This window comes from Phacochoerus africanus, chromosome 6 (assembly GCF_016906955.1).
Source record: "Phacochoerus africanus isolate WHEZ1 chromosome 6, ROS_Pafr_v1, whole genome shotgun sequence".
NCBI classification, from domain to species: domain Eukaryota; kingdom Metazoa; phylum Chordata; class Mammalia; order Artiodactyla; family Suidae; genus Phacochoerus; species Phacochoerus africanus.
This window is the reverse complement of record NC_062549.1, coordinates 100,058,836-100,169,762: the sequence shown is the minus strand read 5'-3', so window position 1 is coordinate 100,169,762 and position 110,927 is coordinate 100,058,836. Positions and strand designations below refer to the sequence as shown.

General features: G+C 41.4%; 3 protein-coding genes and 1 non-coding gene across 5 annotated transcripts; 2 read left to right on the top strand and 2 right to left on the bottom strand.

The window, feature by feature from the left end:
- Window positions 1–8,331: 8,331 nt before the first annotated feature.
- GJA8 (gap junction protein alpha 8) lies at window positions 8,332–9,873 on the top strand. The gene has a single exon (XM_047784835.1). It carries the CDS (start codon window positions 8,355–8,357, stop codon window positions 9,684–9,686), a length of 1,332 nt encoding a protein of 443 aa, XP_047640791.1. The 5' UTR covers window positions 8,332–8,354; the 3' UTR covers window positions 9,687–9,873.
- Window positions 9,874–20,763: 10,890 nt separating this feature from the next.
- On the top strand, window positions 20,764–75,851 carry LOC125129754 (Golgi pH regulator). 2 transcript variants are annotated; one of them, XM_047784833.1, is made up of 14 exons: window positions 20,764–20,970; window positions 34,250–34,309; window positions 35,947–36,050; window positions 42,722–42,828; window positions 43,405–43,506; window positions 48,885–49,005; window positions 50,129–50,209; window positions 54,830–54,939; window positions 57,130–57,218; window positions 58,161–58,253; window positions 71,885–71,980; window positions 73,722–73,811; window positions 74,997–75,062; window positions 75,209–75,851. In XM_047784833.1, the coding sequence occupies exons 1-14, from the start codon at window positions 20,929–20,931 to the stop codon at window positions 75,413–75,415; spliced, it is 1,368 nt and encodes a 455-aa protein (XP_047640789.1). In that variant the 5' UTR covers window positions 20,764–20,928; the 3' UTR covers window positions 75,416–75,851. The 2 variants fall into 2 exon arrangements, with proteins under 2 accessions (XP_047640789.1, XP_047640790.1); XM_047784834.1 differs by lacking the exons at window positions 20,764–20,970; window positions 35,947–36,050.
- LOC125130189 (U6 spliceosomal RNA) lies at window positions 27,513–27,619 on the bottom strand. Its single transcript, XR_007135685.1, has one exon. It is a non-coding gene; the product is annotated as a U6 spliceosomal RNA (small nuclear RNA).
- A 516-nt stretch (window positions 75,852–76,367) lies between the features above and the next one.
- Window positions 76,368–107,410, bottom strand: PDZK1 (PDZ domain containing 1). Its single transcript, XM_047784832.1, has 9 exons — window positions 106,900–107,410; window positions 90,923–91,139; window positions 89,905–90,151; window positions 87,622–87,758; window positions 86,606–86,801; window positions 83,787–83,983; window positions 79,599–79,817; window positions 78,684–78,974; window positions 76,368–76,851 (listed from the first exon to the last, which is right to left on the bottom strand). The coding sequence occupies exons 2-9, from the start codon at window positions 91,130–91,132 to the stop codon at window positions 76,798–76,800; spliced, it is 1,551 nt and encodes a 516-aa protein (XP_047640788.1). The 5' UTR covers window positions 91,133–91,139; window positions 106,900–107,410; the 3' UTR covers window positions 76,368–76,797.
- Window positions 107,411–110,927: the final 3,517 nt, after the last annotated feature.

The following is a 110,927-nucleotide window of genomic DNA, read 5'->3' as shown; positions in this document are numbered from 1 at the left end:
CCATGTAAGTGCCTGCCCTTCTACTCATGCCAGGGCTACCTGCTTCTCCCTAAACAACCCTGCTCCGCACATGAGTCTATGCCCTGCACATGAAGACCCTGGAGCCTGGGAAATGCCTGGGCCTCAGAGCCACACCACACCATCAGAGTGCCGTTTCCACCCCAAGCCTTGGCGTCCTCATCTGTAAAATGAGGGGATTGGAGCCAATGATCTCTTCTGGTCTTTCTCAGTTCTAACACCCCCTAGGAAGAGGGGAGTGTATGACCTGGGCCAGGGCACACTTAGAAACAAGCCAATCCATGACCCTGGGGCACAAGACACAGCCACACTCAGAGCAAGAGGAGACACAGCAAACATGACCAGCATGTGAGCAGGGATTTACTGCATGGGTTAGATCAGTAGCCACCTCCACTATAAAAACTCCTGCTTTACAAGAAAGAAAGGCAGCTGTTGTCATCTCTACTTCACAGATGAGAACCTTGAGACTCAAGAGGCTAAGCAAACTGCCCACAAACAGGAAGAAAAGGAGCCACATCCAAAGTCAGGCCTACAGCCAACTACAAATTTTTGTACACACATAACTGCTTCACTGTTTCCAAAATGCACCTTGGTAAAAGTACACCACCATTAAAGTATGCAAAATGTCAATAATCTAGTCTATATGATTACAGAATATAAAATTGGAATTTGCATTTGAATGTGCTTATGTCTCATGTTTTAGGGATTTCTTTACATCCAATAAAACAATCAGGCCATCATGAGAAGACCTCCCTCTGAAAGACCCGAGAAACTAACTCTGGTTCCTGGCAGGGCCCACAACCCATCTCTAAGCAACAGCTCCAATGAGTCTCTCTCCCCATCTCTTCCAAAATACTCCTCAAGAGGTACAGGATGAAGTATTTATATTTTCAGGGACTTTGCAGCTGACAACAAAAATAATTCAATCAATTGGGCACTCTTAGTAGAAAGTCTTCTAAGACAACAGAATAAATAAGCAAAGAAAGTGCTAAATTAGAAAGCTAGGTACATCCAACCTGAGAGACTACTTGGTTCAGAGCCATTTGGTTTTTCCTGACACAAGCACATGCTCCACTCTTGTCTCTCACACAATGAGGTCAGGAGATGGGGCCGCTTCACCCCATCAGCCAAGTTAGGCTGGGAAGCCCTAGATGAGAGAAGTTCATTTGGAAGGTTCTGGAATGTCTCAGAGAAAGTGCAAGCTTCAGGAGTCAACATTTACTGAATATTCTCAAAAGAAAGAATGACTGGGTTTCTATCCCTCTCTCTCTGACTTCTTGCCTTATTGATTTTTGGGAACAACCCTGACCTGCTGTTTTTAACGGAGGGCTTCCCTAGAGGGCATTGTCTCAGTCAGGACAGACTCTCAAACTTGGAAGCTGGAAAGAAATCAGAATTCCAGAGTTAATAAGGCTGTGGGTTATTAATAAGGCTGTGGGTTTTGTTTGGTTTTGTTTTGTTTTGGTTGTCTTTTTGTCCTTTTTAGGGCCTCACCCACGGCACATGGAGGTTCCCAGGCTAGGGGTCAAATCAGAGCTGTAGCCCCCGGCCTACACCACAGCCACAGCAACGCGGGATCTGAGCCGCGTCTGTGACCTACACCACAGCTCACGGCAACGTCAGATCCTTAGCCCACTGAGCAAGGCCAGGGATCAAACCTGCAACCTCATGGTACTTAGTCGGATTCGTTAACCACGACGGGAACTCCTAGTGCATGTTTTAATAAAAATGGGATTCGAGACTCACAACATTGGTACCATCCTCCTTCAAACTGTCACCATCAAAATGCAATCTGCCCAGGACACAGAAAGGGCAGGAACTAAGGGGTGTGGCTGAGGCAAGAGCCCTTTTTGTCCTGGTTTACTCTTAAAGCTGCCTTCAATTTAGTAATTGTACACTGTAGATCTCCTAAAACAATCCCATTTTCAACTATTTGGGTTCCATTGTTTCCATGAATAAGCTTGTAGAAAAAAAAAAAAATGCTCCAATTTTTGGTTCAGAACATGTGGTTAAAACACCATATTCTGTATGAGGGCAATAGACAGTCCTGGACAGTGGAAAAGAACAGGCTCAGAGAGGCAGAGAAGAGGCCCTGAGGCCCACCCCCCTACCTTCCCAAGCAGCATGCCCCTTGAGGCCATACTGGGGTTTCATCCAAGAGCCTCCTGTTGAGCAAAAGCATCCCACCCCCATTTCACAGGTGGAGACACTAAGGTCTAAAACTGTCATTGATGTTGAATAATCCCTTGATTCTGCATCTTCTCCAAAGCCTCTGTACTTACAAGTAAAACAAAGTGGGAACTATCATTACCTTGACAAATGGTGCCAGAACTCTTTGGAGTAATAAGACTTTTTCTCAAAGAGGGAGATAGCCCTGTTGAAAGATATGAGACACAAGAACAACCACCAATGGAAGAAATATCTTCCCTTAAAGGGGCCAACTAACCTCTTTCTGGGGTGACTTTGGCCCAGGCTGAAATGCACACAGGAGACCTCTGACTGTCCCTACATCCCTAAGATTCTCTCAGCTGATGAGGAGGCAGAGGGAACAGACCCCAGGGCTCCCGTCCTCTGGACAGAGGCCAAGAATTTCCTGTTGGAAAAGGCCGGTCTGCTGCTAAAAGAAACTTTTGGAGGCCTCAGAAGCCCCATCTAAGCTTTCCCACATCAGCTTTTCCCCACCCTCCTCCCCTCCATGCCCAAAGCTCTCCCATTCTCTCTCCCCTATTGTTTTCCAAACATCCCTCCCTTCATAAAAGCTGTCTGGCTGGGAGCTTAAAATATTGCCGGACAGTAAAACCTACCCATCAGGGCCAATCCAGTCATATCTGCTCAGTCGTGCAGCACAGTAGGGGCGGGGTAGAGAAGTGGGAGGTGGGCTTTTAGGTGCCAAAGGAAAGAGGCTAAAGTTGCCATTTACTGCTGAGCACCAGGAGAGGAAGAGAGCACATATTTCTCCGGGGGACCCTACTCCTATTGGCAAGTTTTCCCTGGGTGATATCAGTATGCGGTCTTCCCCACCCCCTCCCACCCCCACCCCTCTTTTCTTTCCCAGCCTAAACTAAGGGCCGCATCTGGGCTTCTCCCAAAGGAAAAGGGTTGCCACGAAGGTTTGACCTTGGGTTGGGATGGCTGGACTCAGAGTCCAACTCGGAAAACCTTCTTGGAATTGGCCTGAGGTGGCAGAGGTTAGGAAGGGAAAGAAATGTCAGAACAGGGGTGACAGGGATGGGGTGATGGCAGAGACATCCACATTCTAACTACAACTTGACTTTTTAAGGCCTTTCATTTTTTTAGAATGAATTAATATGCCCCCCAGGACTCCTGAGGGACCTAAACCATGTAGGTGAGGTTTCTGCAAAATTTCTGTCCTTTTTACCCAAACTCTGCAATAGGAGTAAAAGCAATCATTGTCGGCGCTGTGGGTGTAGGAGAGGCCTCGCGCTCTGCATTTTCGATGTTGGAGCATTTCGTGGAGCACAGGAACGGGTCTGGTTCAGGACTGTTAAACTCTTGCTGGGAGCAAGTTCTGCTGTCCCTATGAGAGCTGGTGGTTAAAGAGGGTTTAATGGAGGCACATTTACACCCCCTTACCAACCGGGGTGGTAAGTGGCCGCTAATCTTTTTTGCGGATGTGTTGGTCTGCGTCTTCAAAGCCAGGAGAAGGCTGTGCTATTCCGGAATCACCCTGGGCTTGAAGCCGAAGACCAGGGCTCACATCCTGGCTCTGCCCTCCCTCTTGAGTCCCCTTGGGAGACTTATCCTCCAAGACCGTCTCCCATTCTGGTAATGGGGGCTGATAGCGCTTCACTCCCCGGTTCTCAAATATCCATCTGATAGACCTGTCAGGTCTGGTCCGAGATAGCAGCCTGTGACAAAAAAAAAATGACCATGATGTAGGAAACACTGTAATAAATTTTCACCAAGTTAAATGTGTTTAATTTACAGCCTTGTCTTTTATTCTGAAACTACATCAGTCTAGTTTTGTGCTATTAAAAAGAGGAATCCCTTTTGTAAAATGATAGTGAAAACACAATGTAGTCCGTAGTGATTTAATAAGTTTCTTAGGTTTATGTCCTTGCTTGGCAAAATAAGGAGTTGGTGGCCCTATGTTGGATACTTTATTTATTTATTTATTTATTTATTTATTTAGTCTCTTGCCTTTTTAGGGCCACACCTTCGGCATATGGAGGTTCCCAGGCTAGGGGTCTAATCAGAGCTGTAGCTACCTGCCTACGCCAGGGCCACAGCAACGCCAGATGCGAGCCATGTCTGTGACCTACACTACAGCTCACAGCAACACTGGATCCTTAACCCACGGAGCGAGGCCAGGGATCGAACCGGCAACCTCATGGTTACTAGTCAGGTTCATTAACCACTGAGCCACGACGGGAACTCCTTTTTTATTTATTTATTTTTTTATTTTTTTTAATTTTGTTGTTGTTATTAGTCTCTGAAATCCAAGTCTGAGAGCCACTGGCCTAGTTCACAAGTTGTTATGAGGACTGAAATAAGATATGCTAAAATGTATTTCTTATGAATATATAAGGGCTACCCAGAGAGAAGGTATTATTTTAATCATCCCCTAAAAGCATAATCCTCCAGTGGGTGTTCTGGTGGATGCCCTGGGGTATAGACTTGAGATTCATCGGTTGATTTTCCACCTGTAACAGATTTTCACAAGCAAATTAAAAGAGATGCTTCTTTGAAGAGAAGAGAAAACCTTTGGTTTAGATTTCTCCCTGCTCCAGTGGAACAGTTTATCCAGATATACTCTGCTCTGACTTCCTTTAATTATAATTTTCATTTTTAAAGCAACTCAAGCCAGTTTTCCTTAGCGCTTCTAAAGCTTTTCTCCTTAACAGCATAGTTGGCCTGTTTCAGTAGAATGGAATTGGAAAGAGTTTGTCCTAAGTTATAGTTGCTCTTCTTCCATTATTACAAGAAACTTTGTAATTAGAAATTTTTAAAAAAGAAACGAAAGAAAACCATTCACACAATCCTAGCATTGCGGGGGTGGGGGGTCAGGAGTCTTCGTGTGTCATGAACACGTCACGTCACTCATATGTCAAGAGTCATTAGCCTTCTAGTTTATTTATATATATATCTATATGTATATAATATATATGTTATATATAGTACATATGTGTGTGTATATATATATATTTTTTTTTTCTTTTTAGGGCTGTACCCATGGCATATGGAAGTTTCCAGGCTAAGGGTCGAATCAGAGCTACAGCTGCTGGCCCACACCACAGCCACAGCAACTCGGGATCCAAGCTGTGTCTGCGACCTACACCACAGCTCTCGGCAACAACAGATCAGGGATCCAACCTGCATCCTCATGGATCCTAGTCAGGTTCGTTAACCGCTGAGCCATGAAGAGAACTCCCTAGTTTATATTTTTGATTTGATACCAAACAAGACCTCAGAAGAGCTACTTTGGGATCAACTTGCTATCCTCTTTTGGTATTTACCCTTTCTTGGCAAGTTTTCAGTCTCCAGCACTAGCTGCAGTAAAGAGGACTGGCATTCCCTATGCCATACATTGTACTGGTATTACACACCTGGAAACTGAGAATTTCAGATTGCAGGTGATTCTCATTGGTCCCATCCATAGGTGTCTATGGAGCTCCCACTCTGTGAAGAGCTTTGTTCTGGGTCATGATGGCTCTTAGAGGATGAAGGCAAAATGGTCCCTGTCCTCCAAGAGCTTCTGAGAGAGCTTGTGCTCACCACACACATTCACACCCTACGTGAGTGAAACACACACAAAATTCCAAAGGAACTAACATGGTACAAGTAATACCCTAAACTGAGTCGCTATATCAGTGGGGGTAAGACATGGGCAGCACTCAATTCAGAGCACCTTAAAGCCAGACTTGATCTCCTAGGAGTAACTTAACACAAATTTTTGTTTCGACATGAATTTTAGATTAAACAATTTGATTAAAAAACCTTGGATTTTCCCAGCTCTGCCTCCAATGGGATTTATCCTTGGGCTGCTTTCCAGATTGTGATGTTTCCCACCATTTTCCAGAAGGTGATGGGAATGGTTGCCAGTCTAGGGCAAATGCTAGGTTTAACTGCAGTTTGAGGAGTATTAAAGGCAGAAGAATAACTAGATACATGTGACTGGGATTCTGAACTGCTGGGTTTGAGCAGAGGACTCTCTCGCCCTCTCAGTTCCCCATTCCTAACGGGAGCTCTTCCCAATGCTGGAGCCATGACCGGAGACATCAGAGTTGTTCGCACCTTCCCAGGAGAGAAGCTGCTGTAAGAAGCCCTACCTCACTGGGAGTTTCTGGGGCTCAGGCTCTGCTCTTCAATAAGAAACAGCTGAAAGCATAGGTTGGGCATTGCTCATGCCTGCCATCAGTATCTACCACCAAGTACTATCTGGCCAAGCTCCAAACCACAAGTTGGAAAGGAGCCTCCTGATGTCATTGTGTTTATCCTCTCCTGAAAATGAAAATCCCACCTAATTTAAGATACCACTTTTTGTCACTCATTCAAGTGTTTAGCAAATATCATTGTCATTTAATGTAGTGGGCATATTCCTCTGGCCCCATGGATTTCTTTTTTTTTTTTTTTTTTGGTCTTTTTGCTATTTCTTTGGGCCGCTTCTGCGGCATATGGAGGTTCCCAGGCTAGGGGTCTTTCGGAGCTGTAGCCACCGGCCTATGCCAGAGCCACAGCAACACGGGATCCGAGCCGCATCTGCAACCTACACCACAGCTCACGGCAACGCCGGATCGTTAACCCACTGAGCAAGGGCAGGGACCGAACCCGCAACCTCATGGTTCCTAATCGGATTCGTTAACCACTGCACCACGACGGGAACTCCCCCATGGATTTCTAATCCTATCAGGTGGGGCATGGCTGGAAGAGGCCCTGACCGGCATCACTAAAATAGGCCCTTGCCCTGGTCTGAGGGCACTGATGAGCACAACTGGAGAGATGTTTAAGCTTGGGGAACATCTGTGGAGCAGAGGTTTTGGTCGTAGTCTTTCAGAGATTACCAGCTTGCACCACAGGTTTGCACTGGACAAATGACCCAGTTTGCACATATCACCCCTGTCAGTTCAATCCTATGTCCATTAGTCATTGCTGTTGCTAGAGGCATGATATACTATCATATTTAATGGTATTTTTTTTTCCCACGAACCAAACTTTAGCTCTATTAAAATAGCCACATGTTATAGACCCTAAAACCTTTTCATTCTGTGGGACACTAAAACTGTCTTAGTGGACTTTCCTCACCCTGTAACGTGATTTCTTCCCAAAGCACTCCCCCCGCCCCCATTCTTGGATTTAAAAGACATATAGGCTTTAATTTGTAAAGCTTTAAGAAAGGTTTCCAGATTTCAACCTCGAGAAGAGAAAACATAAATTCAGAGTACAGGAGTCACAGAATTGTATAGGTCCAATCGCAGGCAATGTATCTCAATGACGTAGTGGAAAGAATCCAGGCTTTGGGACCAGGCAGACAGAACTGCTGCTCTTTAGCTGTCTGATCTTAGACAGCTTATTTAACCTCTCTGAGCCTCTGTTTCCTCATGAGGTGGAATCAAATTAATTAAACATTTATCAAGCGCTCATTATGTGCTGAGCTCTATGACAAGCATTGACTCTATAAACAGTAAATAAAACAGGTGTGGTCCAGACTCTCATGAAGAGTACAGTCTAGCAGGTTCACACTGAATGAGGAAATAATGTAATGTCAAAAGCCTGTCACAAAATAAATATTCAAAAAATATGTTTCCTTCCACTTCCCTTCCAACATGCAATCATTATATATCCCAACACAGTCAAAAGTAAGGTGGCTACAGACAATTTCGTACGCCTAAGAATTGGGGCGGGGGGGGGGGGCTGCAGACACCAAAGGGTTAGATTATTTCTTCAGCATTATGCCTCCTGAACCTCAGTTCAGCTTGTGGTCTTGATTTAAATCCATGTAACCACGGGTTTCTATTTATGATCAACAATGAATCCTTACTTGGGCTGGGGTTCAAGGCTTATACAGATACTGCCTCATTTATCCTTTCACACTGTTTATAAAATGATCATAAATTTATTTATGCTTTGAATAAATGATTCCTAAATTCAATGAATAAACCCAGATGAGGAGGTCAGTGGACACAAATTCTCTTCTGCCTCTTTCGTGCCCTAGAATTCGTCTGCACAGAGGAAGCACTCGATAGATCTGTTGACACCACGACTGTGGCAGCCACTCAGTTAGGAGAGGTATCCCGAGAGTTTGCGAAGAGAGGCTGACTCAGGATCGCACTGTGGCCGCTCACTTTTGCCTTCTCCTTCCCCCAGCTGGGTGAGAGATGGGCGACTGGAGTTTCCTGGGGAACATCTTGGAGGAAGTGAACGAGCACTCCACGGTCATCGGCCGAGTGTGGCTCACAGTGCTCTTCATCTTCCGCATCCTCATTCTTGGCACGGCCGCGGAGTTCGTGTGGGGGGACGAGCAGTCCGACTTCGTGTGCAACACCCAGCAGCCCGGTTGCGAGAACGTCTGCTACGACGAGGCCTTCCCCATCTCCCACATCCGCCTCTGGGTCCTGCAGATCATCTTCGTCTCCACTCCGTCGCTGGTGTACGTGGGGCACGCGGTGCACCACGTCCGCATGGAGGAGAAGCGCAAGGAGCGCGAGGCAGAGGAGCTGGGCCAACAGGGCGACGGCGGCGAGAGGGCGCCCCTCGCGGCCGACCAGGGCAGCAACAAGAAGAGCGGCGGCAGCGGCAAAGGCGCCAAGAAGTTCCGGCTGGAGGGGACCCTGCTGAGGACCTACATCTGCCACATCATCTTCAAGACCCTCTTTGAGGTGGGCTTCGTCGTGGGCCACTACTTCCTGTACGGTTTCCGGATCCTGCCTCTCTATCGCTGCAGCCGCTGGCCCTGCCCCAACGTGGTGGACTGCTTCGTGTCACGGCCCACGGAGAAAACCATCTTCATCCTGTTCATGCTGTCTGTGGCCTCGGTGTCCCTCTTCCTCAACATTCTGGAGATGAGTCACCTGGGCCTGAAGAGAATCCGGTCGGCCTTGAAGAAGCCCGCGGAGCAGCCACTGGGGGAGGTTCCCGAGAAATCCCTCCACTCCATCGCGGTCTCCTCCATCCAGAAGGCCAAGGGCTACCAGCTCCTGGAAGAAGAGAAAATCGTGTCCCACTATTTCCCTTTGACTGAGGTCGGGATAGTGGAGACCAGCCCACTTTCTGCCAAGCCCTTCAGTCAGTTCGAGGAGAAGATGGGCACAGGGCCCCTCGGGGACCTGTCCAGGGCCTACCAAGAGACCCTGCCTTCCTACGCTCAGGTGGGAGCTCAGGAGGGAGCTCAGGAGGGGGAGGGGGAGGAGCAGCCGGTGGAGGAGGGGGCAGAGCCAGAGGTGGGAGAGAAAAGGCAGGAGGAGGAAAGAGTGAGCACGGAAGGGCAGGAGGTGGTGGCTGTGCTGGAGGCAGAGAAAGCGGAGACCCCCGAGGTGGGGGAGGAGGAGGCTGAGCCAGAAGAGCTGCAGCCCGAGGAGATACCAAAGCAAGAGGTGCCGGCTGAGAAGGCGCCTTCACTGTGTCCTGAGCTGCCGGGGGATGACTCCAGACCCCTGAGCAGGCTGAGCAAAGCCAGCAGCCGGGCCAGGTCAGATGATCTAACCGTATGAAGCGGTGCCCGAGAAAGAAAGAGAAGAAAACACCCGAGCTAACAAAGGGCAAGATGAAACCTAAAGATGCCAACATGATTCGAATCATCTATCCCCACCCCCCTCACTCCCACTCCGGTTGGACGGGCACTGCAGTAGAAAGCACATGCTGTACAGCCAGGAAACTGCCTTTCTCCTGCATAAAGGCTACCCAGATAAACCCATTGTCCCATCAAAGCCTCCAGTCTCATGACTGCCCTGACCCTCTACACCAACAGCTGTGGGGAATTCTGCTTTCATGCCCATTTCTCTATAGAAATCTTCCAATCAGAATTGTGGTTGCCTCATAGCTTTTTAACCAGTCTTGTCTCAGACTCACAAACTCAGCCAAAACATTAACACCCCAGCCCTGCCCTTGCAGATACCATGTGACCCTGTATCCAGGGTCCCAAACTTAACTGGCTGCAGGATGCAGGCAGGTGGTTGAAATTGGTGAAGTGGGCCTGTTCTAATGCCTTGGGAGAGCTAGGGCTGTGAAATTGGGGGGAAAGAGGGCAGCTGCTAATCACTTCCAGGCAACGGTGACCAGACAGTGTTACCTGGCCATCCGATTTTGAAACAAAAGCCAGAAACCTAAACGTTTAAGTGAAATTTCCCCCATTGTTAATGATGCCAACTAAATTTTAAATATGTCGGGGGTGGGGGACAAAGAAAATGTGTGCAAGCCAAATTTAACCTATGGGGTACCAATTTGTGAGGTCAGCTTACACTCTTGAGCCCAGCTTTCCTATAGAATTGGTCCCATTATGTATGGTCTCAACTCGTTCCTGTGACTTCCAAACCTCATTTCACCATTTTGGAGTGTTTGGTTTAAATCGTCAGTCCAGAAGATGTTCAGAGTTCTCACCGCCCTTTCTTTGGGGTCACTGTAGCTCCTGGGTTCTGATGTAATTACATTCCTTGTATGGTGGAAATTCTGCTCTAGGTACCATCAGAAAAAGAGAGTAAGACCCCATACCCTCTCCCTGACTGAAAAGGCTTTGAGGCCTGATTGCAATTTTCTTCCCTGAAGAAAGAAGGCCCTTTTTTTCCTCTCCTCGCTCAACGTCAGCCCTCAGCCTGAAACCCACACCTCCTTTCATCAGACACTGGGAGCAGCTCTGTTGAGCAGGAGGATACCTGCCTTCTGGCCTGTTTTGAGGAGAATAAGCTCTCAGGCCTTGCTCAGGCTCAAGACATGCACAAAAAGGACCATCAGAGTGGTACTAGGACGGGCCTCTTACAAACTGTGAATCCAGACAGCCAGGGTCCCACCGAGTCCCAGATCAGATTTCATCCCTGGAAGGGATGTAGAGGCTGAAGGGAACAAGAGGGATCTCAAAGATCTACCTTTTATTCTCCCAACCAACACTCTTCAGACTTGGAGTCCAGTCAGGGGAAATCCTCAGGTATAAGTACACATTTCACACAGGGAGCAGTTTTACCTAGAGCAAATCAATTTCCAAAGCAGAAAGAGAAACTGATAACCAAGACGGTTCATCTAAACCAAAGCTATGCATCATGGGCTGCAGTGGCAAGGCTGAGGTCGGAGGAATAGAAACCAAGTTGACATGACAGGGATCCGGACAGCAGACCACCAGGGTACCCAGGAAACCTGCCTTCACTCTGTCTTCCCCTAAACCAGCGTTATCCCAAAGGACATCAATTCCTTGTGCCACCCTCTGGGTCCCACCCTCCCTTTAAGGTGTTCGTTCTAGATATGCTTTTCCAGAGCAAAGACCCTCCTCCAAAGCTATTCCTCCCTGGTGGCAGCATTCTCATTCCTGTTCTCCATTCTAAAGCAAAATGGTCTAACAATTAAGGTATGATTTTGCTAATAATTACTCTGGGGGAAATTTCATTTTAAAAGAGAAAGCCTAAAATGTATCTTACCTAGATTAATCCAAAGTGACAAATTACCGTTGAAGGGTTGTATCAGCCAATGGACAGCTGAAGAGGTAAATTGATCTCGCAGACATGTGACTTTCTGGCTGCTGCTTGCCTCTTCCTTTCCCTTGCAATCAGTGCTATTCCAGACAGACTTTCTTCTGCGTGGTGAGAAAAGTACCAAAGTCCCAGCCTGAGAACCCGACATCATTGCACTCACTCCAATGGCAGCACTAGTACTCCTGCAGTTTTGCTCTTGAAGACTCATTTTCAGGACATTAACTCAAGAGCCTGAGAATAGCTCCATCATTGCCAGAATAAAGTGTCTGTCTCAAGGAGGACCTAATTCGAAAGAGAAAAGAAGAAAACTGCATCCTGCTCTAAGTGAAACCTGCTGGTGCTCCTGGGCACCGGTGGCAGAGGTGTAGGTGAAGGCTGCCGGTCTCCTTGTCTCGGCTGGGCCTACGTGTGTGTGTGTGTTTCCTTGAATGAAGCAGCATCCTGCTTCACTGTCTGTACCTACCCCACCACCATGGAAGTTGCCATTTTCCCTGTCGGTCTTCCCAACTAACGAAGAAGCCTATTTTGGAAGAAACCGACACAGGCATCAAGGGACCAGGATTTTTGTTCTTTTCTATTTTTGCCATTTAGTAGCTGTGTTATTGTCCTCTCTTAACCTCTCTGTGCCTCAGTTTTCTGTCTACAAACTAGAGATGGCATCTGCCACCAACCTACCTCCAGGGCTATCAGAAGGATTTGTGAGTTGGCTGCCAAGTCTAGAGCTGCCAAGCGCTGCCTGAGAGAGTCCTCGGACAGCAGGGAGACTGGGGAGGAGGGCAGGTGGGTGGTTTCCATGTGGCCCTCCCACCCTGCCTTTCAGTTATCTGGTGAGAGTTTTTCAGTGTGGAATAGACACTCTGGAGATGAGTTTTCTCAAAGAAGACTCCAAACAGAATCTTGACCTCATATGTTTTGTAGGAACCTATTTGACCTTGAGAAATGGCTGGGGACAGATTGGCAATTAGTTTCATCCTATGGAAAATGTCCCCTCCTGCCCTATGTGTGTGTCTGTGGAGGACCCTACTCTGTTCAGCTGGATCCCTCAATATCTGTCCGAGGCAAATAATTATGATTGACTCAAATTATATAACTGTCTCTGGGCTCCATTAAGGCCAAGAGTGTTTTGGTTTTGTTTTGGGTTTTTTTTTTTTTTTGTCTTTTTAGGGCTGCACCCTCGGCACATGGAGGTTCCCAGGCCAGGGGTCAAATATGAGCTACAGTTGCAGGTCTAGGCAACAACCACAGCCACATGTGATCTGAGAGCCATGTCTGTGACCTACACCACAGCTCACAGCAACGCTGGATCCTTGACCCACTGAGCGAGGCCAGGGATCGAACCCAAGTCCTCATGGATGCTAGTCAGCTTCATTACCACTAAGCCACAACGGGAACTCCCAGGCCAAGCTTTAAATCCTGATCCTTCCCTTGTTAGACTAAACCTTTAGTTCCAGTATGTGGAACTACCAATTAAGCTTTGGAAAGCAGGACATTAAAAGTGCAAGCCTTTCCGGAGGAAAAGGGATAATTGCCAAATAGCAGTTAAAACACCTCCATCAGGGGAGATCTGTGACCAGGAGGACTAGGGTTACTCAAAGTTCAGTAGGAAAGTGTCAAGCCCAGCTCTGTAATCCCTAGGTCTAGTAGCCGGAGTATCATAAAAAGGCCTGTCTGCTTTGCACCATGGTTTTGTTACTTAGCACCCAGGTGAAGCATGCAATACAGAATTGGACAAATATTCCTGAAAGTCAGTGTGACCTGATCAGATTTTCCCACAAAGAACACTGAGATTCAAATCAGAAGTGTTGGCTACACCTCTCTGACTCTGGGAAACCCAGCATGTCATTTACCTGCTCCTTATGACAATTTCCTTAGATTAATTGTGGTTAGTAAGTTCTGCCCCTCCTCCACAAGACAGATCAGGTGAATTGATATGCAAGAAACACTAGGAGCATACTAGAAAAAAATAAGTGGGTTTTTAACCTACTAATTGGAAATAAAAGGAAAGGGAAGGAGGTCTTATTTAACTCTGTCCTAAGTCCTCAGCCTAAAATGTTAACTGAAGAAATAACAGTCACCACTTTCAAATTCTGCACAGATTGTTAAGTAAGATACTGGTTAAAAGTAAGCCAATGAGTAAAGGAAGAACACGGGTGTGGGAGGGTGGTCACTTTTTCTGTAATTCTGAATTCCTGAGAATAACATTGCAAAAAAAGAACATTTTTAATCAAGCAAGAAAGTCATTGCCGAAAGTGGTGCTACAGGGACTCTGCTTACTAGGGCTCATGTACAGAGATGCACCAGCCCCCCAGACAGTCTCTGACTTGTGGCAGAGGGAGTTCATGGCTGCTGAAAGGGCTGCATCCAGGAACCCTCCAGTCCAAGCCATGTGGAAGGACTGGGGCGAGACTGGTGCAGACAGCTGCTCTTCTGAGTTCCTGAGGAGGTTCACTGGGGCATGCCAGGGGAAGAATGAGCATACCTCCTGAACAGGACCTCCCATCCCACTCCCCCCACCTCCTCCCCTCTCCTTTCCCCATCCCACTCCCTCCACCTCCTCCCCTCTCCCTCCCCTAACCCAGGGTTACATCTCTATGCATATTGTATGCAGATGATCACACAACCCACATGAGAAAAGTTTAGATGAAAAAAACCTTTGCCCAGTTGGATGGAAACTCCTCTAAGCATAAGTACAATCTGTAAAATGAAATAAGCGTGTGCCTAGAAGTGATAGTGAAATAGGTAGGGAGACTTTCCCTTTTTGTAATTTTTGTATGATAACTAAATATGTAATTGGGGGAGGAAGGAGAAGAAGGAAATAAAATTCTAGGTTCAGCCATTAAATAAGAGGAAAGAAAGATATTTGTGAGAGACAAATCATGTCCAGTGCCCTAGACATTGCTGCTCCCAAAGTCAGGAGAGGGTGGGTATTCCTCTGGGGCAGTAGCCAACAAGGTAGCAGTGGGATAAACTGCAGGCTTCAGCCTCACAAATTCTGGAAGTTCTCCAGTGCAAACAAAGGGTATTCTGGAAGAATGCATAAAGTCTCCTGGAGGGAAAAGTAGACTACTTCATTGCAAATTTCTGCAAATTTCCCATCTATGAAGCAGGATCAGTAAAGACTCAGCTAAGAAATATATTTGTAACAAACTTCCTGGAGAAATCTCCGGCAAAGGCATCATAGGGATTGTGTCCTGAATTCTCCAACCTTCCACATCTTTATGTCAGAGCTAATAGTCAAATGTTAGACTGTTACAAAACAATAAAACTAACTTGACTTTTCACTGTCTTTGTTTTTGCTTTTGACCTGGCAGCCATGCTACCCAGTGAAGAGACTTCTCCAATTTCTGGTGCTCTTCCTTTGAAATGAAGGGGTTTGGGGACACAAGGACTGGGGAAGGGAGGGTGAAGGGGCAGGGATATGCTGGTAAACAGGTAACAACCACCTCTTTCCAAAGTACAGAAGCCCTGATTTGTAGTGTTTGCCAATTTGCTTGGTGTAAATTCTCCCACCATTACCAATTCAACCCACCAACATGATGTCACTAAACACAGAGATGAGAAGAGCCCAATATAAAATATTTCTACCATATGATAGATATAAATAACCTCAACAGCATAGATAATAGTAAGCTAATTGAGAAGTGATCAGCTTTGAGTATTACTTTTGTGTTTCATGTTTACGTTTATATAATTTAATTGTTAATAATGACTGTAATTAGAAATGGCTCACAAAATTCCAAGAAATTTAGCAAATGGCTCTTACAAGCCAATCCAGGCCAGCTCCAGCACACCACTAGGTGGAATGGAGGAGATTCTGATTCAGAAAAGACATGAGGAGTTCCCGTCGTGGTACAGTGGTTAATGAATCCAACTAGGAACCATGAGGTTGCGGCCCTGTCCTTGCTCAGTGGGTTAAGGATCCCGCATTGCCGTGAGCTGTGGTGTAGGTTGCAGACATGGCTCAGATCCCACATTGCTGTGGTTCTGGTGCAGGCCAGTGGCTACAGCTCCGATTCAACCCCTAGCCTAGGAACCTCCATATGCCGTGGGAGTGGCCCTAGAAAAAGCAAAAAGACAAAAAAAAAGAAAAAAAAAGAAAGAAAGAAAAGACATGAAAACTCTCCTTATCAATTGAGGTTTGGCCACTTTGATTCCTCACTTTCTCTACACAAATCTCAGGAAAAACCAAAGTATACTTCTTTAGGGAAGAGACAAAAGGATAGGATTGGTTCTCTTCCATGTCACTGAGGACTGCAGAAAGAGTTAAAGTTATTCATTACTGATAAAAATAGATAAAATAAGAATAGCCAAAAGGAGTTCCCATCGTGGCTAAGTGGTTAACGAATCTGACTAGGAACCATGAGGTTGCAGGTTTGATCCCTGGCCTTGATCAGTGGGTTAAGGATCCAGCGTTGCCATGAGCTGTAGGGTAGGTCACAGACAGGGCTCAGATCTGATGTTGCTGTGGCTATGGTGTAGGCCGGCAGCTGTAGGTCCGATTAGACCTCTAGCCTGGGACCCTCTATATGCCACGGGAGCAGCTCTAGAAAAAGCAAAAAGACAAAAAAAAAAAAATCCAACTGCAGCATCTCAGGTCACTGCAGAGATGCAGATTTGATCCCTGGCCCAAGAACTTCCATATACTGCGGGTGCAGCCATAAAATAAAAATAAATAAATAAATAAAAGTAGCCAAAAGATTCTGCCTGAGATTTATGTCACTTCTCTTCTTAAAATCCTTCAATGACTCAATTGTTTACCCAATAAATTCTAAATTCCTTAGCATGGTTTACAAAACCCTTATAAGTGACTTCAACCCACCTAAGAAGATGTTTGTTTTACCTGCCCAGAACCTATTCTTCCTTCTTCCATAATAACATCTCAATTTACCTATTGAGAAATACTCTTCCTCAATTAGATATAGTTTTGATGGGACTCTTAGTAATGTTTACCCGTCTTCTCTTGCTCAAGGGTCAGCCTTTTTTTTTTTTAAACTCAAATGGGCCAACCATACACTCTCTTTCTGGGGTGTGAATTTTTTTTTCTTTTTCTTTTTAGGGCTGTACCTACGGCATATGGAGGGTCCCAGGCTAGGGATCCAATCGGAGCTACAGCTGCTGGCCTACACCACAGCCACAGCAACATCAGATCGAGCCGTGTCTGTGACCTACACCACAGCTCACGACAACACTGGATCCTTAACCCACTGAGCAAGGCCAGGGATTGAACCCACAACTTCATGGTTCCTAATCGGATTCGTTTCAGCTGCGCCGCAAGCCATGACGGGAACTCCTGGAGTGTGAATCTTGAGTGGAGTAACCGAGAGACTGAAACTTGATTGGAATTCATTCATCTTGACAGAAGCCTTTGAAGAGACTCACAATTAGTTCCTACTTATCTAGATTTCTGGGAAATGCTGGGCTTTTTTTTTTTTTTTTTTTTTCAGATCTTGGTTCATTAGCTTTCCTTCAATTTGCTAAAGTACTCCAGAATTCCTTTTTTTTTTTTTTGTAATTTAACATACCCAAAATATCTCCAAGCCCCTGACTGGTAGGAACACCACCTTTCTAGTCTCACCTCTCACACCCATCCACACACACATATGCCCCAGTGTTATGGAACCACTGACTGGTCCCCCATATGGACAGCACTGGCACTTAGTGATAAATGAATTCCATGTTATTTTAGGACTCCGCCCTGCCCTGCCTTTCCTCCTGTGGTCAGCTTCTTCTCAACCTTCAAGATTCAGGTAAACTGTTTCCTTGATGAAATTTCACACACTTCCCAAGACAAAGGTAGTTGCTCTGTGATCCCTCAGTACTTGTATGCACTTCTATCACAGAACTGGTCAAAAGTGATTTCAAAAAGAGATATCATACTATGCATCTCTGAATATTCAGTACTTAGCACAGTGCCTAGAACATAGTAATGTTTGATGAATGAATGTATGAATACTGCTGAGACATCTCCCAGGGCAGGAAGGAGATAATTCGCTAAGCACACCCCAGCACCAGGGCAGGCTGATACTATGTAGGAATATAATCCAAGATAGAGGTGCCCTGAAGGTCCCAGGATTTCCAGGCTAAATGCAGGCAGGCTTGCTTTATGCTAAATAAAGGAAGGAAGAGAAATTTTCATATGAATTCCTGGGTGCCATCACCAAGAGCAGCCTTGGGAGCCATATGTTGAATGTGGCACTCAGAGTCTGAATGACTAGACTAGAGGACCACCCCCACCTCCACTGACATCCCTACCAATTCCCACTCATTGGACTTTTGGACTTTACATGAAACAAAAAAAATATAAACTTTTATTGTGTTAATCCTCTGAGATCTCAAGATTTATCTGTTATAAGATCTAGCATTTTCTCAATTATTTACAGAAATTGAGTTTAGGTGTGGCACCTATACACTTTCTGGGTACCAAATATAGCAGCCGTCCATGGGACCATTGGGAAGTAAGTGACTCTTCTCTGAATATTTGGAGTTTCCTGGCCAGCTTACCTTGGTGGATTACTGGGGTATAAAGTGGGGTTCAAGGTCTCGGGGAACCTGGAATAGCAAGGAAAGCTACATGGTAGGATGACTATGTGTGGAAGTAGGCAGCCGGATGGAGTAGGATGCTGTGGAATTGGTAATGTCATAGATCTCAAACAACCTCAAACTTACAACTGCATGTGAATTTACTACTATATCACAGTAAAAGTTTAAAAAGAACATTCCTAACAGAAGTCATCTAGTCTCTGGGCATGGGCAGAAGAAGAGGTGTTAGGGTGTTCCCCAATGATCCAGTGTTCATATCAAATCTTGGCTTAGTCTTTTTTTTTTATTTCTTTCTTTCTTCCTTCTTTCCCCTCTTTCTTTCTTCTCTTTCTCCTTCCTTTTTAGGCCACAGCATGCAGTGGCTTGATGTGGGATCCCAGTTCTCAGGGATTGAATCTGGACCACAGCAGTAAAAGCATCGAATCCTAACCACTAGACCACCAGGGAACTCCCTTTGGCTCAGTCCTTTATATGAATTTGGAAGAGGAGGAAAGTACAGATGGCTGTCAGGATATGGCTGGTTCTGGAAGGTGTGAGAAGATGGGGGGAATTAACACTATAGTTATTATGAAAAAGATTACAGAAAATTGATGTGAACAAACACTCGCCCTAGGGACAGAGATTGGTCATATTGTTAGTAGACTCTTTAAGAGCAGAGCTGTCTGGCTATCTGGCTGTCAGTCTCTAGATGAGTGGTAAACAATGGCCAGTAGTTATGCATGAAATGTTTGGGAAAGTATCCTTGGAATATGGGATACAAAGTGGGGACTGAGTCAGAGCCCTGGTGGCTTGACAGTTCATGGAGGCAGAAGCAGATCTCACTGCTGAACAGGATTTCAGCAGCTAGAGTGAACTGGGAGAACAGAACTGGGGCAGGGGTAGGAGGACAAGCCATCTTGGTGACAGAGTCCAGGAAAGAGACTTGCTTTGAAAGAAGAGTCGATTGGACGTTAATCTGCTATGAAGGTTTCTAGAGACAGTCCATAATAAGAAGCAGGGGGAGCAGTCCCTGCGGTCAGCCAGGCCAGTCCTTGACATGGACACAGGTGTTAACAGTAGGGAGAATCCTGAATGATGCCTCTCAAAGCTTTACACAGGCCCGAGGCCAGTGGGATTGCCTACGTTTCTCGGCTATGCCAGGCTCATTGAGACCCTGATCCCCACCATGCACTTTAGTAAACCACCAAAGTAAACTGTTTGCCTGGATTGGCTCACCCAGCATTCTTCACAGCCTTGAATCTCAGGTGAGATTCTAACTTACTATATGCCTATACAGATGCTGGTGCTTCCCTGATAGATCTCAGCAGCACAAAGTTCTCTGGTTTTAGACTCTCCCTTAGGAAAGTTGCCTCCACGGCTCCCTGGCCTATGCATTGGGGGTTGGACATCTGACAGGTAGTTTTTGCCTGCTTAGTATGAGTAGAGTTCAAATCTGAGAAAGAGAGACACATTCCCTTGTGTGTAATAAATGTCTCAGTTACTCAAATTGCAGTAGCCTAAGTACTCAGGTCCTAGGTGCAGGTCAGCTCAAGACTGTGCTTTGAGGTATTATCTGCAGCCTTGAATGCAGCTGCTCCCACACTGGGTGATTGCCTTCAGCTGGGGCCAGCATCAGGCCAATAACATGCAAGGACTTCAAAGACTAGCTAGAGCTCTGGCGGGAAAGGATAAGCCCCACAGCAGTTCTTTAAGCATTCATGAAATGAGTATTGAATAGATGAAGTACTGATTCTGTCTACATTTGAGTAATTCCAACATGGGTTTATTTCCTAAAATAGCTCATCTTCAGACTCAAAGAATCACTTCTTGTTTTGAATTAAGTCTATCTTTCATTTAACTTCCATCCCCTTGTCCTACAAATATCTCTTGGGGCCATATTAATTCTATCCATTCTTTCAAATGAAGACAGCTGTTAACACTCCTGAGTCATCTTCCTTTCCTCCTCCTCATCTGGTGACTGACCTCTGAGTACGCCCCAATACATCTATTTGCCTTTTAAAAGCATGGCATAAGAATTCAACTCTGGGTATTGTAAGATGGGTATCAAGTACAATGAGATTGTCACTCTTTACAGATGGTGTGCTTTTTCATCATCCTTATCACATCAGAAATTTAATTGGTTAGCTACGTTTGCTAAAATCTCACCTGGTTTTCCACTCTTCTCTCGTCTGTAATTATGCAGTTGTTTGTGGAGCTAAGTATAAATTGTAACGTCTAAAACACAATGCCTCATTTATAGTCCAACCCATTATAATAATTGTTACTAATAACTTCATCTTATTAGCTACAGCCATTATAAAATAGAATTGCCACTTTAAAAAGATGTTAGTTCAGGCCCTGCCTCCTTTAGCCTCAGAAATGGAAATGCTACCTTACATTACATCTTTTTTGGGTTTTGTTTTTGGTTTTGTTTTTAATTTTCAGACTACGTTATTGTGTCCCGCCCCTTATAGGCAGGCCAAGTCTAATTAAGCCCCGCCCCCAGAACGGCCCTTCCCTGGCCCCGCCCCCAGGCGCTCAGCTCCTAGACGCCCGCCCAATCCTAGCCGAGGCGGGAAGCGCTGGAGGTAGCTGCTGATTGGCTGGCTGCGGCGCAGCTTGATGGCGTCGGGCTGGCGAGCCAAGGGTCTGGTGGTGGCCCCCGGGCGACTGCCGCCTGTGTGAGGGGCTAGCGGCCCGAGCGAGCTGGGTCCTCGGGGAGTGGAAGCGGAAGCACTAGCCCTCCTTACACTTCGCCATGAGTTTCCTTATTGACTCCAGCATCATGATTACCTCCCAGGTGAGCTACTGCGTCCCGCCCCGGGACTCCTCAGTCTCCCTGTCTCTCGGCGTCTTCTTTAGGCCTCAGAGATGCAGGCTGGCCCGGCATCTCGCTCTCCTCGCTCGCAGCCTGTGTCCGCTTCTCTGGTGCCTGGAGCTCGGGGAGGGTGTGGGATTTGCTGCGGCCGGTTCCCTGCGCCCTCCCTGTCAGGAGGCATCTGGCGGCCGCCCGCGCCCCAACCCAGTCTCTATTACTCCCCCCACCCCCACCCCAGCTTTCCTGGCCACTATTGGGAGGGATCAGGTGGCCTTAGCGCTCAGAGTTGGTGCCGCAGGAAGGGAGCGGTCCCCAAAGTGCCCTGAAACTCTGGATTGCGCAGCTGACCAGTGTATCAGGGAAGAGTGTATTTCCGTGTGCGTCTCGCCAATCGGGGCTGGCTCCTGGGGACACGTGGAGGCGTTGCTGGTTAGTTGTCAAATACTGAATCCGGGTGCGGAGGAATTTACCGCTCTCACGTCAGAGATTTTTTAAGTATCAAGTTTTGTTTGTACTTATCTTCTGTTTGCTGCCCAAGCTTTTAGGGCAGCACCCCTAAAGGAGGGTCTTTTTCTGAGCCTCTTTCCTTCTCGATTGTCCACCTTCATTCAGAGGTACAGTCAGCAAACTTTTATTGATCATTATATAAAGTTCTGAGGATACGAACAAATAAGACATTTGACTGTCTCTGCTTTATAAAAGACTCTTGGTTTTACTGTGTCATTAGTTGAGTTACTCTTTTTTTTTTAAACAGCACTTATCACAACACTGATATCATTTATGTATTTACTTATGAGCTTATTTTTTGAGATCTTGGCTTGTTCATAGCGCCATCTTCACCTCCAAATGCAAGCATTATTTTTTGGCCAACTGTTAAAATTTGTAGAAGCTCATACTACTTAGTGATTTTCCCACCCCACCCCCTCGTTTTTCTAGTAATTTAAAGTATTTTTAAACTTTTAAAAATTTTCCTGTCACCATTGCACCTTGCGGCAAATGGAAACTCTCAGGCTAAGTAAGGGTCTAACTGGAGCTGCAGCTGCTGGCCCATTCCATAGCCTCAGTAAGGCAGAATGAGCCGCATATGCGACCTCCGCAGAGCTTGCTGGAACACTGGTTAACTCACTGAAGAGGCCAGGGATGGAACCCTTCTCACCGACAGCATGTCAGGTTTTTAACCCCTGCTGACCACAGTGTGAACTCCTAAAGCAATTTTTCTTAATTGTTCTTTTTTTTTTTTTTTTTCTTCCAAGTGGCACATAACAGAAACTTCTTTTGGGGGATTTAAAAGTAAATTAATTCCTTGGGGGTTTTATTCTGTTTATGTATTGCTTTATTCTAATGCTCTGTCTTCGGAGTGGAGCATTTTCCTTGTTTCTTGAAAAACTTATTAAAAGATTTTCGAGGAGTTCCCGTGATGGCACAGCGGAAACGAATCCGACTAGGAACCATGAGGTTGTGGGGTCGATCCCTGGCCTTGCTTAATGGGTTAAGGATCCGGCGTTCCTGTGAGCTGTGGTGTAGGTCACAGCTGCGGCTCGGATCTGGCGTGGCTGTGGCGTAGGCCAGAGGCTACAGCTCTGACTGGACCCCCAGCCTGGGAACCTCCACATGCCGCGGGTGTGGCCCTGAAAAGACAAAAAAAAAATTTTTTTTCGGAGAGTGTGAAACAGGGAACAGCCTGATACAATACTTGTTTGTTTTTGAATTTACCGTTCTTTATAAGTTTTCATAATTATTGTTTTTATTGGCTGCATAATATTAAAACATATTGATGTTCAAAAATCTGGACATGTAAGTCCTTTGCTTTCCTAACTTTTCCAAGGCTTTCTGTTATCCTTTTGTGATAACTCAGGGTTATTTTTACTAACTCAAGAAAAATGACAATATTTAAGTAGCATTTTTTCACTTGGAGTAAAAAAAAGAAATTGGCATTCCATTGTAACCTCTAAGATTTTTACAATGAATATAATTGATTGATAAGTTGAACCAAGAAAGCAGCTTTCCGATCTTGTTTGCCTTATGATACTTTAACTTTGACACATGCTTTCACGTGCAATATTAAATTTAATTCTCAAACCTGCTCTTTACAAATGAGGAACTAAGACCCAAAGGATCCTTTGCGTGGAATGTTCTCTATCCAGATATTTATGTAGCTACTTCATCATCATTTAGGTATCAGTAAAAATACCACTTCGGGGAGGCTTTACCTGACTCCTTATCCCCAGACACCTTCCATCTCATTTCCCTCTTTTAATTTCTTCATATCCATCTCTATTGTTTATTTGTGTTTGATAGAAACTCCATGAGATCTGGGGTACTCTCTGTCTCCTGTGCTGTATTCCCCAGGATCTAGATCAGTTTCAGGCACATAGAGGCCTAATAAATATTTATTTAATAAAAAGCACCTTTCTAGAGAGGTGCGATTACCTGAAACACCTCCCCCTCAATTTTTCTGTTTTATATGAACTGAAAGATTTATTTGGAATGAAATCTGAAATCAGAGGTCATATATTGAAGCCGATCCACTTCAGGCAACATCTTGGCATAGAGGTTGTTCACTGTGCCACAGGATAAAGTTCACATCCCTGGTATAGCTTATGGAATCTCTTATGGTGAGACCCCCGCCCCCCAGCTCTTACCTCTTCAGCCTTGACCCTCACCACTTCTCACTTCATTTTATACACTAGCTTTGCTAAACTTCTTTAGTAAAGGTAAACTTTACTTCTTAACCTGGCCATGCTATCATGCCTCTAAATTTCCCCTAGTCTGTTCTCTTTCTGGACCTTTTCCCCATGCCTCTCCACTACTTTCTCCTGGCTAACTCCTGTTCAGCCTTCAGATCTCATCGTAGATATCCGAAGCACATCTCCCAGAATGGATTAGATATCCCTATACATGCTTTCATAGTATCATTTGCCCACTTCACTTGTAACAGCACTATCACATTGTTTCACAATTACTTGTTTATCTCCTCCATAGAGTATACACTCCTTGAGAGCAGTGTCCATGCTCTCTTGTTCACCTTTCTACCCCTAGGACCTGGCACATATTATACACTAGCGAATATTTGTTAAATAAATAAAAGGGCAAATAAATGATCCAAGGAAGGGGTCTTGTCTGTTCTTTAATGAATGTCCTGCCAATGGTCATCTTATTTTTTTATATGAAGCTAATTTTCAATGTAGCAGTTATTTTTTGTAAAAGCAGCTGTTATCTAACCCATGTTTTCAGCCTCTCTCCACAGTCATAAGACTTGTCAGTTCCAAAGTACACTCTAAGTCCCAAGGTCAAGACTTCACAATTTCAAAACTATTAATTCTCTTTTTTGAATAAGAATCTGTGCACTTTCTATTTTATTTGCAAAAATGTTTGAAATTGCTTTTTCCTTTTGCATGCTTTTTAGATCCTCTTTAATCTTGCCAGAATTCATATTAATCTTGGACTTACTGAATTTTCCTGGTATTTTTTTCATATTAGTTGTGTAAAAGTCTTTTTAAGCTTTTTTTGTCAATGTGAAAGGAGTTAAGGTATATAACTCTCTTTCATTTCCCGTCCCCTCATATAGACTTATCAATTTCACTTGTTTTCTTTTCCTAAAGTCCCATTTCAGAGTGATCTTGGTGAAATATTTGATTTTTTATCATCTCTACCGTTCACCACTCTCAGTCCTAAATACCTAAGTTCTCCAACTTCAGTCATGACTTCAGAAGTCATTTAAATATGGCCACTAAACTATGAATCTAAATGTCTCCTTTATAATACCCAAAGGATCTCATGCCCTCTTGTGTCTTTTCCTACATACAAAAGTCCACACTTGGATCACTGCTAGTTAGTCTGCTACTAAGGGTCCTGAGGCTTCTGTAGAAAATCACACAACTGTGCAGATTGCTGATGCCATGAGTTTATGGACACCTTCAGATCAGTGAATCATTTTTTTTTCCTTGTCTTTAATCAGCTGCTTGTTCCCTTGCCCTCATAATTTCTCTGAACCTTTATCTCTCTTTTCAAAGTCTACTTTTTCATTTTTACATCTCCTACTCTTAGCAGATGACCTTGCCAACAACTTTTTCAACAAAAGTGAGGCCAAAAAGGGTGAGCTCCTTCTACTTCTTAATCTATGTAGTTATTTATATCCACAGCCATTCCCAACTCCTTTCCTCCCATATCAGAAAATAAGGTGCCCCCTTCAGCTCTTTAAGTTCATCCTTTCCACCTGTGCCTTTAATCATGGAGCAGCTTATTGTGAAGTGGTTTAAAAACACAAGCTTTGGAGTCAGCCACACCAGCTTCAGCTTGAATCCTGATTCTGAAACTTGCTATAAATGGATTAAGGTCCTTTAAGCCTCAGCTTTCTCTGTAATGAGGACAATCAGCCCTACTTTATCAGGTTTTTATGATTTAATGAGATTGCAGGGCTAAGCACTTTGAGTTCCTGGAATATACTAAATGGTCAATAAAAGGTAGTTGCTCCTAGTAATAATAAATTAATAACATTATCAGCTCATATCCTGTGATCTCTCAGTTCCTTCTCATATTTGTTCATCTCTTTTCTCTACTGCTTTCTTCCCCTTACCCTGTGAATTTTTCTCTTTACCCCACATTCTTGCTCAGGCTACTATCTAATGTTTGCCCTCGTTCTCATTCTCAGCTGTCCCTTGAGTAATTTGTGCTTATTGTCTCCAGCTACCCTCCATGCACTGCCAACCTACTAAAGTCTGGCCCTTGCCTCCATCTCACTACTCAAACTATTTTCCTCAAGGTCAGCATTGACCTCCAAGTTACCAAATCCTTTACACATTTTTCAGTCCTGGTTTAACTGCCTGCCTCGGCTTCATTTAACACTCCTTTAATTTCTGTTCCCTTGGTTTCAAGATACCACACTCTTGGCGCTGTTATTTCTCTGACCGTTCCTTCTCTGTCTCCTTCCTGGACTCTTCCCATTCCTTCCCTCACTATTTTCTTCTTGGCATATTACTCTCTGTACTCTACATATTATTCCGAAGTGATCTCATATTATTTGGTGGTTTCAACTCTTAGGTGTATCTTGGCCTTTCTTCATAATCTGTTGTTTATGTCAACCTGGATGGCCCTCAAGCACTAAGCTGTGTCTAAAAGTGAACCCATCATCCCCTTATCTCCCATCCCCATGCCTTTTTTTCTCCTCCAGTATCTTTATATAAAGTGAGTTGGCCTCACTCTTCATCCTGTATTCCAAACTAGTCTTCCTTGATTCCTCCTTGTTGATTTTACCTTCCAAATAGTCAAGTCTGTTGCCTCCTCTCTTTTTTTCTGAAGTATAGTTGACTTACAATGTTGTTTTAATTTCTTCTATGCTGCAGAGTGACTCAGTTATACATGTATACATTCTTTTTTCTTTTCCATTATGGTTTATCTCATATAAATATATTAAATATAGGACCTTGTTGTTTATCCATTCTATATGTTATAGTTTACATCTGCTAACCTCAAACTCCAAGTTCTTCCCTCTCCCACCTCCTCCCCCTTGGCAACTACAAGTCTGTTCTCTATGTCTGTGAGTCTGTTTCTGTTTCATAGGTAGGTTCATTTGTGTCATATTTTAGATTCCACATCTAAGTGATATCATATGGCATTTATCTCTCTTTCTGAGTTACCTCACTTAGTATGATAATCTCTAGTTCCATTCATGTTGCTGCAAATGGCATTATTTTGTTCTTTTTTAAGACTGAGTAGTATTCCACTATATATGTACCACATCTTCTTTATCTACTCATCTGTCAATGGACATTTAAGTTGTTCCATGTCTTAGCTATTGTGAATACTGCTGCTGTGAACACAGGGGTGCATTATCTTTTTGAATTATATTGTCCAGATATATGCCCAGGAATGGGATTGCAGGATCATATATAACTGTGTTTTTACTTTAAATAATCTCTTGTTATTTGTATATTAGCATATATTTATGTGTGTGTGTGCGTATATACATTCACCTATATTTAAAAAGTGTAAGCAGAAGGAAGATGTTATAAAGAGGAGTCTAGGGCTTGTAACAATTAATTCTATTTTTAGTTTTTTGAGTAGCCTCCCTAATATGAATTCACCATACTGGCTGCAGCAACTTACATTCCCACTGACAGTGTAGGAGGGTTCCCTTTTCTCTACACCCTCTCCAGCATTTGCTATTTGTACACTTATTTATTTATTTTTTAACAGCTGCACCTACATCATATGGAATTTCCTGGGCCAGGGATGAAATCAGAGCCACAGTCATGACCACTGCCACAGCTGCAGCAATGCCGGATCCTTAACCCACTGTGCCAGGCCAAGGATCAAACCTACATCCCAGTGATGCAGAGAGGCCACCTATTCTGTTGTACCACAGCAGGAACTCCTATTTTTAGACTTTTTAATGATGGCCATGTTGACTGCTGTGAGGTGGTACCTCATCATAGTTTTGTTTTGCATTTCTCTAATAGTGGGTGTTGAGTATCTTTTTATGTGCCCATTTTCTGTCTGTATGACTTCTTTTTTTTTTTTTTTTTAAAAACATGGAACGCTTCGTGAATTTGCGTGGCATCCTTGCGCAGGGGCCATGCTAATCTTCTCTGTATCGTTCCAATTTTAGTATGTGTGCTGCCGAAGCGAGCACTGTCTGTATGACTTCTTTGGAGAAATATTTACTCAGGTCTTCTGCCCCCAACAAACCCCGCTTTTTTTCTTTTTTGGCTGCCCCAAGGCATATGGAGTTACCAGACCAGGGATCAGATCTGAGCTGCAGTTGTGACCTGTGCTGCAGCTGAGGCAATGCCAGATCCTTAATCCACTGAGTGGGGCCAGGGATCAAACCCGCATCCCGGCACTCCCAAGATGCTGCCGATCCTGTTGCACCACAGTGGAACTCCCTTCTGCCCATTTTTTGACTCTTTTTTTTTTTTTTTTTGTCTTTTGTTGTTGCTATTTCTTGGGCCGCTCCCGCGGCATATGGAGGTTCCCAGGCTAGGGGTTGAATCGGAGCTGTAGCCACCGGCCTACGCCAGAGCCACAGCAACGCGGGATCCGAGCCGCTTCTGCAATCTACACCACAGCTCATAGCAACGCCGGATCGTTAACCCTCTGAGCAAGGGCAGGGACCGAACCCGCAACCTCATGGTTCCTAGTCGGATTCGTTAACCACTGCGCCACGACGGGAACTCCTCTTTTTTTTTTTTTTTAATTGAACTGTTTATATATTTTGGAAAGGAAGTCCTTGTGAGTTGCATCATTTGTAAATATGACTTCCTTTGCTGTACAAAAGTTTTAAGTTCGATTAGGTCCCATTTGTTTATTTTTGTTTTTATTTTTATTGCCTTGGGAGAATGACCTAAGAAAACATTGGAGGAGTTCCCGTCGTGGCGCAGTGGTTAACGAATCCGACTGGGAACCATTAGGTTGCGGGTTCGGTCCCTGCCCTTGCTCAGTGGGTTAACGATCCAGCGTTGCCGTGAGCTGTGGTGTAGGTTGCAGACTCGGCTCGGATCCTGCGTTGCTGTGGCTCTGGCGTAGGCTGGCAGCTACAGCTCCGATTAGACCCCTAGCCTGGGAACCTCCATATGCCGTGGGAGCGGCCCAAGAAATGGCAAAAAGACAAAAAAAAAAAGAAAAGAAAACATTGGAACAATTTATTTCAGAGAATGTTTTGCCTATGTTCTCTTCAAGGAGTTTTATGGTGTCCTGTCTTATGTTTAAGTCTTTAAGCCATTTTGAGGGCTTTTGTGTGTGTGTGTAGTGAGGATATATTCTAATTTCATTGATTTACGTGCAGCTGTCCAGCTGCATTTGCAACAGAATCAGTTCCATTCCATTAATTCATGTGTCTGTTTTTTGTTCCAGTATTACACTGTCTTAATTACTGTAGCTTTGTAGTATTGTCTGAAGTCTGGGAGGGTTACACCTCTTGCTTTGTTCTTTTTCCTCAGGATTGCTTTGGCAATTCTGGTTTTTTTATGTTTCCATATAAATTTTAGGATTATTTGTTCTAGTTATGTGAAAAATGTCATTGGTAATTTGATCACATTAAATCTGTAGATTGCTTTAGGTAGTATGGCCATTTTAACAATATTAATTCTTCTAACCCAAGAGCATGGGATATCTTTCCATTTCCTTGAATCATCTTTAATTTCCTTGATTAATTTTTTATAGTTTTTAGCATATAAATCTTTGCTTCCTTGGTCAGGTTTAATCCTAAGTATTTTAATTCTTTTGGTATGATTTTAAAAGGTTTTTTCTTTTACATTCCCTTTCTGATATTTCACTGTTAGTGTAAAGAAATGCAACCCATTTCTATATGTTATCTTGTATCCTGCTACCTTGCTGAATTCATTTATCAGTTTTGGTAGTTTTTGTGTGGAGTCCCTAGGCTTTTCTATACATAGTATCATGTCACTCGAATATAGTGACAATTTTACCTCTTCCCTTCCAATTTGGATATGTTTTATTTGTTTTTCTTGTCTGATTGCTGCTGTTGTTAGGACTTCCAATTCTATGTTGAATAGAAGGAATGAGAGTGGGCATCTTTGAACTAAAATTTTGGTCTAGATTTTAGCAGAAAGTCTTTCAGCTTTTCACCTTTGAGTATTATATTGGCTGTGGGTTTGTCATCAGTTGGTTTTATTATGCTGACATATGTTCACCCCAGACCCACTTTATCATGAATGGATGTGGATTTTTGTCAAATGCTTTTTCTGCATCTATTGAGATGATCATGTGGTTTTTCTCTTTTCTTTTGTTGATGTGGTGTATCACATTGATTGATTTGTGTGTTTTGAACCATCCTTGTGAACTTGGGATGAATCCCACTTGGTCATGGTTTATGATTTTTTTTAATGTATGATTGGATTTAGTTTGCTAATATTTTGTTGAGATTCTTTGCATCTGTATTCATCAGAGATTGGCCTATAATTTTCTTTTTTGGCAATATCTTTGTTTTTGATATCAGGGTGATGGTGGCTTCATAGAGTATCTTTGATAGTATTCCCTCTTCTTCAGTCTTTTGGAAGAGTTTGAGAAGGAATGGTAAAAGTTCTTTGTATGTTTGGTAGAATTTATCCTTGAAGCCATCTGGTCCTGGACTTTGATTGGTAGGGAGTTGTTTTTTTTTTTAATTTTTTATTACAGATTCTATTTCACTTCTAGTATTTGATCTGTTAAAGATATCTATTTCTTCTGGATTCAGTTTTGGCAGGTATATGTTTCTAGAAACTTTTCTATTTCTGCCAGATTTTCGAATTTGTTGGCATATAATTGTTCATAGAATTATAGGTTTTTTTGTGTGTGTTTCTGCTGTATTCGTTGATATTTCTCCTTTTTCATTTCTTATTTTGTTTATTTGGGTTCTCTCTTCTTATTGGTGAGCCTGGCTAGAGGTTTGTCAATTTTGCATATCCTTTCAAAGAACCAGCTCTTGGTTTTGTTGATTTTTTTTTCTATTGTCTTTTAAATATCTATTATATTTATTTCATCTCTGACCTTTATTTTTTCCTTCCTTCTGATGATTTTAGGTTTGGTTTACTTTTTCTAATTCTTTTTCAATTTTAAGTTAAGTGGTTTACTTGAGATTTTTCTTCTTTTTCAAGGAAGGCCTGTATCACTATGAACTTCCCTCTAAGAACTGCTTTTGCAGCATATAGGTTTTTTTTAATGATTTTTATTTTTTCCATCATAGCTGGTTTACAGTAGCATCCCATAGATTTTGTATGGTTGTGTTTTCATTGCCATTTGTCTCAAGGTATATTTTAATTTCCTTTTTGATTTTGTTGACCCATTGGTTTTTTAGTTGCATGTTTGGTCTCCATGTAATCTTTTTTTTCCTCATTTCTTTTTCTGTGGTTGTGCTCAGAAAAGATGCTTGAAATAATTTCTATATGATTAAATTTGTTGAAGCTTCTTTTGTGCCCTAGTATGCCAACCACCAATGTCTTTTTGTTGTTGTTGTTTTTGAGGGTTTGGGGTTTTTTTTCCCCTGCTTTTTTGCTTTTTAGGGTCACACCAGTGGCATATGGAGGTTCCCAGGCTAGGGGTCGAATCAGAGCTACAGCTGCTGGCCTATGCCACAGCTACAGCAACATTGGTCCCAGCCGCATCTGCAACCTACACCATAGCTCAGAGGAATGCCCACTGGGCAGGCCAGGGATCAAACCCACAACTTCATGGTTCCTAGTCAGATTCATTTCTGCTGTGCCACGATGGGAACTCCTCACCAATGTCTTTATTCTGGTCTTTATCATCTCTCATCTGGACTGCTGCAACAATGTCCAGTAAAGTTTCTTTCTCTACAGTGTTGTTTCCTTCAAATAGCTACAATAGTGCTCTGTATAAAATAAACATGTCCATGTCTTTTCCCTACTTATATGACTCCTTATCACCTACAGACTATGATCTAAGCTCTTTGCAGTGGCCTCCAAGGCTTTCAGTCATTGGTCCTCTGCTCTTCTTCTCTTAGCCTCATTTAACTACTTCCTTCTTTGAATTTTATCTTCCTTCAGCACCAAACTGTTTGTAGTTACCAGTATATACAATACTATTTGTTACCTCTGTGCCTTTATTCATGCTCTTTGCTGTCTGGAAAGAAAGCCCTGTCCTCGTACCCCCATTACCAGTCTTTTACCTATATAATTCTTTTTCATCCTTTAAGAGAGTATTGGGTTTTTTTTTTAATGTTTTAGGGATGGTGGAAACCTTAGAGTGTGTGGTAAATAACTTGGAACCTTTCTCTAGGAAAACGCATATAATCCCCAAATTTGCACATGATATCAGGTTTTAACTAAATTAAAATCCCCTTCATCTAAGGTATTATCTTCCCCAGAAAAAATTTGTCCTAACCCCCTACTAGATTGATTTGGTCTCCCTCTTTTATATTCTTTTACATATCCTGTGCATATCTCTATCATTGCATGTCCCATGTTACAATTATAACTATTTAGCATCTTCACCACTATACTATACCTCCTTGAGGGTATAACTGTCTTGCTTGTCTTTGTATCCCCAGTACCTAGCACAACACATAGAGGTTATTGTCAAAAAAAATGAGGTTAATATTCCTGAAAAACAAACTATCTTTTACTATGGACCATTTATTCATTCAGCAAATATTTACAGAGAGCCTGCTACGTGCCAGGCATTGTGCTGGGTGCTGAGGATACAAAGACTAACAAGACAAACATGATCCCTATCTTCATAGAACTTACAGTCTAATGTCTTTAAAAAAAAAAAGGTGTGTATTTAAATTAGACATTTTTAAAACTGTGTGATTAGTGCTTTGATAAGGGAAATATAAAAAGAGCAAGCTACCTGTATTTAGGAGGCCAAAAAAGGCCTTCCAGAGCTAGTAATAATTAAGATCTGTAGGACAAGTAGGGAGGGGAGTGGAGAGAAGTGTCTGTCAGAGAATAACATCAGAGGTCTTGTTATGAAAGAATGCTGTGTCTAAAGAAGCAAAGTGGCTGAAATTATGATTGGTGGGGAGGAGGGCATAGCAAGAGGAGGAATCTCTGCTAAACTGTGCTCACAAGTTCATACTAGCTCCTAAAGTCAGTGGGAAGACATAAAAGAATTTTATTCTGAAACAATGCCATGCAGCAACATGAATGAACTTAGAGATTATCATACTAAGTGAAATAATTCAGACAAAAACCACATGACATCACTTATATGTGGAATCTAAAATATGACAGAAATGAACCTACATACGAAACAGAAACAGACTCACAGACATAGAGAACAGAGGGATGGGAGGACTGGGAGTTTGGGGTTAGCAGATGCAAACGATTAGAATGGATAAACAACAAGGTCCTACTGTATAGTACAGGGAACTATATTTAGTATCCTGTAATAAACCATAATGGAAAAGAATATGAAAAGGAATATATATATATACATATATATGTGTGTGTGTATAACTGAGTCACTTTGCTGTACAGCAGAAATTAACACAACATTGTAGACCAACTATACTTTAAAAATAATAATTTTATTCTCAAGTCTGTTCTCCAAGTCCATGATTTTCTTTTCTGTAGAATGGTTCATTTGTGCAATATTTTAGATTCCAGATATAAGTGATATCATATGGTATTTGTCTTTCTGGGAGTGGCATGGATTGGGAACTTGGGGTTAATAGATGCAGACTTTTGCCTTTGGAATGGATGAGCAATGAGATCCTGCTGTGTAGCACTGAGAACTATATCTAGTCACTTACGTTGGAGCATGACAATGTGAGAAAAAAGAATCGATGCATGTATGTGTAACTGGGTCACTATGCTGTACAGTAGAAAATTGACAGAATACTGTACAGCAGCTATAATGAAAAAAATAAAAATCATTATATAAAAAGAATAATTTTATTCTTTGATAAAGCTCCTAGCTGGTATAAGAAGAAAAGAGTTGTGTCAGAATATGTATATGTAGAGAAGGTTCTACTTAACAATGAAAAACAAATGAGCTTTATAACACTGAACAGAGCTGCCATGTGGCTACTGTCTCTCATGCCAGCTTGAACCAAAACTGACAAAATGGGATCCTGCAATCTCTTGGATTTACAGTGAGGTGAAATGTACTTTATGTGGATTAGGAAAGATAGTGGAGAAGCTGAGAAATGTCCATGAAGAAAAATATATTTTAAAAATACATGTAGAATGGATAAGCAATAATGTCTTGCTGTATAGCACAGGGAACTATGACCAATCACTTGTGATAGAACATGATGGAAGATGCTATGAGAAAAAGAACGTATGTGTAAGTATGACTGGATCACTTCGCTACGTAGCAGAAGTTGACAGAACACTGTAAATCAACTATACTTTAAAAAATTTAAAAATCAGTCTTTCTACTTCTTTCCTTTTTTGAAAAAACTTAACCCCTTTTCCCTGCAGTTGTCTTGTTTTATTTTTTAAAATACTTGCAAACAAGGATCATCTGTAAGAAGCAAGTTTCACTGACTCCTTTTTTATTTGTTAATTTCTCTGGCTCATAAAATGATTATCATAAGGTTACAGGAAAATGCATACTTTAATTTTTGTCTAACCTAAAACATGTTATAAAACAAGGATTATTTCGAATACTGAAAAGCATTTCAACATCTGCCAGTGTTGAGGACATTAATAAGTAGATCTTTAAATTGAGGGGATGTCACCTTTAATTTCTGAAATAAGCTATTTATAGTTAGTTGACCTTTTATTATAAAATAGTCTACATGAGGCTTTTCTCAAAAGATTGTGTATATTGACCTTCTATCTTCTTTCCCCTCCAGATACTTTTCTTTGGATTTGGGTGGCTTTTTTTCATGAGACAACTGTTTAAGGACTATGAGGTGAGAAAAGTTCATTTTGATTATGCTAATACCATATGAATTTACATTGTTTTAAATGGGTCAAGAAAAATACCTCCATTAAATAAAAATCATGTTCAAGAGACAATATCATATGATAGCATTTATATATGGAATCTAACAAAAATGATACAAGTGATCTTACTGATAAAATAGAAATAGACTGACAGACATAGAAACAAACTCATGTCTACCCAGAGGAAAAGGGGAGAGGGATAAATTAGGAATTTGAGTTTAACAAATACACACTACTAACATTGCTATATATAAAATAGATACATAACTGTAAAATACAAGGAACTATATTCAATATCTTATAGTAACGTATAATGGAAAAGAATATATATACACATATACTATATATATGTATCTATATATGTATATATTTGAATCATTTTGCTGTACACCTGAAACATTGTTAAATCAAGTATACTTCAATTTTAAAAAATCAATTGTATTTGACCTTGCATGACCTGCGATGGTCAAAAGAAAAAAAAATCGTGTTCACTTCCAAGTTTTTGCCACTATGTAATTCTTAAATTGGAGAATATAATTAAGCTTTGTTGATTTTTTTTTTTTTTAAACCAAGTCATGAATAGCCCAGAAGCCGGGAGCAAGAAATATCATGCTTTAGTCATAGCAGTATACATACCAATAGCAAATAGTTATTCTCTGGGAGAGAATTTAACTTAAAATGTCTCATAAATGTGCTCATTCATTTGAGTGTCTGGCCTTCAGTGTTAATTACCAATCTTACATCCTAAGTTAATACCAAAAATTCTAAGGCTAGTCTGATTCTTATCTTAAGCCTTGAATTAAAAAACAAAAACAAAAACAGCCTACGTTGGATATTTCCTAGTTAATTTTCCTCATTTAGTAATAAGCTCAATAGTTATGGACTATTTTGGGGTCATTTCTAGGAAGTTCTTCATTAAACTTCCCCAAGGAGTTTGGGTTGTTGTCTGAAAGAACCCAGAATTCTAGAGATTCTGTTCTGCTCAATACTTTAACTCCTCCTAGGGGAGGTTCTAAAACTGGTCCAAGATCTGCAGGGTGTTAAAGAAACCCTTTTAACACTAACTTCTATATATATAAGGTTTTGTTTCTCAGTGTACATCAGGAATTCTAAGTGCTACTTCTGAATCTGTCACTTCATCTTCTTATGCTTATAATTCTTCATCCACAAGAGGATGGCAGTAATAGTGACCTACAATTCAGAAGCACTCCCTACTTTCACCTATTTCTTTAGCTCCAGACAAGCTACTGTCATGACCGTGTTTCTTCCTTTCTTTTCCTTTTTTTTTTTTTGTCTTTCCAGGGCCATACCCACGGCATGTGGATGTTCCCAAGCTATGGGTCAAATCAGAGCTGCAGCTGCCAGCCTACACCATAGCCTTAGCAATGCTGGATCCCAGCCACATCTGCAACCTACACCACAGTTCACAGCAACGCCAGATCCTTAATCTACTGAGTGAGGCCAGGGATCGAACCTGTGTGACGCTTTTCTTATAACTTGAGAATTTCTTCAAAATAAGTTTTCTGAGTGGCAACTGTAAGACTATCAAACTCAATATTTCACACAAGGAAATGACTTTTAGTCTCTATTTGGCTTTTAACAGGTGCGTCAGTATGTGGTACAGGTGATCTTCTCTGTGACTTTTGCATTTTCTTGCACCATGTTTGAGCTCATCATCTTTGAAATCTTAGGAGTATTAAATAGCAGGTGAGTAAGAGTACTAATTAGCTCTCCTCTAAAAGAGACCTATATTACTTTCTTTATGGTGGAAGATTTACTGGGATCCCACAGCTGAAAAAAATCCAGCATGTGGTTAGTTTAGTTTCAGCAACTGTAATAATCATAGCAAATATGGGTCCCAGGCACCTGGGAACTAGCTTAACAAAGATTGTGAAATAGTGGGAAAACAAATCTAAACATTAGTTCTGAAATACTAATTGAGGCTGAGGCTATGAGAGCGAAGGTCCCAGGCTTTACTTCTAGAAGTTTTATTTTTCTCAGTCTGCTTTCTGACCGAATCCAAGAAATGGCCCTTTATATTGTTCTGCTGACTGAGAAATCTCTACCTGAAAAGATCGCAATTCCTCAGAACTAGCTGAGTAAGGGTTTCTGTGAAGACTGAACTCTAGTGCCTACCAGTCTAGTTACTTTTGCTGATTTTATTGGCATAGTCAAGTCTGATTGAACTTAGAGTGTTCTTTAAAGCATTTTTTAAAAGCAACTCCTGTCCTCCTACAAATAACAGCATGTTAGTTTATTGAATGGTCTATCCAAAGCATTTCTTGCTTGTTAAACTGCAAGTTTGAGTTTGGGGGGCAATGTTTGTGTGTGAGTACATCAGCTAACTATGTAAGGTTTCGTTGTACTTTATCACTACATGGAAAAGTCTTTTAAGAATTAAGTGACATTGGCTCTGCAGTCAGAAATCAATGCTGAGGAGTTCCCGTTGGGGCTCAGTGGTTAACGAATCCGACTAGGAACCATGGGTGGGTTAAGGATCTGGCGTTGCAGTGAGCTGTGGTGTAGGTTGTAGACATGGCTTGGAACCTGCATTGCTGTGGCTCTGGTGTAGGCCGGCAGCTAAAGCTCTGATTAGACCCCTATCCTGGGAACCTCCATATGCCACGGTAGCCCCCAGGAAAGGCAAAAAGACCAAAAAAAAAAAAAAGACAATGCTGAGCTAAGCTATATAAGTCATTATAAACCCCTGACATTTGAGGCTTAGAGATTGTATTCACAAATTCGTTTTTTGAGAATCAGAGTTGATAATTATGGTCTCTCAATAGATAAATTCAGAGCTTGTAGAATAGTAAAACAGGAATATGTTCTGACTCTCCTGATTTTAAATTTGTTCTTTAATAATCCAAACCTTGCTTGGATGAGCTGGATATAGATCCTGTGACTGTCCAGACTAGGCAAGTGTTATTTTACATGCTGGTTATTAGCTTTTATTCAAGAGCCCAGAAATAAAACAAAGCATATATGGTCAACTAATATTTGACAAGGGAGCCAAGAATGCTCAATGGAGAAAAGACAGATTGGTCAATAAATGATGATGAGGAAATTGGTTATTCATACACAGAAGAATGAAACTTGACCCCTATCTTACATTACTCACAAAAGTTAACTCGAAATGGATTAAAGATTTAAATGTAAGACCTGAAATCTTGAAACTGCTAGAAGAAAACATAGCAAAAAAGAACTCCTTGATATAGATCTTGGTGATGATTTTTTGGAAATTACACCTAAAGCACAAACAATAATATCAAAAATAAACAGATGGGACTATATAAAACTAGAAAAGGCCTCTGTACAGCAAAAGAAACCATCAACAAAGTGAAAGACAACCTATGAAATGAGAAAAAACTGCAAGTCATGTATCTGATATGGGGTTAATATTCAAAACATATAAAGACCTCGTACAACTCAATAGCAAAAACCAAATAATCCAATTTAAAAATGGGGAAAAGACCTGAATAGACATTTTTCCAGAGATTTACAAGTAGCCTGTAGGCACATGAAAAAGTACTCAACATTATTTGTCAGTAGAGAGATACCAATTAAAATCACAATGAGATATCACCTCACATCTGTTAGAGTGGCCATCATCAAAAGGACAAAAAATAACACCTGGAAGTGTGGATGTGGAAAAAAGGGAACCCTTGTGCACTGTTGCCGGGATTGTAAATTGGTACAGCTGCTATGGAAAAGTGTGGAGACTCCTCAAAAAACTACCTTATGATCCAGCAATTCCATTTCTGGGAATATACCCAGAGGAAATGAAAACACTAACTCAAAAAGGTATCTGTACCCCCCGTGTTGATAGCAGTATTATTTACAATAGCCAAGATGTGGAAACAACCTAAGCGTCCACTGATGGAGGAATGAATAAAGTGTAGAATATATATACAATGGAATATTATTCAATCATAAAAATGAGGAAATCCTCAACATTTATGGCAACATAGATGACCTTGACGGTATTATGCTAAGTGAATAAGTTAGAGAAAGACAAGTAACTGGACGATCTCAATTATAAGTGAAATCTTAAAAGCAAAAGTAGGAGTTCCTGCTATGGCACAGTGGGTTAACACTCAGGTCATTGCAGAGGCGCGGGTTCAATCCCCATCCCAGCACAGTGGGTAAAAGTATCCAGCGTTGCCGCACCTGTGTCTCAGATTCAGTCCCTGGCATTTCCACATGCCAAGGGTATGGCCATTAAAAAAGGGAGGGAAAAAAAAAAGTAAAAACACCAAACTCATAGAAAAAAATCGTATTGGTAGTTAGTAGGGCAGGAGTTTGGAGGAGGGGGAATTGGATGAAAGTGATCAAAAGATACAACATTCCAGTAATAAAAAGTACTAGTGGAGTTCCCCTCATGGCTCAGTGATTAACAAATCCGACTAGGAACCATGAGGTTGTAGGTTCAATCTCTGGCCTTGCTCAGTGGGTTAAGAATCTGGTGTTGCCGTGAGCTGTGGTGTAGGTCACAGCCGCGCCTCAGATCTGGCGTTGCTGTGGCTCTGGTGTAGGCCAGTGGCTACAGCTCCAATTAGACCCCTAGCCTGGGAACCTCCCTCCATATGCCGCTGGTGCGGCCCCAGAAAAGACAAAAAAGAAAAAGACAAAGACAAAAAAAGAAAAAAGTACTAGTACCCTGCTGTGTTATATACAAGAAAGTTTTTGAGAGCAAATCCTAAGAATTCTCATCACAAGGAGATTCTTTTTTCTTTCCATTGTATCCATATGAAATGATTACATTAACTAAACCTATTGTAATCATTTCACAACATATGTAAATCAGACCATCACACTGAATGCCTTAAGCTTATGCAGTGATGTATGTCAATTCTTTCTCCATAAAACTAGGAAAAAATTTATTATCACAACCTGAAATTTCACTGCTATCTGAGCAAAGGTCAGCAACTTTTCTTTAAAGAGCCAGATAGTAAATATTTTAGGCTTTGTGGGCCACACCATTTCTAAGGAGCTACTCAACTCTGCTGTTGTAGAGTGAAAGCAGCCATAAGCAGTATGGAATCAAGTGGATGTGACTGTGTTCCTATAAAACTTCACTTATAAAAACAGGTCATTGTTGGAGTTCCCATCGTGGCGCAGTGGTTAACGAATCCGACTAGGAACCACGAGGTTGCAGGTTCAATCCCTGGCCTTGCTCAGTGGGTTAAGGACCCGGCATTGCCATGAGCTGTGGTGTAGGTTGCAGACGCAGCTCGGATCCTGCGTTGCTGTGGCTCTGGCCTAGGCCAGCGGCTATGGCTCTGATTTGACCCCTAGCCTGGGAACCTCCATATGCCATGGGAGTGGCCCCAAAAATGGCAAAAAGACAGGGAAAAAAAAAAAAAAAAAAAAACAGGTCATTGTTTGCTGACCACTGATCTAAGTAGTATAGATAGAACTGTAACTAATAGTCTAAAACCAAAATTATTGTTTTTGTAGCTGATGTCTCCCAACTTTTGATTCATTTATAGTTAATAATTCCATATAGTAAGACATATCACTCAGTTACTTGGAAGTACATTTCTTAAATAGTTAAAGAGTATGGAAGTAGCATTGCTAAAATCTGGTTCTTCTTTGGGTGCTTTTTTGGGGATCAAGTAGACTGAGACATGTCTTCAGTTACACCTATTTTCTCAGACTAACATTTGGTCCTACTATGTAACAGAATTGTAGACCTTTATCATATATTACTATCTGCACATTGATTGTATTCAAAATAGTTTTCAAAGGAAAATCTTGAATTTGACCAAGAATTTTCTTTTGACTCACCTCTAAACAGAAGTGGTATAGCCTCCTATTCAAATATGTAATCTCATTGGTACCCTTCGTTTTTTCCAGAGAACATCTCTTTACCTTCAGCTCAAATGACAGTTAAAGTATGTGGTTTTCTTTTAGTTAGCATATGGATTACACTTGTCATTTCAAACCCACTGCCTCCCAATATCTTTCAGAAGCTTAGTGAAATACTAAGTATGATTGCCAGGAGGATGTGCATCTTGTTCATAAACTCTAAATTCTCTAAAGTAGGTAATCTAGACAAGCAAAAGCTGTCAGTTTATCTAAATTAAATGGTATCGGGTCTCTCTAGGGTAATCTTTTACTAAATAGCTCTTCGTTTTATGATTATTGCCATCTGCACTAAGGAGGAAACAGTAAGAGCGAGCCCTCTGAAACTCATTAATGTTTCTTTGGAAAGGCTGTTGTGGAAAATGTTGGGGGTTTTGTTTGTTTTTTGCTTTTTAAGGCCACACCCGAGGCACATGGAGGTTCCCAGGCTAGGGGGTCAAATCGTAGCTGCAGCCACCGGCCTATGCCACAGCAACATAGGATCCAAGCCATGTCTACACCACAGCTCACAGCAATGCCAGATCCTTAACCCACTGAGCAAGACCAGGGATTGAACAGGAGTCCTCACTGATACTAGTCGAATTCATTTCTGCTGCACCACGATGGGAACTCCCCCTGGGAAACATTGTTAATTGACCTCATATTTTCTTCTTTATCAAGTCTTTGGAGAAATTGCAATATGATCTTGGTAATAATTCAGTAATTATAAACCAGTGGTAATTATGCTTCCTTTAAGTAATTTTTTATTTTTCTTACACTATGATTTGTCTAACTGATCAAAGTTTCTATTTCACATTGACCATTACAAAACATAAAGCTAAATTTTTGAACTACCTGTAGCAACTTTCTAGAACTCTATGGTGTGCATTTTCATAATTGGACCTGATCCGTTATTTTACCTATCTTTTGTCATTGTTTTTCCTTCCTTTCATATTTCTTTATAATTTATTTCATTATCCCGTATTTTACATATCCTATAAGCCACTAACCACTTACTCTTTTTTGAAATAAAGCTTAATTATAAGTTTAAAATCAGTAAATACAAAGGACACCATCAAGAAAGTGAACAGATATCCCACAAATGGGAGAAAATTTTTGTAAATCATGAATCTGACATGAGAATTCTATCTAACATATATAAAGAACTCTTAAAACTCAATAAAAAGACAAACAAAACTTAAACATGAACTAAAGATTTAAATAGGCATTTTTCCAAATAAGATATACAGATGGGCCATTAACACATAAAAGATGCTCAACGTCTTTATTATTTTTTTCAACATCTTTAGCTATCAGTAAAATGCAAATCAAAACCACAATGTGATACCACTTGATACCCACTAGGATAGCAATAATCACAAAGACAATTATAAGTGTTAGCGAGCCCCTTTGAGAAATTGAAACCTTCATGTGCTGTGGGGAAAAGGTAAAATGGTGTAGCCACTTTGGAAAATAATGGCAGTCTTCAAAAAATTAAATATAGAATTAGCATATGACCCAACAGTTCCACTCCCTGGTAGATGCCTAAAGAGAAATGAAAACATATGTCCACATACATATTTACAGCATTACTATTTTTAATAGCTAAAAAGTGGAACAGCCCAAATGCTCATCAATTAATGAATGGATAAGCAAAATGTGGTATATCCATATGATGGTATGAATGTAATTCAGCCATAAAAAGGAACTAAATATTGATAGATGCTACACATGGATAAATCTTGAAAACATTGTGCTAAGTGAAAGAAGGCAGTCACGAAAGATCACATATTATGTGATTCTATGTGTATGAAATGTCCAGAATATGCAAGTCCATAGAGACAGAAAGCGTATTGGTGGTTTCCTAGGCTTTAGGAAGTTGAAAGGAAAGGGGAGTGACCGCTAATGGGTACTGGGTTTCATCATGGGGTGATAAAAATGTTCTAAAATTGATTGTGGTGATGGTCGCACAGCTCTGAATATACTAAAAAGCATTCTACTGTACACTTTAAATGAGTGAGTTGTGTCTCAGTAAATTGTTATAACAATAAAAAGTCCTAAAAATATTTTAATCAGTAAGTAAAATATATTTTATAAACAGCAAAAGTAGTCATGCAAATCAGATGTTTATATTGAGGGTATAAAAGAAGTTATTTATGGGTCTTTGTAACATATTATTATTAACATTTATTTTCTTTTATGTTGAAATAAGACTCCCAGTCGTAAGTGAAACAGTCATTCTATCAGTAATAATACATATTGATATATGTTATTATATGAATATAGCTAGAGCATTAACATTCTCAATTCAATAAGTAAAATTCTCAGGAGGTTAATATGTCCATATGTATCATTCAGAACTTTATAAGACATTTTTTAATTTCTATAAATGAACAGATAGTAAAGCCTAGTTTACTGATTAGATGGGATATATTCAGTATTGAGTTAAAGAGCAAAAGATCCTTTGGAAAACTAGAGAGTGAAAGTTGCTGCCCTCTTCCTCTCCTAGTGATGTTCTTTGACATGTGTTTCAGCTCCCGTTATTTTCACTGGAAAATGAACCTGTGTGTAATTCTGTTGATCCTGGTTTTCATGGTGCCTTTTTATATTGGCTACTTTATCGTGAGCAACATCCGACTATGTGAGTATTTTACCCTTGTGTTAGCACATAGGTTAAGATGAATATTCTTAGGGGCTGAGGCTGTAGAGAGCTTCGTTTCTGTATTATTTTCAGTAGCTACTATTGTTTCGGGGCACCTCATACATAGCATTTTTAAAAGGTTGGCACAAAATAAATACTGAATGAGGGGTTAGGTCATTTGTCCTACCACAGCCTTATTTCTCTGTCTCCTATAATGTCTTTCCTTTCATTTGTCCAATGCAGGGTACTATTTGTGCTTTTTGACTTGTATTGATAATTGTTACTAGTACTATATCAGAAAATGTCCCTATTTCCCCCTTTAACTGTCATTATTAAAAATTTCTTGCATTCTTTAAAAAAAAAAGTCTCCCCTAACTTACAACCTACATCTTAATTTCAGCCAGATTTCTCTTATGATGGTAAGAGATTTAGAAAACAGTTTCTCAAAACTGTATTGTTCCTTCACTCACTTGCAGGTGAACAAGCCAGCCAAATATTAGTTAGCAAATTCCCATATCTTTAAGTAGAGAAAGCACCTTAACATGTATCTATTTCACTTTGTCTCCTCTTTCTTAGTGCATAAACAGCGACTACTTTTTTCCTGTCTCTTATGGTTGACCTTCATGTATTTCTTTTGGAAACTAGGAGATCCATTTCCTATTCTCAGCCCAAAACATGGTGAGTGTATATGTGGTGAAGAGGGGAAAAGGGTTGTTTATAATTTTCTAATTTTGAAAAAAAGTCAGTTTTTTAAAACTATGGATGTGGGAAATTTAGCAAGTTATTTCTCTAAAAAACATCTAGTTTTGAACTGTATCTCTTTCACCCTAGGAATGCTAGTTGTGTAATAGTCTTTCAAATACTGGTTGTGGGATAGTCTTCCTTAATTTTAGATCAGGAATTTTGGCTCTAGGTTAGTGAATGAACTTTTTAAGGCAATAAGGGGTAAAGAAAGATGTCCTTAATTTAAACCTCCTGATACTGGATGCAGAATTATGGGAATATATTTGTGTACGTGTTTGGAGGTGAGGTATCCATAAGCTTTTATGAGATTCCCAAAGGGGTCTGTGACTCAGAAGGTAAACGGCCAGTGCTCAAGTTGTAATAAAGATTGTCTTTAGGAAGTGTTTGTGTTTTGGCAAAGAGCAATGACATAAACACTCAAAATTAGTAGACAAGGAGTTCCCGTCATGGCGCAGGAGTTAACAAATCCGACTAGGAACCATGAGGTTGTGGGTTCAATCCCTGGCCCTTGCTCAGTGGGTTAAGGACCCGGCATTGTCGTGAGCTGTGGTGAAGGTTGCAGATGCAGCTCGGATTCCGTGTTGCTGTGGCTCTGGCATAGGCTCTTGGCTACAGCTCTGATTAGACCCCTAGCCTGGGAACCTCCATATGCCGCAGGAGCGGCCCAAGAAATGGCAAAAATACAAAAAAAAAAAAAAATTAGTAGACAAATAGCTTTTTAGGAGTTAGTGTCTCTCCTCACGCAAAAAAAAAAAAAAAAAAAATGTTCATTTTAAATACAAGAACTGGTCATGGACAGAGCCCTAATTTCTATGCTAAAAACAATGAACAGGAGTTCCTATCATGCCTCAGTGGTTAACAAATCCGACTAGGAACCATGAGGTTGCGGGTTCGATCCCTGGCCTTGCTCAGTGGGTTAAGGACCCGGCGTTGCCGTGAGCTGTGGTGAAGGTTGCAGATGCGGCTCAGATCCCGTGTTGCTGTGGCTCTGGCGTAGGCTGGTGGCTACAGCTCTGATTAGACCCCTAGCCTGGGAACCTCCATATGCCGCAAGACAAAAAAAAAAAAAAATGAACAAAAGTCCTCAGCTAACAAGTTCTTCTAGAACTACTCCAGAAATATATAAATAAGTAAATATACACATATACATACATATGTGTGTGTGTGTGTGTGTATATATATATATATTTTTTTTTTTTTTTTTTTTCTGATTAGAGAGCCCACTTGTAATGAATACACTGAAACTGTCGTACTGGAGCTTTTTTTAAAAAAATACACATCTTTTCATTTCACTATTCTGCTATATCTATCAAGGTTCTTACAGTAAAAAACAGAATCTGCCCTAACTGGTTTGAAGCAGAAAGTGATTTATTACAGCATACTAGGGAATTTTAGAATTTCTAGTAGAACAAGACACAAAGTTAATATGTGTTTTAGACAGATTTTTTTTGTGTGATACTAGAAATGAGGGACAATAGTTATAAAAGGACTCCAAGGCTGCTTACAACTATAGCACAAGCTCACATGCAGTCCAGAGATGTAGCTCTAATACCTTTCTCCAGCTTTCTCCTCGTCAGCAGTCAGCTCACATGACCAGTACAGCCAGACCATGCCCGAGAGGAAATGAAGACTGGGACATCTATTGCACCTCCATCCATCCCTCTTAAAGGTTTTATGGGAATATCCTGAAGAATACTCCAGGAAGAAGAGCTAGGGAGACAGCTTCAGTTTCAATCTTTCCTTTGTGCTCCAATAAATAAGCATTTTGGTTTTGTTTCTGAATGTTCAAGTATCCAATTATTTTGACCCTGTAGAAGAAATAAGTAGGAATAAAAGTTATGGCAATGACTGAAAAGCAGCCAGGCTTACACTGCCTTTTTAGAGCTTTCACAGGACTGTCCCAACAACCAGTATGGTTTGTTGCCATGGAGACCACCACCAACAACAAAAAAAACCCTCTAAGACATAATTCTTACCTATAATTTAAAAATGCCTATAAAAATATATCTAATGCAGTACCCAAACCTAGGAAGATTGGAAGACATTCCACACTGGGAAAGATTAGACTAAGAAAGCATATGAAGCTAGAAAGAATCTGTATGAGCAAATAGCAACACTGAGTTACTTTATCTATCTGAATTTCCATTTATTAGCTGGAAAGCAAGAATTATAGTGATTGACCTTTACTTCATAGAAATGCTGAGATAAGTAGATAGTATCTAAAGGTACTTTAAACTAGAAAAAGATATTTAATTAAAGGATACCACCTTAAAGAGTATAGAAGTAGAAGGGACATTTTCCCAGTTTTTTATATTTAGCAACATGTATTAATCCCTTGGATTTTTTTTTTTTTTAATGTTACTGGGTGATAATTATGTACTCACAATCAATCATTTGTTGAACACCTTCCATGTGCCAGGCAATAAGGTAAGCAAAGGTCAATAAGACATAATTTCTTCCTGTAAAAAGGATGCAAATTCAAGAAGTATGTGGAAAGTAGTATCAGCAGAATTTGGGTGAGGATTTATTCATCCATTTAACATTCCAAAAGTATTTATTGAGCATCTAGTTTAGATTAAATGCTAAAGATACAGTGGTGAGCAAAATAAACTTGGTTTCTGCCCTCCTGAAACTTACAGTCTAGAAGGAGGGACTAAATAGTGAGGAGGTAAATAAATAATTGCCAGTTGTGATCATTGTCATGGAACACTTTGCTATAATAAAGAATAATTCAGATTATGATAGCAAATTTACTGCAAGTGCATCAGTCATTCTGAGGAAGTGATAGTCAAGCTGAGATTTAAAGGACAAGACCAAAGGTAGACCCAACCAGAAGGCACAAGAGACATCATGTAAAGCACTTAGGTTAAAAAAAAAAGACTGGTATATTCAAGGAAGAGTAAGGACAGAATGGAGACCAGAAAAAATAAGATTTTTTTATTTGGGTGACTGGATAGTTGATGATGTCATTTGCTAAGATAGGCGATACAGAAGAAGGAATAAAATTTGAGCTTGAGATATATTCAGTTTGAGTTGTCTGTGCACATCCAAGTAATACTCAGTAGGTAATTGTATACACAAGTCAGGAACTTAGGAGAAAGTTATGGATTTATCTGTCTTCCTAGAGATAATTCCAGGAATCCAAAATAGACATCAGTAGTTAAATGCCATTAGATGAAGCTCAGGAACAGAAACATCACCCAAGGAAAACGCATAGACTAAAGTGAAAGAATTCTGACCCAAAAGATCAAGAAAAATTAAATAGAAAAGGAAAAGGGAAAACTGAGGAAAATGGTATGAAAGCAAAAAAGGGACATAATTTTAAGTAGGAATGATTTGATGTCAAAAAAAAGTTTTTTAAAGAAATAAACAAGAATTGGAAAATGTTGAATTTTGCATCCAGAAGAATATTTATGACCATATTATAATAATGGCTAAGAGCCTATGCTATGGTGCTAGACTGGGTTGGATTCCTGATGCTGCCACATATTAGCTGTGTGGCCTTGACTAAGTTACTTTACCTCTCAGTGCCTCCATTTCCTCATCTGTAAAATGAGATTTTCTAATAATATCTACTTCATAGGGTTATGAAGATTAAATGAATTAATTTTAAAGCAGTCACCTGGTACTTAATAAGTGTTCAGTGAATGTTTCCTACTATATTGCCGTTATGATTATTAGTGAAAGCACTGTAATTGTGTAAAAGAAGGGGATGAAAGCTGAATTGTTACTGGTTGAGAAATAAATGGAAGTGAAAGAAGCATGGCTATTAAGGGGTAAATAAAGAGGATTGGCAACTATAAGTAAACTCAGTGCCAGGGATAGACTTTTTCTTAGGAAAGAGACTTAAAGCGAAGGAAATGAATAACAAAGAAAGACACAAATAACAAAGGAAGATACAAGAGAGAAGACAGGCAATGGAACAAGATTTTAGAGGAAATGAAGGGGAAATTAGATCAGAAGCCCAAATAGAGAAGTCTTAGCCTTGCAAACGCCCTGATGTTCTAAGAGGGGGCAAGTTGGAGGGATGATTGCAGATGTAGTTTATGTCTATTAACTTTTCTTATATAATAAGGACACTAGTTAAGAACCAAGATTGGAAAGAGAAATTAAAGAGTATCTGCTAAGAGGACGAGGGAGAGATTGCAGATCAAGGGCAAGAAAAGGTTTCCTTAGGAGCGTTTGTTGTGAGCTCTGTTAAGACTGGAGACTGTACACCTGTAATGGCATCAGTATCAGTATGCATCCTAGCAGTTTGGGGCAGCTCAGTTACGGGCACAGGGAAAGCAGTTAGATTGATCCAGGCTTGGAAGTTTGCAAGATCAGTGCTTCAGGAGGAAAGTAGGGGACTGAGAGCCCTGACAACAGAACTTAAAGCATACAAGCTTGGAGTCCAAGCTCAGTGAAGAAGGAAATGAAAGGTTGGGGGAAGCACAAGGCTAGAGACCAGAGGTTACAATGAGCTCTGAAATGGTTTAGTGGAAATAAAGGAGCAAAAGGACTCAAATGTTAGAAGTTCGGCTTCAAAAGGAATAGAATTCCTGAATGGCAGTTCCAGTGTTAGGCCATAGGAGTAGATGGCTGTAGTGCATTCTGTCCTAGAAATAGGAAATGAAAACAAATTTAAACTAGTTTGTTCCTGTGATGCCAAACTTCCTGAGGTATCCTTAGCATTTCTCTCTCTCACTTTTCCCAAATACATCAACAACAGTATTTATCTTAGCTAGGGTTGATTTTCAGCATTCTCAAATAAAAGGAAACAATTGATAATTAGAATACAACTGAGTATTTAAAACTCACATATTTACCTTTGAGTTAGTCATTCATATATGAATTCATCCCATTTATTAAATGTATACCTGTTTATTGGTAGCAAAAATGAATAAGACATAGCTAAATAGCTTATGCCCTGAGAAATGTATACACTGAATATAACTACAGTGAAAAGTGTTACCTGTTGTTTATACTTTTCCAGCAGATTTACTTTCTAATTTTTTTTTGCCAAAGCTTTTACTAAAAAGTACTACTTTGCTTTGTTAGGGTGCACACTTAGCTTGAATAAACGGTCAATAAGTTATTATTTTTTTATTATTTTACTATTACCATCACTCAATAAGAGATGATTCTAGAAGCATATGGGATACAAAGAAAATCAGTAGGCTTTTATGTATTTGTTGTAGAAAATCTACATATTAATAAGTAAATTTAGCTTTTATAAATTAGTTACTATTTTAATGATGTTTCGTTTTGCAGTGCAGATGAAAACCATTTAATCTACATCACCTGGCATTAATGTGCTTTGCTATTTTTAGGGATCTTGTCCATAGAACAGCTCATCAGCCGAGTAGGTGTGATTGGGGTGACTCTCATGGCTCTTCTTTCCGGATTTGGTGCTGTCAACTGCCCATACACTTACATGTCCTACTTCCTCAGGTAATGAGAACTTTGTCTCTTTTTTTTTTCCCCCAGTTACTTCTTAAATCCATGTATCACATCATGCCACCATCATTAATTTTTAAATATTGAATCCATGACACTGCCTTTTAATTCTCCTCTGTCTTTATGGGCATTGACCTAGGAATCTTTGTTTTTGTTTTTGTCTTTGTCTTTTTGTCTTTTTGTCTTTTCTAGGGCCGCACCTGTGGCATATGGAGGTTCCCAGGCTAGGGATCTAATTGGAGCTGTAGCCCGCCGACCTACACCACAGCTCACGGCAACACCGGATCCTTAACCCACTGAGCAAAGCCAGGGATCAAACCCGCAACCTCATGGTTCAACCTAGGAATCTTTCTAAATAAGTCTTATCACTTACATTGCTTGCCCTTGTTATTTGTCCTACAGTTATTTATTTTTAAAATGACGATTTCAATATAACTTTCTCCAGCCCCTCCTCACTCCCACTTTTTAATGGCACTTTTCTAGAGGACAGTAATGTGAGCTAATCCCAACTTCAGCCAATCAGTTCCTCACCAAAGTAATAGAGCAGACAACAATGCCAAGTTAAAAGTGTGCATACACACGGAGTTCCTGTCGTGGCGTAGTGGTTAACGAATCCGACTAGGAACCATGAGGTTGCGGGTTCGGTCCCTGCCCTTGCTCAGTGGGTTAACAATCCGGCGTTGCCGTGAGCTGTGGTGTAGGTTGCAGACGCGGCTCGGATCCCGCGTTGCTGTGTCTCTGGCGTAGGCCGGTGGCTACAGCTCCCAATTAGACCCCTAGCCTGGGAACCTCCATATGCTGCGGGAGCGGCCCAAGAAATAGCAAAAAGACAAAAAAAAAAGTGTGCATACACATATATCCTAAATGTCACTGGATCAAAGCCAAGACAGTCTGTAAGAGAGCCAGTTACCTTCCACTTCACTGAGATCCCAGAAGTATTAGCTATAAAAAATGACAAAAGCATTTTTGCTTATTATAGCCATTTTAAATTTCTCCAGAAAAGTACAGGCCCTTGTACTACTGGGTAACAGTTGAAGTTTATGTGTTTCTCCAGCTGCTTTGTGTTATGCCCAAGGATGGAACCCAAAACATTGCTGACAGATTGTGCTTATTATAGGAATGTGACTGACACAGATATTCTAGCCCTGGAACGGCGACTGCTGCAAACCATGGATATGATCATAAGCAAAAAGAAAAGGTAAGTCATTAACACATTTAAAAACTTGTGCTATTAGGGAGTTCCCATCTTGGCGCAGCAGAAACAAATCCGACTAGGAACCAAAAATTTGTGCTATTAGAATTTCTCAACAAGGAAATTTGACTATGATTTCATGCTAACAGGGAATTTCATCTTCATTTTTAAGTTAGTGTGCCATGACAGGCTGAATGTCTAATCTAACGTGAAAGAAAATTTTCAACCGTACTTCCTAACTTTAGATGAATTCTCTTAAGATAAAAAATAATAACTCTTATATTTGAGGGTATTCTACATTGGATGTTTTAATAGTTTATTGTCCTATACTTTTATTAACTTTTTCATGCCTCATTTCAATCTTTTCAACTTTCTTTTCTCCAACTACATTTAAAAAAAAAGTCTTCCAGTCATTGTTGTTTTTATTATTTAAAAGTAATAAATAATAAAATAATAAAATTTTTATAAAAAAAATTTTTTTCTTTGGCTGCACCACATTATATGGAGTTCTCTTGGGCCAGGGATTAGATCCAAGCCATAGTTGCAACCTAAGCTGCAGCTGTGGCAACACCAGATCCTTAACCCACTATGGCAGGCCAGGTATCAGAACCTGTGTCCCAGCACTCCCAAGACCCTGCTGATTCTGTTGCATCACAGCGGGAACTCCTAAAAGTACTTTTAAAATGTATGTTTTCAAAATGACATTTCTAGAAATCCGTATTACAATGGGTAAAGGCATAAGCTCTAGATTCAGACTGTCTGAATCTGAATCTTTGGCCTACAATTCACAGTGTGACTTTGAGCTAGTTTCCTTATTGCCTTATGTCTTGGTTTCCTCATCTGTAAAATGAAAAAATATTAATGAGTTGACTGACATGTAGAGCTCTTAGAACAATGAACTAGCATAGCTTAAAAATTCTGAAGAAGAGTGAAATGGAAAGTATCAGTCTATCTGATTTCAAAACTTAGTATACAGCTGTAATAATCAAGAATGTGTGGTATTGGCAGAGGTATATGGACACATAGATCAATGAAACAGAATAGAGAACTCAGACCAAACAATTATGCCCAACTAATTTTTTTACACAGTTGCAAAAGAAATTCAATGGAGAAAAGATAACCTTTTCTTTCTTTTTTTTTTTTTTGGCTTTTTGCCATTTCCAGGGCCGCTCCCGTGCTAGGGGAGGTTCCCAGGCTAGGGGTCAGATCCGAGCTGTAGCTTCTGGCCTACAACAGAGCCACAGCAACACGGGATCTGAGCCGCATCTGCAACCTACATCACAGCTCATGGCAATGCCAGGTCCTTAACCCACTGAGCAAGGCCAGGGATCGAACCCAAAACCTCATGGTTCCTAATCGGATTTATTAACCACTGAGCCACGACGGGAACTTCCGAAAGATAGCCTTTTCAACAGATGGTGCTTGAATCATTGAACATCCTTAGATTTTTTTTTTTCCCCAAATGAATCTCAATCTAAGTCTCACGCCTTATGCAAAAATTAATTCAGAATGTAAAACTGTAAAACTTAGGGGGCAGGAGTTCCCATTGTGGCTCTGCAGTTAACAAACTGGACTAGGATCCATGAGGATGAGGGTTCAATCCCTGGCCTCACTCAGTGGATCAAGGATCCAGCATTGCCATCAGCTGTGGGGTAGGTTGCAGACGTGGCTCAGATCTGGTGTTGCTGTGGCTGTGGCATAGGCTGGCAGCTATAGCTCTGATTTGACCCTTAGCCTGGGAACTTTCATATGCCTCAGGTGGAGCAGCAAAAAAGAAAAAGAAAAAAAATAAAACTTAGGGGGCAGAATAGAAATATTTGAAATCTAGGGCTACGCAAAGAGTTCTTAGTAACCTTGACACCAAAAGCACACCTTATAAAATGAAAAATTGATAAATTGGACTTTATCAAAACTAAAAACTTTTGGGAGTTCCCATCGTGGCTCTGCAGTTGATGAACCCGACTAGTATCTATGCAGATGCAAGTTTGATCCCTAGCCTTGCTCAGTGGGTTAAGGATCTGGCATTGCCATGAGCCGTGGTATAGGTCACAGACACAGCTCAGATCCCAAGTTGAGGCGTATGCTGGCTCTGATTCGACCTCTAGCCTGGGAACTTACATATGCCACAAGTGTGGCCCTAAAAAAAAAGACACACACAAAAAAAACCCTAAAAACTTTTGCTCCATGAAAGACTCTGCTAAGAGGATGAAAAGACAAGTTATAAACTGGGAGAAAATATTTGCAAACCACGTTTTGAAAGAACTAACTTTCACAACTTAAGAGTAAAAAAAAAAAAAATCTAACAGAAAATGGGCAAAAGACATGCACAGATATTGTACTGTACAGGGTATATAAGTGGCAATTAAGCACATGAAAAAGTTTTTAATATCATTAGCTGTTAGATAAATGCAATCAAGACCATGAGATATTATGACACACACCTATTAGAATGGCTGAAATAAAAATTAGTGACGATAACAAATGCTAGTAAGGAAGCAGAGAAACTGGATCACTCATTCACTGGTGAATGTAGAACAGTATAGTAATTCTGGAACACAGTTTAGCAGTTTCTTAAAAAAACTATGCAACTATTACACAACCGAGCAATTGCATTCCTAGGTGCTTTTCCAAGAGAAATGAAGACTTATTTTCACACAAAAATTTGTACCTTAATGTGTATAAGCGCTTTTATTCATACTAGCCAAAAATGGAAATAATCCAGCTATCCTTTAATGGATGAATGGTGAAGCAAACTGTGGTATATGCATACCACAGAATCCTACTGAGTAATAAAAAGTAATGCGCTACAATTAGATGCAACAACCTGGATGAATTTTTAGAAAATTATGCTGAGTAAGAAAAGCCAATCTGCAAGAGGTTATATGCTGTATTCTTCTATTTACATGACATTTTTGAAAGGACAGAATGGAAATGGAAATCAGATTCATGGTTGCCAGGGGGTAGAGAGGGGCTAGAGGTGGAAGTATGGAAGTGGGCTATATAAGGGCAGGAAGAAGGATCCTCGTAGTGATGGAAATGTTCTACATTTTGACTGTATCATTGTATTACCCTGGTTGTGATACTGTACTATCAACTTGTAAGAAGTTTCCATTGGAGTTCTGGGTATGGCCCGAAAAAGACCAAAAAAAAATTTTTTTTAATTAAAGAGGCAATAGTGATGGTTAATGACCACGATGGTGGTAGTGATGATAGTGAAGAAAAGTTCAAGGTAAAAAGCATCTGCTTCTGTAGTACCTCACATTGTTTCTCCACCACATCTCAGAAAGTTTAATATTGTTACCTTTAATATTATTCCTTTAATCCAGCATGGTATGCTGATGCAAACTTCTAAATGAGAGGGAAAGGATCTCTTCCTTCTTGCTCCAGCTTTCCCAACTATGAATATAGGAAAACTAAGGCTTATGAGTCTTGCCAAGTCAAAATCTCCCTCAGTCTGAGCTTCTCCTTGGTTGTTAATTACATCTTCCAATAGTTTCAGTAAACATGTGTAATTAAGGAAAAGCCAGAAAGAGCCAGAACTTGGAAGTTATATTCCATTCACTACATATCCAGATAAAAGTCTTTTTAAGGAGGAAACAGTTAAGTCAATATAGCCGACGCACTTAATATTCTTTGTTGTTAATATCATTTTAGCCCATGACTTAAAGAATTGAGCCCACAGAAATACCATTTCGTATTTGGTACCATTGGTACCATTTGCGTTGGTCCTGACCGTGAATACTAATGCTGCTTCTTCATCCTTACCACTTCTATCTCTTGTCACACTTTTGAGGTTAACCTTGGGTTAAATTTTTCTTTACTTCTACAACTCTATTTTTATTAGACTCATCCTGGTTTATTTTAAGCCTTTAGGCCTTGGCCCAGTGTACCCTGCAAGTAACCATTTATCCACAAATGACCTTATTTTTCCTCATAAGGACCCTATTCCTTGTGGTGGGCTGGAACATGCCAACAGCTACCACTGAATGGGTAGGTCCTCCACAGACTGACAGAACAAGAGAAAGGACAAGTTGCCTGCCAATTTATTCATTGGTAGGAGGAGATTGGCATTAGAGGGAAAATACTCTTTTAGAAGAGGCCAAGTTTATGTAATTTTTCTGGGTTTTTTTTCTTTTGTCTGCTTTTGAAAAGGGAGGAAAGAAACATTTATTGTGTTTCTAACCTGTACCTGATCCTTTAGCTAAACATGTTAGCCATTATTTTATTTTGTCCTTAAATGACAATGGTAATAATTATTAATATATGTACAGTACTTTGTAGTTGACTGCATGAGTTCTTATGTATTGTTTCATTGATCTTCGCTATCACCTGGAAATGAGGAAATGAAAACTCTAAGGCTGCATAGCTTCCAAGTGGCAGAGTCAGTCCTCACATTTATTGCCTTCTCCAATTCTGTGCTCCTTCTGCTAGGCCACTTTGCTTCTGAGAGGGTAGTTTTCTCTCAGTTGTAAGCAGTAGAAAAGCGAGAGTCCAGAATTTGATTCCTTCCTTCAACAGCTCAGGAAATGAAAGGGGCACATATGAGACTGAGAAGTGGGTGAGATGAGAGTGGACTGTGAGGATCCCTGCTTCCTTGCTGAGGTATTATATTTTCTTTCATTTCAGGATGGCAATGACACGGAGAACTATGTTCCAGAAGGGGGAAGTGCATAACAAACCATCAGGATTCTGGGGAATGATAAAGAGTGTTACCACTTCGGCACCAGGAAGTGAAAGTATCCTTTGTCCCTCTGCTTGATTCTTTCTCTCAATTCTGGTCCAAGGGCAAAAAAAAGTACCATTAGGATAGTCTCTTTAAGATACCTGACTGCATCAGAGTCCAGCTGGCCAGGGCTAGGCTTAGGAAATAGTGTGTACAGAGTCATCTTTCCAACAGCCATAGATTATAAAATCATAAAACCATTGTCTTTGAGCTGAAGGTGTCCTAACAAGTCATTCTTTCCATTTTACAGATGAGAAAATAGTCTCATAGAAATTATCACACAGTGGTTTGTTGCAAAGATAAGACCAGAACTGTGTAGTTCTTTCCACTACGCTGTTATATTTCCTAATTCTGAAAAACCACCACAAAACCATGGCTCCCCGATACTGATAGTTTGAATATGGGATTGTAAGTGCCTGTTTCAGAAGCAGTCAGTATTCCTAAACAAATTTAAGCAGCTCTGTATCTCCAGTGGCTTTTTGGTTTAAAGAATCAAGGAGACTGGGTAAATGAATTCATCTCGACCTGGCTGGTTACAGTGTTAAACTGATTTCCATATTGAATAACAAATCTCTTTGTGGCTCCTGGGCTATTAAGCCAAAATTTAAGGGTACTAGGGGTGAGATAGCATATTCCTGCTTCCTTCTCTGGCCTGAGGAAGTACAAATTTCCTTTTGCTAACTTGGAGGAAAAGAATGTAACCTGTTCTTGCTATAAATTATGACATATCTTTCTGGTATCAAATGCAGGTAGGAATTAGACCAAAAAACAGTAGGATAATTACAGGAGAGGGAAAAAAAAGGACTCCTTTAAATCCACTTAATCAGGAAACATTTATTTCCCATCTTCTTTTCCAGGCAGAGTGCTAAGAGTTAAAATGATGCGCAGAGGATAGCCTCTCCTCAAGGAGCTTACTGCCCAATCATGGGAGAGGCGGACATGTAACTAGTTAGACCCTGTTGTTCAGTGGCCTGCACCATGCCAGCAGCAGCCACTACTGGGGAAGGAACTGAAGGGCATTTGCTGAGTTGGGTAATAGTGGGGAAAATCACAGAGAGGACGGAGGATTTGGATTAAAGTCGAGGCTTCTGTTTTAAAAGTGGCTTTTTTTTTTTTGTCTTTGTAGGGCCACATGTGCAGCATATGGCAATTCCCAAGGCTAGGGGTCAAATCGGAGCAGCTGCCGGTCTATACCACAGCCACAGCAAAGCCAGATCCAAGCTGCACCACAGTTCACGGCAATGCCATATCCTTAACCCACTGAGCAAGGCCAGGGATCGAACCTGTGTTCTCATGGATACTAGTTGGATTTTTTTTTACCGCTGAGCCACAATGGGAACTCTGTAAAAGTGGCTATCTTTACTTTTTTTATTACTTAAAAATCCATAGAAGCCAAAGTTTAGATTTAAGCTATCTTAGCAATAAGAAGTCAAGTCAACAGAAGTATCAGGATTATTTAACCTCTGAGCCTTTTCCCAAATGGAGAGAATGGCACAAATTTACTGAGTTATTAGAGAGTGGCATAGCGTAATGGAAAGAGCGGGCCTTGGAGTAAGGCAGATCTGACTTTGCTTTCATGTCTGCTAGCTGTGTGACTTTAAGCAAGTCATTTGATTCTCTGAGCTTTACTTCCCTTATCTGCAAAATGGGTAACACCTATCTCATGGGATTGTTTTGAGAATAATAGAAGATAATATTTGTAAAGAACTGAAGAAGGTAATGTCTCTACATCCCAGCCTGCATTAGAACTCAGTAAACATTATCCTTTTTTTTTAACTTTTAATTATTTTTTCATTTTTTTTAATAGTTGTCTCATTATCCTTTTTTAACATGGTACTTATTCGGATAATTCAGGAGAAAACTTTTCTGTATTATAAGTGTTTTTCTTATTATGTAACCTTTTGAGATTCCAAAGATTACATTTGACTTAATCTAACTAAATAGAGCAAAAGTAAACAGAACCATCTATCTGAGTCACTTGAGCTAGTGAGAAACTGAGTGGTAGGTGTTTGGTGGAGATGCTCTTGATGGAAAAGTTTTTGTACAGCTGTTTCTGAGGTTGGGAAAATTGTTCTGACTGCTAGCTATGAAGCAAGAAATTGAAAATATAAGCACTATAGAAGAAACCGAAAGCATACGCTTTCTTCATTGCTATTCCTTGAAACTTCTGTATGGTTTGAACCTTGATGCCCATTTCTGCCAGATCTTACTCTTATTCAACAGGAAGTGGATGCTTTGGAAGAACTAAGCAGGCAGCTTTTTCTGGAAACAGCTGATCTATATGCTACCAAGGTACAGAGCAAGGAAACTGAAGTGTGGTTTTTACCAATATGATTGAAGAGAAAACGAGATTGAGTAGCATTTTAGCATCCTCTATGGCCAGGCAGTGTAAGAGGCGCCTCATAAGCTTCAATATCAGCCATGAAGCATTAGATGTCTGCACTCTTCATGATGTTGCTCCTACTAGTAGCAAAATCCTTAGTGGAACACTCAAAAATAGAAATTAGTGAGATAGAAGATGGTTTTCAGCATCTAGGAAGGTGATACACACCCCTTCCTACTGATGATCCAGGATCTAGAGGGTAGCTCCTATGGTAGCCCCTCTGATTGTTGTTTATATTCTCCTAAAAGTTAGTAATACTATTTTAAGAGCAGGAAGACACCTATTTGCCATGGTCTAGCCCTATTTTATAGGATCCAGATCAAGAAGGAACCTAACTATAAGAAGTAACTTTCCAATTTACACCTTAAATGCAATATAATTAAATATGCAAAATCTGTTGAAGTTGTTCAAACTATTTTAATCCTTTTTGAAGATCACTTCAGAGAACTAGCCATATAGAAGAGAGGTTAACATAGGCTTTGGAGAGAGACCTGAGCCGAACTTCCCCTATTCATTAGCTGGGTGACCTTAGGCAAGTTATTTAACCTCTCTAAGCCTCAGTTGTCTCATCTGTAAAATTAAAAAAACATATCTCATAAGAGTTGTTATGAAATTTAAAATAGATAATGCATGTAAGGTGTTTGTCCTAATTTCTGACTTAAAGTAATAGTTCAATAAATATTGCCCATACTGTTACTATTATCTTTTTAACTATTATTTCAATATTAATCATGTGTGGCTTTAATTGTTGATTCGGCCTGAATGGTGATTCACAGAGGCAGGAATATTTTTGTGGTACATAATGTATATTTTGCTGAGACTAACCATGTTTTGTGTTTGCTTTCCCTCAGGAGAGAATAGAATACTCCAAAACTTTCAAAGGGAAATATTTTAATTTTCTGGGTTACTTTTTCTCTATTTACTGTGTTTGGAAAATTTTTATGGTAAGTATATTATTTTTAACTGTCAAGGTTTAGGTGACTTTCCCTGGTAAAGGCAGAGAGAGAAAATTGGGTTTGGTTGAAACATTGAACTAAATTCCAAATCCAGTTGAGTCAACAGAAAATGTGATCTTTTACATCTCTGAGCCTCATTTTCCCCCCTCCTTTTTAGTTTACCTAGAAAAGAGAGGTTGCATTTTTCTTCTGTCAAAAACCATAAATATGTTCTCAGATTATGAAATATATGAAGTGAATGTAGAAGTTTCTTATTTTACACCCTGCTTTCCATATTACCCATTTATACATTGCACAACTCCTACTTTCAGCTCAGAATAGAAACCACCTGTCCTTTTAAATAATCTGTATATACCTTAAAAAGTAAATTCTGAAACATATTTCTACAGATAAATTAATCATCTATGCTTATAGCTCTTATTCTTTTGTGGCTCTTTTTCTTTATGTGCATTTTATGTATTGCATTATTCATCTTTACTTGTGACTCATCTGCAGGTATTAATGGATTTCAGTGTGATTAAAGAAAAGGCTGATTTGACTTTCTGGTTTGGTGGCTTTCCTACTGGAGCTGTGTTTGCACAAAGAGGAGCTTTGTCAGCTTGTTAGTTAATTTTCATCATTGTAGATGAATGGAGGATTCTGGACTGAACAGATCTAATTGATGCTAATACCCATTCAGATGACATTTTAAAATCTTGATTGATTCAGTGGGAAAGGATAAATGATGATAGTGTATTCAGTTAGCTAAGCTGCTAAAGATTTTTCCTGAGATGCAGGCTTTAGGAGAGCATAGCATTTTTTAACAGCTTTATTAAGGTATAATTGATATTCAGTAAGCTGTACATATTTAAAGTGTACGATTTGGAAAGTTCTATATTTGGATATATCCATGCAACAGCTATCACCACATCAAGATAGAGAGTATATCAATCCGTTATTTCCAAAAGTTTCCTTGACCCCTTTTGTAATGTCTATTTCTTTTTATTGCTGAGTAGTATTCCATTGTATGGATAATGCCACAATTTGTTTATCTGGGCCCTTGCTGATCAATATTTGTTTTTTTGTCCAATTTGGAGATATGACAAAGCTGCTATGAACATGTGTATACTAGTCTATATATGGATATATGTTCTCTTTTCTCTTTGGAGAAAACATGTGTAGAATGTCCGGGTCATATGGCAGATGTATGTTTAACTTTTGAAGAAATGGCAAGACTTTTCCAAAGAGGTTGTACCATTTTACATTCCCACCTACAGAATTTGAGAGTTTCAGTTATTCCATATCCTTGCCAATACTTCGTAGTCAGTCTTTTTTTTTTTATTATAGTTGATTTATAGTATTGTGCCAATTTCTGCTATACAGCATAGTGACCCAATCATACATATATATACATTCTTTTTCTCATACTATCTTCCATCATGTTCTATCCCAAGAGATTGAATATAGTTCCCTGTGTTATACAGTAAGACCTCATTGCTTATCCATTCTAAATGTAATAGTTTACATCTACCAAGCCCAAACTCCCCATCCATCCCACTCCCTCCCCACTCCCCCTTGGCAACCACAAGTCTGTTCTCTATGTCTATGAGTCTGTTGATGAATGGATTAAGAAGAAGTGGTACATATATACAATGTAATACTACTCAGCTGTAAGAAAAGAACAAATTAATGCAACTAGAGATTGTAATACCAAGTGAAGTAAGTCAGAAAGAGGAAATCAAATACCATATGATATCATTTATGTGGAATCAAAACTATGGCACAGATGAACCTATCTACAAAATAGAAACAGACTCAGACATGAAGTCAGTCAATTTTAAATGTTTTAATAGATATGAAGTGGTATTAAATCATTTTAATTTGCATTTTCATAATGGCTAATGATGTTGAGCAATTTTTCATGTGCTTTTTTGTCACCGGTATATCCTCTTTGGTGATGTATCTATTCAGATTTTGGGCTTTTTTTTTTTTTTTCAGGCCACATTCCTGGCACATGGAGGTTCCCAGGCTAGGGGTCCAATCAAAGCTGTAGCTGCTGTCTACACCACAGCCGTAGCAATGCAGGATCCAAGCCGTGTTTGCGACATACACCACAGCTCACTACAATGCCAGATTTTTAACCCACTGAGCAAAGCCAAGGTTCAAACTTGTGTCCTCATGGATACTAATCAGATTTGTTTCTGCTGAGCCATGATAGGAACTACTGGCCAATTTTTTAATTAAGTTGTTTTTTGTTTTAATCTAAGGGTATATTCTGGAAACCTTTTATCAAATGCATGGTTTTCAAATATTTTCTCCCGGTCAGTGGCTTGACTTTGCATTCTCTTGGCAGTATCTTTCAAACACCAGAAGTTACTAATTTTGAGGGGTCCAATATATCTTTTTTTCCCCATTACGAGTATACTTTTGGTGTTATAGCTAAGAAAGCTTTGTCTAACCTAGGGTCACAAAGATTTTATTCATATGTTTTCTTCTAGAATTTTAGCTTTATGTTTTACATTTCGGTCTATGATCCATCTTGAGTTAATTTTTTAATTTTTTCATATAGATATCCAAGTATTCTAGCACCATTTGTTGAAAAGAGTGTCCTTTCTCCATTGAGGTGATTTTACAATTTTATCGAAAATTAATTAACCATATATGTGTGGGTCTATTTCTGTACTCTCCATTCTTCTATACACACACACATAGACGCGCCTTTATTTATGCCAATACCACATCATCTTGATCATTCTAGCTTTATACTAAGTCTTGGAATCAGATAGTATAAGTTCTGCAACTTTGTTCTTTTTTCGAACTTATTTTGGCTAGTCTCTGTTCTTTGCATTTCCATGTAAATTTTAGAATCAGCTTAGTAATGTCTAAACAAACACCTGTTGGAATTTGTATTAGAATGTCACTGAATCTTCAGATCAGTTTAAAGAGAAATGACATCTTAACAATGATCCTTCCAATCCATGAGCATGGCATATCTCTTAATTTACTTAGATCTTCTTTAGTTTCAATAATGTTTTATACTTTTTTTTTGTCTTTTTGCCTTTTTCTAGGGCCGCTCCCGCGGCATATGGAAGTTCCCAGGCTAGGGGTCCAATCGGAGATGCAGCTGCCAGCCTACACCACAGCCACAGCAATGCCAGATCCGAGCCGCGGCTGTGGCCCACACCACAGCTCACGGCAATGCCGGACCCTTTAACCCACTGAGCAAGGCCAGGGATCGAACCTGCAACCTCACGGTTCCTAGTCAGATTCGTTAACCACTGAGCCACGACAGGAACTCCAGTGTTTTATAATTTTTAATGTACAGGTTTTTCCACATCTTTTGTCAGATTTATCTCTGAAGTATTTAATATATTTCGATTCTATTACAAATGAAGATGTTTTATAATTTCAATTTCTGAGTGTTGCTAGTATATGGATATATAATAGATGCATATATATTGATCTTACATTCTACAACTTTGCTAAACACCTTTTAATAAATGTTCTAGGAACTTCTTATAAATTCTATAGGATTTTTCTATGTAGACAATCTGATGTCTGCAAATACTGTTTTGCTTCTTCCAATCCAGATGCCTTTTATTTCTTCTCCTCCTTTCTTTTCTTTTCCTTTTTCCTTTCCTTACCTTCCTTTCCCTTACCCTTCCCATTCTATTCCATTCCACCTTTGTTCTTCTCCTTCTCTAGCCTTACTGTGCTGACCAAAACCTTCAGTACAGAGTTAAATAGAGCCATCATCCTGATCTTGTTCCTGATCTTAGGGGGAAAGCATCCAGTCTTACACATTTAAATATGGCGTTAGCTGTTGTTTTTTCCTGAATGCCTTTATCAGGTTGAGGAATTTCCTTTTGTTCATAGTTTGTTGAGTGTTTTTAATCATGAAAGCCTGTTAGATTTTGTCAAATGCTTTTTCTGCCCCTATTGAGATGATCATATGGTTTTTCTTTTTTAGTCTGCTAAGTAGTTAATTACATTAATTTTTAAATATTAAACTGACTTTACATTCCTGCAGTAAACATTATTGGTTATCCATTCTAAATATAATAGTTTACATCTACCAAGCCCAAACTCCCCATCCATCCCACTGCCCCTTGGCAACCACAAGTCTGGTTGTTTTCATATCTTGGCTATTGTGAATAGTGCTATAATGAACATACTGGTGCATGTATCTTTTTCTATGAAAGTTTTGTCTGGATATAGCCCAGGAGTGGGATTGCTGGGTCATATGGTAGTTCAATATTTAGTTTCCTGAGGTATTTCCATACTGTTTTCCAGAGCATTTGTATCAGTTTACATTCCTACCAACAATGTAGAAGAGTTCCCTTTTCTCCACATCCTCTCCAGCATTTGTTATTTGCTGACTTGTTAATGATGGCCACTCTAACTGGTGTGAGGTAGTACCTCATTGTAGTTTTGATTTGCATTTCTCTAAAAATTAGTGATGTTGAGCATTTTGTCATGTGCCCGCTGGCCATCTGTATGTCTTCTTTGGGGAAATTTCTGTTTAGGGCTTCTGCCCATTTTTCAGTTGGGTTGTTTGCTTTGCTGTTGTTGAGTTGAATGAACTATTTGCATATTTTGGAGATTAAACATTTGTCAGTTGAGTCATTTGCAAAAATTTTCTCCCATTCTATGGGTTATCTTTTCAGTTTTTTAATAGTTTCCTTTGCTGTGCAGAAGCTCTTGAATTTAATTAGGTCCCACTAGTTTATTTGTGTCTTTATTGTCTTTTTTCTAGGAGGTACATTGTTTTCATTTATTTTCAATACTTTTTTTAATCGATTAAATTTTATTTTTCATGTCTTCTGGGAATGACTCCTTATCAGATTAAGTAAGACTTTGTGTCTTGATTACCTATTACGGTTTTTGTTTTTGTTTTTTTATTACTCAAATGAATTTATCACATCTGTAGTTGTATATAATGATCATAACAATCTGATTTCACAGGATTTCCATCCCACAGCCAGGCACATCCCCCCACCCCCCAAACTGTCTCTTCTGGAGACCATAGTTTTTCAATGTTTGTGAGTCAGCATCTGTTCTGCAAAGAAGTTCAGTCTGTCCTTTTTTCAGATTCCACATGTCAGTGAAAGCATTTGATGTTAGTGTTTCGTTGTCTGGCTAACTTCACGTAGCATGATAGTTTCTAGGTCCGTCCATGTTGCTAAGAATGCTGGTATTTCGTTCTTTTTAATGGCTGAGTAATACTCCATTGTGTATATGTACCACATCTTCTGGATCCACTCCTCTGTCGATGGACATTTAGGTTGTTTCCACGTCTTGGCTATTGTAAATAGTGCTACAATGAGCATTGGAGTACATGTGTCTTTGCAAGTCATGGTTTTCTCTGGGTAGATGCCCAGGAGTGGGATTGCTGGATCAAATGGTAGTTCTATGTTTAGTTTTCTGAGGAATCTCCATACTGCTTTCCACAGTGGTTGCACCAATTTACAATCCCACCAACAGTGTACTAGGGTTCCTTTTTCTCCACACCCTCTCCAGCACTTATTGTTTGTAGACTTTTGGATGATGGCCCTTCTGGCTGGTGTAAGGTGGCACTTCATCGTGGTTTTGATTTGCATCTCTCTAATACTGAGTGATGTTGAACATCTTTTCATGTGTTTCTCGGCCATCTGTATGTCTTCTTTGGAGAACTGTCTGTTTAGATCTTCTGCCCATTTTTGGATGGGGTTGTTTGTTTTTTTTGGTATGGAGCTGCAGAAGGTGTTGATAAATTTTGGAGATCAATCCCTTCTCAGTTGATTCACTTGCAGAGATTTTCTCCCATTCTGTGGGTTGTCTTTTTGTGTTGTTTAGGGTTTCCTTTGCTGTGCAGAAACTTTGAAGTTTGATTAGGTCCCATTTGTTTGTTTTTGTTTTTGTTGTCAATATTCTAAGAGGGGGATCTGAGAAGATGTTGCTGTCATTTATGTCAGAGAGAGTTTGGCCTATGTTTTCCTCTAAGAGTTTGATAGTGTCTGGTCTTATATCTAGGTCTTTCGTCCATTTGGAGTTGATTTTTGTGTATGGTGTTAGGGAGTGTTCTAATTTCCTTCTTTTCCATGTGGCTGTCCAGTTTTCCCAGCACCACTTATTGAACAAGCTTTCCTTTCTCCATCGTATATCCTTGCCTCCTTTGTCATAGATGAGGTGGCTGCAGGTGCGTGGGTTTAATTCTGGGCTTTCTATCCTGTTCCACTGATCTATATTTCTGTCTTTGTGCCAGTACCATGCAGTTTTGACAACTGTTGCTTTGTAGTATAGTCTGATTCCTCCAGTTCCATTTTTCTTTTTCAGGATGTCTTTGGCTATTCTGGGTCTATTGTGCTTCCAAACAAACTTGAAAATATTTTGTTCGAGTTCTGTGAAAAATGTCCTTGGTAATTTGGTAGGGATTGCATTGAATCTGTAGATTGCCTTGTGTAGTATAGTCATTTTGATAATATTAACTCTTCCAATCCACGAGCGTGGAATATCTTTCCATCTATTTGTGTCATCTTTGATTTCTTTCCTCAGGGTCTTATAGTTTTCAGAGTACAGGTCTTTTGTCTCTTTAGGTAGGTTTACTCCTAGGTATTTTATTCTTTTGGATGCGGTGGTAAACGAGATTGCTTCCCTAATTTCCTTTTCTGCTCTTTCATTGTTAGTGTATAGAAATGCCATCAATTTCTGTATATTGATTTTGTATCCTGCAACTTTGCCACATTCGTGGATGAGCTCTAGCAGTTTTCTGGTAGCGTCTTTACGATTCTTTAGGTATAGTATCATGTCATCTGCAAATAGTGATAGTTTTACTTCTTCCTTTCCAATTTGGATTCCTTTTATGTCTTTTACTTCTCTGATTGCTGTGGCTAGGACTTCCAGAACTATGTTGAAGAGTAGTGGTGAAAGCAGACATCCTTGTCTTGTTCCTGATCTCAGCAGGAATTCTTTCAGCTTTTCACCATTGAGAATGATGTTCACTGTGGATTTGTCATATATGGCCTTTATCATGTTGAGGTAGGTTTCTGTTATGCCCACTTTCTGAAGGGTTTTTATCAGAAATGGGTGTTGGATTTTGTCCAAGGCTTTTTCTGCATCTATTGAGAGGATCATGTGGTTTTTATTCTTCATTTTGTTAATGTGGTGTATCACACTGATGGATTTGCGGATATTGAAGAACCCTTGCATCCCTGGGATAAATCCCACTTGATCATGATGTACAATCCTTTTAATGTATTGTTGGATGCGGTTTGCTAGTATTTTGTTGAGGATTTTTGCATCGATGTTCATCAGTGAAATTGGCCTGTAGTTTTCTTTTTTTGTGGTATCTTTCTCTGGTTTTGGTACCAGGGTGATGATGGCCTCATAGAATGAATTTGGGAGTATCCCTTCCTCTGCAATTTTTTGAAATAGTTTCAGAAGGAGAGGTGTTAGCTCTTCTCTAAATGTTTGATAGAATTCGCCTGTGAAGCCCATCTGGTTCTGGACTTTTGTTTGTTGGAAGTTTTTTAATCACAGTTTCAGTTTCAGTTCTTGTGATTGGTCCATTCATCTTTTCTAATTCATCTTGGTTTAGTCTTGGAAGATTGTACTTTTCTAAGAATTTGTCCACTTCTTCTAGGTTTTCCATTTTATTGGCGTATAGTTGCATATCATAGTCATTTATGATCCTTTGTATTTCTGTGATGTCCATTGTTACTTCTCCTTTTTCATTTCTAATTTTATTGATTTGAGTCCTCTCTTTTTGTTGCTTGCTAAGTCTGGCTAGGGGTTTATCAATTTTGTTGATCTTTTCAAAGCACCAGCTTTTCATTTCATTGATCTTTTCTGTGGTTTTCTTTGTTTCTATTTCATTGATTTCTGCTCTGATCTTTAGGATTTCTTTCCTTCTACTAACTTTAGGTCCTGTCTGTTCTTCTCTCTCGAGCTGCTTTAGATATAAAGTTAGCTTGTTGATTTGAGCTTGTTCTTGTTTCCTGAGGTGGGCTTGTATTGCTATAAACTTTCCTCTTAGAACAGCCTTTGCTGCATCCCATAGGTTTTGGAGTGTCGTATCTTCGTTGTCATTTGCTGCCAGGTATTTTTTAATTTCCTCTTTGATTTCTTCAGTGATCCATTGGTTGTTTAGTAGCATGTTGTTTAGTCTCCACGTGTTTGTGTTTTTTGCAGTTTTCTTCTTGTTGATTTCCAGTCGTATGGCATTGTGGTTGGAAAAGATGCTTGATAAGATTTCACTTTTCTTAAAGTTACCGAGGTTGGATTTGTAGCCCAGGATGTGATCACTCTTAGAAAATGTTCCATGTGCACTTGAGAAGAATGTGTATTCTGTTGCTTTTGGATAGAATGTGCTATAAATATCTATTAAGTCCATCGGGTTTAGTGCGTCATTCGGGGCCTGTGTTTCCTTATTGATTTTCTGTCTGGTTAATCTGTCCATTGCTGTAAGTGAGGTGTTAAAGTCCCCCACTATTATTGTGTTATTGTCAAATTGTCCTTTTAAGGTCGTTAGCAGTTGCCTTATATATTGTGGTGAACCTGTGTTGGGTGTGTAGATATTTAAAATTGTTATATCATCTTCTTGGATTGGTCCTTTGATCATTATGTAATGTCCTTCTTTGTCCCTTAAAATATTCTTCATTTTAAAGTCTATTTTGTCTGATATGAGTATTGCCACTCCAGCTTTCTTTTCATCCCCGTTTGCGTGAAATATTTTTTTCCATCCTCGCACTTTCAATTTTTGTGGGTCTCTTGGAGACAGCATATATATGGGTCTTGTTTTCGTATCCTTTCAGCCAGTCTATGTCTTTTGATTGGGGCGTTTAGTCCATTAACATTTAAGGTAATTATTGATATGTATGTTGTTATTGCCATTTTATTCATTGCTTTGGATATGTTTTTGCTGCTCTTTTTCCTTTCCTTTTTCTCTTGTTCTTTTCTGCCTAGAGAAGTTCCTTTCGTATTTGTTGTAAGGCTAGTTTAGTGTTGCTGAATTCTCTCAGCTTTTGCTTATCTGTGAAGGTTTTGATTTCTCCTTCAAATCTGAATGAGAGCCCTGGTGGGTAGAGTAATCTTGGTTGGAGGTTTTTTCCTTTCATCACATGAAGTATATCATGCCACTCCCTTCTGGCCTGCAGAGTTTCTGTTGAAAAATCTGCTGATAGCCTTATCAGGGTTCCCTTGTATGTGATTTGTTTCTTTTCCCTAGCTGCATTCAAGATTTTCTCTTTGGGGAGTTCCCATTGTGGCGCAGTGGTTAACGAATCCGACTAGGAACCATGAGGTTGTGGGTTCGGTCCCTGCCCTTGCTCAGTGGGTTAACGATCCAGCATTGCCGTGAGCTGTGGTGTAGGTTGCAGACGCAGCTCGGATCCCGCGTTGCTGTGGCTCTGGTGTAGGCCGGTGGCTACAGCTCCGATTCAACCCCTAGCCTGGGAACCTCCATATGCTGCGGGTGCGGCCCAAGAAATAGCAACAACAACAACAACAACGACAAAAAAGAAATGGCAAAAAGACAAAAAAAAAAAAGATTTTCTCTTTGTCTTTAATGTTGGTCAGTTTGATTAATATGTGTCTCAGGGTGTTCCTCCTTGGGTTTATTTTATATGGTACTCGTTGTGCTTCCTGGATTTGAGTGAGTGATTCCTTCCCCATGATAGGGAAGTTTTCAGCTAGTATCTCTTGGAATATTTTTTTCTGTCTCCTTCTCTCTCTCTCTCTTCTCCTTCTGGCACCCCTATTGTGCGGATGTTGGTGTGTTTAACGTTGTCCCAGAGTTCTCTGAGACTCTCTTCATTTGTTTTCAGTTTTTTTTCTCTTTTCTGTTCTGCATCCGTAATTTCCATTAATCTGTCCTCCACCTTGCTTATTCGTTCTTCTGCCTCCTGTATTCTGCTGTTGGCTGCTTCTAGTGAATTTTTTATTTCAGGTATTGTATTTTGCATCTCTTCTTGTTGAAGTTTTATACCTCGTATCTCTTTGCTCAGTGTTTCCTGGAAGTTATCCGTCTTTGCCTCCAGATATTTATTTCCAATGTCTTGCATCATCTTCAGCACCAATAGTCTAAAGTCTTTTTCCTGGAGGTTAAGAATCTCCTCCTCACTAAGCTGTTTTTCTGGGGTTTTTCCTTTCTCCCTGATCTGAGTTATAGTTCTCTGTCTTTTCATTTTTATAGGTTTTTGGTGTGGTGACCTTCTTACAGATAATAGAGTTGTGGCCTCTCTTACTTCTGATATCTGCCCCCCTGTGGCTGAAGTCAGTATTGGGGCTTGGTATAGGCTTCCTCATGGGAGGGGCTGATGCCTGCCCACTGGTAGGTGGAGCTGATTCCTATCCCTCTGGTAGGTGGGGCTTAGTCTCTGGATGGGATTAGAGGCAGCTGTATGCCTGAGGGGTCTTTAGGTAGCCAGTTTACTGAGGGGCGGGACTGTGACCCCACCTCAGTAAACAGGCTTGTTGTTGTTTGCCCTGGGGCTTCTCAGCAGCTGGCTGTTGGGGGGGCCAGGTTTTCCCAAAATGGCCACCTCCAGAGAAAGGCACTGCTGCTGAATATTCCCCAGAGCTTTGCTTTCAATGTCCTTCCCTCACAACAAGCCATGTTCACCCCTGTTTTCCCAGGATGTCCTCCAAGAACTGCAGTCAGGTTTGACTCAGATTCCCATGGAGGCTTTGCTTTGCGCTGGGACCTAGTGCACATGAAAGTCTGTGTGCACCTTTTAAAAATGGGGTCTCCGTTTCTCCCAGTCCCGTGGAGCTCCTGCGCACAAGCCCCACTGGCCTTCAATGCCAGATGCTCCAGGGGCTCTTTCTCCCTGTGCCAGATCCCCACACGTGAGAGTTTGATGTGTGGCTCAGAATTCTCACTCCTGTAGGTGAGTCTCTGTGAACCAGTTAGTTTCCAGTCTGTGGGGCTTCCCACCCAGGAAGTATGGGGTTGTTCATATCGCAAAATCGCCCCTCCTGCCTCTTGATGTGGCCTCCTCTTTTTCTTCTGGAGTAGGATATCTTTTTTAAGGTTTCTGGTCCATTCGGTTGATGATTGCTCAGTCTTTAGTTGTGAATTTTGTTGTTTTTAGGAGAGAAGTTGAGCTCCAGTCCTTCTATTCCGCCATCTTAATCCCGTCTCCAAGGTGCTTTTATGCTGTGCGAGGATTAAATAAATTCCGGTAGAGTGTGGTTCGGTGCTTGGAACATAGTAGGCACTCAAATGCTTCGGCAGTGTTGCAGGTTTCTCATTTTCTAGTACATTCCCTTAGTATCTTATCCAAGACTGTGCTAAGCCCCAGAACCTCCAGGCTAAAACGTAGCTCCCGCCTTCAGCTGGACACTGCCTGCTGGTGGGGATGCTGGCGACAGCATTGAATGACTGCTTAAATAGTGTCACACTGATTGTAGCAGAAGGGATTAATGCCTATTAACCTAGATTTTTCCTAAAAATATTTCTACTGTCCCCAAATCCTGAGTTTTTACTGAAACCCAGCGAGTTAGCATCTTCAGCTGCCTAGCAACTTTCTGAACTTGCAAATGAGCCTCAATACTTTCTAATTTACTTTTTTATTCTTTGAGTTGTGGATTATTTAGAAGTATGTTATAAAATACTTGGGGATCTTCTGAATATCTTACTCTAATTGCTTTCTAATTTAATTCCATATGATCTGAAAACATACTTTGTGTGATTTGAATTTTTTTTTTTTTTTTGCCACATCCTCAGCATATGAAAGTTCCTGGGCCAGGGACTGAATCTGAGCCACAGCTGTTACCTACTCCACAGCTGCAGCAATGCCTGATCCTTAACCCACTATGCCAGGCTGGGGATTGAACCCATGCCACTTCAGAGACAATATTGGATCCCTAACCTGTTTAACCACGGCAAGAACTCCTAGTTTGAATCTTTTTAAGTTAATTGAGTCTTGTTTTCTGGCCCAGAACATGGTCAACCATGCTTAATGTTCCATGTGCCCTTGAGTAGAATGTGTATTCTGCACTTGTTGGGCAGAATGGTCTGTAGGTGTCAATTGGGTCAAGTTGGTTGATAGTACTGTTAAAGTTTTCTTTATTTTTTTTTTTGTCTTTTTGTAGGGCTGCACCCACAGTATATGGAAGTTCCCAGGCTAGGAGTCAAACCAGAGCTATAACCACCATCCTACCCTACAGCCACAGCAATACCGGATCCTTAACCTGCTGAGCAAGGCCAGGGATCAGACCTGTGTCCTCATGGATACTAGTCAGGTTCTTAACCCACTGAGCTTAATTACTGAGAGTGGGGTGTTGAAATATCCACCTATTGCTATGGATTTGTCTACTTCTTTTTTAATTCTCTCAATTTTTGCTTCACATATGTACATGCAGGATCAGTATGTACCCCCCTGTTGAAATGCTTCTTTTATTATTATGAAATGACTCTTTTAATCTCTGGCAGTATTTTTTGCTATGAAATCTACTTCCTCTGATATTAATGTAGACATCCCAGCTTTCTTTTGTCTAGTATTAGCATAATGTATCTTTTTCCATACTTTTACGTTTAACCCATCTGTATCAAATATATATATTTATATATTTAGGTTTTTGTTCTGTTTTTATGGTCTTTTTGTCTTTTTAGGGCTGCACCTGTGGCACATGGAGGTTCCCAGGCTAGGGGTCTAATCGAAGCTGTAGCCGCCGACCTACACCATAGCCACAGCAACTTGGGATCTGAGCCGCGTCTGCGACCTACACCACAGCTCACGGCAACACCAGATCCTTAACCCACTGATCAAGGCCAGGGATCAAACTGTGTCCTCGTGGCTGCTAGTTTGGTTCACTAACCACTGAGCCATGACAGGAACTCCATATATATTTATATATTTAGTATTATTATATTTAAAGTAGGTTTCTTGGAAGCAACTTGCGTTTTTTATCTAATCTGGACAGCCTCTGCCATTTTATTGGCATACATGGACCAGGAGTCAGCCATCTGTAGCCCATAGGCCAAATCCTGCCACCACCTGCTTTTATTTAAAAAGTCTTATTGGAACACAGCTAAGCCCACTTATCTACATATTGTCACATACCTACTGTCACATGACAGTAGCAGAGTTTGCCAACCCCTGGTTTAGACCATTTCTGTTTAATGTAATTATTGATAGAATTGAATTTAAAACAGTTATGTTGCTATTGATTTTGTTTGTCTCATGTGTTCTTTTTTCCCCTTTTTGCTTTTTTTCTGGCTTCTTTTGGATTATTTGGATGTTTTTCATAATTCCACTTGATGTTCTTAGTTGGCTTGTCTTTTTGTTGTTTTAGTGATTGTTCTTAGAGCTTTCAGAAAATAATCACACGAATGACCCTAGACTTTCTTGATTCTTTTACCCTGACTTTGTCTACCAGAATGTTGCTTTTCTGGCTCCTAATAAATTAAGCTGCATATGTCATAGCTGTATTCCCCTTTACAATTTACAGAAAAGAAAGACAGGATAGACAGGGGCTTTGGTTTGCCTATATGTGAAAAGCAAAAATAAATTTCTTATATATGATTTGGATTGGGAGTGGAACTGCATTTTTAGGAATATCCACCTGTAAGATACGTTTGGTCATTGTATTGAATCTTTCTTTTTTTTTGAAATAGTGATTAAAATACTCCAATGTGAAGGTCTGTATCTCTACAGGCAACCATTAATATCGTTTTTGACCGAGTTGGGAAAACTGATCCAGTCACAAGAGGCATTGAGATCACTGTGAATTATCTGGGGATCCAATTTGATGTAAGAGTTGTATCAAAATCCTAGTTTGTTATGTTTCTTTCTATTTTATTTGCTATAAATTACCGTTCTTTAAATTCCAACTCCTTACCTTAGATACTTGTTTCTGCTTTTGTTCTTCTCACTCTGCTGTATATTTTGGCATATTCATGTGGCAGATTTATAAAGGGCATAAAACCCTAAGTAATGACTGGCAGTTATTATTGATATGGATACTGATTATTTCTATAATCCCTCCTCTACTTCTCTGTAGCGGCTACTACTCACCAGCTTTTCCCCACCAAATATTCGAATTCTTCTCTCTGTGATACTTGATGACATCTTCAAACACATAGCTCACTTTTGATTCTTCAGGTAGAAGAGTAACTACTAATTAGTGTTTCATTTTAGAACTGAAATGATTCCTGCTATAAAAAATTATCTGTATCGATTCCTGTGAACTTTGAGCTAAAAATGGTAACTGTCACCTGTGTACAAAGTCTTTTTTTAAATCATCATTCTACCTGTTTTATGATACCTCTGTTATTAAACACACTTTTGTCCCATTTTTTTGGCCACACCCACAGCATGTGGAATTTCCCAGGCCAGGGATTGAACCATGTGCCAAAGCTGTAACCAGAGCCATAACAGTGACAACACCAGATCCTTAACCCACTGAGCCACAAGGGAACTCCCCAATTTAAGTTTAATGTTTTTGTTTGTAGAATAGTGTCTTTTCTAGGTATATGGCCAATGATTCTAGCTGATTGGCACTTCGATAATAAGACCACTGTCATGTTTTTAGTTCTTATAAGGCATTTAGCTATGCTATGATCCTGGCCACAGACTTCATGCTACCCTCAGCCATTCACCTCAGCTGGACATCCCCTGGTAGCTGGATAAAATGAAAATACACCAGAGCAAATTGAGCTCCAGTCCTTGAGAAACAGCTCAAAGCACACACTTTCTGATGACAGATCAGTCGTGTATCCTTTTTCATGTGAAGGAGCATGATGTCTCTCCTTAAAGTAGTATATAAACTATACGGTATAGTATGTTCTACTATTGTTACATATGTTTTCCTCTTTTAAATTTTTTACTGGGGTGAATTTTTAGAAATGCCCCTCCTTATCAGTGCTTTCCAAGGCTAGTTGCTATGTATGGATATGTATTCCATCTATTGCTCATCTGCATACTCCATGTTTCATCATTCTGAATAACATCTCTTAGATGTTACCAATACAGCTCCCCCTAAGATGCTTTTCAGCCCTGAATCAAGCACAGGGTATCACAGCTGCCTCTCACTCTGAAGTAATCCAGGAGGATACAGGGTATCCTCTTGTGATTCAAATGAAATTCAGCTATTTCCTAGATTGTAGCTGAGAATGTCTATGGATTTTATAAAAAGAAAGTTTCCTTAAAGTTTTGGGTGTTTAGAGGACTGTCATTCACAAATATTAAACATTATCAGGCTGCTATTTAGTTTCCTTTTAATTCATGATTTTCACTTGAACCTATGTCATTAGCTCTGTGTCTTCTGATTTATTAGTGTTAAGTCTGCTAATCAAGATATCCTTTGCAGTCTGGCTATAGGTCTTTTCATTGCCACTTACCTTCCTCCCTCCCTAAAATTTTTTTTAAATCACATAGGGCTTAATGAAGTTCCTACTCACCGTCACATAAGCAATCGGAATGCATCTTCTTCGTGTTCACATCTCTCTCAACAGAGATTTAACAAATGTTTTTCTTATTAATATAATGACAGGTGAAGTTCTGGTCCCAACACATTTCCTTCATTCTAGTTGGAATAATCATCGTCACATCAATCAGAGGATTGCTGATCACTCTTACCAAGGTATGTTGTATCACAGAACTTAAAAGTACTTATTACATGTGGCACTACAAGATCATTTTACCTAATAAACATTTCTGCCTTCTGAGATCTTAGCAGACACAGATATTTAAAAGACATAAAACTGAATAAAAGGAAAAATTTAAACTAATACACAAATTGATGATGTATTTACATCATACACCAATTAGATAAGTACATTTGCCAAAAGTCATAGAGTGAGATCACAGTTTGCTTCGCTCACTGATTATGTCACCAGCAACTAAAACAGAACTTGGTACATAGTAGGTACTGAGCAGATATCTATAATAAATAAATGAGATAGGAGTTCCCGTCGTGGCGCATTGGTTAACGAATCCGACTGGGAACCATGAGGTTGCGGGTTCGGTCCCTGTCCTTGCTCAGTGGGTTAACGATCCGGCGTTGCCGTGAGCTGTGGTGTAGATTGCAGACGCAGCTCAGATCCTGCGTTGCTGTGGCTCTGGCGTAGGCTGGTGGCTACAGCTCCGATTTGACCCCTAGCCTGGGAACCTCCATATGCCGCGGGAGCGGCCCAAGAAATAGCTAAAAATAAATAAATAAATAAATAAATAAATAAATAAATAAGATAGAATTTGAGATTAGAAGAATAATTGTTGAGTCGCTTCTAAGGAGAATATGGAAGTAGGAGCAGCAGAATGTTTTCTGGTCAACATAGGAAGGCTTCGTGGAGCTGGAAAGTAAATCCTCTCTGGTAGAAGAGGTAAGGATTTTAAGATCCAAGTGGTGTTCGAATGAAAGGAGAAAAGAGGCTGGGAGGGGAGAGGGGATCTCTAAGCATCTAGCACAATTTTAGAAAGAGCTCAGGAGCCTAATAACAATTACAAAGGCTTAGAGTGGCCCAGGGTAATTTGTTTTAATGTGTTATAATGGTGATAAAGTCTTATGTATCACATAGTTTCTAAAAAGTTTGATAGCAGTTGGATTCCTTTCATGTTATAATACTTAAAACCACCAACTACCCGTATGGGAAAACTATACGCGGATCGTTTTGGGGCAATCTATTTAAATGTCTTATTTATAGCGTTAATCATCTGAATGGTTCTATGCAGGATTGTGGCATAGAAGAGACACTGTTAAATGTTAACCGTACTATGTAATGTTTTTGACACAGGAATCTGTATAAATCCACCTCTCCTCCCTTTCTAGTTCTTTTATGCCATCTCCAGCAGTAAGTCCTCCAATGTCATTGTCCTGCTATTAGCACAGATAATGGTGAGTTTAATGAACTAGCTTTATGTTTACAGCTGTAAAATACCAGAAATGTGTTTTATCCTTTTAAATAGTTCCTTATTTAACAATTTCCTTTGACTTGTGTGTCGCTGCATTCAAAGTGACTTCTGGATTAATTGGACTTACAGGGCATGTATTTCGTCTCCTCGGTGCTACTGATCCGAATGAGCATGCCCTTGGAGTACCGCACCATAGTCACCGAAGTCCTTGGAGAGCTGCAGTTCAACTTCTATCACCGTTGGTTTGATGTGATCTTCCTGGTCAGTGCTCTTTCCAGCATACTTTTCCTCTATTTGGCTCACAAACAGGCACCAGAGAAGCATATGGCACCTTGAACTCATGCCTATTACAGACTGCTGCAGGCCACTGATGCCAGAATTTGGATATAAGAGGGGAAAAATGGAGGGGGGACCAGGACTTAATATTTTTTAAACAATATGCTGTGGTAGCATATCTTACCTCCAGTTTACGCCTTCCTCCTCAGATGATACTGTGATCATGAGTAGCATCAGCTGGAAATGAGAAAGAGGAGTAACTTGAGCTAGTCCTCAGCCAACCTGTTTGGGTCGGAGGCTGGTGCAGCATGCTGGGTGGTAGGAGTGGAAAAGAGCGGAGAAACTAAAGGGAAAAAATACACTGGAACTCTAGGGTAAGAGACATGTCAGGTAGCTGGGCCAGAAACATAGGGTTTCTGTTTAAGTCAAGGATCACATGGAGAAGGTTATGACTTTCCCTTGAGATTGATTATCATTAAAATCAGAGGTTGTAATACTTTGGCCTTAGTTTCATTTTATCAAAGATAGCTTGGTATTATGCTTGTATAAGGTGAGTTGGTATCCTGCCCCTCCTCCCCAACCCTGGCCCCATGAAAATAACCAAAAGATTATCTGTTCTGGGGAAGAAATGGTGTACAACTGAAATGTTCTGCCAAGAGAGACTTTTCAGACTATGTCATTTTTCTTGATTTCCTCTCAACTTCATATTATTTGTGAATTACTCTAAATTTAAGTCAGTGATGATATCTCATTTTTTCTTTTTATCTGCCCCTCGTACTGTGGGGTAAAACAATGAGTAACTGTTAACTGGAATAAGTCACTCTCTGAGGACACGGGTTTGATCCCTGGCCCCTCTCAGTGGGTTAAAGGATCTGATGTTGCCATAAGCTGTGGCGTACACAAGCAGCTGCAGCTCCGATTCAACCCCTATCCTGGGAATTAATGTGGGTGTGGCCCTAAAAAGACAAAAAAAAAAAAAATCAACAGGGAAAATTCAAGCATCCTCAAAAGACATTTTTAATGCCATTTATTTTAGCAACAACATTCTTTTACAAAAGCATAATTTTAAAAGGCTTATCTGTTCAGAAACTTTAATTAGCAGCCCTCACATATACAGATTTATGAATTGTCTTTGATGCTCTAAGAACCTATAGAAGAGATAACATCATACAGAGAAATGTAGTTAAGTTGAAGCTTGAAAGAGATTATGTGAAAAGCATCTGGCTCCTGCCTTCACTTTTCCTAAGCTGACCATAAATAAGCTATGTGCAGTAGCCACCCCTAAGATGGATGACAGCAGAAGACAATCACATATGATGAACTGGTTTCCAGAGGAGTCTTTTCTAACAGAGAAAGTAAACTGGTGGCAGCTCATTCCTTGGGAAAGGATTCCTATTAAATACCCAGAAATGGTTATCAGCCAAAGCCATTACTTGTTCTCATCACATCTCTGTATCTTCAGAATTGGAAGAAGAATGAGAGGCTGTACTGTTGGCCTGTGAAAAAGAAAACAGAGGGTCTGTAAGTGGTAAGAGTGTGAACATCAGGAAATGGATGATCTGTTCCAGGGTTGCATGGCTTAAGTCAGGGAGTAGAGTCACTCACTAGAAGCCAGATGACCCGAATTCTACATTTGGCTTTGTTTGACACTAACACATTTCTTAATGTGTGTGTGACTATACACACACTCACATAACACGTACGCCTTTTCTACCAAACTAGCATAGTACTATAATTAACTTCCTATAGAGATATTATAGAATTTTTTAAAGATAACTAGAATACATTTTTTGTGAAACAACCCAGAATACAAGTTCAGTGGCTATCATGTGTGCTATGATCTGCATATTTGTATCTCCCCAAAATGCATAAATTGAAATCCTGTTCCGCAAAGTGATATTATGAAGAGGTTGGGCCTTTGGGAGGTGAAGACATAGCTCTCATGACTGAGATTACTGCCCTTATAAAAGAGTCCTCCCAGACCCCTTAGCCCCTGCTACCAGGTGAAGGCATAGCCAGAAGTCAAGAGCCTGCAAGCGAGAAGACCTTCACCAGACACTGAATCTATCAGTGCCATGATCTTGGACTTCCCAGTCTCCAGAACTGTGAGAAATAAATGCTTGTTGTTTATAAGCCATCTAGTCTATGATATTTTGTTTAGCAGCCCAAACAGACTAAGCATGTGTTCATTAAAAATGAGTATTTGGGGAGTTCCCGTTGTGGCTCAGTGGTTAACGAAACCGATTAGGAACCATGAGGTTCCTAATGCGATCCAGCATTGCTGTGAGCTGTGGTGTAGGTTGCTGACATGGCTCGGATCTCACGTTGCTGTGGCTCTGGCGTAGGCCTGTGGCTACAGCTCTGATTATACCCCCTAGCCTGGGAACCTCCATATGCCGCAGGAGCAGCCCTAGAAAAGGCAGAGAAACAAAAAAAAAAATGAGTATTTGGGATTTCCCTGGTAGCGTGGCAGGTTAAGGATCCTGTGTTGTCACTGGTGGGGCAAGGGTCGTTACTATGGTGTGGGTTTGATCCCTGGCCCTACAACTTCTGCATGCGGCAGGCATGGCCAAAAAAATAGTTTTTAATGAGTATTTTTTTTAATATATTACCAATCAGTAGAATTAATGTAATGGAAAGTGTATAAAGCTTTTATTAGAGTTTTGGCTTTGCTATACATTCCCTTTATGAACTTGGATAGGTCAGTTCACTTTTGGATAGGTCAGTTCTCAAGTTCATCTGTGAAAGGTTGAGACTTACCAAGGAATTTATCTAATCTAAGTACATATAGAATAATGCTTACTCTTCCCTAGTAATAGACTTGAGTAATAAGAACAATACTGTCTCTAACCACCACCATTCATTTCACTCTTACCATGAACTAGGCACTGTTCAAAGCACTTTAAGAATCTTATTTAACATAATCCTGATAACAATCCTACAAATTATCCTTATTTTAAAGGTGGGGAAAATGAGGCACAGAGAATAAATCCATTTGCCCAAGGGTGATAAATGGCAGATCCAGAATTTGTACGTAAAGAGTCTGATTCAGGTTCTTCTGGTGGTTCCTGTTACAATTTTGATAAGCTTCTGTTATTTCTCGATTTATGAACTTTAGGCAATTACTGTCAATTCCATGCAGTGAAAAATAAGTGTGTTGTCTTTACCTTCTCTCCCCCACAATAACTGGATGTGCTAGTTCTTGTTACACTGTAATTTTCTAGTATTTTAGGAAATCTGAGATAAACATAGATGTGTAATGCACTTATTAAGGACTTTACTATACTCTGGTTAGTCAGATCATTAAAAGAAATGTGTCATCACTCACTCGTTCTTTTGCCGTGTGCGAGTCATGCTCCGATTCCTCCAGCGTTCCTTCTTTAGAATCAGGGGCGTCATCTAGTGGATCAGCCATAGAGGAAACAATAGGGATTTTCTTAGCCTGGAAATAATCATAGGCCTTCTTTCCACAGACTAGGAGCGTGACATTCTTGCCACTGCTCTGGATTCTGTCCACCACCTTCTCATAGGGCTCATCCAGCACATTCACTCCGTTCACTTCAATGATGACGTCCTCATCCTCCAGCCCAGCCAGGTCAGCTGGGCCGCCCTTCTGTACCTGTGAGCAGAAGTCCTGAGTTATCACCTCCAAACACGGACAACAGAAGATTAGACTAGCTATTCTGCAGAGGAGAGGTGATGTTATTTCACCTTGACATACAGAAGCTGAGAATGGTGCTCTAGTGCTTTTCTGCTTGTAAAAGCTACAACTTCCCCACTCAAATGAGTAGTGTCACAGTGGTTGACTATCACATTGTATGTCTTCTGGGGTTGAAGGCATTAGGTTTCATAGGTCCCCCTTCTTCATTCCCAACTTGAGAGCTTTCGCAGCAATCATCTCACTGTCAGTCCCTGCAGGGCAGGGGCATTATGCCAAATGCACAGAAGCAAACAAGTATCACTCCCAGTCAGAGTTGTTAGTGACTGTCAACTGCAGTCATGCCAACTTACTCTGTTTAAAGTAATTAAAGAGACAATTATGTGGAACAGATGTCTAAGAAACAAAAGATGTGAGCTTGGGACATGCTAGCAACTATCTTAAATGGTACGGGACCGTTAGAGCACATATTTGAACCCAAGGAGACCCTCAGTGTACTTTTTACTGAGGCATCAGTGAATGAGAGGAACTGAGGCCCTCCTAACTGGCTGTGTTCATTGGGCTGCCAGAACCAGATCACCATACCTCTTTGACGAACGAGCCTGGCTGACCCCGAATCGCATTTAAGTGAAAGCCATAGCCATCTTCACCTTTAACCAGCCTGCAGAGTTTAGGTTTATGATCTCCCACTTCCTCTGTAGTGTCTGGACTGGAGACCTCCAGAGGAACAGGAGCAGGGGCCTCCGTGACAGAACCATTGGGCAGTTCTTGACTTTGATAGTAGAGAAAAGGAGAAATACGAGCCTTTTGAAAACAAAGGGGGAAAAAACATTAGAAATTGCACTTTAAGTGTGCTGGTTTAATTTACAAGGCGTCATACATGTTCCACTCTTCCAGATACATCTGGTTGTGAGCTATATAATTACGACCCCAAACAGAAGAGATAGAAAGCAAAATTGAGCTTGTTAAGGAGTAATGAGCATAAACATGTAAACAAATGTATGTATACATAAAATAAAAGCAGTACAGAATGTTGTACAAGAATCCAAAAATAAGTCTACCAGAATTGCTGGGTTTTGTTTCCATGATATTAAGCGAGTCACTGAACAAACTACAGGCGTTCTCCTTGCTGGGAAATTATCAACATTGACTTGCCCAGTATTCTGGGCAGAGTAGGTTCACCTGGCCCTTCCCCTTCAATAAGGTGGTCTTCAGAGCTTAAACACATTAGAGAAAGTAAAACATGAGACAGTATTTTTATCACTATCTGAAGCACAGTAATTAATTGGGGGGAGGGGTAGAGGGTGGTGGCAATCACACAGTTGGTCACATATGGTAACAAGTTAATTCCAATGCTTTGCTACTTGATTCTCTCACCTCCCCCTCCAATCTTGAATACTGTTTATTATTGTAACCATCACCTGACATTTCTGTTATACTAGACTCCTCACTATCTTTAAATACTTCTAATCCATCTCAACTCTAGACAATCCATGTGAAGAAGGCAGTGATTGTCTTAAATGCAAAAAGAGGTAGAAAACAGGAAGCATGTGACTGGGTTTTTTGTTGTCATATATATATTCATATATATATATGAATATGAGAGGGAATAAAGAGTTTAGCTGGCTGTTGGTTTTAGTTGTGAGGATTAAAAGAGTATATTTGGGTACCATAAGGTCTAGGATCAGCAGTTAAATTGCTGCGCACAGCTGTCCAGGACATTTGTTGGCAGTGAGTAGAAAATCAAGCAATTGAAGATGAGTACAACATCCTCTGCCCTTGAGCTTACTGTTCAGCAGCCTGGCTGCAATTGGATTTGGGGTCCTGGGGTCCTACATCTGCCTTTCTAAACAAGCGTAGCACCAGCACAGAACCTCCTAGTTACCCAATTTAGCTAATAACTTCAGACATTTCAGTGGTATACTTGCAAATGCTCCGCATTTCTTTCTCTCTTTAGAATGTGGGAAATTGTCAGAATGACTCATCACATGCAAAAAATGCCTCTGACATCACTACCCAAACAAGCAAATCAACCGTATCTGACAGTAGCAGCTAATCTTGAGGCCAAGTACAGTAACATTAAACACTTACTGAGCTTTTACTCTTTCTTCATTCAAACATTTGGGTGTCTAGTAGATGTCAGGAACTGGTTTAGGAGTTGTATTCACTGATATATATCAAAGATCCAACCACAACCCACCTACCTACCTATGGAACTTACTTTGGGGGGTATAGGGTAGTGGGTAAAGAGGGAGAAAGAAGGTAGAGACAGTCATTTTTCTAGATCCAAATTCTCTCACTTTAACCAGAACATTAAATTATAGTTAAGTCATTCTGTCATACGACTAGGAAGTGTTGAAAAGGACTTCATACCAGAATTCCTTTTAAACAGCCACAGCAGTGACCTTACAATTTTTGCTTGACCTTTTCCACAAACTGGGAGCCCCCCACTCTGCAGAGTTTGTTCCTGGAAGCTTCAGTTGTCCTTAAGCCAAAAGCTAGCTCCCTATAGCTTCTCTATTTGGTCAAGCTGTGCCCCATAGAATGCCTTTCAAATTCGTGTGTATATTATATATATATATATGTGTGTATATAGATATACACACACACACACATTTTTAAATTCCATTCATCTGTCAGTGGACACTTAGATTGATTCCATCAGATTGATTCCATCGTTTGACTATTGTGACCTTTTATGGCTTAACATATGGTCTGTCCTGGAGAATATCCCATGTGCACTTGAGAAGAACATGTGTTCTGTTGCTGGGTAGCGTCTTCTGTGTTTGTCTGTTAAATCTAGCTGGTTTGTGTTGTTCCAGTCTTCTGGTTCCTTGCTTTTTTCTGTCTGGTTGTTCTATTCATTATTGAGAATGGGATATTGAAGTCTCCAACTATTATTGTAGAAGTATATTTCTCTTTTTAATTTTGTAAATTTTTGCTTCATGTATTTTCTCAGCCTTAATGAAGTATAACTGACAAAATTGTATACAAGCTGTACATGTTGATTTGATATATATATATATATATATATATATACATACACACACACCTTGTGAAATGATTACCACAAATTAGTTAATACATCTTACATAATATCACCTTACATAGTCACCATTTAGTCTTTAAATTCTTGGAGATGTTCTCCTTTCTTCCCCAAATTCTATGCTTGTTCAACTGAATATGCACATGATGTCTTGTAAATCCTCTGCCCTGGTTACCTTTCTTGACACTGGCCTTCTTAAAGTGAGGTTCTCAGAACTGGACACAACGTTGATATACAACACTGCAAGGCATTATTCTGAATGCTCTAAATATTAACTCACTTAATACTCATACCCACCCTTCACAGTAGCTACCCTCATCTTACAACCATGGAAACAGGCACAAGGAGGGTAACTTGCCCAAGATTACACACCACTGGTAGTTTAAAGTATAGTCTGACCAACTCAGTACAATACTACTATCATCTCCAAAAGCCCAGTGTCAATTAATATAACCTTAAATTGACTTTTTTGGGGAGGGGACAGCTACTTAGAGTATCATCAAGTTTGTGCTCTTTTTCTAGTCATCAAATTAGGTCTCACCGTTTGGCATTCATACAATTTAGCTTTAAGTTAGTATACTACTTGGAATATTAATTATAGTCTCTAGTAAATTAATTATCCATGATCAGACTTAAGTCATCTGTATCACATATGTCAAATACATTTTCCATGTCTCCATTTACAGGTAATAATAAACTAGGATAGGACAAGCAACCATTCATTAGAGACACCTGTTCAGGTTGACATTGTCCAATGTCACGTATTTTTTAGGTATGGTTGTTCAACTGGCTAAAAACCCATTAATTATTCTATCATCCAGTTCACTCTTTACCTTTCATTATACAGGTTTCTTAAAATATCTAATCAAAGTGTTGTGCTTGGAGGGAGTATGGTATAATGAATTAAAACTTGCATTCATATATTGGCTTCAGTCTTTACTAAGCTAGGTGACTTTAGCCAATCACTTAGTCTCTCTAAGCTTCAGGTTTTAATCTAAAAAGGAGGTTAATACCACAACCACCACCACCCATAATATTCCTCTCTATATATCATTTACAGACCTTTGGATGTATCCATTATTGTATATCACATAGAACAAGTTTATCTTTGTTCATTTTTGTAACCAACCCAGCAAGGCAGATGGTACTTAAGAAGGTCCCCAAATTTCTGCTAAGCTAGAGTGAACCTCAGTTTTTATGATAAAATAAATATGTTATAAAAACTTTAAAATATGCAGATTAGCTGTTGTGATTAAGAGTTAAGAGGAAATAAGGTTTGACACAACTTGATCTTGGTTAATGCTGTGATTCTATTCCCTTGTTAAGGACTTATAAACTGTTTAATAATCCCTCCCAGGCTTTTACATGGGAATGACAGAACTTACTTATTGGTCTATAGTTTAGAATCCAGTTGCTCCCTATTTGGGAAAGTTAGGGCTACATCTGCTTATTTCCAGAATATTTTTCATAGATTTTTCTCAGGTCACCAAGAGAAATTCTGCAGTTATATTTTCAAATCTCTCTAAAATCCTCAATCTAAGTACTTAAAACTCATGTCTCAATCACTTGGCATTCTCCTTACCCATTTGAGCTTTCATGCAGGCTTAATGATGATTGCTATGTTCCTTCCAGGATGAAGAGTCAAAGTGGTAACTTAGCCAGAGTTTGAGGGCTTGAGTGAATAGACCCAATCTTAATTCATGAATATATGGCCTTGTGTTACTTACCAGTTTATACATGTTGTCCGTCTCTTTGTCTACCACCAACAATGAAGTCTGATCTCCACCCTTTCTAATCATTTCCACCACACTGTCATGATCGAGGGACTCCACACACTCGCCATTGACAGCAACCACCAGGTCATTGTTCTTCAAGCCAGCCTCTTCTGCTGGACTTCTGGAATCTATGTCCTTGACAATTTGACCTACACCACCCCCCAAAAAAAAACCCTAAATAAATAAAATTATCAGGAAGATCCCTAAAAAACAAACTGTGATGTTTCTGCTGGAGCCTAAGGGCCTTATAAAATAGATTAAAAAGCCTGCTGAGTACAGCTCCCATCCTTCCCACTGGCACCCTAGGCTGTCTAAACGTATCCCAGTAGACCTTGTTCTTTGGTCAGAACTCATTCCAGGAACAAACCCAGACATTAATAACGAGAGGATCTTAAAGAATCATGTTGTTACTAAAAGTATCTGACAAAATAGCATGCTAAGCATTAAGGGTCCCAAGATCCTAGGAAATCGGTGTGCATGCTTGTATCCATACACTTATGTAGGAGCTAAGCCACAAGCAGGGGAAAGAGAAGAATGATGAACAAAACCAAAGAATTCAGACCCTAGAAAATCCATGCTGGCATTTTAGTAGCAGTTGGGCATGTTTGATTGTGAATGCATTTTGTGTGCATGACACAAGATGTGTCTTTTTTTTTTGCTCTTTTTTGCTTTGCTTTTTAGGGCCAAACCTGTGGCTTATGGAAGTTCCCAGGCTAGGGGTTGAATCAGAGCTGCAGCTGCTGGCCTACCACAGCCATAGCAACGTGGGATCCAAGCCACATCTGCGACCTACACCATGGCTCACAGCAACGCCAGATCCTTAACCCAGATCCCTGAGCAGGGCCAGGGATCGAACCTATATCCTCATGGATACTAGTTAGGTTCGTTACCGCTGAGCCACAACAGACACTCCCTCAAGATGTGTCTTTAGCCTTCTGATCTGAACTGTCTTCACCAGATGCCTCCACATCTCTCATACCTTTTGTGTCCCTCATACAGTTTTAACAAGTTCCAGTTTTACTTTTCCAGCTAGTTGCTTGACATCTCCAACTGGATACCCCATAGGTTCCTCAAGTGTAATGTATTCAAACCAAAAACCATCTAGGCCATCTCCCCATTCCAAGGCCCTTCCTCTTGGTCACTTGTTAGTGGGAGCACCATCTCCCCCCTGTCACTGACACTTAACAGCTGATTCTTCCTCAGCATCCACTCTCCATGTCTAGTCAACTAAGTCCTTCAATGCTACCTTAGTATGTTAAACAGCTCCTCTAGGCCTAGTTCCTCTACCCAAAATGCAGTTTGTATTATTTCTTGTCTTGAATTCTACTTAAGCTACTATCGCACCTTACCACCTGCTCTCTCTGTCCCTAATGTTCACCTTCTCCAGTGCACATCTGCCTTCAGCTTCATCTCGATGCCGTGTCTGACCAAGTCAGTCCTCAGCACAACGTGGGCATGGGCTTTAGAACCAAACAGACCTGAACTTGAGACTAAATATACCACAACTATTTGACCTTATAATGCTTGTATCTTCAAGTCCTCAACTTCAGCAATTCTTGCAGAATTATCAGAAGTAATTGAGATGTGTAAAGCCCCAAAGGCCCTGAAGGCTTAATTTTAATTCTCTCTCACAATGCTCAAAAACCATTTAACTCCCCATTGACTGTAGAACCAAGTCCAAACTCCTCAACCTGGCACTAAACCTCCATCACCTCTCTTCAACCTACCTTTCTAACTTGGTTCTCTGTGCTACACATTAGATGCCAATCAAACTGTGCCCATGTTTCCCTGCTTTATTCATGCAATCCTATCTCTATGGATTGGACTTCTTTGTCCCCACCCCTTAGCTTGTCCAAGTTCTATTCATACTACAAAGCTTCAGCTCAAGTGCTACCTTTACTATGAGGCCTCCCAGTGCCTTTTCAGTGAGAAAAATTTGTTGCAACCTTGAATTTCCACAATATTCTATCGGCCCCTGTATTAAGGTGTTTCTTGCCATCTATCTTCGGTTGTGGACATATGTGTCTTATCTCCTCTGCTAAACAGAAGGCTCATTGACTGAAGAATTCTTGTCTGATTCGCTTGATATTCTCAAAGGCCCCAAGGGTGTTTTTAATATAATACGAACCAAGTTAATATTTCATAACTATATACATATAATACAATGAAAAGAAACTAGCAGCTTCTGGGTGAATAAGAGTTTGCATGGCCTGAACCGACATTTTTTTTTTTAATGTATTCAGCTTCCATAGGAGGACCACAGTCGTTTCTTTATTGAATTACAAGGAATCAGAAAGACTCTTGGTTCTATTCAAGTCCCAGATCCCAGCCCACACCTCTGCCTCAGATCTAGTGGTGTTGGCTCACAGCAGTTTCTGAGAGCCAAATCTGCATGAACTTCTCAACTTTGCAGTCTGTGACTCCATGTTGAGAGCTTGAAATCAGACATGGTGGGAGTATTTACACCACAAACAACAACAACAACAACACATGCTACAAATTGGGGCTTTTTCCCCCAAGAGAGCCAATTTACCAGCATACTACTGCCCAGATCCCAAATTCTGCCTTATTATTCTGCTACGGAAACCGAGGGCTGCCCAGCATCAGGCCACCACATAATGTGGAAACTGACCCAGCTATGCTTTCTAGTTTCTTACTGTCTCCTCTATGAATTCGATGGGGAGTGGGGGCCTAATGGAACGCGGGAGTCAGGCTGGGATAAAGAATTGGATGGTTCCACTGCCAGGTTTTCTGCTCTTCTATTGCCTTACCTTTCTGTTCTGGGCCTGCCCTCAAATAGAAACCATAGCCATTGCTCCCCTTCTTCATCTCCACAATCCGAGGCTGGTGGGGTAGCAGTTTCAAACTGGCTGTTTCTCTCTTGACTTTTATCTTCTGCTCACTATGGTACTTGTCAGTTTCCTTGTCCACTAGCAGGAACATAACGCGGCTTCCGGACTTCTTCACCTGCAGCAACACATACAGGTGAGGACCAACCTCAATCTCCAAGAATGATGATGGGAAAAGTTTCCAGAGGCACATAGTCTCTAGATTCAACAGGAAATATGGGTTGTAAGGCCGGAGTTTAGGCTGTAATACTGGCATTTATCATTTCTACAGTTGTTTTTCCCTTTAAGTATGACCTCACCCACACAGATGCTAAAGGGAACCCAGTTGTGAGCTGGAATTCAGAAAACTTGGAAAGGCACATAGGTGAAGACTAGGAATGGAGTTTGGAAAGGAAAAGAAAGTAAAGGTCTGCTTTGAAAGATCCTTCAACCTAGAGAAGATAAAGTAGGTCAATTTTCCAGGTTCCCTATGGCCCAGAGGAAGATGTCTGAGTGTTTCCCATGCATCACAGAACCATGCTGGGGAGTAAGATTTGGGATATAATGGGCCTTCCGGTTTGACTCCCCACGTGCATCTTGATATTCATCACCACCTTGGTTATCTTCCAGCTTATATTGAAGCATTTTAGTAACATTGACTCAACACTGAATTTATTTTAAATTCAGAGGAGGATTCCAATCAGTTATAAATAAGACCCCAAAGATAAATCAATGGTTCTTAGAACATCTTTCTTTAAAACAACGTAAAATTGGCAAAAACCTTATCCCTAAACCCTATACTAACACTGCTTGCATCACGAGTGGGTCTGTGTGCTCTCAGTACAAAGATTTAGCTTCCCCTTATTATATTCCTCCCATCATAAACTACCATTCCTGCTCCCTGTCATTTCCAAAGAAAGTAGGATGAAAGATAAGAAAAGTACTCCTTTGGGATATACCTTTTCAACCACCTCCTCATGGCTGGCATCTTCTACATTCTCCCCATTCACTTCAATCAAGTGATCATCAGCCAGGACTCCAGCTTTCATAGCCACACCTTGAGGTTTTATATCAGTCATGTACACTCCCTTTTTACCTGAAAGAGAGTAGGAGGTGGACAAGCATCACAGCTCATTACACAGAAAGACCAACAGCAAAGGGTTTTCTCTCAATAAAATAAAGTTAGAACTTCACATTTTAGAGCTAACTCAAAGAGCCTCTGGCTTCTGATCCAGAATTAAATTACAGCTCCTAGCACAAAGCTTGACACAGCCATTACTCAGTTAGGTTTTGTGGATTTGAACAGAATTTCTGGCTGTGATCATATAGTGGTTAGCACTCTATGTTGTGAATAAAATTTCTGAGCCCAATGAAATGCAAAGAAGGAATCTCAGGTGGCACTGGCCTCTTGAACCGGAAGGTACCCAATCATGCCTGTGCTGCATCACCACATCATACTCCCTGTCTTTGCATCTGTAGAATTAGAAGGCCTCTGCTCTATTCTGTCCTCTTTAATTAATGCTGTCCACAACAGTCACATCCCAATAGGTGATTAAACCTCACTGATACAGGCTAGAGAGGACAGAGGCCCAGGAGGAGAGGGCAGTATACACACACACACACACACACACACACACACAGTCTTGAGTAGGTGGGGTGATTTAGGTGCTTCTAAAAGAAATGCTGTCAATTCTTTCAAGATACTACCATTTCAGCCTAGGCAAAGGGTAGCCTCATAACGACTAGAAAAATCATTTGTAAAGAAAAACAGTAGCTTAAATTCTGCTTCCTTAAACACTTAAACATTTCTCCTGCTACTGTGTTATATATTTGTCATAAAGAAAACAATTTCTCCATAAGCTAAGCTAAACCATTCACCACATACATTATACAAAGCCCAAATGAATAGAATCTGAATTAGAAAATTTTCTTCCATTTTACTGATAACCTCTAAGAAATGCCAGGCTTCCCTTGGCCACCTTCATCACTGTGTTGTAATAACTAACAAACTTGAGAAATACTTCTTATGGCTAGTTTATATGTCTCACCACAGGTTAAATAAGCCTGCCTTAGAAATTATTTTATGTTTATTACTGGTCTGCTCTTTATAACTTACCAAATTATGACCCACTACCGGTGCCTCTCCAACACCAGAAAGAACAGAGAATGAACAACATTAGAGATAGAATCAAAAGGCTAACACAGCTATGTTTGCAACCTAAACCCCAGTGAAACCATTAGAAAACTATGGTCAACTGAGCAGGGGTCAGCCTGCACCTCTGAAATTCTAGGAACAGAATTTCTAGTACTTTCTAAAGGTTGGAGTTTTTCAAATCACTATGTACCTCTCAGCTAAAGGTCAGGGAGGCACCTCAGAACTTGGCCACAGCTGAGGGTACTATGTAAATGCCACAGACAGGAGGGTGGGGGTTTTTTCAGTGTCCTCGGCAACTATAACAGTGTCCGATAACACAAATAGGTGTTCAACAATTTTTGAATGAGGAGCTCCCATTGTTGCTCACCAGAAAAGAACCCTACTCGTATCCATGAAGGTGTGTGTTTAATCCCTGGCCTCGCTCCCTGGATTGCCATGAGCTGTGGTGTAGGTCCCAGATGTGGCTCAGATCTGGCATTGCCGTGGCTGTGGCATAGACCAGTAGGTACAGCTCCCATTTAACCTTTAGCCTGGGAACTTACATATGCCATACCTGTGGCCCTTAAAAAAAAGGGGGGGGGGATCTTTGGAAAGAGATAGCATACAGTAGAAAGTGACAGAACACTGTAAATCAACTATAATGGAAAAAATAAAAATCATAAAAAAATAAAATTTTCGAAAAAAAAAAAGAGATAGTATTCTTATTCAGAAGTAGCTATTGTGAACAACCTCCTTTTCCTTGCCTCTTATTCTCTATCCTCCCCTCCACCTTCACTCTAAGGAAGCTGGAAAATAACAAAGGTTCACCAAGGGTTCCTCTGGCCTCAAATGCTCAGCCTAACAAACACTGGGGACAGGTGTACCCAGCATCCCTCCCAGCCCCCTCCCACTCACACAATACTGCTGTCCAACATTCTGATTCCTCTTTGCACAACTGTGCAAAGCATAGGAAGGGCCAGGGAGGGAAGGAGAGAAGCTGCTGTTGGATATCCATAGCAACTTGAAAAATTAGTCAAAGGAGTCGTTAACAGACAACAATATCTTTCTTCTGGAAAGTTGGTTGTCCATGCCTCACCCTCAGGCTCACCTTGGACAGTTTTCAGAGAGAAGCCATAGCTACTCCCCTCCTTCACCAGGTAGCAGAGCCGTGGCTGGGTCCAAGTCTGTGCTCCTCCATTCATCACAGAAGGTAGTTTCTTATCATTCAAACTCGACTCCTGACTTTGACCCAACTCTTTCAAATCTACTTGCTTTTTCATGGCTTTCTCATAGGAATCCCCATCCAGAACTAGTAAAGTCACTGAATTCCCACTCTTTCTGACCAGATCCACAACCTAGGAGGAAAAAAGGAAAAAGATAACTTTAACCAATAACCCTCTATCAATCACTGAAGGGTGGTGACTGGGGGGAGTGCTCACTATCTGGCTTGTTATATGGCTCTGGAGATTCCACTGGCTGACCCCTGAAGTCCAAATAGTTAGCGGAGTGCCCCAGCCATCTCTGCCCAGGCCCTCCCGAGATGCAGGTACACATGAAGCCGGGCCTCTAGCAATATTGGAACCAAGAGTGTAGCCCAAACCCAGCCCGGGGGACTTTTACTAGGACTGCTCCTTTCTAGGGATGGATGATTCCCTAGAGCACAACAGGTCCTCCAGGGTCTATGGAGACCGCATTCTATCATGAAAAGAGGCACCCACTCAGAGGCAGACAGAACTGGGGTAAGGTCAGACCCTCCCATATGTTCATTGCATGAACACAAGCTAAGTTATCTGAGCCTCTACCTCCTCATCTGTGAAATGGTAATATGTACCCCATGAGTTGGGATGAGGATTGAACAAAATAATGAATATGAAATTGCCTAGCATAGTTCCTGGCCTATAGCAAAATTGCAATACATATGAGACTTGACACTATTCAAATCTAGAAACAAGTTTTACAGTTCGTGGTTAATTGTAGGAGACTCGATTTAGCTGGCAGAATACAGCCCTAAGGGTGCCCTGCCTTGCGAGTGGCAGCCAAGAAAGCTCCATTGACCCCGAAAACTATAGTCAACAAAGAAGTAGGGGCTGAAGAGATCCCAAAAGAACCCCAAGTTTCCCATTCACCTGCATATGCTCTTTCTTGTCCACAAAGACACCATTGATCCTGAGAACTCTGTCTCCATCCTGCAGACCCGCCTTCTCTGCTGGGCTACCCTTCTCAACCACCCGGACCAGGTGGCCATCAGTGTCCTTCTCAATTCGCAGGAAGAAGCCATAGCTCTGCCCTTCCTGTTTAGACAGGTTACATTCTCGGGGCTTGAAGGAGGAAGCCATTTCAGTGCTGAAAAACAAACAGGCAAATCCATGGGAAAGAACATCAAATTGGGGTGATCTGTCCTCTATCTCCTAGAAGTCTTTTCCTCTAAATCACACCACATCTAGACTATTTGAGTAGCAACACCAAGGGTATAGGAGGTCACCTTCCATGATTTCCAAAGCTATTTCCCCGAAGATGACCTTTCATTTGACTTTCAGACCTGTGTATTTGGCTGGGCACTGGACACCAATGCTTAATTTCAATAGCTCTGAAACCAAGTTCCTCCTGGTCCCTTCACCAAAAGAAATGAGTTCCAAATACATTACCTAAAAATTTTAAGAAAATCCAAGTCGATTTTCATTTAAATATTTGAAGGGCTTGCCAAGTTCTAGGCATTGAAGACAGATCTATACTTTGCCTCTCATACCATATGGGAGAACATATTTCGACAGAAAGAGATGGTGATGATTTGTGGGGAAGAACAGAGTGATAAGGGAGATGTAACAAAGGGTCTTGGGAATAGGGAGTGGGTGGGAGGCATTAAGAATGACTTCCTGAGAAATAGCTTTTCCAAGGCCTGAAGCATTAGTAGCAGTGGTGAGGTGGGGCAAGGAAGATCTCAAACAATTAAAAATCAGAGAAGCCAGGCCTCAACCACCTGACTTCACTGACTTCAGACACAGATGGAAACAAATATAAAAGTGGTTTTTTCAGGACCCTGACATTCCAGTCAGAGCAAAGTAGGGATGCCTGGCAGCCAGGTCAGATTTCTGCACCCCTGAAGCCCCTTTTGTTGCCATCCATCCTGCCCCTCCTTATGCCCCATTGCAGGAGCAAGGTCCTGAGCCACCAAAGGAGGAAAGGCAAAGTGTGAAAACCAGCAGCTTGGGGCCCTGACACCCAGTTATTAAGGGCAAGATTCCTGCCAGTGGCCGGCCCCTCCTGGCTTAAGCTTGTTTTTCATAAGAGATTGAGAACGGAGGCCAGAACTGCTGGTGGAGAGCAGAAGGCCAGACTCTGCTGGTTAAACTGCCTGCAGGGCAAACCCTGGTGCTCCCCTCGTCACAGCTCCCCACCAGTAACTCAGAGTAGACCAGCTGTCTCTCCTGGAGGGACAGGAGCAGATGAGCACACAGGGTGTGGGGGTGAAGAGTGGAGGAGAGATGACAAAATGCTCCAGGCTCCCAAGAAGCCAGGCCCTGGTGATTTGAAATGGCCAACTCTGACCTCGGTACCTGCGCAGCCATATGGTACAAATGGGGCACAGAGCCTCCCACAGCCCCATCCCTGGGCTCTTTCACTAGGTCTCAGCAGAGTCTGGCAGCCATGCCACCAGGGGCAAGAATGACTAAGCAGGCAGGGAAACAAGAAATAGGCAATGTTTCAAGTGAGACCTGAGCCCACCCCACTGAGGATCAAGGGCAGAGAAAAGGCAAGTGGCAATCACTGCCCACACCTGGGAGAGCGGAGCAGCCTTGCCACGTCGTGACCAAGTGCCAGGAAGATGCTGACTCGGGAGGAAAGGAGGAGAGTAGGGAGCTAGGGGAGACAGGGCAGCACCAGGGTGGGGTTTCCTCACGTGCAAGCACCTGAGTGGCCCCTCAGACTCTGATCTTCCACTTCGCTTTCTGCTGACCACCCAGCCTGCAAGCATCCATTCCATTTTCCAACTTGAATCCACCTCATCTATGTGCAAACTTACCCCCGGATCCCTATCAGCTCTCAATTTCACAGTCCTGAAAAGCCTTGAAGAAAAAAAAAAAAAAAAAAAATCCCTCTGAAATTTGGAGGTAATTCTAGAGAAACCTCATCCAAATACTACAAAATTCAAAACATGTCCAAAATAAAGGCCATTCGATGCTACCTTTCCATCAAGAGATGAGGCTGTGATCAGCAGATGAAAGTCTATTTATAAGATTCTTCACCCCCCGCCCCCTGGACACACACCCCAAAATGCAGCCCCCTCACACTCTGCCGTGTCAGCCCCGGGATCTTATTCTCTTTCTCAGGGATGGAAAGTGAAAGCTTCTGGCTGGTGGGTCGGTCCAGAGCTTGGGGAGAGAAGAAGCAAAGTTCTCCTGTATTTCAATAGAGACCTGAAAGTCTGATATATAAGGCAAGACAAATCCCTGTTTCTGGGCAAAAACCTCAAGTTGCTTTTTGTTTCTTTAGAGTTTCAAAGAGCAGGACACTAATCACTCAGCTCTGAAATTAGGTCTTTGAAGCCTCAGGTGCTTGAGGTCAGAGTTTCTTTTCACATCTATGATTGAAGCCCAGAGAACTAGAGCCAGTTCACAGCCCCTATTCCCAGCCCCAGATCACCCCCTTCTACCCCATCTGCCCTCCCCACAGCTCAGTCACTAGAGGGTGGATGCTGGCGCCCACACCAAATTGATGAAATATATAACACCTTCAACTGTAGCAAAGGAGAAAGCTGAGCAAAACCCCCAAAGCCTGGCCTTACACGAGGTTCTTGGGGGCCCTAAAGCTATACGTTTCCTGTCCATCTTATAGAGAAAGGATTCACCTGGGAGTTGAGAGGGTAGGGCTCTGGTCCAGCTCCAGACCTGGGTCTGTCTAGTCTACAGCCTAGTGTTACACTGGCTCCTAAATCAGGGCCAGGACCAGTCACTTTAGCAAGACTGTCACTGCTCTGTGATGAGGATGCCTGGGACTATGGAACACAAGGCCTAACTAGGAAGGACCTTTGTATTTAAGGATACTGCTTCCTGTTTCTTCCTCCTTTTTTTTTTTTTTTTGCAAGTCAAAACCATAGTGAGATGGCACCTCACACCTGTCAGAATGGCTATCATCAAGAAGACCACAAATAACAAGTGTTGATGAGGATGTGGAGAAAAGGGAACCTTTGTACACTGTTGGAGGGGATGTAGACTGGTGCAGCCACTGTCGAAAACAGTATTGAGTTTCCTCAAAAACTTAAAAATAGAGCTAACATATAAGCAATTTCACTCCTGGGTATATAGCCACAGAAAATGAAAACAGTAATTTGAAAAGATACACATCCCATTCACAATAGCCCAGACATGGAAACAACCTAAATGGCCATTGACAGATGAATGGATTAATAAATTGTGGTACATATACACAATGGAATACTAATCAACCATAAAAAAGAACAAGATAATGCCATTTGCAGCAACATAGATGGAACTAGAGACTCTCATACTAAGTAAAGCCAGTCAGAGAAAGACAAATACCATATGATATCACTTATATCTGGAATCTAATATACAGCACAAATGATCCATTCTTTAGGAAAGAAAATCACGGACATGGAGAACAGACTTGTGGTTGCTGGCCGGGGAAGTGGGATGGACTGGGAATTTGGGATTAATAGATGCAAACTATTGCCTTTGGAATGGATAAGCAATGAGATCCTGCTGTATAGCCCTGGGAACTATATCTAGTCACTTATGATGGAGCATGATAATGTGAGAAAAAAGAATGCATATATATATGTGTGACTGGGTCACCTTGCTGTACAGTAGAAAATTGACAGAACACTGTAAACCAGCTGTAATGGAAAAAATAAAAATCATTATAAAAAATTTAAAAAAGATATACATCCCAATGTTAATAGCAGCATTATTTCCAATAGCCAGGATATGGAAGCAACCCAAGTATTCATCAACAGATGAATGGCTAAAGAAGATATGATACATACACACATTGGAATACTATTCAGCCATAAAAAAGAGTGAAATTCTTCTATTTGCAACAACGTGGATGGACCTGGAGGGTACTACACTTAGTGAACTAAGTCAGAGAAAGACAAATACTATACATTATCACTCATGTGGAATCCAAAAAGTAAAACGAATGAATATAAAACTGAAATACACTCACAGATATAGAGAACAAACTAGTAGTAACCAGTGTGGAAAAGGAAGGGGGAAAGTCCTGATAGGGGTAGGGATTAAGAGGTAAAAAAAACTATTGGAGTTCCCCTTGTGGCACAGCAGAAATGATTCCAACTAGTATCCATGGGGATGTGGGTTCCATCCCTGGCCTCGCTCAGTGGACTAAGGATCCAGCATTACTATGAGCTGTGGTATAGGTGGCAGACACGGCTCAGATATGGCATTGCTGTGGCTTAAGTTGGCAGCTGCAGCTCTGATTCAACCCATAGCCTGGGAACTTCCATATGCCACAGGTGTGGCCCTAACAAGCAAAAAAAAAAAAAAAAATGTATAAACAACCACATATAAAATAAACTACAAGGATATATTGTACAGCACAGGGATTATAGCCAATATTTTATAATAACATTAAATAGTATAATCTGGTAAAATATTTAATTACTATGCTATACACCTGAAACTAATAGTGTAAACCAATTATACCTCAATTTTTATTGATTTTTTATTATCGTTGTTTTACAACATTCTATCAATTTCTGCTGTATAGCAGAGTGACCCAGACATACAAATATATTTATACATTCTTTTTGTCACATTATAATCTCCATCATGTTCCATCACAAGTGATTAGATATAGTTCCCTGTGCCATATAGCAGGACCTCATTGCTTATCCACTCCAAATGCAACAGTTTGCATCTACTAAACCCATACCTCGATTTTAAAAACTAAAAATAAGTAGAGGTAATGCTTTTTTTAAAAAAGGATACTATTTCCTGTGTCCTCAGTCCCTAACCCCATCTACTTCCTGAGACAATCCAGAGATCAGAACCCTAGAGAGAGAGTTCCCATCGTGGCTCAGCAATAACAAACCTGACTAGGACCCATGAGGACACAGGTTCTATCCCTGGCCTCACTCAGTGGGTTAAGGATCTGGGTTGCCATGAGCTGTGGTGTAGGCAGCTACAGCTCTGATTTCAATCCCTAGCCTGGTAGCTTCCATCTGCCACACCTGAGGCCCAAAAAAGAAAAAACCATGAGCATGACTGTTCCTAAACCCACCCAGTGCAGGAGACAGGGCTAAGAGTGAAGGGATTTTCAAGCCACTTAGTTCATCAAAAGTCCTTGATCGCCCAGAAATATTTGAGTTTCAAGGTCAATGGGAACCCGACAAGAACACAAAGCATTTCTCAATACAAAAAGGAACACGGAGTTCTCCAAATTATTTCCTGCTCTAAAGCAGAGTTATTTGTCTAATTTCCATAAGCTTCCAGGTATTATTTTATAAAAGAATCCTGAAATTGCTATACCTCAGCTAAAACACAAGCCAAGGAAGAACAAATTCTTCTGAGGGAGGAAAAAATGAGTCCTGAAAGAGTGAAGTCAGCAAGAATTTAGAGGATCTTCATGCACCGCCTTCATCCTGGGCGTGGTCTACCCACGCCCATAGGCAGGGGCTGGTTTCACCTGAGGACACAGAGCTACTTAAGACTGTAAATCTATAGACCATCAGGTGATGCCAGCAGTAGTCCATTTAAAGACTTCCCAGGAGTCGGGCATGCTGCATTATCTCACTTAATCCTCACAATCGCCTTAGAGTTTAAATCTCAGCCCTAGCTTGCCTTCACAATCACCTGCAGAAATTGACAAAAACAGATGCCCAGGCCCTGTTAGTAGGCCCTCAGATCTACTAACTCAACCCCAAGCTTGAAACCTGAGCAGAAGCATTTTTAGGATCCCCACCAGTTCAAGAAACCAGTGCTTAGAACCACCCTTGGCTGCTCCCAGCCCCTCTTCTCTCCCCTCAGTCTTGGGAAAAGGCCCTCATGGGCCAGAGAAGAAGGTCAGGGCTGGGTGGATTATTAACAGCTGCCTTCAGATTACCTTTACTCAACCAGAGAAACCATGGTGGCAGCCTGGTGACGAAGGGTCCTCAGGATCCAGCTCTTCCCACGGTCCTGCCCGGCCAGTGTGGGAGCCTGTGGCTCTGCTTGCCTCGCCACATTCTAGTTTTGAGCCAGGCAAATGGAATCAAGCAATGAAGACAACCTTTCTCAGCTGCCATGGGCTCTTTATCCCATGAATGAAGTCCTCCAAACCTAACCCCCTTAAGCGCTGAAGCCATCTCTCCTCCTCCATATGGGTGGAAACCTGAGTTCTATACCTGCCTGAGGCCAAACAGTTAGATTCTCCCATTAGCATACTGGGGTAGGTGCAGCTTGTTTAGGATCATAAATGCAGTTTCCTCAACTCTGCAGTAAACATCAAGAAGACACATCACCCCAAATCTGATTTTAATTGCCCATGCCACAAACATTTGCCTCACACTTGTATGCAAAACGCTGTTAAGTGGTTGATGGGATAAAGTCAACGCCTCTGTTCTCAAGTGACTTTATAGTTAAATAGGGGTGAAGGAAAAGTTCTACTACAAAAAACAGCTACCACGATGAGCAGAGCATAAAAGCCCACAGTCCTATAGCAGGGGGCAAATTAAGGAAAGCTTCACAGGGAGTTCCCATTGTGGCACAGTCATAAAGGTGGGGCCTGGCATCTCTATACGAAGACACAAGGAGTGCATGTACACAGCGAAAAGGCACTGTGAAGACACAGTAAGGCCACGATCTGCAGACCAAGGAGAGAAGTCTCAGGAGAAACAAACTCTTCAGACACCTTAACCTTGGACTTCCAGCCTCTAGAAGTGTGGAGAAAAAAATTCTGTTTAAACCACATGGTATTCTGCCATTGGTGTTCTGTTCTGGCACTAGGAGACAAATAAATCCTCCAAGTAATGTTGCCCACTTGGGCTGGGTGTTAGGAAGGGAAGAGGTCCAAAAAAAAAAAAAAAAAAATCCAAAAAACAATAAGACTCCAGTGGTTCATGCCTTTGTGACTGGTAGAAGAGTAGTGCTATTAAAAGATGGTATAGTTGGGAATTCCCACTCGGCTCAGCAGAAACGAATCTGACCAGAATCCACGGGGACACAGGATCAATCCCTGGCCTCGATCAGTGGGTTAAGGATCTGCCATGAGCTGTGGCGTAGGTCGCAGACTCGGCTTGGATCTGGCGTGTCTGTGGCTGTGGTGTAGGCCAGCGGCTACAGCTCCAATTTGACCCCCCAGCCTGAGAGCCCCCACATGCCACAGGTCAGCCCCAGAAAAGAAAAAAAAAAAAGACAGGAAAATAAACAAACACACTTATAGGGAAAAAAAGATGGTATAGTTATGAGAAATGATATGGCCAGGTCATAAATCAGAGGACTTGGCAGTACATTCTGCAAGTAGACGCAAGCGCAGGCCTGGAGCTCAGGAGGTGATAGACTAGAGTTGGCCCGGCAGTGAGAATGTGAAAGGAAGAGGGCCAAGAATAAAGCCCTGGGCAATATCTGTACCTAGGAGACAAGAAGATCAAGCAGAGAAGGAATAAGAAGAAGATCAAGATTTTACAGTGTAGACCAAACTAAAAGAAGAATTTTAGCAAGACAGGAAACTTACCAACGCAAAATGACGCTAAGAGGAAATTCCCATCGCGGCTCAGTGGGTTAAGAACCCGAAATAGTCTCTGTGAGGACACAGGTTCCATCCCTGGCCTCACTCAGTGGGTTAAGGATCCAGCATTGCTGCAAGCTGCGGCATAAGTTGCAGGTGCAGCTGGGAGGATCCGGTATTGCTGTAGCTAAGGTGTAGGCTGGCAGCTGTAGCTCGGATTCAGTCTCTAGCTCAGGAACTTCCACATGCTGCAGGTGCGGCCCTAAAAAGAAAAAAGAAAAGAAGAAAAAACAATGCTAAGAGGTAAAAAGAATGAAAACAGAAAAGGCCATTAAGTCTAGAAAATGGACATGCAGGGAAAGGGACTAAGGGAGCAAGCAAGTAAATACTAGTAAAGAACAGAGGTGATGAGGGTCTTTATCTTGAAACAGATAAATGAGCGTTGAGATAGCATCTCGCGGGGAAACCAGGGGTGATGAATGGTTTTAGTTTCATGTGGGTATAAGCAAGGGGTAATAGGGAGACTATAGGAAGTAAGTGTGGCCTGATGAGATGGAATGCTTCTACTAAGGCAGGAGAGAAGTGGAAAAAATGAGATAACCGGGGAGATAAGGTCAACTTCCCGAGATAAACCAGGAAATTGAGGCTATGGACCAAAATAGCCACTGGGCTCAAACTGATAAATCTGTGAGGCTGGTCAGGAGAGGGCTGTGGATCTTTTTTTTTTAATCCAAACTCTAGAATTCCTCCTGTCTAGCTATTCGCTTCTCAGACCAAGGTCTTTCTGCTGTGGTTACTAAATGTGTATTCTATTTATAATTATAATCTAATTGTGCTTTTTTTCCTAGTTACAGCTTTATGCTTTTTAAAATTTTTATTTTATTTTATTTTTGGCCACACCCGTGACATGTGGAAGTTCCTGTGCCAGGGATCGAACCCGTGCCTCAGCAGCAACCCAAGCCACAGCAGTGACAACACCAGATACTTTACCCACTGCACCACAGAAGAACTTAACCACCAAAAGACAGCTGCTCTGAGGAAATAAGAACCCCGTGTGCCAGATCATCCAATTTCTCCAGAGGACCAGGAAATCCAGATTTATGAGAAATGTCCCCACTTTTAAAAGCTGCCAGCTATTTCAAAGTTTTAAGAGACTTCATGTAAACTAAACAGAATTGAACTCCTGGGCTGGCAGATTATAACCCTGGCAAAAAGGATATCAAGAGCCACAGCATTGTTTCACTATAATGAGTCAACAGATTAAAAATTTCTAAGAAACCACTTAAAGCTAAATATTTTTTTCATTAGATAAATTTCATGAATTTATAGCAGACCAACCAGCATGGTTTCTTGTGGGTTTTTCTCGCCATAATGTACATCAAGAATAGAAGGAGAGGAGTTCCCTTCGTGGCACAGCAGAAATGAATCCAACTAGGAACCATGAGGTTGCGGGTTCGATCCCTGGCCCTGCTCAGTGGGTTGAGGATCCGGTGTTCCCATGAGCTGTGGTGTAGGTCGAAAACGCGGCTTGGATTTGCAAATGCGGCTTGGATCTGGCGTTGCTGTGGCTGTGGTGTAGGCTGGCAGCTTCAGCTCTGATTAGACCCCTATCCTGGGAGCCTCCATATGCTTCGGATGCAGCCCTATAAAGACAAAAGACCAAAAAAAAAAAAAAAGAATAGAAGGAGAAAGTGGTAATTTTTACCCACATTGGAGTATGACATGTTTGAAAACAGAAGGCCAGGAGGTGAAGGTTTCCATTTACAATGAGCACAGAACCCATCAGAATGTTAGACTGTGGGGCCATGTGAATGCGCAAGAAAGAGGAGCCGCAAAGGTCCCATTGGGAAGATGAGGTGTTTTAGGGATTGGGGCAGCAGGATGGATGGGGAGAGGCAAGAAGGAGGCACTGAAGGGTAAGTTTCAAAAACTAAGGGGTTGGGAGTTCCTGTTGTGGCTCAGCGGTAATGGCTCCAACTAGTATTCATGAGGACTCAGGTTCTATCCCTGGTCTCGATCAGTGGGTTAAGGATCCGGCGTTGCCATGAGCTGTGATGTAGGTCACAGACGCGGCTAGGATCCCGAGTTGCTGTGGCTGTGGCAGAGGCCAGCAGCTGTATTCTGATTGGACCCCTAGCCTGGAAACTTCCGTATGCCACACCTGCAGACCTAAAAAGAAAAAAAAAAATTTAAGGGATTAACACAGGAAAAGTCATCTTAGAACATAGTGGTTTCCAGTAACAAAAAGTCTAACGTGGCCAAACAGGAATGCGGCTGATGTGAAGAGAAGCTGTATTTTTATTTCTGTCTTCCCTCAGCACTCTAGTCTGGGTAGAGTACATTAGAAAAACAAGAGTTTTAAAGCCAAATCTGGTTTTTGATTCCAGTGTCACCACTTGTTGCTGTGAGAACATGGTTGACTTCATTCTGAACTGGAAATAGAAATACACCAAAAATAGGAAATGCACATGAATGCAGCAAAGATGACTGAGATGGACCATGTAAATCATCTCAGCACAGTATCTGGAGCAGAGAAGCCCACTGCAGGCACATCAGCTTCCCAGTTCTCTGGTGGGGGTCCTGATGCAGTGGGAACCCTGTTTCTCGTGAGGACATTTGAGCAGTGCTCCCAATTTTCCTTTTGAAGCAGACAAGAGATTGAGTGATAGACTAGGGATGGGCAGGCATCTTGCTCTTCAGGTCAGGGATTTTCTCTCCCCTCACTCTGACCCACCTCTGCAAAGTGAGTGTTGGCTGCTGAAAAGTCAGGGCTGGAGATTTTGATCCCCATGAAATCAAGCTCAAATAATGAACTAGGAGTTCCCTAAACCCAGAAGTATCATGTGGGTTAGAAAGCTAGGGAATTACAAAAATAGAATATCTTCCCCCCCGAAAAAGGAGTTCCCTTGTGGTGCAAAAGGTCAAGAATCCAGTGTTGTCACTGCAGAGGCTTGGGACACTGCTGTGGTGCTGGTTCTATCCCTTGCTCAGGAACTTCCACATGCCTTAGGTGCAGCCAAAAGAAAAAAAGAGAGAGAGAGAGAGAACCAGGAGTTCCCCTTGTGGTGCAGTGGAAACGAATCCAATTAGTATCCATGAGGATGCAGGTTCAATCCCTGGCCTCACTCAGTGAGTTAAGAATCTGGCATTGCCTTGAGCTGTGGTGTAGTTCATAGACATAGCTCAGATCCCACGTTGCTATGGCTGTAGTATAGGATGGCAGCTGTAGCTCCGATTCGATGCCTAGCCTGGGAACTTATATATGCCATGGGTGCGGCTCTAAAAAGAAAAAAAGAAGAAGAAGAAAAAAGAAGCATAGCCAAGATTCAAGGAGGCGTAAGATTCCATGGAGCTTATACAGAACTAAGCTGGCCAGAGAGTCCCAACACCTGGAGCAGATAAGCTCTAGCAGAGGTGAGTAAAAGATACACCAGCCAAGGGGCCCAAGGAACAGACAAAGGTGGAGAAGACGCGCCTCACCTGATTATGGATGTATGTATAGATCACGGTCATCAGTTCAGGTCACTCACCAGACAAGATCACTGGACTTCCAAAAGTTTAGAGAAAGGATGTGGGATGAACGGCATTCTGCTTGCAGGGGGAGAATCAGACAAGAAAGTGCCCCAGGACTGTCTTCTTTGCCTGTCTCCCCAAACCCAGGATGTAGTAGATCATTCTATAAATACTATGACCTACAACCATTAGTCACAAGTACCCTGGACCCACCACCATCTTCTCTAATAGTGAAGACGCAGTGAGGCAGTCAGTATAAGACTACAAAGAAAACACAGCTGTTCCTTAAAAGGCACCGATGTAACAACACCTGAACCATGAAAAGCTAAACAGCAAAAACTTAAGACAGTAAGTGAACAGTGTTTAATTCTAGTTACCGCAACTGTAGAAGGAAATTTGTATAACCGAGGATGTAACCATAGAATAAATTATTTCTGTTGCATTGAGGCATGAGGGGAAGGGAAGGCAGGAGCTCTTGGGTAAGATTCAACCTGAATGTTATTCACTTGGCTCTGAACTTCACGCTGGTCTACAAAACACCTTGAACTTCAGCAAGGAGAAAGCAACATTCCCAGAAGCCTGACCGAGGCATATCCATGCCCTTGTGAGAAATGCTGCCCCTCCAGCATTTACATGCATCTGCATAATGAGTAAGACAAAGAAATTGCTAGACTTTTGTTGGAAAAATGTGATTGGCGGAGACTGGTGATAGATCAGGGGTGTCCTGCTCTGGGCCAGGAGTGTCTGCCTTCATTCAGAGCTGCCCCAGAGCCTCGGCATACGCTGTCTCTTCCCAACAGCAGCAAATAAATCCTATTGAATCTCAGCTGGTGCTGACAGATGCTTCAAGCAAGAAGGAGATAAATGTAATTCAATTTCATCCTTCTCCAAAAGTATTTTACCTAGAGCAGATTCTGTATCTTTGCTGCAGGTTATACACAAGCCACCTGGATTCCTCCTTTGAAACGCAGGAGGTGTGGAAATTCAAATACTCAAGTTTGTTAATTTTAAATAATTAGTGTCAAAAATAGGAAAATAAGCGGGGCTCCAAAACCTGTTTTTACTAACGGTATTTCCCCACCATGATGGTTACCATTTGGTTTTAGCCAGCCATAGATTTCAAGTGTGGAAAATTAATGGAATGTGTTCCAATAAAGTGATGAGAGGTCCAGTGAGTCCTTCTTACTTCTCATTTGTGATAAGGAATGGAATCTTCTTATCTTGAAGTTCATTTGGCCTGCTGGTACTAAATGCCACTCCTCCTACCCACCCATCATGAATGGTACATAGTCCTATATGGCAGGACTCTTGGTTGGAGTTCAAGGCCTTCCCTACTTGCTTATCTAAGAGTTCTGCCAAGTTAGGACAGAGATGCCCTCAGGGAAAGGATACCCTTGTGCTGCTGCTAGAACTAGTACCTGAAAACAGCTAAACTATCCCAAGGTTTGGCTGGAACAATCATATCTCCCCAAACTGGTATCTTGTTTTACAAGACCCCTTGAACTTCCATTTCTACCCCCTCGCTTTATTCCTACTTCTCAGGGTCCTCCAGCATCCAGGATCTCGCAGTCACTGCCTCAAGAACAACCTCCTAATCTTGCTCTCACCATGTCAGTCTTGAAGATTAACATTCGAGAACCTAAAATCCAGACTTCTTGCTCAGGCTTTGAGGTTCAACCTAACCCAGCCCTACCTCCTTCCCCTCTGCTCCTCAGCAGGCACCAAACTGGCCCGCATGTGGTCAGCCCCACCCTCCTGCCCTTTGCTCTGCCTGAAATGCCTACCCCCACCGATTATTTCTTCATAGTAGGTCCTAAGCAAACATTTTTCCCAAGTGAATGAATTCAAGACCTACCCACTGTCAAGTTCAAATTTTAGGTTAAACATAAATCCTTTCCTGACCACCACAGTGAAGAAATCGCTCAATCCTCTAAATCTCAAGTATCGTTTATATAATCAATAAGCTATGATTAGTACCTGAGATGAGGCAGATACCAAGGTTCAACCCAGATTAGACACTGTTCTGCCCTCACAGAGCCCAGAGTCAAGTGGAGGAAAGCTACAGACATAACTACCAAATGTGGGTGTTGGAATATTGAAAAGAAGGTGTTTGTTTGTTGTTATACACATTTATGGAGCTCCTACTAGACTCCAAGCACCAGCCAAGCTACCTTAATGAGTTCTCATTTAATCCTAACAGTCCATTTTACAAGAAAAAAAGTCTCTGAAAATGTACATTGGGTACATTGGGTTCCCATTAGCTATGTGGATAAGCAACCAAACCTGGATTCAAACCCAGTTGAGTCTGGCTTCCTCCCACCATCTCCCCAGCCTCCCGACCATGAGGGGTATGCCGTGTGAGGGAACTCACGTAGTTAGACTGGGAGGGGGGGAGGCATTCTGGGCAAAAGGACCAGCACAGGGATGTTCAGGAAGAGTGACTGGTTCCGAAAGCCCAGAGAACAGGTGTATGTTGAAATTAAGAAGCAGGTCAGGTCGTGGACTGTGAAGCACCTGAGAGTCGTCAGTTCTAGAGATTACAGAGGAGCTTCAGTGTTGACGTCTCAGAAGCTGGGAGCCATCTGAAACCAAGAGCAAAACTTCCCCAGCTGCCGTGGGGTATACTAGGGGCTCTCTCTCATATTTATCAAAACTCCTTACCACTGCCTGAGGCCCTGCCTTCCCTGGGGTCATGCCCAGTCAGAGAGCTGCCCAAAGAGCATCCGAATGGTAGCATTTAAGGTGTGCCAGGCACTATGTGCTTCTCCCATCCAATCATCATAACACTAGGAATGAGTTTCTATTATGCCCATTTGACCAAAGAGGAACTAGAGATCTACAGAGGAAGAAAACATCTGCCCTGGACTTCAGGTCTCTAATTCTTAACCAGTTAGCCATGACACCCCCCAGGCAAAGAGATCATCACGAAGGGCCAAGGAAAGGAGACGCTGAGATCTTGAGGAAAACACATCTAGCCCCACCTTGCTACTCTCATCAAACTCCCATGAAACAAATGTGAAAACCTCTTAACCACAGTGTGACCAGAGACGCCCATTCCCACTTGATCAGAATCAGGATCTTAGGTGCCTGAGAGAATATCAGGGTTCTTCAGCCTCCTCTTTGCTAAGAGCATTTAATCCAAACACACTGATTCTATTCTTGCAGCCCCCTCCTAGGCACACAAACTTCCATTTACAGAAATAGCAAGCATGAACTCTGTGCCAGGTATCACTCCAGGAGCTGGGACGACAGCAGGTAACACAAAGGACCAGGCCCCTGCTCTCTTGAAGCTTAACATCTGGCAAAAGTGACAAAAAGTAGCACGATGATTTCTGATGATACATGGTGGTGAGGTGGAGTGAGGACGCTGAATTTAAAAGCCACTCCTGGGGAGGCAACATTTTAATTCATATCCAAAGGACAAGCAGGAGCCAGCCTTCAGAGCTCCTGGGTCACTTATACTTGGTGGGCCAAAAAGGACATTAATGATCATCTAGTCTCAACTCCTTATTAATAGATAAGTAAATAGAGGCTCAAAGAGATTAAAAGACGGGACAAGGCCTCCCGGCTGACCTCAAGGCTGTCCCACTGTCCCACGGAGCCTTTAGACACACACATCTGAAGTGTAAGCACATTTGTGCTTATGCTCAAACATACAGTTTTATCTGGGGAAAAGTGAAAGGCTTTGGAAGATGATGAAATGGAGACTCCAGTTGGAGAAGCGACGTCAGTGGCCTGTCCCTAACAACTAAATCAAAACCCAGATTATGGGTATCCCAGCCCCATCTTCTTCCTCCAGGACGAGAAAGTGCTCTCTAGCCAGTGGTCCATGAACACAAGACATCATTATCAGCAAGTTCATCGTTTATGGTGCAAAGACCAAACAAAAGAGTCAAAGATAAGAACAATTTACTTTGTCCTAACACACAAACTCAAAGTCCCTGAGTTATTTGCTGCGGGAAAGAACATGTGATTCCAGGTGACTAGACAACCATGGCCTGAGACAAACAGCCCCTGGGACTTTTGGAAATGGGACTGACGCCCGTGCGTGCTTTGCAGGAAGTGTAATCAAGGAGGAACGTGTTCTTCAAGGGCCCGTGCTGACCGGGAGTCGCCTAGGCTGGCTGCCCTGAGAGGACAGTCACATTGAAGTCCCTCAATCCCCTCTGCCTAGGAAATAAGCTACTAGAGTTCCCAAACCTACCTGCACACACGAGTCATCTGGGGAGGGGCAGTGTTTAAAAAAAAAAAAAAAAAAATTCAGGACCTCACAAAACCCAAAGAACTAGATGCTCCAAAGGATAGGCCTGGGGATCTGTTTTCAAATCCAGCCAGCCTGGAAATCCACTGTTTTTGCCTTTTTCTTTTTTCTTTCTTTTTTTTTTCTTTTTTTTCCCCTTGTGCTACAACATGATGAAAGAGGAAAGACATTTGTTTTTATTATCCAGTGAGAAAGTGAGATTGTATCCTTTCAGGGCTGCTTCCAGAAGCAAAGCTCTGCTGCCCCAAGCCCTTGGACAGTGGGAGGCCTGTGAATGAGTAGCTCCCCTGTGACCTGCCAGGCCTGTTGTCTCCCTCCCTTTGGCTGCACATCAACCCCCCCACGCAACCCCAACCCCGGAAAGCTTTTCCTGAGGGTCAGTTTACCAGCTCCTTTGTGAAGCAGACCCCAGCCTGCAAGGGGCAGGCGTCTCAGGCAGAGAGGAGCTCAGAGGATGGACAGTCCACCCCACCTCCCCGTCCCCCCGCAGAGGGGCCTGGCTCCTTCCCCACCAGCCCCTCTTCTGCCCTGGACAGCCAGCTCCTGCTGAGAAAAGGAAAAAGAAAAAAAAGGAGGTGATTCGGACCCAGGTGGCCAGTGCCCCTGTCCAGGGTGGAAGGGGGGGAACGGAGAGGCAGCTCTTACCTGGATCCTGGAGAAGAGGAGCCGCTGGGTTCCCTGGGGAATTCTCTCTCTGCTGAAGAGCTAGTCTTGGAACTCACTGGACTTTGAACAAAGATTGATTTAAAAGCTGATGTATTTAACAGAGACGTGTGGTCTGAGTTCAAGTGACCTCTGTCCTGTTTCCTGCCAAATGGTTGGGCCCCGAGCTGGGCAAACCTGAAAAAACGCTCAGCAAACCCGGCTCCCAGGCCACCTGCCTAGCGATGCGGGTGCAGCTCTGAGACAAGGAGGGGGCAGGGGGGCAGCCTGGGAGGAGGGGCCTTGCCGGGCTCTGTCCCCGCCCCAGATGCCTCAGTCACACCAACCAACACCCAAAGCCTCGGGAGCCTCCAGCCACAGGCAGGGGCTGAGGACCATCACCTGAGCATCCTCATGCCCCACTGGGGAGTGTACCTGGGCCGCTCCCACCCAGTGGAAGACCGGCAGCCCCAGGAAATGGAGCAAAGCCCATCCTTCCTCCTCCATCTGCGAGTTCTCACTTGTATGCTCCCTAAGAGTTGAGCCCGTAAAGTGCCCGCTCTGTTCCCCAGTCCTTGCCTCCTCTCAAACACTCTCTCTCTCTCTCTCTCTCTCTCTCTCCTTCTCCCTCTCCCTCCCCGCCCCTCTCTCACCTGAGGGTACTCTGTTTCTATTCTCCAACCTACAGACAATTCTCTTCTCGTCCTGGCTCAGAACCTCTCAGGTGAGCCCAGCTAGGCAGGCAGAGGCACTTCCACCAGCTCCTCCACAGAGCCTGAGCAGGGGGCTGGGGTCTTGTGCTCAACCCCCAGCCCCCAGACCCAGCCCAGCCCCAGCCTGGAGCAGCTGATCCCTATCAGCAGCACCCACACAGGCAAACCTAGTGCCAGGCTTCTCACTGACCTGGATCCTCAGCCCACACTGGAAATCAGGGCAAGAGATTGCCAGGAGCAGTGAAGCAAATCGAACCAGAGGCTGGGGACAAGGTGGCCTCACCCTCCTCCACCCACCCTCCAAGGGCCTCTTGTTTCTGATGGGCCTTGGCTGCCCGGTGTGAAGGTGTGGCCCGAGCCAGTGACAAACACCTGAACAGCTAACTCAAATCAGGTCATTTCCACCTAACCCCACGCTCCCTGGGTCTCCTATAGACCTTCCAAAGTGGAGGGTAGAAGGAGAAAATCTGGATTGAAGAGCAGAATTTCTGGGTTCAAATTCTGACCCCACCCCTTCCCAAGCGTTTGATCTACAGTAATTTATGTTTAACTCTCTGAGTCTCACTTGCCTTCATCATCTGCAAATAGTGGTTACGTTGTTTTTAGAAATATGTTTATATTGAATCAAAATATCTCTCACTTCTGCCCCTCAGTCCTGATGGCTCCCTCTGAGCTCCACTGACTAAGTCTCCTCCACTGACTAAGCCACAGTTACGGCAGCTCTTCACCATTCAAAGGCTGCCCTCTCCTTCTTTTCTCTGGAGGGACAATGCATGGCCCTCCTTCTTTTGGGTGTTCTGTCTATCCCATGACTTCAAGACTTCTCGCCCTGGATCCCAGCTAGTTTGTCAATGTCTCTCTCAAATTCAAAGGCCAAAGGGGAAACCTTAAAGGTGAGGAAATTGTTCTGTACCTTGAGTGTGGGTTGGCTATGCAATTATCTCCAATTGCCAAATTTCACCAAATTCTACACCAAAATAGGTGAATTACATTGCATTGAAGTGATTCCTTCATTTTTAAATTGAAGAACCTAAGTCAGTAGAATTTATTCTTAAAGCTTCTATAATTAAAAAAGTTGGATCACCAAAAGAAAAGACAGTGGAGTCTATTTATACTCCTCAGTCCTCAATCAAGAGACTTCTCAGACTCACCCTTCACCCCAGCCCAGATGGGATAAATAGCCACAAGCCTTCAAACTGGAAATAGAAGAGGCCTTAACATACAGAGACAGGGTGGGTTCAAAATCAAATAGAAATGAGTGTTGCTTGCTTGGGTTTGGTTTTTGTTTTTGTTTTTTTTAATGGCAAAATACATCATGGTGAACTGAATGAGATTTGCACTCACTAAAATTGGGATTTTAAAAAAACCTCATGCAAAAACAAAAAACAAAACAAAACAAAATGAAAAACAAAAAAAACACTCATGCCTATAAGTGGCTCTGATCTGGTTCATGCAAAGCAGAGTAAGTCTTCATATTGATTACTTAGCTCTAGACATTCATGAAAAGGGAAAATAACCTTGTCTACTGTATAGACATTTATATCTATCATTCTCTGAACCCTCAGCAGGATCCTATGGGACAATATCCCCATTCTAGAGATAAGAAAGCTTAAATTCATCTGCTTAATTATCCTGCCTGAGATCCCCTGGCTCAGAAGGATTAAAGGGCCTGTCTGTCTCCTTAGGTCGCACTGTGTTGCCTCTGCAATGAAGCCTCCCACTATCCAGGAAAAGAATGTGCTTTCTTCCCTGAAGCAGAGCCTGATAAGGACTTGTGTCAGGTTACGGAAAGATGTCCTGCATTGTTAGGCGCCTGGAGTAGGCGATCTCTTGGGTCGCTTCCAACTCTAAGAGTCTGTGAACCTAAACGCTATGGGTGCTGCCCATGAGGGGGTAGTGGGTCCTGCCATGGGTGTGGGTGTAGAGGGCATGCAGATAAGAGTTATGAGCATGGGATTTGGCATTGAGCAGGCACTGAATTAAATCCTAAATCTGCTGTTAATAATTCCGTATTTCTTTTTTCTTTTTAAGGCTGCAATTGCAGCGTATGAAAGTTCCCAGGCTAGGAAGGGCTGCAGCTGCCCACCTACACCACAGTCACAGCAACGCCAGATCCGAGCCGCATCTGCAACCTATATGGCAGCCCACAGCAATGCCCTAACCTTAACCCACTGGGCGAGGCCAGGGACCGAACCCACATCCTCGCAGAGACTACATCCTGTCCTTAACCCGCTGAGCCACAGCTGGAACCCTAGTTTTGTATTTTTTTATTGTCAGCTCAAGTTTGTCTGGGCTTTAACCATGGAACCCTCGGCAGCTTGGGTGGAGGGTTTCCCTTTGTTTTTGTCAGGCAGCACTTTCCACAGCCCTAGCATGATGAAGGTAAGCCTGGGGCAATTTATGTTCATCACTTGCCTGAATGTTTTTAGACCAAGCAAACAGTTAATGTCAGTTATGACCCCATCACCTCCTAAAGGCAGATCTGTGGTTGGAAATTTGCAGGAGAGGATTCTTTTTTCTCCCCAGAGCCCAACCTAAGTTAGACCATTTCCTTGGTATTCCTGAGCCATTCTTCCCTGTTCTGTTTTTTCTATAAACATATCTCCTTTTATCATACTCATAGTCTATGTTTATTAATTATTTTCTGTCTCTTCCCCACCGAATATAAATTTCCCCAGGGATAGGGATTTGTGTTTGTTTGGTCACTGTATCCCAAGTGCCTGAAATATAAGCCTCACTTACAGAAAGCTTTCCAAAATGTTATCAAATGAGTGAGTGAATAAGAGCATCTCTTTTTGCCAGCAGGACTTGTTTGTTTTGGGTTCGGGGTTTTTTTTGTTTTTGTTTTTGTTCTTTGCTTTTTAGGGCTGCACCTGTGGCATATGGAAGTTCCCAGGTTAGGGGTCGAATCAGAGCTACAGCTACCAGCCTATGCCACAGCCACGGCAATGCAGGATCCGAGCCTCATCTGCAACCTACATCACAGCTCACAGCAACACCAGATTCCCAACCCGCTGAGCAAGGCCAGGGATCAAACCCACATCCTTATGGATACTAGTCAGATTCATTTCTGCTGTGCCGCAATGGGAACTCCAGGACTGATTTTTATCCCACCCTTTCACTAAGCATATAGCTCTGAGGGTCTGGGCTCTGTGCAGGGTCTCAGTGCCTAGGTCTTCTCTCCTGTCCCAAAGGTACCCTGTAAAAACAAGCTGTTTGGTTATCAGTTTTCAGCTCTTTTTACTTCTGGACCTTAGAGATTTCGTTCCTTTCTTCCAAGTTCAGCTATCTATTTGGGGGGAAATGTTTGATATACTT

What these genes read in the sequence shown, in the direction of transcription:
- LOC125129754 (XM_047784833.1), top strand. Translation starts at nt 20,929, where the DNA reads ATGAGTTTCCTTATTGACTCCAGCATCATGATTACCTCCCAG. An exon ending in CTGATCTATATGCTACCAAG is followed by an intron (nt 57,219 to 58,160) that starts GTACAGAGCAAG and finishes GCTTTCCCTCAG; the next exon opens with GAGAGAATAGAATACTCCAA. An exon ending in TGCTATTAGCACAGATAATG is followed by an intron (nt 75,063 to 75,208) that starts GTGAGTTTAATG and finishes TTGGACTTACAG; the next exon opens with GGCATGTATTTCGTCTCCTC.
- PDZK1 (XM_047784832.1), bottom strand. Translation starts at nt 91,132, where the DNA reads ATGGCTTCCTCCTTCAAGCCCCGAGAATGTAACCTGTCTAAACAGGAA. An exon ending in CAGGCTCGTTCGTCAAAGAG is followed by an intron (nt 78,975 to 79,598) that starts GTATGGTGATCT and finishes TTCTGCTCACAG; the next exon opens with GTACAGAAGGGCGGCCCAGC. An exon ending in CGCACACGGCAAAAGAACGA is followed by an intron (nt 76,852 to 78,683) that starts GTGAGTGATGAC and finishes TCTTTTTCACAG; the next exon opens with GCCAACAGTACAGCCTCTCA.
- GJA8 (XM_047784835.1), top strand. Translation starts at nt 8,355, where the DNA reads ATGGGCGACTGGAGTTTCCTGGGGAACATCTTGGAGGAAGTGAACGAG.